This window comes from Coregonus lavaretus (assembly GCF_964263955.1).
Source record: "Coregonus lavaretus genome assembly, contig: HAP1_SCAFFOLD_1179, whole genome shotgun sequence".
NCBI lineage: Eukaryota > Metazoa > Chordata > Actinopteri > Salmoniformes > Salmonidae > Coregonus > Coregonus lavaretus.
The window spans coordinates 5,741-149,919 of NW_028158261.1; the positions used below are offsets into that span (position 1 = coordinate 5,741).

The 144,179-nt window shown below is 45.3% G+C and overlaps 1 protein-coding gene across 1 annotated transcript; it reads right to left on the bottom strand.

Annotated features, from left to right (window-relative positions):
* Positions 1–1,283: 1,283 nt before the first annotated feature.
* On the bottom strand, positions 1,284–78,585 carry LOC311124246 (cadherin-2-like; the record flags this gene model as incomplete). Its single annotated transcript, XM_084198422.1, has 16 exons — positions 78,382–78,585; positions 75,576–75,714; positions 34,974–35,215; positions 32,252–32,407; positions 31,489–31,644; positions 27,741–27,885; positions 27,267–27,439; positions 26,833–26,970; positions 26,406–26,591; positions 23,448–23,701; positions 23,130–23,272; positions 20,892–21,125; positions 10,043–10,276; positions 8,894–9,033; positions 7,003–7,164; positions 1,284–1,490 (listed from the first exon to the last, which is right to left on the bottom strand). Exons 1-16 carry the CDS (start codon positions 78,427–78,429, stop codon positions 1,284–1,286), a joined length of 2,757 nt encoding a protein of 918 aa, XP_084054548.1. The 5' UTR covers positions 78,430–78,585.
* Positions 78,586–144,179: the final 65,594 nt, after the last annotated feature.

The following is a 144,179-nucleotide window of genomic DNA, read 5'->3' on the forward strand; positions in this document are numbered from 1 at the left end:
AACAGAAAATAAGATACAATCTGTACATATTTGTGTTTACAGTGAGTAGCCAATCAGAGAAGAGTACCAGAAGAACACTAAGGCAGATGAATGGACAGAATCAACATATTCATCATGATCGTCGTATTGGTTTAGTCAGAGTTGGGGTCAATTCATTTTTAAGTTAGTCAATTCAGGAAGTAAACTGAAATTCCAATTCCACATTTTTCTCAAAGAGAAGCATTGAGGAAAATTGGAATTGGAATGTACTTCCTGAATTGACTGAAAATGAAATGGAATTTACCCCAACTCTGGTTTTGGTCGACTCCACCGACCAAACCTCAGAGTAACAAAACAATATCTCTGCTACAATATGTAGGACTGGTGACTCGTTTTAGTTAGCAACCAGCTGCATAAGTTAGAATGTGAAAAAAAGCTTAAAACAAAACAAAGAAAAACAGTGAAACTATCTAGAGTCTTTTATAGTTTACTGTACATGTCTTCACTCAATGCTCTCGATCCAACAATGGGGAGTGTTCATCCTGTGTGTTTCCATGGCAATGACGATGGCGTACACACTCTGGCAGTGAGGTGTAACCCGAACACACACACTTTGACACACTACACACACGTGGCGAAGCGTGCGTTCCACATTTTAAACATCCGCTCTCTTACAGCCTGAAATCCCAGCAAGAGTCAGGACCTTAAAAGTCATGATGAACAGAAAACTTAAACAGAATCAAACGAATGTACAAAAAGGCACGTTTTACCCCAGTGCTTCTGTACTGTGAGATTCAAGTGTAACTGAGCGTCTTTAGCATCGCTAACCGCTGAGCGCGAGCCCAGGCTCTCTCATTCACTGTTAACCACCAGTCAAAGTACCAACGGTCGGTTTCCTTCCAATGCTCTCCTCTGAGCGTTAAGTTTCCCTAAGCATGTGGGCTAACACTCCGCTAGCCTCATTTAGCCTGTATGCTAACAGGCTAAGCTAGCAGTCGCCACACAAACGTACTCGATCTGTTAGCGACCCTTAGCATGTGGTCTAACACCCCACGCTAACCTCAATGATCCTGCATGCTAGCAGGCTAAGATAGCAGTTGCCACACCAACGTACTCCATTTTGTTTCTGATCCTCTGTTCCAGTCCGCCAAAATAAAAGTATCTTCACAACCAGCACTCCTTCAATGTCCCATGATTTTTTTAAAGTGCCACTCACACCCCCCCACCCCCCCCACCCCACCCACCCACCCACCCACCCACTGCCCCTTTCCAGACCCCACTCCGGCCCCAGCGAGGGGCTAGTCCTAGTCGTCCCCTCCTCCGTAGAGGTCTGCCAGCTTGCGGAAGCGCGGGCCCCAGTCACTGAGGTAGTCGTAGTCCTGGTCTCCGCCGGAGGAGGACGAGTGAAGGGAGCTGAGGGAGCCGGCGGTGGATCCGCTGCCCTCATAGTCAAACACCAGCAGGCTGTCGTAGGGGGGCGCCGTCGGGTCGTTATCAGCTGCCTTCAGACCCTGGGGAGGGAAGAGGAGGGGTAGAGGATAGATGAGGGTTGAGAGAGAGAGCGAAAGAGAGAGAGAATGAGGGAGAGATAGGTAAAGGAGAGATAACGAGAAAGAAGGGGAAAAGAGAAAGAAAATAGGGAAAAGAGAAAGAGGTGGAGAGAGGTAAAGGGAGAGAATAAATACGAGCCAGAAAGAGAGAAAAAGCAGGAAAAAAGAAGCAGAAGAGAGAGAAACAGAGGGAGTGAGAGATATAGAATGAATGAGATATAGGGAGCAGGAGAGCAAGGGGAGAGGAGAAGAAGGAGGGATTATGGAGGGAGGAGGAGAGAAGAGAGGAGGATTTAGGTCAGGCTGGACAGATGCTGGGTCGTCTCTCTGAGGAGATTCAGCAGATTACACGCACGCACGTACACACACGCGCCTGCGCCCTACCACACCACAGCTGACAGAATTTATTATAATAACTTTCTCTTTAAGTGTTATTATTGACTGATGTCTTGTCTCAGTGCTAAAATTAATAAAACAAATCTGATAAGCTGAAGCTCTATATACATGTTTTGGGGATTTCTGCATGCCATACCCCCAACTGTCTCCTTAATATGATTGACTTGAGGAGTGAGGCAGTGGAAGAAGCATCGGCTTGTCATGTCTGCTAGATTAAGCTGTCTAGATCAGCTTGCCATGTATGACAGCTCACCTCATTATTCAGAGCTGTGTTTGGCAGACATCTCTATCCTGCCTGCCTAACCTAGTGACACACACACACACATACATACACAGCGTAGGAAGCACAACTTCATCAACTGAAAGACAGGTATAAACCGCTCGGCAAGCATGATCCATGTCTAGATATAGATATAAACTCACATAGATTCAACACATATTACAGTTACCACCTCAGTAGACTAACTGAGATTGAGCTGTTATTCCATTCTGTTGTATAGCTGACTGTAGTAGCTGGAGGCAAAAGCTAGTCTCTCTCTGGGATTAATGAAACTCAATGGATTTACTTTGCATAAAGGGTGTGACCATTGAACATGTTGAAGAAGTTGAACTCCTAAGAGTAACATTGGATGGTCAGTTATCATGGTCAAGTCATATTGACAAAGCTGTTGTGAAGATGGGGAGAGGTATGTATGTTCTAAAGAGATGTTCTGCATTTTTTACACAAAGATCAACTGTACTAGTTGTTCAGGCTCTGGTCTCGATTACTGTCCGATAATATGGTCAGGTGCAAAACAGAAAGACCTAGCAAAGTTGCAGCTGGCTCAAAACAAAGCAGCACACCTTGCCCTTAAATGCACAGACCTAACATTAAAAAAAAATGCATGATAGTCTTTCATGGTTGAGGGTTGAGGAGAAATTGACAGCGCCGATAGACATGGTCGCCTGGTTCCTGGCTCCTAAGCAGCTTGGCAGTATTACATTTTTTTTGTGTGTTATTTCTCACATTATTAGCTTAGAACGTTCTTTGCATTATTACATACAGCCGGAAATAACTTTTAGATATCAGAGCAGCGGTAACTCACCAGTATTTCGACCAGAAATACAACTTTCCTGAATTGGATCCTTTGTTCATGGAGAAGAGGTACGCGGAGTGGACTTTAATCCGACTCAGGAGGCGTGCAAACCATCCACCGCTTCCGAGTATATTACTCGATAATGTTCATTCCCTGGACAATAAAGTAGACGAGCTCAGGGCGAACATCTCCTTCCAGAGAGACATCAGAGACTGTAACATACTCTGTTTCACAGAATCATGGCTCTCTCCGGATATACTGTCCCCGTCCATACAACCAGCTGGGTTCTCAGTACATTGCGCAGACAGGAATAAAGAAATCTCAGGGAAAAAGAAAGGCGGAGGTTTCATGATTAACTAATCATGATTAACTACTCATGGTGTGATTGTGGTAGCGTACAGGAATTCAAGTCCTTTTGTTCACCCAACCTAGAATACCTCACAATCAAATGACGACCTTGAGAGAATTCTCTTCGGTCATCGTCACAGCCATTTATATTCCCCCTCAAGCCGATACCACGACGGCTCTCAAGGAACTACACTGGACTTTGTGCAAACTAGAAACCGCATATCCTGAGGCCGCATTTATTGCAACTGGGGACTTTAATAAAGCAAATTTGAGGACAACGCTACCGAAGATTAACCAACACATTGCCTGCGCTGCTTGCGCATCAAAAACTCTCGACCATTACTATTCTCCCTTTCGGGACGGCTACAGGGCCCTCCCCCGCCCTCTCTTCGGCAAATCAGATCACGCCTCCATTCTGCTTCTCCATTCCTATAGGCAGGAATTCAAACAGGAAGTACCCGTGGTAAGGACTGTTCAAATGCTGGTCTGACCAATCGGAATCCATGCTTCAAGATTGATTTGATCATGCGGACTGTGATATGTTCTGGGTTGCCTCTGAGAATAACACTGACGTACACACTGACACTGACTGAGTTCATAAGGAAGTGTATAGGGGATGTTGTTCCCACCATTCCCTATCCAAACCAAAAACCATGGATAGATGGCATCATTCATGCAAAACTAAAAGCGCGAACGTCCGTATTTAACCACGACAAGGTGACTGGGAATATGCCCTCCGTAAGACAATCAAACAGCCAAAACGTCAGTAGAGACAAAGTAGAATCGCAATTCAACGGCTCATACACGAGACGTATGTGGCAGGGACTTCAGACAATCACGGATTATAAAGGGAACACCAGCCCCGTCGCGGACACCGACGTCTTACTACTGGACAAGTTAAACCCCTTCTTCGCCCGCTTCGAGGAAAACACAGTGCCTCCGCTTCCGAGGACTGTGTGCTCTCGTTCTAAGTGGCTGACGTGAGTAAGACATTTAAGCGTGTTATACCATCTGGACATGAGGAATAGCTATGTAAGAATGCTGGTCATTGACTACAGCTCAACCTTCAACACCATAGTACCCTCCAAGCTCATCATTAAGCTCGGGGCCCTGGGGTCTGAACCTCACCCTGTGCAACTGGGTCCTGGACTTCCTGACGGGCTGCCCCCAGGTGGTGAAGGTAGGCAACAACACCTCCACTACGCTGATCCTCAACACAGGGACCCACTAGGGTGCGTGCTCAGCCCCCTCCTGTACTCCCTGTTCACCCATGACTGCATGCACACGCACGTCTCCAATTCAATCATCAAGTTTGCAGACGACACAACAGTAGTAGGCCTGATTACCAACAATGACGAGACAGCCTACAGGGAGGAGGTGAGGTCCCTGGCGGAGTGGTGCAAGGGAAATAACCTCTCCTTCAACGTCAACAAAACAAAGGAGCTGATCGTGGACTTCAGGAGACAGCATAGGGAGCACACCCATATCCACATCGACTGGGCCGCAGTGGAGAAGGTGAAAAGCTTCAAGTTCCTCGGCATACACATCACTGACAATCTGAAATGGTCCACCCACACAGACAGTGTGGTGAAGAAGGCGCAACAGCGTCTCTTCAACCTCAGGAGGGTGAATTTTGGCCCATTCCTCCTGACAGAGCTGGTGTATCTGAGTCAGGTTTGTAGGCCTCCTTGTTCGCACACGCTTTTTCAGTTCTGCCCACAAATTTTCTGTATTATTGAGGTCAGGGCTTTGTGATGGCCACTCCAATACCTTGACTTTGTTGTCCTTAAGCCATTTTGCCACAACTTTGGAAGTATGCTTGGGGTCATTGTCCATTTGGAAGACCATTTGCGACCAAGCTTTAACTTCGTGACTGATGTCTTGAGATGTTGCTTCAATATATACACATCATTTTCCTTCCTCATGCTGCCATCTATTTTGTGAAGTGCACCAGTCCATCTTGCAGCAAAGCACCCCCACAGCATGATGCTGCCACCCCCGTGCTTCACGGTTGGGATGGTGTTCTTCGGCTTGCAAGCATCCTCCTTTTTCCTCCAAACATAACGATGGTCATTATGGCCAAACAGTTCTATTTTTGTTTCATCAGACCAAAGGACATTTCTCCAAAAAGTACAATCTACAAACCGTAGTCTGGCTTTTTTATGGCAGTTTTGGAGCAGTGGGTTCTTCCTTGCTGAGCGGCCTTTCAGGTTATGTCGATATAGGACTTGTTTTACTGTGGATATAGATACTTTTGTACCTGTTTCCTCCAGCATCTTCACAAGGTCCTTTGCTGTTGTTCTGGGATTGATTGCACTTTTCGCACCAAAGTACGTTCATCTCTAGGAGACAGAACGTGTCTCCTTCCTGAGCGGTATGATGGCTGCGTGGTCCCATGGTGTTTATACTTGCGTACTATTGTTTGTACAGATGAATGTGGTACCTTCAGGCATTTGGAAATTGCTCCCAAGGATGAACCAGACTTGTGGAGGTCTACAATTGTTTTTCTGAGGTCTTGCCTGATTTCTTTTGATTTTCCCATGATGTCAAGCAAAGAGGCAATGCTGAGTTTGAAGGTAGGCCTTGAAATACATCCACAGGTACACCTGATGTCAAATGATGTCAATTAGCCTATCAGAAGCTTCTAAAGCCATGACATTATTTTCTGGAACTTTCCAAGCTGTTTAAAGGCACAGTCAACTTAGTGTATGTAAACTTCTGACCCACTGGAATTGTGATACAGTGAATTATAAGTGAAATAATCTGTCTGTAAACAATTGTTGGAAAAATTACTTGTGTCATGCACAAAGTAGATGTCCTAACCGACTTGCCAAAACTATAGTTTGTTAGCAAGAAATTTGTGGAGTGGTTGAAAAACGAGTTTTAATGACTCCAACCTAAGTGCATGTAAACTTCCGACTTCAACTGTAAATATGTGTATGCGACCAATAAAATTGTATTTTATTTGACTACTTCTCTTCTAGTCTTTTTAAGAAACATTCATGTGTTGACAATGCCCAACCACTTGTCTAATCTATTTGCATACACTTCAGACATACCCCAGCAGACATGCCACTATGGGTTTCTTCACATAACCCAGACCAAAAACAGATTTAATGCATCGCTCAGTTATCTATAGAGCCATGTCATCATGGGATGCTCTGCCACAAGAGGTTACTCAGGCAAAAAGCAAGTTTAGCTTAAAAAAACAAATAAAAAACATATCACAGCGCCTCTCCTCTGTCTAAAGATCTAATTTAACTGAACTGTATATAAGAATATGAATATGTATATACAATATGATAGTGTCTAAATAATATTTTTTTTATTCTGTACTTTGTCATGTATTTGTATGTTTTATGTGGATCCCAGGAAGAGTAGCTGCTGCATGTGCAATAGCTAATGGGGATCCTAATAAACTAAACTAAACCTTAAATTAGCCAGCCGGGCCTGCCCATGTCTGTACCACGTTAATCTGCACTGTTAGCAAAGCTAATTAAGAATTACACAGAGGCAGGGAGGGCTCCCTCTCCTTCTGTGTCACACAGTGAGTCACATACACACACACACACAGTCATGCACACACAAGCATTAACACACATACACACACAACCCCCACTCCCCCAACAGAAAAACACACACTCCGTAGCTACCTCATGGATGAAGTCTCCTATATCTCCTGGGTGGGGTGCAGCAGAGCGGAGGGGGTACAGGTGGTCCTGGTGGAGGGGTCTCTCGTCCATACGCCTGATTCCCACCTTTACCATCTCTGGCTCCAACGCGTCGGGCTGCTGCAGCTGACTCAGGTCATAGTCCTGGAGAGGGGGAGGGAGAGAGTGGGGGATACAGAGATGTGGGGATAAGAAAGAGAGGGTTGAGGGAGGGAGGAGAGAGGGTGGTGGAGGGGGAGAGGGATAGAGAGGGAGAGAGGAGGAAGAGAGAGAGAGGGACAGAGTGAGTGAGACAGAGAGAGAGAGAGAGAGAGAGAGAGAGAGAGAGAGAGAGAGAGAGAGAGAGAGAGAGAGAGAGAGAGAGAGAGAGAGAGAGAGAGAGAGAGAGAGAGAGAGAGAGAGAGAGAGAGAGAGAGAGAGAGAGAGAGAGAAGGTTGTGTGTCTGAGTGTCTGATTCATTGATGAAACATAAAAATAAAACCTGGTCATGTAACCACCTTGGGCATTGTTCACTGCAATAGTTAACCACTGAAACGGTTTCAGGGGAGAGCTGTGAATGCCGCCATAACGTGAAGGACAGAGAGAACAGGAGAGGAGGAGAGGAAATGGCGGGATAAATACAGAGGGGTTTGTCCCTGGCCTAGGCTATATTGTTATTTTCCAGACAGAGGAGAAGAGGCGCAGGCTGAGTCCCCAATGGCACCCTATTCTCTTTATACTGCACTACTTAGCTGGGCTTTGTCACTGCTCACCATGCTCAATCTTTGATACCAGGATGGTAGGCTAGGTTCACAAAAAGCTGATGAAATTGTATTATCACTTTAAAACGTAACGTGCAGTGTGGGTGCGTGCGTGTTTTTCATTTGAGAGGCTTTGTCTGCATCCCAAATGACACCCTAATACCTTTATAGTGCACTACTTTTGACCAGGGCCCATAGGGATGCACCCTCTGCTATTGGCCTCAGTGTACCATACTAGCCGTTTAGCACCAGAGAGCCAGACTGCGTGACTGCTCCTGTAGCTGTCTCCAGCCTAGCCATGCCCCATAGCCCCTCCCTACAAGGGGTCCCAGACAGACAGACATTACTAATCCATCCCACAGCAGGGGGGGTGATCAGGGGGAACTAGCCGCTCCACTCTCCAACAGTTCATTTCCCAGCACTGCCGATTCCCCGACGAAACAATTTCCCCGAACAGCGGGAGGGAGGGGAGTACCATCCATCGCATTGAAAGATGGCCTCTCGCCCCTAACCCCACTTCCCATGCCATCGCCATGGCGATAAATGTTTATCACCCCCTCTCAGAGCTCCATTAATATCCAATGACTGGTTGGCTAGGTCCTACAACCCCCAATGTTACAGTCCATCAGTGTGTGTGAGTGTCTGTGTGTGTGTGTGTGAGTCACAGATGGCTGGTGGTATCTTAATTGGGGTGTACGGGCTCATAGTAATGGCTGGAACGGAATAAATTGAATGTTATCAAGCAGATCACACACATGGTTTCCATGTTTGATACCATTCCATTTACTCCGTTCCAGCCATTATTGTGAGCTGTCCTCTCACCAGCCTCCTGTGGTGTTAGTGTGTGTGTACATCCCTCCCTCATGTCCACTGTATATCCTCCTTGCCTCCCCCCTCCCCATTTAGCCCAGCACTGTCCTGTCTCCAACTAGCCATCGTTAGCGAACAGCTAACTCTCCATCTAAATCAGCAGCTGGTTGACTAGCGGCTATGCTATCATTATGCTAACGCTAGCAGCGTGATTAGTGTGCGTGTGTTCAGGCATGTGTGTGTGTGTACCTGGTCCTCCTCTGTATGTGTGTGTGTCCATCCATCAGTGTGTGCGTCCATCTGTGTTTGTGTGCTTACTCTACCTGGTCCTCCTCTCCTCCTCCCTCTTCGTCGTACTTCAGTATGTTGTCTCTGACATCGTCCTCCGGGTCAATGAGCAGCTGCTTGGCCTGACGTTCCTTATCCCTCCTCTTCATCCACATCACAAAGAACAACACCATCACTACAGAGAGAGAGAGAGAGAGAGAGAGAGGGAGGGAGGGATGGAGGGGGAGATGGATAATTAGAACTTCACCACCATTTCATTTGATCAGTTTAAAAGTGCTAACATCAGCACCAGTGCATGTTGCATCAAAGGCCACATTTACACTACATTCGCTTATCACTCAAGAACACTCAGAGAGAGAGCGAGAGAGAGACAGAGCGAGAGAGAGAGAGAGTAATTGAGAGAGAGAGAGAGAGAGAGAGAGAGAGGTAGAAATGAGGGGAGGGGGAGAAGAAAAATGGGGAGGAAGGAAGGAGGCAGGGTAGAAGAAGATAGAAAGAAGGTAAGGATGAAATCCTATAAACAGACGATATGCAGCTTTAGTTTTAATTCAACCATATTTCTCTGCCATGTAAAGAGAATCAGGAGAGGAGTTTTAAAGCTTGACGGGAGCTTGATCAGCGATTGCCTGCTTTGATCCACATAATCTGGGCGGATTTTCAGAGATTGACTGGGAGGAGGGGGTGGGAAGGCTGGGTGGTAAGGGGGGAGGTAAGGGGGGATGGGGTACAATATGGGGCAGGCTGGGGGGTAGGTGGGCAAGGCTGGGGGGTAGGTGGGCAAGGCTGGGGGGGTAGGTGGGCAAGGCTGGGGGGGTAGGTGGGAGAGGCTTTGGGAGATTGGTGGAGGGCTGTCAAGAGGCTGTCATGGGGGGGGGGGGGGGGGGGTTCTAGGCAGTGGGGGAGGGGTACTTATCTCCTAAAGTGGGGTGCTTAAGTTTGGGGTAGGCAGATTTAGGGATAGCTTTGAATGTAGCTACTGTAATCTACTGTAGCTGCTGTCTGGGGGGAGCAGTGGGGATGCCAAACGTTTACATAGATTATGTTCTGTAGCATGCGTTTGTACTGTAGCTATAAGAAGACCCTGCTAGGAGAATGAGGCAGAAGAGGGTGGGGATATGGTGTGTGTGTGTGTGTGTGTGTGTGTGTGTGTGTGTGTGTGTGTGCCTGCATACAACCAGACTGACCTAGCATTATGATGATACAGATGAGGATGGCGATGATGGCTCCAGTACCCAGGCCTGCTGCGATGATGCGTTCCATGTCCACACAATCTCCATGGTGATCACACTGGCACACCTTGACCCTCAGGTAGGATGTATTGGACATGGGCAGGTTGCCGGAGTCTGTGATGATGATTGGAACCTCGTAGATACCACTCTCCAGAAAACCTATCCGCAGCCTGATCTGAGCATATTCACCTGGGATACGGCCACAGACAGACAGACAGAACGAGAGAGAGAGAGAGACATATAGTTAGGGAGGAAGGGAGGGGGGATTAAGAGAGAAATAAAGAGAGGGGATAGACAGGGAATGAGGGAGGGAGAAAAAGAGAGACAGATAGAGAGAGAAGTCAGGTTACCACTAGAAGTCTAGATGTCAGCTTACTACCAGTATTTATTTTATTTTTATTATTCTTTTTTGTAATTGATGTTAATATTATTACCACTATTAACAATACAATAGTATTGCTTTATCACTAACAGTCTAGTATATTTCTGTCTTATTTGACCATTGTTGTTTTACACTAAGTGTACAAAACATTAGGAATGCCTTCCTAATATTGAGTTGTACACCCTTTTGCCCTCAGATCAGCCTCAATTCGTAGGGGCATGGACTCTACAAGGAGTCGAAAGCAATCGACAGGGATGCTGGCCCATGTTGACTCCAATGCTTCCCACAGTTGTGTCAAGTTGGCTGGATGTCCTTTGGGTGGTGGACCATTCTTGATACACACGGGAAACTGTTGAGCGTGAAAAACCCAGCATTGTTCCAGTTCTTGACATGCTCAAACCGGTGCGCCTGGCACCTACTACCATACCCCGTTCAAAGTCACTTAAATCGTTTGTCTTGCCCATTCACCCTCTGAATGGCACACATACACAATCCATGTCTCAATTGTCTCAAGGCTTAGAAATACTTATTTAACCTGTCTCCTCCCCTTCATCTACACTGATTGAAGTGGATTTAAGAAGTGACATCAATAAGGGATCATAGCTTTCATCTGGATTCACCTGGTCAGTTCATGGAAAGAGCAGGTGTTCTTAATGTTTTGTCCACTCCGCGTAAGTGTTTACTTTGACAATGTACAGTGAGGGAAAAAAGTATTTGATCCCCTGCTGATTTTGTACGTTTGCCCACTGACAAAGACATGATCAGTCTATCATTTTAATGGTAGGTTTATTTGAACAATGAGAGACAGAATAACAACAGAAAAACCCAGAAAAACGTATATCAAAAATGTTATAAATTGATTTGCATTTTAATGAGGGAAATAAGTATTTGACCCTTCTGCAAAACATGACTTAGTACTTGGTGGCAAAACCCTTGTTGGCAATCACAGAGGTCAGACTTTTCTTGTAGTTGGCCACCAGGTTTGCACACATCTCAGGAGGGATTTTGTTCCACTCCTCTTTACAGATCTTCTCCAAGTCATTAAGGTTTCGAGGCTGACGTTTGGCAACTCGAACCTTCAGCTCCCTCCACAGATTTTCTATGGGATTAAGGTCTGGAGACTGGCTAGGCTACTCCAGGACCTTAATGTGCTTCTTCTTGAGCCACTCCTTTGTTGCCTTGGCTGTGTGTTTTGGGTCATTGTCATGCTGGAATACCCATCCACGACCCATTTTCAATGCCCTGGCTGAGGGAAGGAGGTTCTCACCCAAGATTTGACGGAACATGGCCCCGTCCATCGTCCCTTTGATGCGGTGAAGTTGTCCTGTCCCCTTAGCAGAAAAACACCCCCAAAGCATTATATTTCCACCTCCATGTTTGACGGTGGGGATGGTGTTCTTGGGGTCATAGGCAGCATTCCTCCTCCTCCAAACACGGCGAGTTAAGCTGATGCCAAAGAGCTTGATTTTGGTCTCATCTGACCACAACACTTTCACCCAGTTCTCCTCTGAATCATTCAGATGTTCATTGGCAAACTTCAGACGGGCCTGTATATGTGCTTTCTTGAGCAGGGGGACCTTGCGGGCGCTGCAGGAGTTCAGTCCTTCATGGCGTAGTGTGTTACCAATTGTTTTCTTGGTGACTATGGTCACCAAGAGATCATTGACAATATCCTCCCGTGTAGTTCTGGGGTGATTCCTCACCGTTCTTATGATCATTGCAACTCCACGAGGTGAGATCTTGCATGGAGCCCCAGGCCGAGGGAGATTGACAGTTCTTTTGCGTTTCTTCCATTTGCGAATAATCACACCAACTGTTGTCACTTTCTCACCAAGCTGCTTGGCGATGGTCTTGTAGCCCATTCCAGCCTTGTGTAGGTCTACAATCTTGTCCCTGACATCCTTGGAGAGCTCTTTGGTCTTGGCCATGGTGGATTGTTTGGAATCTGATTGATTGATTGATTGATTCTGTGGACAGGTGTCTTTTACACAGGTAACAAGCTGAGATTAGGAGTACTCCCTTTAAGAGTGTGCTCCTAATCTCAGCTCATTACCTGTATAAAAGACACCTGGGAGCCAGAAATCTTTCTGATTGAGAGGGGGTAAAATACTTATTTCCCTCATTAAAATGCAAATTTAATTATAACATTTTTGACATGCGTTTTTCTGGATTTTGTTGTTGTTATTCTGTCTCTCACTGTTCAAATAAACCTACCATTAAAATTATAGACTGATAATTTCATTTTTTTTTTTTTTATCCCCCATGTTTTTTATATATATACTCCCCTTTATTACTTTTCAACCCCGCCATCCTTTCCCTACTTGGAGTAAATTAGTGAACAACAATGCCCAGGCCTCTATTTCCGGTCTATACTTACTATCTACACCTTATGGACACAGTTAATTTTACAATAATTATATTATATATATATATTATTTATTTTTTTGGCTCCTGAACTTCTTCTACTCTCAACCTCTCCGATCATTTTCATGATGTCCATCCGGTTTGCTTCTATATGCCATATCTTTCTAACTGTGCTCTTTCCCAAAAGCTCCCAACATACAACCTATATACTTATTATGGACACAGTATGCTTACATTATTAGCTATCTTTGTTATTATTTGTTGTTATTTGTTATTAGTCCCATCCTTCAACTCTATTCAATACCTCCCATCTATCTCCTAACACCATCCATATTGGATTTCTATTTGCCATATATATTTCAACCGTACTGTGATGTTTTACAAAAGTTCTGAACCTTTCTATTCTCATTGCTTCTACAGAATTAAAAAGAAACATTTTTGCTAAAAGTATTATTATATTATTGATCGATTGACTATGACTTTTCAGATCACCCAGTAATGCTATCTGAGAGGTTAGCTCCAGGTAAATATAGCAATCCTTTAGCCATTCCTGGACCTGTGTCCAAAAACAAGCTACAAATGGACAGAACCAAAACAAATGATCTAATCATTCTGTCTCTTCACAGCAAAATCTGCAGAGCTGGGAAGATTGTATCCCCCATATAAATAACATTCTATTGGTAGCAAGAATTTTATATAATAATTTAAATTGAAAGATTCTAATTTTTGAATCCGGTGTCGTTTTGCGTGTCAGTTCATAAACACTATGCCATGGGATCGGTACGTCAAAAATCTCTAATCTCTTCCCAACTATTTTGCAATCTTGTCACGCCCTGGCTCTGGGGACTCTTAGGGCCTGTACTCCTGAGTGGCGCAGTGGTCTAAGGCACTGCATCGCAGTGCTAACTGTGCCACTAGAGATCCTGGTTCGAATCCAGGCTCTGTCGTAGCCGGCCGCGACCGGGAGACTCATGGGCGGCGCACAATTGGCCCAGCGTCGTCCAGGGTAGGGGAGGGAATGGCCGGCAGGGATGTAGCTCAGTGGATAGAGCATGGCGTTTGCAACGCCAGGGTTGTGGGTTCGATTCCCACGGGGGGCCAGTATAAAAAAAAATAAAGATATGTATTCACTAACTGTAAGTTGCTCTGGATAAGAGCGTCTGCTAAATGACTAAAATGTAATTTAAATGTTGAGCCAGGGTGTGGATTTTCTATGTTTAGTTTTCTATGTTTTTTGTTCTAGATCGTTTAGTTCTATGTTGGCCAGGGTGGTTCCCAATCAGAGGCAGCTGTAGCTCGTTGTCTCTGATTGGGGACCATACAGCCTGTTGGCACCAGTTAGTTTGTGGGATCTTGATCCGTAAAGGTTTGGTGTGTGTAACCTCAGGACTTCACGTATCGTTGGTTTGTTGTTTTGGTTTTGTTCGTGTGTTAAGTACTAATTAAAGATGTACGCTTATCATGCTGCGCCTTGGTTCCACGAGTCATCAGTCAACGTTCGTGACAGAAGATCCCACCAAAAAAGGACTAAGCAGCGTGTCCAGGAACAGACATCCTGGACTTGGGAGGAGATCCTGGACGGGAAGGGATCCTGGACTTGGGAAGAGATTCAGGCCAGAATGGATCGCCGTCCTTGGGAGGAGACTGTGGAGGCGCGCTACAGAGAGGAGCAGCGGCATCGCAGAGGGTACCGGCCGAGGAGGAAGCCCGAGAGACAGCCCCAAGAAAATGTTTTGGGGGGTCTAAAAGGGTGGTTGGCGGAGCCTAGAGTTAGAGCAGAGCCAACTCCCCGTACTCAGGCTAGGAATCGTGAGACTGGGCAGGCTCCGTGTTATGCGGAGCCACGTACTGTGCCGCGAGTGTTCCGGCACAGTCCTGTACGTTCGGTGCTAGCACCACGCTCGTGTCGTGCTAAGATGGGCATGCAGCCAGGACGGGGTGTGCCGGCTCAACGCTCGTGGCCTCCAGTACGCCTCCTCGGTCCCGTATATCCTGCGCCAGTGCCACGTGCTGTAGCGCCAGTACGAGTGCATAGCCCTGTACGTCCTGTGCTGATGCCTCACACATATTGTGTGGAAATAGGCATTCAGCCAGGACGGGTTGTGTCAGCTCTCCGCTCCAGACCTCCAGTCCGCCTCCACAGTCCGGCCCGGCCTGTTCCGGCTCCCTGCACCAAGCCAGTGGTGCGTGTTCCCAGTCCAGCCCGGCCTGTTCCTTCTCCCCGCACCAAGCCAGTGGTGCGTGTTCCCAGTCCAGCCCGGCCTGTTCCTGCTCCCCGCACCAAGCCAGTGGTGCGTGTTCCCAGTCCAGCCCGGCCTGTTCCTGTCCCTCGCACCAAGCCAGTGGTGCGCATCGCCAGCCCGGTCCGGCCTGTTCCTGTCCCTCGCACCAAGCCAGTGGTGCGCGTCGCCAGCCCGGTCCGGCCTGTTCCTGTCCCTCGCACCAAGGCAGTGGTGCGCGTCGTCAGCCCGGTCCGGCCCGTTCCTGCTCCCCGCACCAAGCCAGTGGTGCGCGTCGTCAGCCCGGTCCGGCCCGTTCCTGCTCCCCGCACCAAGCCAGTGGTGCGCGTCGTCAGCCCGGTCCGGCCCGTTCCTGCTCCCCGCACCAAGCCAGTGGTGCGCGTCGTCAGCCCGGTCCGGCCCGTTCCTGCTCCCCGCACCAAGCCAGTGGTGCGTGTGTCCAGTCCAGCTCCAGTCAGCGGGACCAGACCAGGGGCGCAACGGGCCCTACCCTCTTGTGTTTGTGTGGCGCGGTCGCAGTCCGCGCCTTTGGGGGGGGGGGGGGGGGGGGGGGGTACTGTCACGCCCTGGCTCTGGGGATTCTTAAATGTTGAGCCAGGGTGTAGATTTTCTATGTTTAGTTTTCTATGTTTTTTGTTCTAGATCGTTTAGTTCTATGTTGGCCAGGGTGGTTCCCAATCAGAGGCAGCTGTAGCTCGTTGTCTCTGATTGGGGACCATACTTAGGCAGCCTGTTGGCACCAGTTAGTTTGTGGGATCTTGATCCGTAAAGGTTTGGTGTGTGTAACCTCAGGACTTCACGTATCGTTGGTTTGTTGTTTTGGTTTTGTTCGTGTGTTAAGTACTAATTAAATTTGTACGCTTATCACGCTGCGCCTTGGTTCCACGAGTCATCAGTCAACGTTCGTGACAAATCTATATGGGACGGCTGTCAATCCTTTGGTCCTTAAATGAAACTGATATACTGTTTTATTTATCACAGTTTTCCTTTACCAATTATGTTCTTTAATGCAAGGCCGACAGACAAGTTCCTTACTTTCTCCCCCTTCCACTTTCCTCTTCCACTTTTGCGGTAAGGCTGCAATTATTTGGTTGTAATTTTGGGTAGAGCAGACATTTCCATATGTTTTTGTTAGCTGCATGTGCGACATAACTCCACCAGTCCTACCGATGATATCATTTACGAAGACTATACCTTTTTTAAACATTCTGTCAAAAAATAAAGGTTTTTTGTCAATTACTATTTTTGAATTTAACCACAATATTTGTTGCATTATTTGTTCTGTCGTTTCTGGAGGATTAAATTGAAATTGCAACCAACTTTCTATGGCTTGTTTTAGAAATAGTGATATTTGGGAGATTATTTCCTTTTCAAATAACTGCAAATGAGTTGTTGTAATCTGAATAAAGGGAAAAAGGCCTTTCTTGAACATTGGGTGAGACAATCTTACTAATTTGCTTGAGAACCAGTTCGGATTTAAGTATAACTTTTGTATGACTGAAGCTTTTAGTGATAGGTCTAATGCTTTAATATTTAATAATTTCTGTCCTCCGAATTCATATTCATTATATATATTGTCTGGCTTGCCGTTCCAAGTAAAATTGAATATTTTTTTCTCATATAATTTTAAAAACAGTTCGCTAGGCGTAGGCAAGACCATAAGCAAACAGGTAAACTGGGATAATACTAAAGAGTTAATCAGGGTGATTTTTCCACAAATTGACAGGTATTTTCCTTTCCATGGTAGTAAGATCTTATCTATTTTTGCTAACTTTCTATTAAAATTTATTGAAGTGAGATCATTTATTTCCTTTGGTATATGTATTCCGAGTATATCCACATCACCATCAGACCATTTTATTGGTAAACTACATGGTAATATAAAAATTCTATTTTTTAGTGATCCAATACGTAATATAGTACATTTGTCATAATTTGGTTGTAATCCAGAGAGGTTAGAAAATGTATCTAGATCCTCTATGAGGCTGTGGAGGGATTCTAGTTGTGGATTTAAAAGAAAACATGAATCATCAGCGTACAATGACACCTTTGTTTTTAAGCCCTGTATTTCTAATCCTCTGATATTATTATTGGATCTGATTTTAATAGCTAACATCTCGATGGCCACAATAAATAGATATGCCGATAGTGGACAACCTTGTTTCACTCCTCTTGACAGTTTAAAACTTTCTGAGAAATAGCAATTATTTACTATTTTACACCTAGGGTTACTATACATGATTTTGACCCATTTTATAAGAGATTCTCCAAAATTAAATGCTCCAGGCATTTATATATAAACCCCAGTCGAACTTTATCAAATGCCTTTTCGAAGTCTTCTATGAATAGCAGGCCTGGTTTCCCATATTTTCCATAGTGTTCCATTGTTTCCAATACTTGCCTTAAATTATCTCCAATGTATCTTCCATGTAAAAAACCTGTCTGATTAGAATGAATAATATCCGACAATACTTTTTTAATTCTATGCGCTATACATTTTTGCTAGAATTCTTGAGTGTCAGATAATCTACCATTTACATAGGAGTGGTTAAAACATGCTAATAACAGTCCTCTTAGTATATCAAAAAAGGTTTGGTATACCTCGACTGGTATGCCATCCAACCCTGGAGTTTTCCCAGACTTAAAGTCTTTAATTGCATCCAGAAGTTCCTCCTCTGTAATTTCACCTTCACATGAGTCTTTCTGTGTGGCTGTTAATTTGACATTATCAATAGAAAAACATCTCTACAATTAGCTTCAGTTAGAGGAGATAGAGGCGACTGAAAAGAAAACATATGCTTAAAGTACTTTGTTTCTTCCTTCAAAATATCATTTGGTGAATTATGGGTGACTCCGTCAATTGTAACCAGTTTCATAAAGTTATTTTTTGTGGCATTCCTATGTTGAAGATTAAAAAAGAATTTTGTGCATTTTTCCCCATATTCCATCCAATTTGCTTTATTTTTATAATATATTACACTTGATCTTTCTTGAATAAGTTTCTCCATTTCTTTTTGTTTTTCCTCTAATTTATTCTGAGCCTCTATGTTACAGTTTTTATTGCCATCTATCTGTTCTGTTAGACTTTCTATTTCCTTTCTTAGTATAAACTCTTTTGACCTAAATTGCTTTTGTTTTCGAGATGAGTACTGAATTGCATGGCCTCTAAAGGCACATTTAAAGGTGTCCCATACAATAAGGGGTTATGTTGGAAAAAGTCTGTTATAAATTCCTTTGTTCTAATTATAAATAAATTATCATCCAATAGACTTTGATTACATTTCCAATATCCTCGCCCACGTGGAAATTCAGTAAGAGTAATGTATATGCCTATTATATGATGGTCCGACCGCATTCTGTCCCCTATCAACACTTTTTAAAACTTTTGGTGCCAACGAGAATGAGATAAGAAAGAAGTCAAGACGACTAGCTTGATTCAGTCTCCGCCATGTACAGTGGGGAAAAAAAGTATTTAGTCAGCCACCAATTGTGCAAGTTCTCCCACTTAAAAAGATGAGAGAGGCCTGTAATTTTCATCATAGGTACACGTCAACTATGACAGACAAAATGAGAATTTTTTTCCCAGAAAATCACATTGTAGGATTTTTTATGAATTTATTTGCAAATTATGGTGGAAAATAAGTATTTGGTCAATAACAAAAGTTTCTCAATACTTTGTTATATACCCTTTGTTGGCAATGACACAGGTCAAACGATTTCTGTAAGTCTTCACAAGGTTTTCACACACTGTTGCTGGTATTCTGGCCCATTCCTCCATGCAGATCTCCTCTAGAGCAGTGATGTTTTGGGGCTGTCGCTGGGCAACACGGACTTTCAACTCCCTCCAAAGATTTTCTATGGGGTTGAGATCTGGAGACTGGCTAGGCCACTCCAGGACCTTGAAATGCTTCTTACGAAGCCACTCCTTCGTTGCCCGGGCGGTGTGTTTGGGATCATTGTCATGCTGAAAGACCCAGCCACGTTTCATCTTCAATGCCCTTGCTGATGGAAGAAGGTTTTCACTCAAAATCTCACGATACATGGCCCCATTCATTCTTTCCTTTACACGGATCAGTCGTCCTGGTCCCTTTGCAGAAAAACAGCCCCAAAGCATGATGTTTCCACCCCCATGCTTCACAGTAGGTATGGTGTTCTTTGGATGCAACTCAGCATTCTTTGTCCTCCAAACACGACGAGTTGAGTTTTACCAAAAAGTTCTATTTTGGTTTCATCTGACCATATGACATTCTCCCAATCCTCTTCTGGATCATCCGAATGCACTCTAGCAAACTTCAGACGGGCCTGGACATGTACTGGCTTAAGCAGGGGGACACGTCTGGCACTGCAGGATCTGAGTCCCTGGCGGCGTAGTGTGTTACTGATGGTAGGCTTTGTTACTTTGGTCCCAGCTCTCTGCAGGTCATTCACTAGGTCCCCCCGTGTGGTTCTGGGATTTTTGCTCACCGTTCTTGTGATCATTTTGACCCCACGGGGTGAGATCTTGCGTGGAGCCCTAGATCGAGGGAGATTATCAGTGGTCTTGTATGTCTTCCATTTCCTAATAATTGCTCCCACAGTTGATTTCTTCAAACCAAGCTGCTTACCTATTGCAGATTCAGTCTTCCCAGCCTGGTGCAGGTCTACAATTTTGTTTCTGGTGTCCTTTGACAGCTCTTTGGTCTTGGCCATAGTGGAGTTTGGAGTGTGACTGTTTGAGGTTGTGGACAGGTGTCTTTTATACTGATACCAAGTTCAAACAGGTGCCATTAATACACGTAACGAGTGGAGGACAGAGGAGCCTCTTAAAGAAGAAGTTACAGGTCTGTGAGAGCCAGAAATCTTGCTTGTTTGAAGGTGACCAAATACTTATTTTCCACCATAATTTGCAAATAAATTCATTAAAAATCCTACAATGTGATTTTCAGGATTTTTTTTCTCATTTTGTCTGTCATAGTTGACGTGTACCTATGATGAAAATTACAGGCCTCTCTCATCTTTTTAAGTGGGAGAACATGCACAATTGGTGGCTGACTAAATACTTTTTTCCCCCACTGTAGCTGTACCGTGATATTTGCATTGCTACGGAGTAACCCTTCAGTTGTTCTCCACTAATTCCCCCGCTAAAGCCCCTCCCCATCCCAAGTTGAGCCGTCATCCCAGTGATCAGCATCCCACCCACGTCCCTCCGGATCCCTAAGGCCCCGAGAGGCCAGGACCCATCCATCGAAAACAGCACACAGTGCCACCCACAAAATAGAAGCAGATTAACCGCCAAAAGCATTTCCAATGCTTTCACCTCTATATATATATATATATATATAACTATTAAAAAAAAATTATGCATATCCTATTTTCCATCATTATCAATTAATATGCGTAATAATGTCGGCAGTTCACGCATAGGATTTTAACATATAACCCGGATTGCCATTGTATTACATTTAATTCATTGACAAGCAATTATTATCCTAGCAAATAATTCCTGTGGTCCATCCCATACCCCAGACTGATTATTTCTTTGTCAGTGGGCAAACATACGAAATCAGCAAGGGATCAAATACTTTTTTCCCTCAGTGTAAGTGTTTTACTTTCCATGTCAATAAAGACTTTACATGTCAGTATATTGAATTGAATTGAGAGAGTGTAATATAGGGAAGGCGAGAGAAAGAAAGAGACAGAGCGAGATGGGGAACAATTTTCTATAAGTTATTTTGTCATGGCAATAAAGCATTTTTGAATTTAATTGAGGGCAATAGAGAAATGTAGAGACAGGGAGTGAAAGAAAGACAGGAAAGATAAAACACAGACACACACTAACCATTGAGGCGTGTGAGGGTCCAGTTCCGTCGTGCGTCTGCCGGCCGGTTGGCCAGTTCGAAGGCAAAGGGGCCGGCGTTAGGGATCAGATCGGGGTCGCTGGCAGTGATGTTGATGGCATTGGGCTCAGGCTTCTCACACATCTCCACCTCCGGAGGGAAGACACGAGGAGCATTGTCGTTTATGTCTAAAAGGTACATCTGTAACGTACCCGTACCACTGGCAGGGGGGATGCCTGAGAGAGAGGATGGAGGGATGGAGGAGCAAGAGAAGGAGAGACCAGTGAGATAAGCAAAGTGGAGTAAAAGGCCCCTTAGATATGAATAAATAAATAAAATATGTCAAAAAGGCAACCTGTTTGGTGCAACATAGATACTGTACTGAACTATTTATATGTTGAGAGGAGATACCAGGGGTTGGAACTGGTTCAGAGAACAGAACTGAAAATCAGGATTTTCTTTTTCAAGGAACAGAAACAGACCCTGGAACAGAACCGCTATTTTAAATGCATGGGAATGGGTTAATAACGTTATTTTACGTTCCCGGCATTTTTTTCTAGTCCCACAACAAAACCAACTAAGCGCCTATGCAAAGCCCTCACTCTGTCACTCAAAAACGTATTCCAGTATCTGCCTGCAAGCTAAATCAATCAATCAAATGTATTTATAAAGCCCTTTTTACATCAGCAGATGTCACAAAGTGCTATACAGAAACCCAGCCTAAATCCCCAAACAGGCTACTGACTGTACTGATGTTACATTAATGCTAAATTCAGAAGATAGGGAGCCAGATTTTTTATTAGCTAGAGAATAATGGATTGACTTTTTAAAAGCTAGTTAAGGATACAACAGGCCTAGTTATGATGTTTCACATTGGATTTATTAACTACAAAAAGGTAAGACGTGTTTTAAATTCTGGTACCGCTCTGCACACACAAGCTTGTTAGCTATCTAGCGCAAGCTTGTTAGCTAGCTAGCTCAAAGGACATTCAAAGTTCCTCCAGAGAAGCCACTCCTCCTAGGTATAATTCTGTGGACCTAATTCATATAATGCATGTCAAAACAAGATGCCCAGCGTTTCAAGCCTCCTCCTCAACCCTCTCTTGCCACCTGCAACATTTCAGTCGCATCTTGCGCCATAGGCTACACTTGTCTGTCCATCACGCATGTAAACAACTAGCTTACCTGCTCTATCCGCACTGATTGGTGAAGTAAGTTAGTGAGCTAAATGTAAAAAACGTTAAAAAAGGAACACAAAGGAACGATATAAACGGTACGTTTTTTTGGTTCGAATCGGTTCAGTTGAACGAAACGAACAAAAATAGTGGGTCTGTTCAGAACGAAACGATTGGAAAATAATTTCGGTTCCAACCACTGCCAAAAACACAGGGTAATAAGAATCCTCATAGGCACAATACAGCATTCAAAACAAACACGATTCATGCTGTCATACATAATATTATGCCACACCCAAAACCATATTGCAACATCCAAACTTCTCAAAACAACACTCTGTCAACAGCTACATCTGACCTCAGTAAAACTAACCTTCTAAATAAGAGATGTGATGAGAGAAACGTGTGATTCAACATACACACCAGGAGAGTGAGTAAGGGAATGAGGGAAAGAGAGATCAGTATGTTAGGGAGTCTGTCTGAGGCACACATCTGCCTGTGTGTGTGTGTGTGTGTGTGTGTGTGTGTGTGTGTGTGTGTGTGTGTGTGTGTGTGTGTGTGTGTGTGTGTGTGTGTGTGTGTGAGAGAGAGCAGGAGCATGTGTGTGTGTATTTGGCAAAAGCACTATGAAGAGCTCAGTCAAAATTAAGCTCAGACACAGCAGGGGCTCTGTGGTGTGTGTGTGTGTGTGTGTGTGTGTGTGTGTGTGTGTGTGTGTGTGTGTGTGTGCATGTGACAGGGAGAGAGTGTTTTTAGAGAATGTGTATGTGAGCACTAGTTTGTATGCTCATCCGTACACATATCATTTTCTGAAGCAGTACTGCCATTGTCATCTGAGATGGTCTTAGAATTTTGGGGGATTTTGGCAACAAAATATTTGTATTATCGTGCTAAGAAAGTGATTCAGACTGAATGGATTGTAACTGAATTTAATTAATGTGAATAGTAAGATCGAGCTCAAAGAGCTTCCCTGCAAGAGTACCCCATCTCCCATCCTCCCACATTAAACACAGCTATAAACACAGTAAGCTCTAAAAACAGTATAGGCCTACACACACAACTCACCATTGTCAGAGGCCATGAAGGTGACGTTATAGAGGTTATTCTTCACATAGTGAGACTCTCTGTCCAGCACAGCGATTGTGGAGATCCGCCCGTTTACAGGGTCGATCTCCAGCCAATTAGCAGGGTCAAACAGCTTCGAATACCTGGATATCAACCAAAAGGATGAGAGAACACAATTACAACAGGAAGTAACATGACACTCTATAATGCATTTGAAACATACACATTCAACACATATAAAACATCATAAAACATTATCAGCTAACATGAGCAACCCTGCAATACTCTCTCCCCTCTTTTTCTCTCTCCTCTCCGTACCGTATGTTCTGCTGCATGTATCTGTCAGGGTCGTGTGCTGTGAAGGTGGTGAGTAGCGAGCCGGCTGGTAGTCCCTCCTCCAGTTTGATGGCTTTAGGGTTGGGGGAGAACTCTGGGCTCTCGTTGACATCTGCGATGCGTACAGACACGGTGGCGGTGGACTGACGGGGCAGGTGGATACCACGGGCCAGGGCAACCTCATTCTCAGCCAGCACCGTCAACATGAAGGAACGATTTACCTCATAGTCTATGGGCTGGAGATTGAGAGACACGTAAACACGGAAATACACACCAGTTAGCCACGCTCATATATACACACGCACATACAGTTTATCGGCCAGATAGACATACATTAGCCGCAGTGGAGGCTGCTGAGGGGAGGACGGCTCATAATAATGGCTGGAATGGAGCGAATGAAATGGCATCAAACACCTGGAAACCATGTGTTTAATGTATGTGATACCATTCCACTCATTCCGCTCCAGCCATTACCACGAGCCTGTCCACCCCAATTAAGGTGCCACCAACCTCCTGTGATTAGCCGTTATCATGTGTGTGTTTATCTGTGTGTTGTTTGTATGTGCAGCATCTGTCTGTGTGTGTACATAAATATACAGAGAGGTACATGTTGTGTGCATAGCCGTGTACAATATATGTGATGTGTATATCTGTGTGCTGTATGTACAGTCTGTACTGTATGTATGTACACTACCGGTCAAAACTTTTAGAACTCCTACTCATTCAAGGGTTTTTCTGTATTTTTACTATTTTATACATTGTAGAATAATAGTGAAGACATCAAAACTATGAAATAACACATATGGAATCATGTAGTAACCAAAAAAGTGTCAAATAGCCACCCTTTGCCTTGAAGACAACTTTGCACACTCTTGAAATTATCTCAATCAGCTTCATGAGGTAGTCACCTGGAAAGTGTGCCTTGTTAAAAGATAATTTGTGGAATCTCTTTCCTTCTTAATGCATTTGAGCCAATTAGTTGTGTTGTGACAGATGATAGCCCTATTTGGTAAAAGACCAAGTCCATATTATGGCAAGAACAGCTCAAATAAGCTCTTATAAAATGGGTCAAAATCATGTATAGTAACCCTAGGTGTAAAATAGTAAATAATGGCTATTTCTCAGAAAATTTTAAACTGTCAAGAGGAGTGAAACAAGGTTGTCCACTATCAACAGAACAAATAATGAGAATAGAAAGGTTCAGAACTTTTGTAAAACATCACAGTACGGTTGAAATATATATGGCAAATAGAAATCCTATATGGATGGTGTTAAGAGATAGATGGGAGGTATTGAATGGAGTTGAAGGATGGGACTAATAACAAATAACAACAAATAATAACAAGATAACTAATAATGTAAGCATACTGTGTCCATGATAAGTATATAGGTTGTATGTTGGGAGCTTTTGGGAAAGAGCACAGTTAGAAAGATATGGCATATAGAAGCAAACCGGATGGACATCATGAAAATGATCGGAGAGGTTGAGAGTAGAAGAAGTTCAGGAGCAAAAACAAAAAACCCCAAATAAAATATAATTATTGTAAAATTGACTGTGTCCATAAGGTGTAGATAGTAAGTATAGGCTGGAAGTAGAGGCCTGGGCATTGTTGTTCACTAATTTACCCCAAGTAGGGAAAGGATGGCGGGGTTGAAAAGTAATAAAGGGGAGTATATATATAAAAAACATGGGGGATTGGAAGTGATGCAGACAATTACATTGATAGAAGTTACTATCTATCTGCAATATTAAGCTGATCTACCCCCCCCCCCCCCCCCCCCCAAAAAAAAAAAAAAAAAGAACAGCTCATATAACCAAAGAGAAACGACAGTCCATCATTACTTTAAGACTTGAAGGGCAATAACTTTGAAAGTTTCTTCAAGTGCAGTCGCAAAAACCATCAAACGCTCTGATGAAACTGGCTTTCATGAGGACCGCCACAGGAATGGAAGACGCAGAGTTACCTCTGCTGCAGAAGATACGTTCATTAGAGTTAACCGGCCTCAGAAATTGCAGCCCAAATAAATGCTTTACAGAGTTTAAGTAACAGACACATCTCAACATCAACTGTTCAGAGGGGACTGTGTGAATCAGGCCTTCATGGTTGAATTGCTGCAAAGAAACCACTACTAAAGGACAACAATGAGAAGAACAGACTTGCTTGGGCCAAGAAACACGAAATTTGTCCTTTAGTCTGGAGTCCAAATTTGAGATTTTTGGTTCCAACCGCTGTGTCTTTGTGAGACGCGGTGTGGGTGAACGGATGATCTCCACATGTGTATTTCCCACCGTAAAGCATGGAGGAGGAGGTGTTATGGTGTGGGGGTGCTTTGCTGGTGACACTGTCTATAATTTATTTAGAATTCAAGGCACACTTAACCAGCATGGCTACCACAGCATTCTGCAGTGATACGCCATCCCATCTGGTTTGGGCTTAGTGGGACTATCATTTGTTTTTCAACAGGACAATGACCCAACACACCTCCAGGCTGTGTAAGGGCTATTTTACCAAGAAGGAGAGTGATGGAGTGCTGCATCAGATGACCTGGCCTCCACACTCCCCCGACCTCAACCAAATTGTGATGGTTTGGGATGAGTCGGACCGCAGAGTGAAGGAAAAGCAGCCAACAAATGCTCAGCATATGTGGGAACTCCTTCAAAACTGTTGGAAAAGCATTCCAGGTGAAGCTGGTTGAGATAATTCCAAGAGTGTGCAAAGCTGTCATCAAGGCAAAGGGTGGCTATTTGAAGTATCTCAAATATTAAATATATTTTGATTTGTTTAACACTTTTTTGGTTACTACATGATTTCATAAGTGTTATTTCATAGTTTTGATGTCTTCACTATTATTCTACAATGTAGAAAATAGTAAAAATAAAGAAAATGAGTAGTATGTTCTAAAACTTTTGACCGGTAGTGTATATGTGCTGTGTCCTACCTTGACCACAGTGACCAGTCCCTCGTTGGTGGTGGGGTCAGTCGGGATGGAGAAGCGTCCAGTGGGGTCTCCAGCGGTGATCCTGTACACAGTCCTCCACGCTGCAGTATGGGGCTGGTCCTTATCTGTTACTGTCAGGTTAGCTACGATCACATTCACACGGTTCTCATGCACCTCTCCATAGAACTACAGAGGGAGGGGGAGGGGGGAGAGTGATGAGGGAGTGAGAGATGAAAAATCCTGCTCAATAATATGATAAATAAACTTTGGTAATGTTTTTTGTTGAAAGATTATTTCTTTGGTGTTCTTTGATGTGTGTGAGAAAGAAAGTGTGTGTGTGTGTGTGTGTGTGTGTGTGTGTGTATTTATTTGTACTGTGTCTTTGTGTCTGTGTGTCTGTCTGTCTGTCTGTCTGTGTGTGACTTACTGTGTCAGCGGTGAACTCTGGGGGGTTATCATTGACGTCACTGATCCTGATGATAGCTGTTGCTGTGTTAGACAGGCCGTAGGTGGGGTTCCCCTCCATGTCAGTAGCCTGGATGATCAGCGTGTACTGAGGAACTTTCTGGAAGGAGGAAAACAAGAGGGGACAGGTTCAGATTACAGAGAATAACCTAGACAGTCAGTATGTAAACACAAACTCATACAGTGTAAAATAAATGCTGTTGTTTTTACAGTAACTTACCTGTAAACATAATGTACTGTTAAACCAAAGATAACTTTTTTTTCTTACAGTATCTTACAGGAGGGTGCCAGTAAATTACGGTAGAAACAACAGGATCTTTTTTGTTATGGTGTACACATTGATACACATCACACACACACACACACACACGCGCACACACACAAACACCCACCCACCTCTCTGTCGAGGCCTGCTGCTACGGTGATGATGCCTCCTGTCTTGTTGTTGATGGTGAACATGTTGGAAGAGGGACTCTCAGGGTTCTGAGATATAATCTTGTATCGGAGCATCCCATTGGCTGTTTTAGGGTCGTCCTTGTCCACTGATGTCACTGTCATCACAAAGGACCCTGGGAACGCAAACCAAGCAGTCAATAAAAAATTGACTGTATGTGTGCGTGAGTGTGTGTTTTTTATTTTACCTTTATTTAACTAGGCAAGTCAGTTAAGTTAAGTTATTTACAATGACGGCCTACACCGGCCAAACCCGGACAACGCTGGGCCAATTGTGCGGCGCCCTATGGGACTCCCAATCACGGCCGGTTGTGATACAGCCTGGAATCGAACCAGGGGGTCTGTAGTGACGCCTCAAGCACTGAGATGCAGTGCCTTAGACCGGTGCGCCACTCAGGTGTGTGTGTGTGTTTTTACCTGGTTTGGAGCCCTCTGGTACTGATCCGTTGTAGATGGTGTGTGTAAACTCTGGTCTATTGTCGTTCATGTCTATGACATTGATGACGATGTCTATGGGGTTCTCTATCTGGTTCCCATTCAGGTCCACAGCATGGGCTCGCAGCTAGAGGGACAGATAGAGGATCAGGGTTAGGACACGGTTAGGGAATGACATGGCATGGGCTCACAGCTACACAGACAGAGACAAACTCAGGGTTAGGGAAAAGCTGTTGTGAGGACTCCAATTCTATAACTCATGACTTTGCCTCTTCTGTTGTTTTCTCTCTCACATGGATCAGAAAGGATTATGTATGTGTAAGCAATATGGCAATATCTCCACATAGACCTTGGATAGGCTAGGTATAGTTTTCAGCATAAAGTAGGGTGTTCACCCATAAAATGATTATTTAATTCAATGTTTCTGAAAACATGTTCATTCAATAGAGAATTGCATCAGAGAAACAATAGTCCAAACCCTTTGTTTCTACCATATACAGTGCCTTCGGAAAGTATTCAGACCCCTTTACTTTTTCCACATTTTGTTACGTTACAGCCTTATTCTAAAATTGATTAAATCGTTTTTTCCCCTCATCAATCTACACACAATACCCCATAATGACAAAGCAAAAATAGGTATTTTGACATTTTCAGTATTCAGACCCTTTACTCAGTACTTTGTTGAAGCACCTTTGGCAGCGATTACAGCATCGGGTCTTCTTGGGTATGACGCTACAAGCTTGGCACACCTGTATTTGTGGAGTTTCTCCCATTCTTCTCTGCAGATCCTCTCAAGCCCTGTCAGGTTTGATGGGGAGCGTTGCTGCACAGCTATTTTCAGGTATCACCAGAGATGTTCGATCGGGTTCAAGTCCAGGCTCTGGCTGGGCCACTCAAGGACATTCATTGACTTGTCCCGAAGCCACTCCTGCGTTGTCTTGGCTGTGTGCTTAGGGTCATTGTCCTGTTGGAAGGTGAACCTTCGCCCCAGTCTGAGGTCCTGAGCACTCTGGAGCAGGTTTTTATCAAGGATCTCTCTGTACTTTGCACCGTTCATCTTTGCCTCGATCCTGACTAGTCTCCCAGTCCCTGCTGCTGAAAGACACAGCATGATGCTACCACCACCATGCTTCACCGTAGGGATGGTGCCAGGTCACCTCCCTGACCGTAGGGATGGTGCCTTGGTCACCTCCCTGACCAAGGCCCTTCTCCCCCGATTGCTCAGGAAGAGTCTTGGTGGTTCCAAACTTCTTCCATTTAAGAATGATGAAGGCCACTGTGTTCTTGGGGACCTTCAATGCTGCAGAAATGTTTTGGTACCCTTCCCCAGATCTGTGCCTCGACACAATCCTATCTCGGAGCTCTACGGAGAATTCCTCGACCTCATGGCTTGGTTTTTGCTCTGACATGCACTGTGGGACCTTATATAGACAGGTGTGTGCCTTTTCAAATCATGTCCAATCAATTGAATTTACCACAGGTGGACTCCAATCAAGTTGTAGAAACATCAAGGATGATCAATGGAAACAGGATGCACCTGAGTTCAATTTCGAGTTTAGTAGGAAATGGTCTGAATACTTATGTAAATAAGGCATTTCTGTTTATAATTTTTTATACATTTGCTAAAATGTATAAAAAACTGTTTTCGCTTTGTCATTATGGGGTATTGCGTGTAGATTGCTGAGGATTTGTATTTATTTAATCCATTTTAGAATAAGGCTGTAACGTAACAAAATGTGGAAAATGTCAAGGGGTCTGAATACTTTCTGAAGGCACTGTATAGTTAAAAAGTTAGATGACGATTTACTCCGAGAATTTAGCATAATTAGAGTGAATAGAATGTAATTATGGCCATGGTGAAAAAGTGGTCGCTACTCAATATAACTCTGTCACAGCGCCGTTCTGCCCATGGAGCAAACTTCAAACGTCAACTTAGAAGCTAGTTAGTGGCTGCAGGTTCATGTGTGATAAAAGTGGCTTTTTCTAAATGAAATCCACAGAATACAAAACAAAATTGATGTCACGGATTCTGCCGAGGCTGCTCCTCCTCCTTGCTCGGGCAGGCTTCGGCGTTCGTCGTCCCCGGAGTACTAGCTGCTGCCGTTCGATGTTATCGGTGTTTGTTTAGTTTTGTCTGTATTGTTTACACCTGTTCGTCATTATGTTAATTGTTTCCCTTATAATTACCCCTGTCTCTCATCTGTACTTTGTGTGTGATTGTTTTCCCCTTCACGGTTGTCTATTTTGTGAACGGGTTATTTCCTCCCTGCGTGGAGTTATTTTCTGTGTCCTTTTGGATCCTTTTCGTATTAAAAGTACGTATCCGAGAGTTCTGTGTCCTGCGCCTGACTTCGTTTACCGCATCTCACAGACAGTCGTGACAATTGAGCCAAATATATATATATATATATATATATATATATATATATATATATATATATATATATATTAATTAACATAGCTAACTGACTCAATTTCAATATCTATCCTAAAAATCTGTTCCAGTTTTCATTGTGAATTTCTGAGTCATCCCCTTTAAATTACCATAGAAACGACCCTCTCAATATTGATTGACCGGGGTTAGAGGAATAGAAAGCCACGGATCTGGAGATGAAAATTACGAGGTATCAAGTTGATTTTGATTGGTCCAAAGTGTGGAAACGCCTCCTAATGTTATCACCTCCAACGCCAAAATATGGAAGAGATGCAACCAAGAGCTGCACGGTCTAAAGTAGCAATGGTCACAACAAACTAACGTTCTTATTTACTCAATACTGTTAAGTACAAGAATATTAAGGTTGTAATATTGTAGAGAACAATCTAATAATTAATTGTATGTGATTCATAATGACATAGGCTAAAGAAAACTAGGTTTAGACATAAATGTAGGAGCACCCTCTTGAATTTACCCATATTTCACTACATTCTAGAGCGGTGAGTGAACGCCCTACATATTGCTTACACTTCAGAGCTCAAGCCTCCAAGGGCAGAGAGAGAGGAAGGGTGTGAGGTATTGGGATTGGAACGGGGCCATTGACTGAGGTTAGTGTACACTTGGCCTCTCAAGGGTGGATCTAAAGACCCTTAAGTGTTTCTCTCCTAGGGCCTCTCAACTACTGCTCTCTAACAGAGAGCAATACATGGAAAAAGCAGATTACCCTCCCCAGTACCTGTCTCCAAAACAGCCATGGCAGAGAGGTAGAGAGGCCTACCGCTAGGCAGGGAGGAGTAGCTGCCATAACATACTGCTGTTACAGTACCCTCACCCTGTGCCCTGTCTCATAGCTGCTATACTGTCTGTGCTGCTCTTTATACCGAGTCTCCAGTACTGCCACCGCAACAGCTCATGAATATATTCATGACAGAGCTTCAGTGACTCTGACAACTACATCACACTGTATGAATATTCATGAGGGAGCCCCACCCTTCATGCAAATGTCCTGCCTGCAGATCAGAGCTAGAGTTGCTTGAGTGTGTCTCAGTGTGTGTGCATGTGTGCCTGTTTGTGTACTGCAGATAAAAGGTAACATTCTCAGACTGAAGTTTCCTGTCCAACTACCTCAGTGTGACGTTTTACATACACCAGCAATTGGCAGCAAATAATGTGGTCAGAGGGATTCTCTATATAGGATTCCCTCCTGATCCAGTGAATCTTCCAACCAGGATTTCTGAAAAACCTGGGAATTTTGGGAAAGTTACCAGAATTTTGCAACCCCAGTTACACACTTACATGGAAGTTGGAGATGTGTTCGCGGTCGAGGGGTTTGGTCACAGAGAGCTGACCAGAGATAGGGTTGATGATGAAGATCCCGGTCGGAGGCTGGTCAGCACCGGGTCCAGTCACACTGTACCGCAGGAGACGGTTCTTATCACGGTCCGACCGGATCTAGACCACAGGGGGAAAGAGAGAGCGAGTGGGAGAGCAAGAGGGAGGGAGGGAGAGATATTCCCACTTTAGATACAGTTACACAACCACACTTTTATTTAAAACATATTTAGCTCCACTCAACACCATACATAGGCTATACAGTACAGACAGGAAGCAGCAGATGCACCATAAACCTTAATGAAACACGTATAAATCACTAGAACCCTTCCATTAACCCCCTGTCTCTCCACAGATTCTAATATAAATATCATACCAGCAGATGGTGTCAGGCGGAAATAGTGAGCGCTACACACATACACTGTACATACACACAAAACATTATATTTACATTTTAGTAGACGCTCTTATCCAGAGCGACTTACAGTTAGTGAGTGCATACATTTTCATACTGGCCCCCCGTGGGAAACGAACCCACAACCCTGGCGTTGCAAGCGCCATGCTCTACCAACTGAGCTACATTAACACACAAACACACACTCTATGAAACCCTCTGCGCTAGTGGCCAAATGACAGACTTTGCGTGACAGTGTGTTTGTCTTCCCTTGATTAGCACCCCTGGGAAATGTGTGTGAAATGTGTCCTCTGAACCGTGTGTGTGTCCTACCCTGACTAGCTCCTCTGGGAACTGTCCTCGTGAGTTCTCGGGGACGTTGATGGGGGGGATGACCCAGTCCCTCTTTACCCGCCTCAGAGATCCATCACCCCTGACGACCACGCTGCGCCATGGAAACATGATCACAGTTGCATCACTGGAGTTCACCTGCAGAGAAAAACATGTTACACACCAACATACAGACAAAGACAAAAATATAGACACACAGACAGATTTCTCTGACAAACCCACACACATCAATAAGTTATTCCAGAAAACACCAGGAAGAAAAGAAACATACAAAAACAAAATATCTCTCTCTCTCACACACACGCACGCTCTGTTTATGTCATAGAATTAGCCATAGAATTAGGAATTAAAATACTTAGTTAATTACCCATGTAATTTAATAGGATCTCTCTTAGACATCACATCCTCTTTCTATATCCCTCCATCTCCACCCCTCCAACTATACCCCTCCATCTCTATCCCTCCATCTCCACCCCTCCATCTCTACCCCTCCATCTCTACCCCTCCATCTATACCCCTAAACTATACCCCTCCAACTATACCCCTCCATCTCCACCCCTCCATCTATACCCCTCCATCTCAACACCTCCATCTATATCCCTCCATCTCTACCCCTCCATCTCTACCCCTAAACTATACCCCTCCAACTATACCCCTCCATCTCTACCCCTCCATCTCTACCCCTCCATCTCTACCCCTAAACTATACCCCTCCAAATATACCCCTCCATCTCTACCCCTCCACCTCTACCCCTCCATCTATACCCCTCCATCTCTACCCCTCCATCTATACCCCTCCATCTCCACCCCTCCATCTATACCCCTCCACCTCTACCCCTCCATCTCTACCCCTAAACTATACCCCTCCAACTATACCCCTCCAACTATACCCCTCCATCTCTACCCCTCCATCTATATCCCTCCATCTATACCCCTCCATCTCTACCCCTCCAACTATACCCCTCCATCTCTACCCCTCCATCTCTACCCCTAAACTATACCCCTCCAACTATACCCCTCCATCTCTACCCCTCCATCTATATCCCTCCATCTATACCCCTCCATCTCTACCCCTCCATCTCTACCCCTAAACTATACCCCTCCAACTATACCCCTCCATCTCCACCCCTCCATCTATACCCCTCCACCTCTACCCCTCCACCTCTACCCCTCCATCTCTACCCCTCCACCTCTACCCCTCCACCTCTACCCCTCCACCTCTACCCCTCCATCTATATCCCTCCATCTCTACCCCTCCACCTCTACCCCTCCATCTATATCCCTCCATCTATATCCCTCCATCTATATCCCTCCATCTATACCCCTCCATCTATATCCCTCCATCTCTATCCCTCCATCTATACCCCTCCAACTATATCCCTCCATCTATATCCCTCCATCTATATCCCTCCATCTATATCCCTCCATCTATACCCCTCCATCTATATCCCTCCATCTATATCCCTCCATCTATACCCCTCCATCTATATCCCTCCATCTCTATCCCTCCATCTATACCCCTCCAACTATATCCCTCCATCTATATCCCTCCATCTATATCCCTCCATCTATATCCCTCCATCTATATCCCTCCATCTCTATCCCTCCATCTATATCCCTCCATCTCTATCCCTCTATCTCTATCCCTCCAGCTCTATCCCTCCAGCTCATCCCTTCTCTATTTTTCTCTTTCTCTATACATCTATCCTTATCCTTCTCTCTCTCCTGCTTCCTTCCCCCAAATCTCACTCCATCTTTTCTCTCCCTCTCACCAAACCCTCCCTCCCTCCCTTCTCTCAGAGTATTCTGCTCCATCAGTCTGTTAAGAGAGCTAGCTGACTAATAGCTGCCTAACACTCCACTGGTTACATTTCATAGCTTTTATTCACAGGTTTCATATTGGTGTTGTTTTTAACAGCTTTTTCCTTTCTCACACTGTTTTCACTGCTCCCACAGAAGGCTGAGAGACTGTAATGGACACAGTAAGTATATTGCACTGCACTATTTCTGGGAACATTTTTACTGGGAGATGTGAACAGGTCGCTGTAGTGGCTCTTTAATGTCTCCCCTTATAGAGACGACCTACTTATTTCTCTAATTTACACACAGGAGGCAGCAGCATCAGATGCTATGTGTGCGTCCCAAATGGCAATGTATTCCCTATATAGTGCACTACTTTTGACCAGGGCACTCATAGGGTGTAGTGCACTATATAGGGAATAGGGTGCCATTTAGGATGGCTGTACTGTAGCGAGAGCTGTCTTGTTTCTGTGGTTATCAGCACTTCACTAGCCATCAAAGGCTAACAGAGTGGGCTGTGAATTTTTATTTAGTAAATGTAACATTAGTGAATCCTTATAAATAAGTAAGAGTGGTCGGGAAACTTGGTTAATTGACTGATGGATAATGTAGCCTTATGATGAACTGCTCCTCTGACTTCCATCTCCACATTATAATTATTCATGTGTCTTTTCTCCATACCTAAACTCTTAGAAAAAAGGGTTCCAAAAGGATTCTTTGACTGTCCCTACCGGAGAACCCTTTTTGGTTCCAAGTAGAACCCTTTTGGGTTCCATGTAGAATCCTCTATGTGGAAAGGGTTCTACATGGAAACCAGAATGGTATACCTGGAACCAAAAGGGTCACCTTGAATAGATAAAAGCTTCTGCTAAATGACCAATTGTGATATTCTATTCTTTCCATACCTGTTTGTTGTGTTCTGTCGTGTCTCCCTGTCCGTCTGTCCGGAGCTGGAGGTGAACGCGTGTGTTCCACTCCTCCTTGGTTTCCTGATCCCTCGCTCGCACCACTAAGAAGGCTCTCTTCCTGTCCGCCAGACGGAGGGCGTGCCGGGCGTACACCATGCCATCTTCACCCAGCCTGAAGTCCACAGCGTCGCCCACCTCCAACAGAACCCTGTTGCCCAGGCCACAATCTGCAAACCTCACTGAAGGGAGAGAGAGAGAGAGGGGAGAGAGGGGTCAGCATGATATGAAAACATCTTAGAACAGGTCAATATACAGTACCAGTCAAAAGTTTGGACACACCTACTCATTCAAGGGTTTTTCTTTATTTTTAAAAACTATTTTCTACATTGTAGAATAGTAGTGAAGACATCAAAACTATGAAATAACACATATGGAATCATGAAGTAACCAAAAAAGGGTTAAACAAATCTAAATATATTTTATATTTGAGATTCTTCAAATAGCCAACCTTTGCCTTGATGACAGCTTTGCACACCCTTGCCATTCTCTCAACCAACTTTTTTGGTTACTACATGATTCCATATGTGTTATTTCATAATTTTGATGTCTTCAATATTATTCTACAATGAAGAAATAGTAAAAATAAAGAAAAACCCTGGAATGAGTAGGTGTGTCCAAACTTTTGACTGGTACTGTATACATATTTCATTCACTCAACCTCACTTTGGTCACTCCAAAGTCAAAGGGCTACACTACACTCTACCCAGGTCCTCTTCATATTTTACTGTAATCTCTATGTGACAATCCTTCACCTTATAACCTTATAAATAAAGGATTATAACATCAGTCGTCTGTCTATTAAACAGAGTGAATCACTTCTCATGTAGTGTTTAGTAGTGTTTGGGTCACTCAGTTATGACACAATTTTTTCTGTTATTTGAACAGACCGTCCACTCAGGCAGAAAGAGTCTGTCAGCAGGAAAATGTCAGCTCAAATAGCCAAACATTACTACATTACTCCCAACTCAGTGGGCAGGCATTGTAACTACTCTAGCTGCACAGAGAGAGGGAGAGGTAAGGAGAGAAAGAGAGGCAGAAAGAGAGAGACACAGAGAGAGAGACAGAGAGAGACAGAGAGAGAGACAGAAAAAGAAAGACAGAGAGAGACCATCACCTACAGAGAGATTAACCTAGAGAAGAGTCCCCTAACAGGCTGGTCCTGGGGCTCTGTTCACAAACACAAACAGACCCCACCGAGCCCCAGGACAGCAAAAGCAACACAATTAGACCCAACCAAATCATGAGAAAATAGAATTACTTGACACATTGGAAAGAATGAAACAAAAAAAAGCGCAAACTGGAATGCTTCTTGGCCCTAAACAGAGTACACAGTGGCAGAATACCTGAACACTGTGACTGACCCAAAATTGAGGAAAGCTTTGACAATGTACAGACTCAGTGACAGGCTATGTGCACACTGCCCACAAAATGAGGTGGAAACTGAGCTGCACTTCCTAACCTCCTGCCAAATGTATGACCATATTAGAGACACATACAGTGCATTCAGAAATTATTCAGACCCCTTCACCTCTTCCACATTGTTACGTTACAGCCTTATTATAAAATGGATTTTTTTTAAAAATCCCTCATCAATCTATACCCTACAATGACAAAGCGAAGGCAGGTTTTTAGAAACTTTTGCAAAAATAACAAAAATAAAAACAGAAATACCATATTTACATAAGTATTCAGACCCTTTTCTATGACACTCAAAATTGAGCTCAGGTGCATCCTGTTTCCATTGATCATCCTTAAGATGTTTCTACAATAATAGCGGACGATATTGACACTCCTATTGGCCATATTTTCTATTTAAGCCTACTAGAATGGGTGTGCCCCCAGGCTTGGAGGAAAGCAAAAGTCATTCCGCCACCTAAGAATAGTAAAGCCCCCTTTACTGGCTCAAACAGCCGACCAATTAGCCTGTTACCAACACTTAGAAAACGATTGGAAAAAATTGTGTTTGACCAGATACAATGCTATTTTACTGTAAACAAATTAACACACTTTCAGCATGCTTATAGAAAAGGACATTCAACAAGCACAGCACTTACACAAATAACTGATGATTGGCTGAGAGAAACTGATGATTAAAATATTGTGGGGGCTGTTTTGTTAGACTTTAGTGTGGCTTTTGACATTATCGATCATAGTCTGCTGCTGGAAAAGTAGTGCACTATATAGTGTTATGGCTTTACACCCCCTGCTATAATGTGGATAAAGAGTTACTTGTCTAACAACACAGAGGGTGTTCTTTAATGGAAGCCTCAAACAAAATCCAGGTAGAATCAGTAATTCCCCAGGGAATCTTTACTAACGACATCAGCTTTACTAACACTATACACGTCAGCTACAACAGCAACTGAAATAACTGCAACACTTAAAGAGTTGCAGTTAGTTTTGGAATGGGTGGCAAGGAATAAGTTAGTCCTGAATATTTCCAAAACTAAAAGCATTGTATTTGGGTCAAATCATTCACTAAACCCTAAACCTCAACTACATCTCGTAATGAATAATGTGGAAATTGAGCAAGTTGAGGTGACTAAACTGCTTGGAGTAATCCTGGATTGTAGACTGTCATGGTCAAAGCATATTGATACAACAGTTGCTAAGATGGGGAGAAGTATGTCCATAATTAAGCGCTGCTCTACCTTCTTAACAACACTATCAACAAGGCAGGTCCTACAGGCCCTAGTTTTGTCGCACCTTGACTACTGTTCAGCAATGTGGTCAGGTGCCACAAAGAGGGACTTGGGAAAATTGCATTTGGCTCAGAACAGGGCAGCACGGCTGGCCCTTAAAAGCTCACGGAGAGCTAACATTGATGACATGCATGTCAGTCTCTCCTGGCTCAGAGTGGAAGAGAGATTGACTTCATCACTGCTTGTTTTTGTGAGAGGTGTCGACGAGCTGAATGTACCGAGCGGTCTGTTTGGAATACTGGCACACAGCTCGGACACCCATGCATACCCCACAAGACATGCCACCAGAGGTCTCTTCACAGCCCCAAGTCCAGAACGGACTATGGGAGGCGCACAGTACTACATAGAGCCATGACTACATGGAACTCTATTCCACATCAGGTAACTGACGCAAGCAGTAGAATCAGATTTTAAAAAACAGGTAAAAATACACCTTGTGGAACAGCGGGGACTGTGAAGAGACACACACACAGGTACATATAGACACTCACTCTACCCACACGTACACATGTATGTTGTACTGTAAATATGTGATAGTGAAGTAGTGGCCTGAGGGAACACACTACATGTATTGGGTAAAGTGTTATGAAATATAATGTCATGTAATATTTTAAATTGTATATATTTTTTTATTATTTTATTGTATTTATTTCACCCTTATTTAACCAGGTAAGCCAGTTGAGAACAAGTTCTCATTTACAACTGAGACCTGGCCAAGATAAAGCAAAGCAGTGCGATAAAAACAACAACACAGAGTTACATATGGGGTAAAACAAAACATAAAGTCAAAAAATACAACAGAAAATATATATACAGTGTGTGCAAATGTAGCAAGTTATGGAGGTAAGGCAATAAATAGGCCATAGTGCAAAATAATAACAATTAGTATTAACACTGGAATGATAGATGTGCATGAGATGATGTGCAAATAGAGATACTGGGGTGCAAATGAGAAAAATAAATAACAATATGGGGATGAGGTAGTTGGGTGGGCTAATTTAAGATGGGCTGTGTATAACTGCCTTAATATTGCAGGACCCCAGGAAGAGTAGCTGCTGCCTTGGCAGCAGCTAATGGGCATCCTTAACAAATACAAATACAAATACAACTTGATTGGAGTCCACCTGTGGTAAATTCAATTGATTGGACATGATTTGGAAAGGCACACACCTGTCTATATAAGGTCCCACAGTTGAGAGTGCATGTCAGAGCAAAAACCAAGCCATGAGGTCGAAGGAATTGTCCATAGAGCTCCGAGACAGGATTGTGTCGATGCACAGATCTGGGGAAAGGTACCAAACAATTTCTGCAGCATTGAAGGTCCCCAAGAACACAGTGCCTCATAATTCTTAAATGGAAGAAGTTTGGAACCACCAAGACTCTTCCTAGAGCTGGCCGCCCGGCCAAACTGAGCAATCGGGGGAGAATGGCCTTGGTCAGGGAGTTGACCAAGAACCCGATGGTCACTCTGACAGAGCTCCAGAGTTCCTCTGTGGAGATGGGAGAACCTTCCAGAAGGACAACCATCACTCCACCAATCAGGCCTTTATGGTAGAGTGGCCAGACGGAAGCCACTCCTGAGTCAAAGGCACATGACAGCCCACTTGGAGTTTGCCAAAAGGCACCTAAAGGACTCTCAGACCATGAGAAACAAGATTCTCTAGTCTGATGAAACCAAGATTGAAATCTTTGGCCTGAATGCCAAGCGTCACGTCTGGAGGAAACCAGGCACCGCTCTTCACCTGGCCAATACCATCCTTACGGTGAAGCATGGTGGTGGCAGCATCATGCTGTGGGGATGTTTTCAGCGGCAGGGACTGAGAGACTAGTCAGGATCGAGGGAAAGATGAACGGAGCAAAGTACAAAGAGATCCTTGATGAAAACCTGCTCCAGAGCGCTCAGGACCTCAGACTGGGGTGAAGGTTCACCTTCCAACAGGACAACGACCCTAAGCACACAGCCAAGACAACGCAGGAGTGGCTTTGGGACAAGTCTCTGAATGTCCTTGAGTGGCCCTGCTAGAGCCCGGACTTGAACCTGATCGAACATCTCTGGAGAGACCTGAAAATAGCTGTGCAGCGACGCTCCCCATCCAATCTGACAGAGCTTGAGAGGATCTGCAGAGAAGAACAAGAGAAACTCCACAAATACAGGTGTGCCAAGCTTGTAGCGTCATACCCAAGAAGACTTGAGGCTGCCAAAGGTTCTTCAACAAAGTACTGAGTAAAGGGTCTCAATACTTATGTAAATGTGATATTTCATATATATATATATATATATATATATATATATATATATAAACTCCACAAAAAAAAAAAAACGTCCTCTCACTGTCAACTGCGTTTATTTTCAGCAAACTTAACATGTGTAAATATTTGTATGAACATAACAAGAATCAACAACTGAGACATAAACTGAACAAATTCCACAGACATGTGACTAACAGAAATTGAATAATGTGTCACTGAACAAAGGGGGGGTCAAAATCAAAAGTAACAGTCAGTATCTGGTGTGGCCACCAGCTGCATTAAGTACTGCAGTGCATCTCCTCCACATGGACTGCACCAGATTTGCCAGTTCTTGCTGTGAGATGTTACCCCACCCTTCCACCTAGCCCTCACCCTCCCAGACGTGCTCAATGGGATTGAGATCCGGGCTCTTCGCTGGCAATGGCAGAACACTGACATTGCTGTCTTGCAGGAAATCACGCACACAAGTTCAGTCCGATGATGCTGTGACACACCGCCCCAGACCATGACGGACCCTCCACCTCCAAATCTATCCCGCTCCAGAGTACAGGCCTCGGTGTAACGCTCATTCCTTCTTTTTGCCAGTCCTGTCTGGTCCAGCGACGGTGGGTTTGTGCCCATAGGCGACGTTGTTGCCGGTGATGTCTTGTGAGGACCTGCCTTACAACAGGCCTACAAGCCCTCAGTCCAGCCTCTCTCAGCCTATTGCGGACAGTCTGAACACTGATGGAGGGATTATGCGTTCCTGGTGTAACTCGGGCAGTTGTTGTTGCCATCTTGAGTGGCGCAGTGGTCTAAGGCACTGCATCGCAGTGCTAACTGTGCCACTAGAGATCCTGGTTCGAATCCAGGCTCTGTCGCAGCCGGCCGCGACCGGGAGACTCATGGGCGGCGCACAATTGGCCCAGCGTCGTCCAGGGTAGGGGAGGGAATGGCCGGCAGGGATGTAGCTCAGTTGATAGAGCATGGTGTTTGCAATGCCAGGGTTGTGGGTTTGATTCCCACGGGGGGAAAAAAATATATATATGTATTCACTAACTGTAAGTCGCTCTGGATAAGAGCGTCTGCTAAATGACTAAAATTTAAAAAAAAAGTAAAAATCTTGTATCTCCTGTGCAGGTGTTGTTACACATGCTCCGCCACTGTGAGGACGATCAGCTGTCCGTCCTGTCTCCCTGTAGCGCTGTCTTAGGCGTCTCACAGTCCGGACATTGCAATTTATTGCCCTGGCCACATCTGCAGTCCTCATGCCTCCTTGCAGCATGCCTAATGTACGTTCACGCAGATGAGCAGGGACCCTGGGCATCTTTCTTTTGGTGTTTTTCAGAGTCAGTAGAAAGGCCTCTTTAGTGTCCTAAGTTTTCATAACTGTGACCTTAATTGCCTACTGTCTGTAAGCTGTTAGTGTCTTAACGACCGTTCCACAGGTGCATGTTCGTGAATTGTTTATGGTTCATTGAACAAGCATGGGAAACAGCGTTTAAACCCTTTACAATGAAGATCTGTGAAGGTATTTGGATTTTTACAAATTATCTTTGAAAGACAGGGTCCTGTTTCTTTTTTTGCTGAGTTTATTTATTTGTTTTATAAATTTGCAAGATTTTATAAAAACCTGTTTGCTTTGTCATTATGGGGTATTGTGTGTAGATTGATTTAAAAAAAAATCAATTTTAGAATAAGACTAACATCAAGGGGTCTTGAAAAAGAACATGGGGGATTGGAAGTGATGCAGACAATTACATTGATAGAAGATACAATCTATGTGCAATATTAAGCTGATCCATTCCCCCCCCCCAAAAAAACTAAAAAACTAAACAAATAAATAAAAATGAATATATAACACATATTTAAAAGAAAAGAAAAAATATACAAAAAAAAAACAGAAAAAAAAAACATCAAGGGGTCTGAATACTTTCCAAATGCACCGTATTTGCATCAGATTACACAGATCAACAAACAATTCAAAAACAAATCTGATTTTGATAAACCCCCATATCTATTGGGTGAAATTAAACTGCTACAACTCGTGTCTTTAAGTCCATGTTTGTCCCGCTGTCTGACCTTAAAATGACACATCCTACATCGGAGTTCACTCAGACAAAACATGTCCGGTGAAAGGGTGACTGAGTTTGTGAACACACACACACGCACACACACACACACACAAACTTTAAAGTGTATCTCTCAGCGGAGGGAGACGTGTCTCTGCCAGGGCTTTGTAAATGCTCATGAATCATACATACACAGAGAGAGATGTGCTGAAAGCTACATGGTGCAAAAGTAAAGCACTCCCTGCCATCTTATCCTCTTCTCCAATATTCATAATCTACTGTGGAGGAACTAGGGCAGTGTGTGTGTGTTTGTGTAGTGTACAGTACAGATACCATTTATAAACAACATGGTTATAACAGCAGTCAATACTCCACACAGCTAGTGACAAAATCAATGTGCGACAGTGATCACATCAATACAGAACCAGAGGGCAAGGCCTAATGATAAATATTACACAACCCATGGCCCAGTCGATATAGACTCCAGGAAATACACATGGTCTCTCATCTAGCAAGGGACAGCAAACATAGAGGGGAGCTAAATGGAGGTGTAGAATAGAGGGAAGGACTGCTGTTTCAATTAAAAAAGGCTCAGTAGAACTCCAATACACATTATTTTCTTTTTTGCCCTTCCTCCTTTGTGTCTGTTTGTCTTCCCCAGTCTGGTCTTCCCCTCCTCCCCCTCACTCTCCCCTCTCTATCCCTCTGCTCCCCCTTGTCTCTCTCACTCCCCCTACCCCTGACTCGTTTCCTCCACCAGGGTGAGATCAGTGGGTGTCTGCCTCTTTGTTTCTCCTTCATTTACTGCCGTTCCTGGCTGGGAGTGAAATCACACACACAAACACGCACGCACGCACGCACGCACGCACGCACACACCCACCCACCCACCCACCCACCCACAAACACAAACAACAAAAGACACCCAGACACAGAGAGGGAATCAGTTATCCAGCCTAGTGGATTACATTATCATTAGATCAGAAGCAGAGGACCTGAGGAAGAGATAGCACAGAAGTTAAACGCTAAGCTAGTGAAACAGCACACTGACAAATGCTTAGGTATAGAAACAGCAGTGTGCTAAGCACTACAGCTACAGAAACAGCAGACTAGTAAGGAGTTTGACATACAAGAAGCAGCGCACTAAGCACTCCAGCTGAGAATTAGACAGGTTAGCATTTTTTGTCATGAATATTGCTCCGGAGGCAGATCTGCAGAGTGGTCACTAGCTGGCAAAGCCACAAAGTCATAAAATCGGATTTTACACCTAACCCTAACCTTAACCCTAACCACACTGCTAATCCTAATGGCTAACCCTAACCTTAAATTAAGACCAAAAAGCACATTGGTTTTCATGAATGTTTACAATATAGACAATTTTGTAATATCTTATGTTTCACCGAGTCGTGGCTGAACGACAACACGGATAATATACAGGGGTGGGGGTGTGTGTCTATTTGTCAATAACAGCTGGTGCGTGATGTCTAATATTAATGTAGTCTCTAGGTATTGCTCGCCTGAGGTAGAGTACCTCATGGTAAGCTGTAGACCACACTATCTACCAAGAGAGTTTATCTATATTTTTCGTAGTCGCAAACTACTACAAAGGGAAACCCAGCCGCGAGCTGCCCAGTGACGCAAGCCTACCAGACGGGCTAAATGCCTTTTATGCTCGCTTCGAGGCAAGCAAAACTGAAGCATGCATGAGAGCACCAGCTGTTCCGGACGACTGTGTTATCACACTCTCCGTAGCCGATGTGAGCAAGACCTTTAAACAGGTCAACATTCACAAGGCCGCGGGGCCAGACGGATTACCAGGACGTGTACTCAGAGCATGTGCGGACCAACTGGCAAGTGTCTTCACTGACATTATCAACCTCTCCCTGACCGAGTCTGTAATACATACATGTTTCAAGCAGACCACCATAGTCCCAGTGCCCAAGAAAGCGAGGGTAACCTTCGGCACTACCACCCCATAGCACTCACGTTGGTAGCCATGAAGTGCTTTGAAAGGCTGGTCATGGCTCACATCAACACCATCATCCCGGAAACCCTAGACCCACTCCAATTCGCATAACGCTCCAACAGATCCACAGATGACGCAATCTCAATCGCACTCCACACAGCCCTTTCCCACCTGGACAAAATGAACACCTATGTGAGAATTCTATTCATTGACTCCAGCTCAGCGTTCAACACCATTGTGCCCACAAAGCTCATCACTAAGCTAAGGACCCTGGGACTAAACACCTCCCTCTGCTACTGAATCCCGGACTTCCTGACGGGCTGCCCCCATGTGGTAAGGGTAGGCAACAACACATCTGCCACGCTGATCCTCAACACGGGGGCCCCTCAGGGGTGCGTGCTTAGTCCCCTCCTGTACTCCCTGTTCACCCACGACTGCGTGGCCAAGCACGACTCCAACACCATCATTAAGTTTGCTGACTACACAACGGTGATAGACCTGATCACCGACAACGATGAGACAGCTTATTGGGAGGAGGTCAGAGACCTGGCAGTGTGGTGCCAGGACAACAACCTCTCCCTCAAAGTGAGCAAGACAAAGGAGATGATCGTGGACTACAGAAAAAGGAGGGCCGAACATGCCCCCATTCACATCGACTGGGCTGTTGTCGAGAGGGTTGAGAGTTTCAAGTTCCTTGGTGTCCACATCACCAACAAACTATCATGGTCCAAACTCACCAAGAAAGATGTGAAGAGGGCACGACAACGCCTTTTCCCCATCCGGAGACTGAAAAGATTTGGCATGGGTCCCCAGATTCTCAAAAAGTTATACAGCTGCACCATCGAGAGCATCCTGACAGGTTGCATCACCACCTGGTATGGCAACATCTCGGCATCCGACCGTAAGGCGCTACAGAGGGTAGTGCGTACAGCCCAGTACATCACTGGGGCCAAGCTTCCTGCCATACAGGACCTATATACTAGGCAGTGTCAGAGGAAGGCCCAAAAAATTGTCAAATACTCATAGATTGTTCTCTCTGCTACCGCACGGCAAGCGGTACCGGAGCGCCAAGTCTAGGTCCAAAAGGCTCCTTAACAGCTTCTACCCCTAAGCCATAAGACTGCTGAACAATTAATTAAATGGCGACCCGGACTATATGCATTGACACCTCCCCCTTTGTTTTTACACTGCTGCTACTCGCTGTTTATTATCTATGTATACTCACTTTACCCCCACCTACATGTACAAATTACCTCGACTAAACTGTACCCCCGCACATTGACTCGGTACTGGTATCCCCTGTATATAGCCTCATTATTGTTATTTTATCGTGTTATAAACCCCCCCAATTGTTTTTACTTTAGTTTATTTAGTAAATATTTTCTTAAAACTGCAATGTTGGTTAACGGCTTGTAAGTAAGCATTTATACCTGTTGTATTCGCCACATGTGTCAAATAAAATGTGATTTGATTTGATTTTGCTTTGCAGCTATCTCATTGCTCAGTTCTGCCTCCAGGGCAAGATTCATGTCAATAAACGTCAACCTGCAAGAATTAAGCTACATGGTAATAGCTTATCAGCGCTAAATAGACTAGGGATGTGGAGAGGGAATGCAGTGCAAAGTGCTACTGCTAGGCTACAGCTAACTGTGTGCTTAGCATGTAGAGACACACATATTTCCCACATTACACACATACTAAGATGGCGCCGACGAAGATGGCAGCCTCGCAACTAGCTCTTAGGAAACCTTGCAGTATTTTTATTTATTTTTTTGTATTATTTTTTACATTATTAGCTCAGAAAATGTTTTGTATCATTACATTCAGCTGGGAAAAACTATTGGATATCAGAGCAGCAGTAAATCACCAGAACTACCAGCATTACGACCAGGAATACGACTTTCCCGAAGCAGATCCTTTGTTCGCTCTCCCCAGGGCAATTGAACTGATTCCAGAGGCCGACCCAAAACATCGCCGGCGAATGAGAGGCACTCAGAGCGGCCTGCTGGTTTGACTTAGGAGGCGCGCACACCACCCACCGCTTCCGAGTATATTACTCGCTAATGTTCAGTATTTGGATAACAAAGTTGATGAGTTCAGGGCAAGGGCTTCTTTCCAGAGAGACATCAGGGCCTGTAACATACTTTGTTTCACGGAAACATGGCTCTTGCAGAATATTCTGTCGAAATCGGTCCAGCCAGATGTGTTCTCAGTTCATCGCGCAGACAGAAATAAATATCTCTGCGGGAAGCAGAAGGGCGGAGGTGTGTGTTTCATGATTAACGACTCATGGTGTAATTGTAGTAACATACAGGAACTCAAGTCCTTTTGTTCACCTGACCTAGAATACCTCACAATCAAATGCCGACTATATTATCTCCCAAGAGAATTTTCCTCGTTTATAGCCACGGCCGGTTATATCCCCCCTCAAGCCGATACCACGACGGCCCTCAAAGAACTTCACTGGACTTTATGCAAATCGAAACCAGATATCCTGTGGCTGCATTTATTGCAGCTGGGGATTTTAACATAGCAAATTTGAGGACTAGGCTGCTGAAGTTCTATCAACATATCGACTGTTGTACTCGCGCTGCTAAAACACTCAACCATTGCTATTCTAACTTCCGGAATGCTTACAAGGCCCTCCCCCGCCCTCCTTTCAGAAAATCTGACCACGACTCAATTTTGCTCCTATAGTCAGAAACTCAAAACAGGAAGTACCCGTGCTAAGGACTATTCAACGCTGGTCTGACTAATCGGAATCCACGCTTCAAGATTATTTTGATCACCCGGACTGGGATATGTTCCGGGTAGCTTGCAAAAATAATTTACACTAATACACTGACACGGTGACTGAGTTTATCAGGAAGTGTATAGGAGATCTTGTGCCCACTGTGACTATTAAAACCTACCCTAACCAGAAACCGTGGATAGATGGCAACATTCGCACAAAACTGAAAGCGCGAACTACTACATTTAACCATGGCAAGGTGACTGGGAATATGGCAGAATACAAACAGTGTAGCTATTCACTCCGCAAGGCAATCAAACAGGCAAAACGTCAGTATAGAGACAAAGTGTAGTCGCAATTCAATGGCTCAAACACGAGACGTATGTGGCAGGGTCTACAGACAATCACAGACTACAAAAGGAAAACCAGCCACGTCGCCGACACCGACGTCTTGCTTCCGGACAAGCTAAACACCTTCTTCGCCCGCTTTGAGGATAATACAGTGCCACCGATGCGGCCCACTACCAAGGACTGTGGGCTCTCCTTCTCCGTGGCTGACATGAGTAAGATGTTTAAGAATGTTAACCCTCGCAAGGCTGCCGGCCCAGACGGCATCACTAGCCGTGTCCTCAGAGAATTCACAAACCAGCTGGCTGGTGTGTTTACAGACATATTCAATCTCTCCCTATCCCAGTCTGCTGTCCCCACATGCTTGAAGATGGCCACCATTGTTCCTGTACCCAAGAAAGCAAAGGTAACTGAGCTAAATGACTATAGCCCTGTAGCACTCACCTCTGTCATCATGAAGTGCTTTGAGAGACTAGTCAAGGATCATATCACCTCTACCTTACCTGTCACCCTAGACCCACTTCAATTTGCTTACCGACCCAATATATCCACAGACGATGCAATTGCCATCACACTGCACACTGCCCTATCCCATCTGGACAAGAGGAATACCTATGTAAGAATGCTGTTCATTGACTATAGCTCAGCATTCAACACCATAGTACCCGCCAAGCTCATCATTAAGCTTGAGGCCCTGAGTCTGAACCCCGCCCTGTGCAACTGGGTCCTGGACTTCCTGACGGGCCGCCCCCAGGTGGTGAAGGTAGGAAACAACACCTCCACTTCGCTGATACTTAACACTGGGGCTCCACAAGGGTGAGTGCTCAGCCCACTCCTGTACTCCCGGTTCACCCATGACTGCGTGGCCAAGCACGCCTCCAACTCAATCATCAAGTTTACAGACGACAAAACAGTAGTAGGCTTGATTACCAACAATGACGAGACAGCCTACAGGGAGGATGTGAGGGCTCTGGGAGTGCGGTGCCAGGAAAATAACCTCTCACTCAACGTCAACAAAACAAAGGAGATGATCGTGGACTTCAGGAAACAGCAGAGGGTGAACCCCCCTATCCACATCGACGGGACCGCAGTGGAGAAGGTGGAAAGCTTCAAGTTCCTTTGCGTACACATCACTGGCAAACTGAAATGGTCTACCCACACAGACAGTGTGGTGAAGAAGGCGCAACAGAGCCTTTTTAGTCTTGGCACCTAAAACCCTCACAAACTTTTACAGATGCACAATTGAGAGCATCCTGTCGGGCTGTATCACCGCCTGGTACGGCAACTGCACCACTAGCAACCGCAGGGCTCTCCAGAGGGTGGTGCGGTCTGTAGACCTAGACTAGAAATCACTGGCCACTTTAAGAAATGGAACACTATTCACTTTAATAATGTTTACATATCTTGCATTACTCATCTCATATGTATATACTGTATTCTATACTATTCTACTGTATCTTAGTCCATGCCGCTCTGTCATTGCTCATCCATGTATATATTCTTAATTCCATTCCTTACTTAGATTTGTGTGTATTGGGTATATGTTGTGAAATTGTTAGATATTACTTGTTAGATATTACTGCACTGTCGGACCTAGAAGCACAAGCTTTTAACTAAACCCACAATAACATCTGCTATGTGGCAAATAAAATGTGATTTGATTTGAAAGGCAGTACAGGACCATAGACATCTAGAGCAGATAAAGCTGTGTTTCAATCTCTTCTGATTTGTTCTGTTTGTTGCAAAAAACAGTGTCATGGAACACATAGCTCAGGTATCTGTGGTAACTACAGGTCAGGGACAGGGTAACCAGGTCTTAACGCAGGTCTGTTCAATGGATGAGTCATTATAGCAGCACAGCTAGCAGTCATAGTGTTAAACGGCCTTAAGAGCTGCCTTTGATGTGTAGCTCTGTACAGTACAGCAGTTCTGCTCAGAACAGATCACACAGAGACATTCACATTCACACACATGCAGTCACACACACACACACACGCACGCACACACCACACACGCACGCAGACACACACAGACAAAAATGTATTCACAATCGCAGACAAGCAACCACACACACACACACACTCGTAGGCTACAATTCACAATCAAAGACAAGTTTACATAGACACAACAAACATATTTTTCAATCACACATACACACACACACTCGTACACACAAATGGCGATAAAACATACAGACACATGCCTTTTGGGCCCATAACAGCATGTGATGCCTCTCCAGTTTGCACCAAGCAAAAAGCCAGGAGTGGTTTTATTTAACACACATTAACAGATATTTCACGTGTCAGAGAGTGAGCATCTGCCAAGCATGTACCAGGCACTGTACTGTGCTGCACCACACACGCATTTACACGCATGCACGCACACACACACACACACGTCACACGCAAAGCTATTTATGCTACTTAGCATGTGTGTGGGAGAGAGAAGGGAGAGAGAGAGAAGAGTGAGAGAAAGAGCGAGAGAAAGAGAGAGAAAGAGAGAGAGAGAGAGAGAGAGAGAGAGAGAGAGAGAGAGAGAGAGAGAGAGAGAGAGAGAGAGGACACAAAGAAACACTTGCACACATCAGCCCTCTCTCCTGCAGGCGGAGTCAGGAGGTTGGAGATAGAGGGATGAAGAGAGGTGAAGACAAAGAGAACTCACTCAGCCCCTCCTCCCTCCTGGGCCTGAGTGGGTGGAGCATCAGTGTGTGTGTGGTGTGTGTTCCAGGCAGGCTTGACCAAACAAAAATGTTTATATTGGGAAAAAAACATCCAAGCACATACACACACACACACACACACACACCCACGCACACGCACACAGGGACAGAGCCCTGCTTTGCGGGCAGCAGCAGGTGGGGTCTTAGTGAGGATTAGACTTGAGCTCAGGGCTGATTGTTTTTCTTTGTTTTATCCAGTCAACAGACCAGAGCCGCACGTCTTCTCCATTAGTTTGGCAGGAACTGACTGTGGATCACCTCATACGTCCCTGTCTTACTGTCTTATCTCTGGCTTCACTAATGAGGCACAGCAGAGCCAGAATGGCTGCTGCAGAATGTGTGAATGTGCGTAGAGATGGAAACTGTGTAACTGCCATTTCACACGGTTCTCCGTAGAGGCATATGGCACAATGGTTTCGTATAATAGATGGATGGCTGGACCACACAGTCAAAAAAGCTGCATTCATTGCGGATGTGGATTCTGCCAAGTGAGTTTCTTTGGTTGCATGTTGATCAGGTTTAATCTGATACATTTAGTGCTGGGCAGGAACAAAAGCTTGTACATAACCCGTACTGGACAAAATGGTGTGTGTGTGTGTCAGAGGTTAATAATGACACTGTGAGTGTCGACGAAAGGAAATGAGGTCAGAAATAGGGAAGTGATGAGACTGGAAATAGATTTGTGTGTGTGTAGGTTCGTGTGTGTATGTGTGTGTTGAATGTGCATGATTGAGCTTGTGTGTGTGTGTGAGACAGAATGAATGACATTCTCTAAAGCATAATGAAGTTTGTAGGCAACTGTTTCCACAGTGAATCTACAGATGCACTATCTTAATTTGACCCTGCTTCTCAAAGCAGGAAAATTATCCTGCAGCAAAAGGGAATGTGAATTATTATTTGGATTATAATTAATGGATATTTTTATAGGGGTTGATACATTTTCTGTTAGGGAAAATCAATTCTGACATTTTTAATAGGACATTCCAAACGTTAGAAGCCTTATAAACCTTGAATAAACTAAAATTAGCATTTTCTGCGATAACAGAGTGATCAAATTAAGATAGGATATCTGTAGGCAACACTGTAGTATAATCCATCTGTTCAAAAACAGCCCATGCACTGTTCTCATCACACACACACACACACACATTTAATTTTACATCTTAATAATCTGTCCCCAAACAGAGATTAAAAGACCACAACAAACGAGATCCACAAACATGATGAATTACTCTGTTAAATCTTAGAGAACAATTTCCTGTTTCCTATCAAACACTTTACATTCTGACCTCAGATAGTGCTGTGTGTGTGTGACTGTGTGTTTCAGCCAGGTATTGATAATTGTAATCACTTATAGATCGTGCATATAAATGACTGATGGGTTTGTATAACAGCTGTGTAATGTGTGTGTGTGCATGCGGGTGTGTGTGTGCATGCACACATGTTTGTGTACATGCATGTGTGTGTGTGTGTGTGTGTGTGTGTGTGTGTGTGTGTGTGTGTGTGTGTGTGTGTGTGTGTATGTGCGCGCGCGCGTGTGTGACAGCTGGGGGTCAGTGGATGACAGACGAGGGAGGATGAGCTCAGTGTCTATAAGAACAAAGAGGACAGTCAAATTCCCCTCCCTCCCTCCCTCCCTCCCTCCCTCCCTCTATCCATCCCTCCCTCTCCTCTCCTGTCACAATGACTTACCCTGCCCCAGTCACTATTCCCTGCCTCATAAACTCCACATTAACAAAACATGTCCAATTCAACTCCCACATACTACACTCTACATGCTCCAACAACTTCCACTCAGAAAAACAGCTACAGTAGCAAAGCCATCACCAACTTAGTTCATTTGCTTGTTGTTAAAAGGGACCTCAGTCAATCATCACTGTCCCCTGCCACTGCCTGTGCCAAAAATACACAAAATGCATCCCAAATGGCAACCTATTCACTATTTGAAATGCGATGATTTACCCTGGCCCAGGGGGTGGAGCTGGGCATTTGGGGGGAGGGGCCGTGGCTCCATCATTCACTACCAGCTCCTCTGACACCACAGCACCATGAAAACCATGTCAAATCAATCGGCCACGCACTGAAAAGCCAATATGGTGCCGATAAACATGCTGTTAAGGAGTAGTGACTCATCACATAACACACATGCACGTGCACAAACACTGTAAACACACACACACAAGTGCATGCACACACACACGCACACGCACACACACACACAGCGCCTCGACCTCAGCCACTGTTGAGGCGCTGTGTGTGTCCTCTGTAGCTCAGCTGGTAGAGCACGGCACTTGTAATGCCAAGGTAGTGGGTTCGATCCCCGGGACCACCCATACACAAAAAAAAATATGTATGCACGCATGACTGTAAGTCGCTTTGGATAAAAGCGTCTGCTAAATGGCATATTATATTATTATTATGTTGAATTTTTTATTATTATTATTTTTAAACTGCATCATTGGGAAGGGCTCGTAGGCAAGCATTCCATGGTAAAGTCTACAGCCACCGCATGTGACAAATACCCTGCATTATCCACCCAGCAGCATTACCATGTGAAAAAGCTGTCCTGATAAATACATCCACCCACAGCTATACACAGCAGATACATCACAGTCAACAGAATAGAATAGCAGAGGAGAGGATCCACTCAACAGCCAGCCTCCTTCCTCCAGTACCTCTATGCACTAGTAATGGTAGGGCCATTATCACTGTTCCAAGGCCTAGCCATTTAAACATATATACTGTATTATCACTGCCTAGCCATTTACGTATACTGTAACATAACATCCATCCAACATCCATTAGTGCGTGTGTGTGTGTGTGTGTGTGTGTGTGTGTGTGTGTGTGCAGGTGCGTGTGTCTCATCACAGGCTAACATATCATCAATGTGGGACATTGTCTGTATCCCAAATGGCACCCTATGCCATATGGGACTCATCCATACATTAACTCAGTATGGAATATGGAAGAGCAGCCAGACAATAAAGAATCACTATGAATTATACGATTTTTTTATGCGCATGATGTCAGAATGCACTCACTGGGCCTCCCGAGTGGCGCAGCGGTCTAAGGCGCTGCATCGCAGTGCTTGAGGCGTCACTACAGACCCGGGTTTGATCCCAGGCTGTGTCACAACCGGCCGTGACCGGGAGTCCCATAGGGCGGTGCACAACTGGCCCAGCATTGTCCGGGTTAGGGGAGGGTTTGGCCGGGGGGGGCTTTACTTGGCTCATCGCACTCTAATGACTCCTTGTGGCGGGCCGGGCACCTGCTGACTTCGGTCGTCAGTTGAACGGTGTTTCCTCCGACACATTGGTGCAGCCGGCTTCCGGGTTAAGCCGGCGGGTGTTAAGAAGCACAGTTTGGCGAGTCATGTTTCAGAGGACGCATGACTCGACCTTCACCTCTACCGAGCTCTTTGGGGAGTTGCAGCGACGAGACAAGATCGCAACTGGATATCACGAAAAAGGGGGTAAAATACACACATTAATTCACATTTCACTGTTGATGACAATTTACATTTGAGGCTTTACTGAGTCGGACAAACTTCTCTCTTCGATGATAGCCCAAGCACTTCCCCAGTGTTTCCCCAGATCAAGTATGCAGACATTTGCACATTCTCCAGTCAGAACAGAACTTCAGAACTTGCATGAACTTTTCCCCCCCCGGCACATTTTCCGGCTAGCGCCTGCATTGCCTTCATTGTTGTTTTCCTTACATGTTTGTTGACATTATACAATGCATTCTGGTTGTCACGTAAATGTCTGTCAGACCAAAGATGTTATAACAAAATGAGGTGAAGGGATGGTTAACTCTTCTTTCGAGTAAACTTCCGGATGTGAATGATGGAAGTGAATGATGTTAGATGACACACCCCCTTCAACATGCATACTGCAAACAGACCCAACTCATCTTGTCTCCTCTTCTTATCTTTGGTTGATGCGAAAAAACAAACATGGCGGCGCGCACAAACTACCCATTGTCAGATTACTTTTGATTTTTAGAAAGTGTTTTACTCAATTATTTCGATCACTGGTGAGCTCACCCATGATGTGATGAATTATAAATAGTAATTGCTATTAGCTAATTCATATTATGGTTTCTGTCAGCCGAGAGTTAGCTAAATATGACCGCTTGTGTTAGGTCACTCTTTCCTCAGTTAACGTTATGACTAATGCAGCCTACATTTTCCGGTTTGGATGAGAATTGTGTTACGCTGTCGCTACTTCTGTGAATGCCCTGAACATTGCATCCAAAAACAAACTGTTCACATTGAGGAAAAAACGTTGTAATGACTGTGTTTGTGCAAAATGTTTCTGTAAAAATACAGTGTGGCCAGCTCAAGCGCTGACTGTTGCATCAATTGAAACTGGACATTCTAAATAAGCGTTCTAATCACACCGGTTTGAGTGTACGCTGCTGGGACCACTGTAGAATGATCACACCCATGTGTTCATACATGTCAAAGGGTTAACTGAACACAACAAGGATGTTTTTCTACATGGATCACTATTGTACTTAACTAAGATGAACTATGTTTTGACACGCAAGGGTATAGAGGGAGGCGGAGCATGCATACACAACCAGATACATCCAACATATCACATAAACAACATAATTATTTTTGCATAATGCTGCAAAACAGGAACTTGAGACATGATGACCTGACAGACAGGCTAGACTACACACAAAAGATATCTGTCATACCGTCATTGTAAATAAGAATTTGTTAAAGGTGTAATGAATCTGGGACTTTTTCTGTAGATGTATGGAGAGGAGAAGACACTGACGATCCTACATCCAATAACCAGTAGTTTAACTGTAAGCTGTGTTAAACATGTGACTTCTCCCAATTATCACCTTCTTCCATCTGACAACACCCCACCCTACCGATCACCACACTCCTATGCTTCACAAACACGCGCATTAACACACCGACGCCCATACACATACAAACACGTGTACACACACACACACACACACGCACACAATCTGCTCTGCTCCTCTCTGTTCTGTGTGCCACAGGGTGGGAGTCTGAAAGCAGAGAGAGGAGAGCCGGCCGGCCGGCTGGCTGGCTGACGTGTTTTTAGTGATGAACTCATCTCTGTTAATTAAGCTATTCACAGGTCCTCTATACAGCAGCACAGAGCTTCTGTGTCCCCAATGGCACCCATTTCCCTATATTATGCACTACTTTTGACCAGAGCCTATAGGGCTCTGTTCAAAAGCAATGCACAATATAGGGAATAGGGTGCAATTGGGGACGCTGCGCTAAGCCTTTATCCTATTAACAGTCCAGGCCAAGGCCAAGGCATTCAGCCACATGCTAACTAAAGCATGATAACTGGGTTTCATGCAGAGTTACCACACAAAGGCCATCTCAATGCATCTGAAGACAGCACACTGACAATGATAAGTGATGCTGTGTGTGTGTGTTTGTGTGTATGTATGCGTGTGTGTGCTTGGGTGTGAGTGAGCATGTGTGTGTGTGTTTGTAGTGGACATTCTCCAGCAGCAGCATATGGTAGCCTGTCTCTCTGTGTCTAATGATATAAAACGGTTGTGATTTATAACAATGTACTATATTTTACTACGTACATCTAAGGTTATTTTATGAGTTAAGGTGGCCTGGTTTATGGGTGGTGTGAGGTTGTTTTATGCTTCATGGTTAGGCCTATGTTTCATACGGTGTTGGAGGTTGTTTTATGCTTCATGGTTAGGCCTATGTTTCATACAGTGTTTGAGGTAGTTTTATGCTTCATAGTTAGGCCTGTTTCATACGGTGTTTGAGGTTGTTGTATGCTTCATGGTTAGGCCTATGTTTCATACGGTGTTTGAGATTGTTTTATGCTTCATGGTTAGGCCTATGTTTCATACGGTGTTTGAGATTGTTTTATGCTTCATAGTTAGGCCTATGTTTCATACGGTGTTTGAGGTTGTTTTATGGCCTGGTAAAGGTATGTCATGTCCCTGGCTAGTGGCTGATTCTAAACAGAGCAGTTCGGATAGTGGGACAGGGGTTAGGGGCTTTGGGAGGGGGCAGTGGTAAGGGTTAGGGGTTTGAGTGGCGTGGGGGAGGGGTTGTTTGGCGGTTCTAAACACCAGTCCAGCTGTCGAGCTTGGGGAGCAGACCAAACAGATCAAACATACACAGACAGGAGACATACAGACAGAGGTAATCCTTATAGGACAGCTGTCATGGTACAGACCTCACCCGGATACTGGCGGGGACACACACGCAAAAACACACGAAGAGACACACACAAACACACACATTCCTGACCCTGAAAACGACAAATGGTTATGCCAGACGGGTGGTGAAACGTACATACAGACACACACAGAGAAAGTTTATTTGTCAGGCTGATACCACATGGGTTGGATTATCAATGACATGGATGCAGGTTGTCTAAAAGATGCCCCTTAAAAATCATCTCAGGAGAAAGCAGTCACCGCCCTGAACCCCAAGAGCAAAACTAATGTGGTAGTTAGAACAACTGTTCCTGCCGCGCACGCACGCACGCACGCACGCACGCACGCACGCACGCACGCACGCACGCACGCACGCACGCACGCACGCACGCACGCACGCACGCACGCACGCACGCACGCACGCACGCACGCACGCACGCACGCACGCACGCACGCACGCACGCACGCACGCACGCACGCACGCACGCACGCACGCACGCACGCACGCACGCACGCACGCACGCACGCACGCACGCACGCACGCACACACACACACACACACACACACACACACACACACACACACACACACACACACACACACACACACACACACACACAAGCCCCCAGAAGCCATAAACAGCAGGATGAGAGTAGGCCAGAGAGGGGTAATGTCATTACAGATCCCAGTGCTGTACTTTCTATGCAACCCTACCCTGAACCCAACACAGAGTCTGTCAGTGACTGTGTGTGTCTGAGGGGCTAGAGAGCCTAGAGAGGCTGTCACCACAGATTAAAACAGAAACTCTCAATATAATCTCTCCCCATCTCCTACCCCTGCCGTCTCACACTCCCTCCCTCTCTCCCTTCTCTCTATTCCCTCTCTCAGACAACCTTCCCTCAGTCTGATTTGCGTGTGCCTGCATTAATTAGCAGGAGAGTCTAGTGAGTGTGTCTGTGTGTGTGTGTGTGTGTGTGTGTTAGACCAGCGGGAGCAGTGATATGGTTGTGATATGGTTGTGTGTGTGTATGTGTTTATGTGTGTATGTGTGTGTGATGATGATGTGGAAGGAGGTCTAATAGATCTTGACAGGCCTAAACGCCACTGACATGCCCAACTGATTACATTTCCTCTCCATTAACTTTAGAGACACAGCCTGCCTCCCGAATGGCACTCAATTCCTTATTTATTTATCTATATACAGTTGAAGTCGCAAGTTTACATACACTTAGGTTGGAGTCATTAAAACTTCTTTTTCAACCACTCCACACATTTCTTGTTAACAAACTATAATTTAGGCAAGTCGGTTAGGACATCTACTTTGTGCATGACACAAGTAATTTTTCCAACAATTGTTTACAGACAGATTATTTCACTTATAATTCACTGTATCACAATTCCAGTGTGCCTTTAAACAGTTTGGAAAATTCCAGAAAATGATGTCATGGCTTTAGAAGCTTCTGATAGGCTAATTGACATCATTTGAGTCAATTGGAGGTGTACCTGTGGATGTAGCTCAAGGCCTACCTTCAAACTCAGTGCCTCTTTGCTTGACATCATGGGAAAATCAAAAGAAATCAGCCAAGACCTCAGAAAATGAATAGTAGACCTCCACAAGTCTGGTTCATCCTTGGGAGCAATTTCCAAATGCCTGAAGGTACCACATTCATCTATACAAACAATAGTACGCAAGTATAAACACCATGGGACCACTCAGCCGTCATACCGCTCAGGAAGGAGACACGTTCTGTCTCCTAGAGATGAACGTACTTTGGTACGAAAAGTGCAAATCAATCCCAGAACAACAGCAAAGGACCTTGTGAAGATGCTGGAGGAAACAGGTACAAAAGTATCTATATCCACAGTAAAACGAGTCCTATATCAACATAACCTGAAAGGCCGCTCAGCAAGGAAGAAGCCACTGCTCCAAAACCGCCATAAAAAAGCCAGACTATGGTTTGCAATTGCACATGCGGACAAAGATCATACTTTTTGGAGAAATGTCCTCTGGTCTGATGAAACAAAAATAGAACTGTTTGGCCATAATGACCATCGTTATGTTTGGAGGAGAAAGGGGGATGCTTGCAAGCCGAAGAACACCATCCCAACCGTGAAGCACAGGGGGTGGCAGCATCATGCTGTGGGGGTGCTTTGCTGCAGGAGGGACTGGTGCACTTCACAAAATAGATGGCATCGTGAGGAAGGAAAATGATGTGGATATATTGAAGCAACATCTCAAGACATCAGTCAGGAAGTTAAAGCTTGGTCGCAAATGGGTCTTCCAAATGGACAATGACCCCAAGCATACTTCCAAAGTTGTGGCAAAATGGCTTAAGGACAACAAAGTCAAGGTATTGGAGTGGCCCTGACCTCAATCCTATAGAAACAAATGTGGGCAGAACTGAAAAAGCGTGTGCGAGCAAGGAGGCCTACAAACCTGACTCAGTTACACCAGCTCTGTCAGGAGGAATGGGCCAAAATTCACCCAACTTATTGTGGGAAGCTTGTGGAAGGCTACCCGAAACATTTGACCCAAGTTAAACAATTTAAAGGCAATGCTACCAAATACTAATTGAGTGTATGTAAACTTCTGACCCACTGGGAATGTGATGAAAGAAATAAAAGCTGAAATAAATCATTTTCTCTACTATTATTCTGACATTTCATATTCTTAAAATAAAGTGGTGATCCTAACTGACCTAAAACGGGGAATCTTTACTAGGATTAAATGTCAGGAATTGTGAAAAACTGAGTTTAAATGTATTTGGCTAAGGTGTCCGACTTCAACTGTAGGGAATAGGATGCCATTTGCGATGCAACCACACCAGGGTTTCCGTTATGAAAATGGACCAGCAGCATTTTAATTTACCCGACATTTGCAAATTTTACCGTACCCTTAGACCTAATTAGTGCGTCCACCCACGGCGCTCAGAATGACAGAAATCACATTTTGATTATGGTAATCAATGTTAACAGAACATGCAAGTCGAGGATGCAATGACGTATGTCTTTCTTACTGCGCAATTTGAAGATGTTAGAATAACTGTCCACATGTTCTTTTCCCCAGCCAACAAGATGAGTAACGAACAGCAAAATCACTAGCATATGCATTGGCGGCGTGTGAGTTTCAAGTTTGGGGAATCTAATTTTCACCATAAAAATGCACCTTTATAATAAAGCATTCCATGCATCATCACATTTGCAGACTTATGTAAGATAGGCTACTAATCATAATGTGAAGAGCAGATTGGATAGCCAAAATGTAGGCTAATAAGATAACTCAATCACTGTTCGCAAAAAAGACCGTTCAATGCATGGCTGAGCGCGTATAGCGTAGAGGCCTAGGCTATATCAGATATGTTTTTTCTTTCTTTGCACAGGAAAAATGTGGCCTTTTATAAACACGTCATGCAATTCTACTACATTTTACATTTTAGTCATTTAGCAGACGCTCTTATCCAGAGCGACTTACAGTTAGTGAGTGCATACATTTTCATACTGGCCCCCCGTACTACACTTTATATGACTGGAGACATTAGCAGAATATTTTTGAATACGTCAAATTGCAGGGTAGCCTACTCTGCTGACACTGACAAACTGATCAATAAAAACAACGTTGTCCATATAGTAGGCCTATAAGAAGGGGAGACACAAATAGAATATGACGTCCATCTAAACTGGAGGAGGAAATTATTGTCCAACAACTCAACAATGATCTATATGATATTTCCCGCGCGCGCTGCCCAAATTGCTTCCGGTGCATTTCCTTCAGACTGTAGGCAATGCGATTTCAAACAATCCACAACTTGTTTATTTTTTAAGGCTAGGGAAAGCTAATGATCCTCTGTGGCCAAATCATGCTTTAGTAGCCTATTTTGAATGATTGTATTTATTTACGTATAGACAGGAGTAAGCTAATTAGGCTTTATAATTGACTTAGGGAAAACTTAGCTTCCCATAGTTTTATGGATGTCACTGTCACGGTTTCGGCCGAGGCGGCTCCTTCTCCTTGTTCGGGCAGGCTTCGGCGGTCGTCGTCTCCGGAGTACTAGCTGCCACCGTTCGATGTTTCATGTTTGATTGGTTTTGTCTGTTTGTTACACCTGTTTATTGTTAAGTGTTCATTAGGCACCCTATTTAGTTCTCTTGTGTTTGGTCAGGTGTTGTGTGTAATTGTTCGATGTCACGTGTTGTTGTTGGTCCTCTGTTTTGTGCTCTCTGTATTCGTTTTGTTTAAGAGAGTCCTGCACGTTGTGCGTATTTACTTTGGACAGTCCGGTGTGCATATGTTTCGCCTGTGGCCTGTTGCCGTGTTGGCTTGTACTAACGGACTTCACTAAAGACATCTGTTTTTGAATCTCTGTGTCCTGCGTGTGATTCCACGTTCCCTCTACACTCAAACCTGACAGAATTACACACCATCTATATGGAATCAGCAGGGGCACCCGCACCCACCGAGATCATGGAGGAGCGCCTTCGTGGTCAGGAGGATAGAATCAACCAAATCGGGCACGCCCTGGACCGAGTGATGAACACCCTCCATCGATGGGAGACCAGCGGGGTACCCACACCCCCACCTACCGCACCATCACCATCGGTCAGCCCGCCCGTCCAACTACCGGAACCCAGTGGGATTCGGCTCTCGCTCCCGAGGGCGTACGACGGCACCGCTGCCGGGTGTCAGGGGTTCCTGTTACAAGTTGAACTCTACCTTGCCACCGTACACCCGGCGCCCTCGGGACACGAGAGCGTTTCCGCCCTCATCTCCTGTCTCACCGGCAAGGCGTTGGAGTGGGCCAACGCCGAATGGAGGAGAATAGACGCCGCTACTATCACCTATGCGGAGTTCTCCCGCCGCTTCCGTGCAGTGTTCGACCATCCACCAGAGGGGAAGGCGGCGGGGGAGCGTCTATTCTACCTCCGGCAGGGGATGAGGAGTGCTCAGGAGTTTGCACTGGAGTTCCGGACTCTAGCGGCAGATGCAGGGTGGAATGAGCGGGCACTCATAGACCACTTCCGCTGCAGCCTCCGGGAGGACGTCCGCAGAGAGTTGGCGTGCAGGGATACTACACTTTCATTTGACCAGTTGGTTGACATGGCCATTCGGCTGGACACCCTGCTCGCTACCCGCGGACGTCCCAGGTGGGGGTCGCCCATTCCACCCTCCAGCGCCTCCGAGCCGAGCCCGATGGAGCTCGGAGGTGCTGGCGCTAGAGAAAGGAGAAGAAGGAGCCCGAGGGGGGCCGTCCCCTGCACCAACTGTGGCCGTGGAGGGCACACCGCGGCTAGGTGCTGGGGAGGGTCCCCTGGTGGAGGAGACGGCAGACCACACATTGGGGAGTCCTCCCAGGTGAGTAGGCGCCCCACTTACCCAGAGCTTTCTGTCGTACACATAACCATACCTGTTTGTTTTCCACTGGTTGCACCTCGTTCCCAGCATAAGGCGCTAGTAGATTCAGGCGCAGCTGGGAATTTTGTAGATCGCAAATTCTGTGTAGAGTTAGGGATTCCCCTCCTTCCGGTTAATAATCCTTTCCCTGTACATGCCCTAGATAGTCGTCCGTTAGGATCCGGGTTGATTAGGGAGGTCACAGCGCCACTTAGGATGGAGACGCAGGGGGGTCATGAGGAGACGATTCAGCTCTATCTGATCGACTCTCCTGCGTATCCGGTGGTACTGGGGCTTCCCTGGTTGATTACCCATGATCCTACTATTTCGTGGCGAGAGAAGGCTCTTAAAGGGTGGTCTGCTCAGTGTGAGGGGCTATGTCTGGGTGTTTCCGTAGGGGCGACCTCGGTGGAGAGTCCGAACCAGATGCCCGCATTGCACATTCCACCTGAGTATGAGGATTTGGCACTCGTGTTTAGCAAGACAAGAGCGGCACGGTTGCCGCCTCATAGACAGGGGGATTGTGCGATAGACCTCCAGGCAGGAGCTGCGCTCCCGCGGAGCCATGTGTATCCGTTGTCACAGGAGGAGAAGAGGGCAATGGAGACATACATTGCTGAGTCTCTGAGACAGGGATACATACGGCCCTCCACTTCACCCGCGTCCTCGAGCTTCTTTTTTGTGAAGAAAAAGGATGGAGGTTTGCGCCCGTGTATTGATTACCGCGGTCTAAATCAGGTGACTGTGAAATATAGTTATCCACTCCCGCTGATTGCGACTATGACGGAGTCATTACACGGGGCACGGTTCTTCACAAAATTGGACCTCAGGAGCGCATATAACTTGGTGCGCATTAGAGAGGGCGATGAATGGAAGACAGCATTTAGTACTACCTCCGGTCATTACGAGTATCTCGTCATGCCATACGGGTTAATGAATGCTCCATCAGTCTTCCAATCCTTTGTAGATGAGATTTTCCGGGACATGCAGGCGCAGGGAGTAGTGGTGTACATAGACGATATTCTGGTGTACAGTTCTACCCGGGTCGAGCATGTAGCCCTGGTGCGCAGAGTATTGAGGAGATTGTTGGAGCATGACCTGTATGTCAAAGCCGAGAAATGTCTGTTCTTCCAGGAGTCGGTCTCCTTTTTGGGTTATCAGTTGTCTGCGTCAGGGGTGAGGATGGAGGTTGACCGTGTTTCAGCCGTGCGTAATTGGCAAACCCCAACCACGGTTAAAGAGGTGCAGCAGTTCTTGGGTTTTGCGAATTACTACCGGAGGTTTATCCGGGGTTTTGGACAGGTGGCAGCTCCCATAACGTCCCTTCTGAAGGGGGGTCCAGTGCGCTTGCGGTGGTCAGCTGAGGCGGACAGGCTTTTGGGAAACTGAAGGACCTGTTTACCTCGGCTCCAGTGCTGGCGCACCCGGATCCCACTTTACCATTCCAAGTGGAGGTGGACGCGTCTGAAGCCGGTATCGGGGCTGTTCTTTCACAACGGTCCGGCACACCACCTAAACTCCGCCCCTGTGCTTTTTATTCGAAAAAGCTCAGTCCGGCGGAGCGGAATTATGACGTAGGGGACAGGGAGCTGTTAGCCGTGGTACAGGCCCTAAAGGTGTGGAGGCATTGGCTTGAGGGGGCTCAACACCCTTTTCTCATTCTGACTGACCACCGTAACCTGGAATACATTCGGGCAGCTAGGAGACTGAATCCTCGCCAGGCTCGGTGGACTATGTTTCTAGCCCGGTTCGTGTTTAAGATCACTTACATCCCTGGGTCCCAAAACGGGAAGGCAGATGCCCTGTCTCGGCGGTATGACACAGAGGAGAGGTGCGTGGAGCCCACTCCCATACTACCTAAGTCTTGTCTGGTTGCACCGGTGGTATGGGAGGTCGATGCGGAGATCGAGCGGGCATTACGCACCGATCCTAGCCCTCCACAGTGTCCGGTGGGTCGGACGTACGTCCCGCTCGAGGTCCGGGATCGGCTTATTTATTGGGCTCACACGTCACCCTCCTCTGGACATCCAGGTATTGGCCGGACGGTGCACTGCCTTAGTACAAAGTACTGGTGGCCAACGTTAGCCAGGGATGTGAGGATTTATGTCTCCTCCTGCTCAGTGTGTGCCCAGTGTAAGGCGCCCAGACACTTGCCCAGGGGTAAGTTACAACCCCTGCCCGTTCCACAACGACCCTGGTCTCACCTCTCGGTGGATTTTGTTACCGACCTTCCCTCCTCACAGGGGAATACCACCATCCTGGTCGTTGTGGATCGGTTCTCGAAGGCCTGTCGTCTCCTTCCCATGCCGGGTCTTCCTACTGCCCTACAGACCGCTGAGGCTCTATTTACTCACGTCTTCCGGCATTACGGGGTACCCGAGGATATAGTGTCTGATCGAGGCCCCCAGTTTACCTCCAGAGTCTGGAGAGCGTTTATGGAACGGTTGGGGGTTTCGGTGAGCCTTACCTCGGGTTACCACCCGGAGAGTAATGGGCAGGTCGAACGTGTCAACCAGGATGTGGGTAGGTTTCTGAGGTCATATTGCCAGGGCCGGCCGGAGGAGTGGGCGAGATATGTGCCCTGGGCCGAGATGGCACAGAACTCTCTCCGCCACTCCTCCACTAAACTAACCCCTTTCCAGTGTGTGTTAGGGTACCAGCCGGTTCTGGCACCTTGGCATGAGAGCCAGATCGAGGCCCCTGCGGTGGATGAGTGGGTGCGGCGCTCGGAGGAGACGTGGAACGCTGCACACGTCCATCTGCAGCGAGCCATCCGTCGACAGAAGACGAGCGCCGACCTCCACCGCAGTGAGGGGCCAGTGTACGCACCTGGAGATCGAGTCTGGCTCTCAACCAGAAACCTGCCCCTCCGCCTGCCCTGCCGGAAGCTGGGTCGGCGGTTTGTGGGGCCTTTTAAAGTCCTGAGGAGATTGAACGAGGTGTGTTACAGGTTACAACTGCCCATTGATTACAAAAATATTAACCCCTCGTTCCATGTGTCTCTCCTCAGGCCGGTGGTAGCTGGTCCACTCCAGGACTTTGAGATAGAAGAGACTCCTCCGCCCCCGTTGGACATCGAGGGGGCTCCGGCATACACTGTTCGGGCCATCCTAGATTCGAGACGCCGGATGGGGGGTCTCCAATATCTCGTGGAGTGGGAGGGGTACGGCCCGGAGGAGCGGTGCTGGGTGCCGAGGAGGGACATCCTAGACCCGTCTCTTCTGACCGAGTTCCATCGTGGTCATCCTACGCGCCCTGCTCCGCGTCCTCCTGGTCGTCCCCGAGGCCGGGGGCGGTGCACGGCTGGAGCCGCGCGTCAAGGGGGGGGTACTGTCACGGTTTCGGCCGAGGCGGCTCCTTCTCCTTGTTCGGGCAGGCTTCGGCGGTCGTCGTCTCCGGAGTACTAGCTGCCACCGTTCGATGTTTCATGTTTGATTGGTTTTGTCTGTTTGTTACACCTGTTTATTGTTAAGTGTTCATTAGGCACCCTATTTAGTTCTCTTGTGTTTGGTCAGGTGTTGTGTGTAATTGTTCGATGTCACGTGTTGTTGTTGGTCCTCTGTTTTGTGCTCTCTGTATTCGTTTTGTTTAAGAGAGTCCTGCACGTTGTGCGTATTTACTTTGGACAGTCCGGTGTGCGTATGTTTCGCCTGTGGCCTGTTGCCGTGTTGGCTTGTACTAACGGACTTCACTAAAGACATCTGTTTTTGAATCTCTGTGTCCTGCGTGTGATTCCACGTTCCCTCTACACTCAACCCTGACAGTCACGGTGTCAGTGTATGCGGTAGACTGAAGTCAGGCACAGGACACAGAACTCAAGGAAAAAACGTATCTTTACTAAATCACGTAAAGAAACAAGAAGCCTCCACGCAGGGAGGAATAAACCCGCTCACCAACGACATCCGAGAACAAACAACAAACACGCACAGGACACAATGGGAGCCACAGGGTTAAATAGGGGCGGAGTAATCACAAGATGGGCAACAGGTGTGAAACAATCTGACACAACAGGTAGAACATAGAAACATAGAACATAGATCGGCAGCAGCTAGAACTCCGGTGACGACGAACGCCGAAACCTGCCCGAGCAAGGAGGAGGGGCAGCCTCGGCAGAATCGGTGACAATGGATGTGCCGCCTAAGAGCCTATGTCAACCTATTATCCCCCATAGTAAAACAGTTTACCTATTCTATTGGTCAGCTTGTCGAGAAAGAAATACGATAGATCCCAAATACAACCAGTAGGCCTAGGCTACATTAAAAAAAAGTTTAAAAGCAAAGAGTTATTAGCGCACCAATGCACACAAGGCTGCAGCTGCACTCAATCATAATATAGTGGCATATCCATTTGTATCTATCAATCCACTACATTCTCTGTTTTCTTCTGTTAAATGTACTACAATATATCTGAATATTAACATGTTGTTTATGGTAGGAGCTAAGAAGCAAAAGAGAGAAAAGGAGAGGGTTTAACGCACATCCACATTATTCACAGGAGCTGAAGACTTTGAGAGCAGCGCACATTCCCTTTTCTTTTTTCCAACTCTTCCTGCCTCTCTCTCAAACACACACATTATGAGTTCAAATAAGGATAAGGCTACATAAACTAATACTCTAAACATGTCGACAGACAGACAGACAGACAGGCAGCAGCCACCCATGCAACAATAACTGCACTGGATGGCTGAAGGAATGCTTTCAAAACGATAATATCAACTGATGATTAACACACACCAGTGCTCGCAAAGGCACACACTCGACACAAACAGACAAACACACACAGGAACGTACACACACACATACACAGGCACACAGGAATGCACGCAGACACAAGCGCCCACACATTCATGACTTTCTGGGAGGCAGGTGAAAAATTCAACATCCCTCATCTATCCATCCAAATAGGGATGGAGAGAGGAAAGGAAGGAAAAACAGGAAGAGAGATAAAATAGAGAAGAGTAAAAAAGAAGTACACACACACACACACACACACACACACACAAACACAGACACATAGACATGCAGGGTAATCATAGTGCACCAACGAGCCAAACTCCTAATCCTCACTCCCCCTCACTGGCATTCCTTACATACTTGTAGAGGTCTGCATGGCACGGCCTGGTGTTTCTCATTCAGTCGGACACACAGACATATAATCAGAACCAGACCCAGTCAGAAGGCTAAACCCCTTCTACACACACACACACCCCCGCTGGATGTTGTGCGTGGTACCTTGACTAGAGTTCATGTTGAACTCTGAACTGTATCTGGCTCTGCGGTAGCTCTGCGGTCACTAACCGTCTCCAGCACTCACATCACCTCTCACTGACCGTGAAAAGACCACTGTGACCTTCCTGTTACTCCAGCATGGTCCAACTGCTGTGATCATACCTCAAAACAGAAACAGCCCAGGGCAGAGAGAGAACATGAAGCAGTCTCAGAGAAAAACATAGAAAGAGGAGAGAACGTATGGAGGAATGAAGGAGAAAAGAGAGGGGTGTTTTAGGTTGGGTCTACTAATCAGACATGTGGAATGTTTGTGTTTGACAGGAGTCCCTCCCTCCTCTTTTAGGTAGTTCTCCTGAGAGAGAGAGAGACACAGAGAGAGCGAGAGAGAGGGGGGGGGGACAGAGAAAGAGAGATTTAATTGAATTGAATTGAGAGAGAGAGAGAGAGAGAGAGAGAGAGAGAGAGAGAGAGAGAGAGAGAGAGAGAGAGAGAGAGCGAGAGGGAACGATAAGGAGAGAGAGACAGAGAGAGAAGTGGGGAGTGATAGGGAGCGAGAGAGAGACAGAGAGACAGAGAGACAGAGAGAGAGAGAGAGAGAGCGAGAGAGAGAGAGAGAGAGGGAGAGAGAGAGAGAGAGAGAGAGAGAGAGAGAGAGAGAGAGAGAAAGAGAGAGTGAGCGATAGGGAGAGAGAGAACGAAAGAGAGGGGGGGAGCAATAGGGAGAGAGAGACATAGGTAGAGAGAGAGAGAGGGAGAGAGATTGAATTGAGAGAGAGAGAGAGGGAGAGACAGAGAGAAAGAGAGACAAAGAGCGAGAGATAGATAGAGAGAGAGAGAGCGAGAGGGAACGATAAGGAGAGAGAGACAGAGAGAGAAGTGGGGAGTGATAGGGAGCGAGAGAGAGACAGAGAGAGAGAGAGACAGAGAGACACAGAGAGACACAGAGAGAGACAGAGAGAGACAGAGACAGAGAGAGAGAGAGACAGAGACAGAGACAGAGAGAGACAGAGAGACAGAGAGACAGAGAGAGAGAGAGAGAGAGAGAGAGAGAGAGAGAGAGAGAGAGAGAGAGAGAGAGAGAGAGCTCTCTGTATCCAGTTCCCAAAATATGCAGCAGACAGAGACAGTGATGTATGGGGTTGAGCATAACTGGGGCAGTCCCCCACACAGAGAAAAGAGGGAGAGCAGAAAGAGAGAAGAAAGAGAGAACAGAGAGGAGTGAGATAGTGAGATAGTGTGGTCAGGCATGAATAAAATCTGTGTATTCTGCTTCCCAGGAGTCAGTGCAGTTGTGTGTGGAATTTCCATGTGTGAATGAATTGAGATGATGCCACTGCACAACACACTGACTAGTGACCACTATATGACCGTAACACAATCCCTCTCTCTATTTCTCTCTCTCGCTCTATGTCTGTCTGTTTCTGTCTCTCTCACACACACTCTGTCTATCACCGGGAAGGAGGAGTAGGGTTTGAGTCAACCAGCCTTCACTCCACTCCCCTAGTCTCTGTCAGCAGGGTGGTCAGGTGAATCATTGACCATAAATACACAGACACAAGGACAGTCATAATCACACATCAAACAGTCAGTTCCACATTATCTCCAAAAACAGCACCAAAACTCCCATGTCTATTTCTAAAGAGTGCTGTGGTCAACTGACTCTGCTTCCCGCTTCCCCATACAGTGTGGTGAATCAGAAAAAGTCTGCATTGACCGGAGAGTGACCACTGGCTGACCACCATGTCCAAACAAACAAGCTGACCAAACAGGCGAGCCAATCCCCCATAACCTAGACAGACAGCTCAATCAGCCAATCAACTAATGCTTAGGTCGGGCTGAGAATGAGAGTCCAGTCTATGAGGCAGCAGTGATCATCATGGGTCAGCAAAATAGAGATATAACCTATTCACCAGCCAGGAATGCCAGATCACAACTAGAAACAACAAACACAGAGAAGAACTGGAAGATGTGCATACAAAGACCGTAGGATGTGGCCCACATGTGGAGCGTCTATGAACTTTCCCCCATCCCTGATGCACATATCTCTCGTTCCATCTTTTTAGTCTTATCTCTCCATCTCCTAACCCCTCTCTTTCTCCCTCACCGAACCTCCACTACATCCTAGCCCCTCTCTCCACCCCTAAACCCTTTCATCACTCTACCCCTCATCCTAGCCCCTCTCTACACCCCTAAACCCTTTCATTACTCTACCCCTCATCCTAGCCCCTCTCTACACTCCTAAACCCTTTCATTACTCCACCCCTGACCCTAGCCCCTCTCTACACTCCTAAACCCTTTCATCACTCTACCCCTCATCCTAGCCCCTCTCTACACCCCTAAACCCTTTCATCACTCTACCCCTCATCCTAGCCCCTCTCTCCACCCCTAAACCCTTTCATTACTCCACCCCTGACCCTAGCCCCTCTCTACACTCCTAAACCCTTTCATCACTCTACCCCTCATCCTAGCCCCTCTCTCCACCCCTAATGTCACGATCGTCTGAAGGAGGAGACCAATGCGCAGCGTTGCGAGTGAACATGATGACTTTATTAACTTAAAGCAACCACGAAGAAAACAACAAATGACGATACGTGAAGTTCTAAACTGAAATACGACTAACAGCAACAAAGAAACAATAACCCACAACACAAAGGAGAAAACACACAGAATATATATGGCTCCCAATCAGAGATAACGAGCCGACAGCTGACACTCGTTACCTCCGATTGGGAGTCATCGACCAATCACCACCTGACACAAACAAAAATGAAACTCACCCATCCCCAACACCACCAAATGAAATACACCCAAACACATGAAAATGAACAACCCTGGCTCAATTATAAGCGTCCATAGAGCCAGAGTGTCACAGTACCCCCCCCTAAAGGTGCGAACTCCGGGCGCACCAACATCAGGACTAGGGGAGGGTCTGGGTGGGCGTCTGTCCATGGTGGCGGCTCTGGCCCCGGTCGTGATCCCCACCCCACCACAGTCACAACCTGCTTCGGTAGCCTCCTCCCAATGACCACCCTCCACCTAACCCCACCTGGACTAAGGGGCAACCCCGGACTAAGGGGCAGCATCGGCCTAAGGGGCAGCACCGGGATAAGGGGCAGCACCGGGATAAGGGGCAGCACCGGGACAAGGGGCAGCACCGGACTACGGGGCAGTACCGGACTAAGGGGCAGTACAGGACTAAGGGGCAGCACCGGGCTAAGGGGCAGTACCGGACTACGGGGCAGCACCGGGCTAAGGGGCGGCACCGGACTCAGGGGCAGCACCGGACTAAGGGGCAGCACCGGGCTAAAGGGCAGCACCGGACTAAGGGGCAGCACCGGACTAAGGGGCAGTACCGGACTACGGGGCAGCACCGGGCTAAGGGGCAGCACCTGACTAGATGGCGGATCCTGGCTGGCTGGCTCTGGCGGATCCTGGCGGGACGGCTCTGGCGGATCCTGGCGGGACGGCTCTGGCGGATCCTGGCGGGACGGCTCTGGCGGATCCAGGCTGGACGGCTCTGGCGGATCCTGGCGGGACGGCTCTGGCGGATCCTGGCGGGACGGCTCTGGCGGATCCTGGCTGGACGGCTCTGGCGGATCCTGGCTGGACGGCTCTGGCGGATCCTGGCTGGACGGCTCTGGCGGATCCTGGCTGGCTGACGGATCTGGCTGCTCATGGCTGGCTGATGGATCTGGCTGCTCATGGCTGGCTGACGGATCTGGCTGCTCATGGCTGGCTGACGGATCTGGCTGCTCATGGCTGGCTGACGGATCTGGCTGCTCATGGCTGGCTGACGGATCTGGCTGCTCATGGCTGGCTGACGGATCTGGCTGCTCATGGCTGGCTGACAGATCTGGCTGCTCATGGCTGGCTGACGGATCTGGCTGCTCATGGCTGGCTGACGGATCTGGCTGCTCATGGCTGGCTGACGGATCTGGCTGCTCATGGCTGGCTGACGGGTCTGGCTGCTCATGGCTGGCTGACGGATCTGGCTGCTCATGGCTGGCTGACGGATCTGGCTGCTCATGGCTGGCTGACGGATCTGGCTGCTCATGGCTGGCTGACGGATCTGGCTGCTCATGGCTGGCTGACGGGTCTGGCTGCTCATTGCTGGTTGACAGATCTGGCTGCTCATGGCTGGCTGATGGTGCTGGCTGGGAGGCTGGCGGTGGAGGCGGACCCCAGCCTCGGATTGCAGTCATCACCTCCAGCAGGGCGGCTCCCATCTGCAGGAGCTGCTCTTTCTGGTTCCGAACCTGAGCTTCCAGTCTAGTATGGGCTGCGTCGGCTCCTGCTGATTCCATAGCAGGTGTATGATTCTGTCTGGCGGAAGGCTCTAGCGGCTCCTGTCTGGCGGAAGGCACTAGCGGCTCCGATCTGGCGGACGGCTCTGAAGGCTCATGGCAGACGGGCGGCTTATGCAGCGCTTGACAGACGGGCAGTTCAGACGCCATAGGGCCGACGGGCAGTTCAGGCGCCGTTGGGCAGACGGCCAGTTCAGGCGCCGTTGGGCAGACGGCAGACTCTGGCCGACTGGTGACGCACCCCGTAGGATTCGTGCGTGGAGCAGGAACAGGCCGGGCTGGGCTGGCGACGCGCACCTTATCCCTGGTGCGAGTGGCCGGAACAGGCCGGGCCGGGCTGGCGACGCACCTCGTGGACCTGGTGCGTGGAGTAGGAACAGACCGGTCCGTACCGGGAACACCCACCACTGGCCTTAACTGGGGATCAAGAACGGACCGGACCAGACTGGTAACACACTTCAGTCTCTCATGCCGTGCCACAACAACTTCCCTCCCTCTACTCGCCAATGGCTCCCGTAATCCGATAGCCTTCTCTCCAGCTCTCCCTGTGGCAGCCTCCTGCTGCCCAGGCGCCCAAGCCATGTGCCCCCCCCAAAAAATTTTTTGGGGAGTAACCACGGGCTTCCAGCCTCGACTCCGCGCTTCCTCTTCATACCACCTCCTCTCGGCTGCAGCTGCCTCCAGCTCTTCACGAGGGCGGTGATATTCCTCCTCATACCACCTCCTCTCGGCTGCAGCTGCCTCCAGCTCTTCACGAGGGCGGTGATATTCCTCCGGTTGTGCCCAAGGACCCTTTCCAGCCCGAATCTCCTCCCATGTCCAAAAATCCTTAGGAGGCGTCCATAACTCCTGTGTAGGTAGGTCCTGTTGCCGCTTGTTACGCTGCTTGGTCCTTTTGTGGTGGGTTATTCTGTCACGATCGTCTGAAGGAGGAGACCAATGCGCAGCGTTGCGAGTGAACATGATGACTTTATTAACTTAAAGCAACCACGAAGAAAACAACAAATGACGATACGTGACGTTCTAAACTGAAATACGACTAACAGCAACAAAGAAACAATAACCCACAACACAAAGGAGAAAACACACAGAATATATATGGCTCCCAATCAGAGATAACGAGCCGACAGCTGACACTCGTTACCTCCGATTGGGAGTCATCGACCAATCACCACCTGACACAAACAAAAATGAAACTCACCCATCCCCAACACCACCAAATGAAATACACCCAAACACATGAAAATGAACAACCCTGGCTCAATTATAAGCGTCCATAGAGCCAGAGTGTCACACCTAAACCCTTTCATTACTCCACCCCTGACCCTAGCCCCTCTCTACACTCCTAAACCCTTTCATCACTCTACCCCTCATCCTAGCCCCTCTCTACACCCCTAAACCCTTTTATCCGTCCATGCCTCCCTCCATCCCCCCTCCTTATGATTTAAATTATGTCTCCTCTCCATCCCTTCATTAATAATTGACTATCTTCCTCCTGCTCCAATTAAATAATTAACTAAGCCTCCAGCTGTCTGTACCCCAGGGCAGTCTGTCTGTGACCCTCTATCTGTCTGTCTGTCTCTGTCACTGTGTGTGTGTGTGTGTGTGTGTGTGTGTGTGTGTGTGTGTGTGTGTGTACATACGGTTGCAAAGCTACCGGTCATTTACCAAAGTTAACAAAACTTTAGTAATGTTGGCAATTAACAGAAAAGCTATGGCAATCTATCGTAACTTTGGTAATTTATTCTTGAAGAACTTGTTAAAAATGTATTCATATATAGTATTCCTTTTTATATCTGTGTCCATATTTTCAATGAGTTTCTAGAAGACAGACCATGGTTAAAGAGAAAATAGCCTAATTAATGACAAAAGCATCTAATCATCAATGGCATGATTTAACTCAACTCCTCCAACTATTGACTTTTCTTCACAACTGCCAGTTTGAGGCCATAACATTGTCAACAAATACATATTGACAATTGTATTTAATTATTTCATATATTTTACATGTGATAAGGCCACGCTGAGATTCAGAGATAATTACAGACACCTGCGATAATTTGAAGTACCCAAAAGGGCCACTAGATGTCTTGTGATAGATTACATAAAATCCTTGAAGGATCCCAAATTCTGGTAGCTTACTGGTAAGTTTTAAGTAATATACAGTCGTGGTCAAAAGTTTTGAGAATGACACATATATTAATTATCACAAAGTCTGCTGCCTCAGTTTTTATGATGGCAATTTGCATATACTCCAGAATGTTATGAAGAGTGATCAGATGAATTAATTGCAAAGTCCCTCTTTGCCATGAAAATGAACTTAATCCCCAAAAAACATTTCCACTGCATTTCAGCCCTCCCACAAAAGGACCAGCTGACATCATGTCAGTGATTCTCTCGTTAACACAGGTGAGACTGTTGACGAGGACAAGGCTGGAGATCACTCTGTCATGCTGATTGAGTTAGAATAACAGACTGGAAGCTTTAAAAGGAGGGTGGTGCTTGAAATCATTGTTCTTCCTCTGTTAGCCATGGTTACCTGCAAGGAAACACATGCCGTCATCATTGCTTTGCACAAAAAGGGCTTCACAGGCAAGGATATTGCTGCTAGTAAGATTGTACCTAAAATCAACCATTTATCGGATCATCAAGAACTTCAAGGAGAGATGTTCAATTGTTGTGAAGAAGGCTTCAGGGCACCCAAGAAAGTCCAGCAAGCACCAGGACCGTCTCTTAAAGTTGATTCAGCTGCGGGATCGGGGCACCACCAGTGAAAAGCTTGCTCAGGAATGGCAGCAGGCAGGTGTGAGTGCATCTGCACGCACAGTGAGGCGAAGACTTTTGGAGGATGGTCTGGTGTCAAGAAGGGCAGTGAGGAAGCCACTTCTCTCCAGAAAAAACATCAGGGACAGACTGATATTCTGCAAAAGGTACAGGGATTGGACTGCTGAGGACTGGGGTAAAGTCATTTTCTCTGATGAATCCCCTTTCCGATTGTTTGGGGCATCCAGAAAAAAGCTTGTCCGGAGAAGACAAGGTGAGCACTACCATCAGTCCTGTGTCAGTATGAAAATGTATGCACTCACTAACTGTAAGTCGCTCTGGATAAGAGTGTCTGCTAAATGACTAAAATGTAAAATTGTAATGCCAACAGTAAAGCATCCTGAGACCATTCATGTGTGGGGTTGCTTCTCAGCTAAGGGAGTTGGCTCACTCCCAATTTTGCCTAAGAACACAGCCATGAATAAAGAATGGTACCAACACATCCTCTGAGAGCAACTTCTCCCAACCATCCAAGAACAGTTTGGTGACGAACAATGCCTTTTCCAGCATGATGGAGCACCTTGCCATAAGGCAAAAGTGATAACTAAGTGGCTCAGGGAACAAAACATCGACATTTTGGGTCCATGGCCAGGAAACTCCCGAGACCTTAATCCCATTGAGAACTTGTGGTCAATCCTCAAGAGGCGGGTGGACAAACAAAAACCCACAAATTCTGACAAACTCCAAGCATTGATTACGCAAGAATGGGCTGCCATCAGTCAGGATGTGGCCCAGAAGTTAATTGACAGCATGCCAGGGCGGATTGCAGAGGTCTTGAAAAATAAGGGTCAACACTGCAAATATTGACTCTTTGCATAAACTTAATGTGATTGTCAATAAAAGCCTTTGACACGTATGGAATGCTTGTAATTATACTTCAGTATACCATAGTAACATCTGACAAAAATATCTAAAAACACTGAAGCAGCAAAGTTTGTGAAGACCAATACTTGTGTCATTCTCAAAACCTTTCACCACGACTGTACACTCCCTTTTCAACCCTATGTGTACAACACCTAATGGCTAATGTCCTGATACAAAGAACAGAGGAAGTGAATCAGCAGGACAATCAAAAGATCATTAAGCACAGGTGATATCGTACTAAATCTAAATCCAGTCAGACGTGGTATGTCGTGCCCTGGTGTGAAATTCTAATGGGAGAGACAGGAAAGGGGGATCTCTCTCTCTCGCTCTCTCGCTCTCTCTCCCTGTCAGAACACTAGCTTGCAAGAGTTTGACAGCTTCACAGGAGCCAATGAAAAGTAAATAAAACAAATAGTCAACAGACTACAGACTAGAACAGGACATCCAGCACAATAAACTGTTAATTAACCATCCTGAACACACAGACTCACAGCTAGGTCTGCCTCGGTATGCCGCACAGCTTAGTAAGACTCACTCACACACACACACCCGGAGTGGATCACCCTGTCTGTACACAGACATAGGTAATTGATCAGAGGATGGATATAGGCTAGCCAGATCAATCTCATTGATCACACACTGTTTCATCAGCATGTGGAGAGTGTGTGTGGGGAAACACCCACTTTGTGTGTTTGTGTGTGTCAATGAGTGTGTGTGGGGAAACACCAACTATGTGTGTGACGAGGCAGACGGTTTCAGCCCCCTCCCCCACACTGGCCCCGACCCTCACGTCATCTCCCTGATACTCACCTAACCCTCCCCCTACCTCAGTGCTCATAATGAAAAACTCCTCCATACTGTTGCATTGTGCATACTCTACCCACTGACTGTGAGTGTGTGTGTGCGTTTGACGTGTGTGCATCTGTGTGTGTTTATGTGTTCACACAGACAGGTGTTTGTGTGTGAGACATACCAGTGAGGAGTGCTTGTCCCTCTCTCAGCTCCTTGTCCACGGCAATACTGTACTCCTCCTGGGAGAAGCCTTGTGTGCACGGCAACGACCCCTGCCTCCGTGGCAACGACCCCACAGCCCCTCCGCCATGCACAGCAACCTGGAAAACAGAGAATTAGAACAGAAGGCTGTGAACTACAATAATCAATATAATCCTAGAGGGGTTACATGTACTTTAAAATGTATGCACTATAAACTGCTTTGTAAAAATTGTCTGCTGAGGAGCTTATATTAATAGAGATAACAATGTAATAACCACTAATAAATATTATGATAGGCAAGAGAAGAGACATATTAACCAGCTTCAAATGCAATATAATATAGGCTGCATAAAAGAGACATATTCTAAATGTAACATAACAATATATAGGACTATAACTGCATCAAATAAGATCAACAATGATGGCACATTAGGAGGGGCTCTGCTCAGTCGCAGAGACAGAAGGCCACTTCTCTATGCCCCACTCCCTGCCCCCCTCACAGAGCGGCACAATGGCATCTGTCACTCAGGCAGGTGATTAGAGTAATGAGGGTAAGGGTTAGCGGGTGGCATGATTAGCCTGTCGGCATCCCAAATGGCACCCTATTCCGTATAGTGCTCTACTTTTGACCAGGGTGCCATTTGGGATCCAGACCCTGCTACTACAGCACTTAAGAAGGTAAACACACCCTCCACCTTCACCCTCGTGGTGATCACAGATCTGACATGGCTATATATAGGTGAACCCCTTGCTTGCTTTCACCTATAAGATGGTTTTCAGATCAGTCATTAGTTCAATGGAGATATGAAGGAATAGGGTATCTCAGAAGTATTCAAACATCAGTGTGAGAGCAGAACACTACATGTTGAGACGGAGCTGAGACCAAACCAGCAACATTATAGATCGGTGTGTGTGATTGTGTCAAAAACCGGTAACCCTTCCATTACCCCGACTAACCTGTACCCCTGCGCATTGACTCGATACCAGTACACCCTGTATATAGCCTCGCTATTGTTTTTTATTGTGTTACTTTTTATTTTATTTTTTACTTTATTTTATTTAGTAAATATTTTCTTAACTCTATTTCTTGAACTGCATTGTTGGTTAAGGGCTTGTAAGTAAGCATTTCACAGTAAGGTCTAACACCTGTTGTATTCGGGGCATGTGACAAATACAATTTCATTTGGAATTTCATTTGATGTGAATTTACTCATTCATCTCATTCAATTCTAATCAATTCTAATCTGCAAACTCTCTGCAATCACTCTATTTATTTGCTTCTCTGTTGCTTATCTTACTTTACTACATAAAACGTCTGTAGACATGTTTCAAATACCTATACTGTGCTAAATGAATACATTAACACAATGAATATGCAAAACCAAACGGGTTGGGTAGCCTATTGAACATGCTTTGAGGGGATGGGGGTAGCTTTCGACACAAACCGGGTGAATAAATATTGTTACATCCCAGTGTTTACTGGCACTAACATAACCGCGAGCTGAAATATAATAAACTGTAGCCTACTCGATAGGCATGATAAATCTGTTCAGTCAGTGTCCTCCTCATTTAACAACTCGATAGGCATGATAAATCTGTCCAGCGTCCTCATTTCATAACGTGTTAGCGATGTGAACACTAATTCAACATTCAACAACATCCACCCTGCTCGGGTGATTGACAGACTGCCTGACCGCCTCAGCCCAACTAGACCACGGCTTTGCTGTTGGCATGGGACTGACCCTAACCTGAGACTCGGGTCATCTCTGTTAATTTAATATTGGTTATCAAATTAGGTTATGGTGTAGCCAACGGACTAAAAAACAATAGGCTATCCCTGTAAGTGTGTGTTTGCGCGTATTTGTGTGCGTGCGTGTACGGTGCATGTGTGTTGCTGCATTAGCATCTCTAAATACCATTCTGATTTGTGTTGCGGCAACTGGCGATTGTCCGGCGGCTACTTTAATGTCCGTAAATTGTTACTCTTGTTGTTGAGCCGTAGCCTACACATCCGATTCAGTGCATGGGTGCAACTTCAGCCTGGTGACTCGTCTACACAATTATAACCGTAACAGCATTCCATATAGGCTAGAAGTCTGTTTCTTTTTACACCCGTCCCACAACACCGCGTAGCCTATAGATTCTGAATTATGGGAGAATACATAGTAGACAAATCTGTCCCTGTGGGCAAAAACTGGTTGAATCAACGTTCTTTATGTCATTTCAACAACAAAAATTAAATGAGATGTTGAATCAACGTGGCAAACTGATTGGATTTGAAAAAAGTCCTCAACGTAAAGGAATTGCATCTTTTTTTCACTCAACTTTTAACCTAAATCCAATGACATGGTGACATTTTTTGTTGATTTCACGTTGAATTCACGTTAGTTGACAACTCAACCAAATGTAAATGAACTAGGCGTCGAACTAGCTCGATTAGGAAATTCGGTAAATAACTACCATCATCGAAGAGCAGTTCAAACTTCAAGTGTAGACTACTAGAACCAATAGGCTACCCTATTACCGCAAGCTCGCGTGTTAGACCGATATTCTTATTACAAGAACATATGTATTTTAGCATAACGCAATGCTCAAATAGGCAACATTTGAGCGAGATTTTAATGCATAGTCTAAAATCAATACAAGCCAACGACCTAATATGGAGGCAAAGTAGAGAGAAATAAATGCAGTCTGTCCCCGCAGACGGAGTCAAAGAGAGCCAACCCGTCAGACCACGTCCCACCACCACACACACCACTCCGTCAACCAACGCAGCGGCTTCTTACCTGCACAGCTGCCAGTAGCATCAACAGAGCGCCCGCGGTAAGAAACATTATTACAATTCCTGCTTCGAATACGTTGTGAAAAGTCCCTCTCTCTTCGCGGTCCAATTGGAGAATGCCCACTAGGAAATGGGCGACAGCGGCATGTAGAAGGTAGCCTCTTCTCTCTCTTCTCCGTCCCTGCTCTGTTCTGTGCTATGCTGCTGATCGGAGTGCACTCTTGACTGGTACTGAGGCTGAATTACTGACTACCAGTCGGAGCGACCAACAACACGGGCCTCCTTGTCTCTACCTAGCGGACAACATCAAATATGGCAGGAATCACACAAAAATTGAATTTCTCTCCCACGTTTTCCTCTCTCTCCTTCACTCCGGGTCGAGAATGACAGACCACGCCCTCCTGTACAACCAAATGACAGTCCGCCCCATTATCCATACTGGCCACTTTAAGAAATGGAACACTAGTCAATTTAATAATGTTTACATATCTTGCATTACACATCTCATATGTATATACTGTATTCTATAATATTCTACTGTATCTTAGTCTATGCCGCTCTGTCATTGCTTGTCCATATACAGTTGAAGTCGGAAGTTTACATACACATTTTACATTACATTTTAGTCATTTAGCAGACGCTCTTATCCAGAGCGACTTACAGTTAGTGAGTGCATACATAATTTTTTTAATTTTTTCATACTGGCCCCCCGTGGGAAACGAACCCACAACTCTGGCTTTGCAAACGCCATGCTCTACCAACTGAGCTACATCCCTGCTGGCCATTCCCTCCCCTACCCTGGACGACGCTGGGCCAATTGTGTGCCGCCCCGTGGGTCTCCCGAATACATTTAAAATCAGTTTTTCACAATTCCTGACATATAATCCTAGTAAAAATTCCCTGTTTTAGGTCAGTTAGGATCACCACTTTATTTTAAGAATGTGAAATGTCAGAATAATAGTAGAGAGAATGATTTATTTAAGCTTTTATTTATTTCATCACATTCCCGGTGGGTCAGAAGTTTACATACACTCAATTAGTATTTGGTAGCATTGCCTTTAAATTGTTTAACTTGGGTCAAACATTTCGGGTAGCCTTCCACAAGCTTCCCACAATAAGCTGGGTGAATTTTGGCCCATTCCTCCTGACAGAGCTGGTGTAACTGAGTCAGGTTTGTAGGCCTCCTTGCTCGCACACGCTTTTTCAGCTCTGCCCACAACTAGGATTGAGGTCAGGGCTTTGTGATGGCCACTCCAATACATTGACTTTGTTGTCCTTAAGCAATTTTGCCACAACTTTGGAAGTATGCTTGGGGTCATTGTCTATTTGGAAGACCCATTTGCGACCAAGCTTTAACTTCCTGACTGATGTCTTGCGATGTTGCTTCAATATATCCACATCATTTTCCTTCCACATGATGCCATCTATTTTGTTTAGTGCACTAGTCCCTCCTGCAGCAAAGCACCCCCATAGCATGATGCTTTCACCCCTGTGCTTCATGGTTGGGATGGTGCTCTTCAGCTTGCAAGCCTTCCCCTTTTTCCTCCAAACATAACGATAGTCATTATGGCCAAACAGTTCTATTTTTATTTCATCAGACCAGAGGACATTTCTCCAAAAAGTACGATCTTTGTCCCCATGTGCAGTTGCAAACCGTAGTCTGGCTTTTTTATGGCAGTTTTGGAGCAGTGGCTTCTTCCTTGCTGAGCGGCCTTTCAGGTTATGACGATATAGAACTCGTTTTACTGTGGATATACAGTGAGGGAAAAAAGTATTTGATCCCCTGCTGATTTTGTACGTTTGCCCACTGACAAAGAAATGATCAGTCTATAATTTTAATGGTAGGTTTATTTGAACAGTGAGAGACAGAATAACAACAAAAAAATCCAGAAAGATGCATGTAAAAAATGTTATAAATTGATTTGCATTTTAATGAGGGAAATAAGTATTTGACCTCCTCTCAATCAGAAAGATTTCTGGCTCCCAGGTGTCTTTTATACAGGTAACGAGCTGAGATTAGGAGCACACTCTTAAAGAGAGTGCTCCTAATCTCAGTTTGTTACCTGTATAAAAGACACCTGTCCACAGAAGCAATCAATCAATCAGATTCCAAACTCTCCACCATGGCCAAGACCAAAGAGCTCTCCAAGGATGTCAGGGACAAGATTGTAGACCTACACAAAGCTGGAATGGGCTACAAGACCATCGCCAAGCAGCTTGGTGAGAAGGTGACAACAGTTGGTGCGATTATTCGCAAATGGAAGAAACACAAAAGTCAATCTCCCTCGGCCTGGGGCTCCATGCAAGATCTCACCTCGTGGAGTTGCAATGATCATGAGAACGGTGAGGAATCAGCCCAGAACTACACGGGAGGATCTTGTCAATGATCTCAAGGCAGCTGGGCCGTCTGAAGTTTGCCAGTGAACATCTGAATGATTCAGAGGAGAACTGGGTGAAAGTGTTGTGGTCAGATGAGACTAAAATCGAGCTCTTTGGCATCAACTCAACTCGCTGTGTTTGGAGGAGGAGGAATGCTGCCTATGACGCCAAGAACACCATCCCCACCGTCAAACATGGAGGTGGAAACATTATGCTCTGGAGGTGTTTTTCTGCTAAGGGGACAGGACAACTTCACCGCATCAAAGGGATGATGGACGGGGCCATGTACCGTCAAATCTTGGGTGAGGACCTCCTTCCCTCAGCCAGGGCATTGAAAATGGGTCGTGGATGGGTATTCCAGCATGACAATGACCCAAAACACACGGCCAAGGCAACAAAGGAGTGGCTCAAGAAGAAGCACTTTAAGGTCCTGGAGTGGCCTAGTCAGTATCCAGACCTTAATCCCATAGAAAATCTGTGGAGGGAGCTGAAGGTTTGAGTTGCCAAAAGTCAGCCTCGAAACCTTAATGACTTGGAGAAGATCTGCAAAGAGGAGCGGAACAAAATCCCTCCTGAGATGTGTGCAAACCTGGTGGCCAACTACAAGAAACGTCTGACCTCTGTGATTGCCAACAAGGGTTTTGCCACCAAGTACTAAGTCATGTTTTGCAGAGGGGTCAAATACTTATTTCCCTCATTAAAATGCAAATCAATTGATAACATTTTTGACATGCGTATTTCTGGATTTTTTTGTTGTTATTCTGTCTCTCATTGTTCAAATAAACCTACCATTAAAATTATAGACTGATCATGTCTTTGTCAGTGGGCAAACGTACAAAATCAGCAGGGGATCAAATATTTTTTTCCCTCACTGTATGTAGCAGATTTTATTGCGGGTGTAGTGAAATGCTTGTGTTCCTAGCTCCAACAGTACAGTAATATCTAACAATTCACAACAATAAACACAAATCTAAAACTAAAAGAATGGAATTAAGAAACATAAGTATTAGGACGAGCAATGTCAGAGTCTGGAGTAAAGCGGCGTGAACAGGCCGTGGCACGGGTCGTTGATGTCCTTGATGATCTTTTTGGCCTTCCTGTGACACTGGTGCTGTAGGTGTCCTGGAGGGCGTGTCCCGGTGATGCGATGGGCAGACTGCACCACCCTCTGGAGAGCCCTGGAGAGCCCTGTGGTTGTGGGCGGTGCAGTTGCCATACCAGGCGGTGATGCAGTCCGACAGGATGCTCTCCCTGTACCAGGCGGTGATACAGCCCAAAATGATGCTCTCCCCGGTGCATCTGTAAAAGTTTGTGAGGGTCTTAGGGGCCAAGACACATTTCTTCAGCCTCCTGAGGTTGAAGAGGCGCTGTTGCGCCTTCTTCAACACACTATCTGTGTGGGTGGAGCATTTCAGATTGTCAGTGATGGGTACGCCGAGGAACTTGAAGCTTTTCACCTTCTTCACTGTGGCCCCGTCGATGTGGATGGTCTGCTGTCTCCTGAAGTCCACGTTCAGCTCCTTCATTTTGTTGACGTTGAGGGAGAGGTTATTTTCCTGGCACCACTCCGCCAGGGCCCTCACCTCCTCCCTATCATGTTACCAAAAGGTGTCCACTGCTAAAATAAATCTGACCCCACAAAAGTGCATGCAAGCACATGGATCTATTCACGTGAAGCTTGTAGCAAGCTACATTTAAACGTGGTGGGAGAAGGGGGGAATCTCAATTGGTTTTGCTTGCCCCCCCCCCAATTTTTTTTTTGCAATTTAGAAATGTGGTACTGCATCAGTAGTTTTCCTCTTTACCTCCTATTGATTTTGTTAGTCACTCTCACTCAGATATCATATGAACATGTCATAAATTTTCTCTCCATCCAATGGCAAGATTATTAGAATTGCATGAAATTTGCTATAAAACTGCAATTGTTTCTCTCTGTCCCATGGAACATTTGGAGAATTGCAGGACATTAACTTTAAAGCTGCAAATGTTTCTCTCCGCCACCAAGAGGGGGGGCACTACAATGCTTTGCCAGTGAGGTGGGGGGACCCCAACCAAATCTCTCTTAGGGCCCCCAAAATGCTGGAAACAGCACAAAGGTAATCGAGAAGCGTAAATTAAGAGAGAAAACGTGGAAACAAATGCGCTTGTATTAAATGAGAATCTCCTGCTCCACTCATGCGTCATCAGGCAAATGATGTTTACAGGAGTGGAATCCCAAAATAAATGTGTAAAGTAACACATTTAGCTAGATGTGCAAGACATTTTATAGATAAAAGGATAAGTACCTAATATTTTTTAAATGTGTGCATGCTTTTCTCCTTCGAGAAAACAGCAGCAGATTAAAAGGGGTTGTGTCAAAGTATGAATAAACAACACTCCAAGCCGCAGCTTCATACTACTTGTCAAACATAGAGAACTGATACTGTACAGTATACTGGCCATTAGGGATTAATATTTTCCCCAAAATCTACAAAGTTTCAATACCGGGAATAATTCATATTTATCCCTAGAATTGCGGGAAATACAGAAAAAATCGGAAGAGCTAATTTAAAGCATTTAAAACCAAGGTATGGTCACTAAGCCAGGGTTCTCCCCAAATAAGGGGGGTGCTGCACCACCTTATTGGCTTGTCTGCGCCACGTTGTAAAGATTTCAGAGCAAATGAAACCGATATTTAGTAATGATAGAGTAACTATGTTTGATCGCCAATAACATTGTTGTGAATTGCGAAATAGGCCGTTCATAAATTCAGAGCGCTATTATGTTCCTCAATTAATTCAGTGCATTTCAGCAGTAGGCTATCTCGACACAGAGCGCAAAGAATGCACACCGAGTTTAGCGTTGTCGAATCATACACAATTTGTAACGCCAGTCAAACAAAAGTCAAATGACCAAAGTTGCTAAGCTTGCTAGATAATTTCCTTAAAGAATGACAGAATATCTCCTATATTTGGCAAAATCCAGTTGATGAGTATACAGATAGCAGATCAGCTCATGAATAATGGGGAGATGAAGAGTGGAAATAGTTTAAATATCAAGGTATCTTAACGGGGGTCAACTCTGTTTTAAACATACCCATATCTACTCTCATACCGTTTGTTGATCACACAAGAACGAGACAGCGCAGAGAAGTGGGGGAAATGTTATAGCAGTATTTTGACATGCATAGGCGAGATACGTGCATTGATAATGCAACCTATTGATTACAGAATAAAGTTAGGAATTTTAATGCGAGACAGTAGTCAAGATTTTGGATTTACAAACTTTCAGTGGGATTAGGACTGGATGGGAAATTGCCTAGGCTCTAGGACAAGAGAATATATAATTTTCCCTCATGCCTCTCTGAATTGTTAACAGACTTAATTTATGTGACAGAGATTGTGATACTCTGGCTCCATGGACTTTGATTATTTGAGCCAGGGTTGTTCACTTTCATTGTTTGGGTGTATTTCTATGTTGGGTGATCTAGTTGTTCATTTCTATGTTTGGGTATTTGTTCTCGATTAGTCATATGACTCCCAATCGGAGGTAACGAGTGTCAGCTGTCGGCTCGTTATCTCTGATTGGGAGCCATATTTATACTGTGTGTTTTCACCTTGGGGTTGTGGGGTTTTGTTCCATGTTTCTGTTAGTGTTACAGAGGACTTCACTATCGTCATTTGTTGTTTTTCGTGGTTGCTTTATTTAATAAAGTCATTATGTTCACTCCACGCGCTGCGTATTGGTCCGCTTCTTCAGACGATCGTGACAGAAAAACCCACCATAGAAGGACCAAGCAGCGTGTCCAGGAGCAAGACAGCTGGACATGGGAGGAAGCGCCTGGGAAGGAGATCGAGAGGCTGGCGATGGCCCAGGTGGGCAAATCGTGGTCCTGGGAGGACATGCTCGGGGGCAAGGGACCTTGGGGGAAGATCAAGGCCCTGGCGAGAGAGGAGCAACGGCGTCAGCAGGGCCATCATCGTTGGAAGGACGAGAGGCAACCCCAAAAAGTTTTTTGGGGGGGGCACATGGCTTGGGCGACTGAGCAGCAGGAGGCTGCCACAAGGCAGATTCAGAAGGCTACCAGGTTAAGGGGGCTGACGGAGGCAGAGAAGGGACGGATTCAGGAGGCTACCAGGTTAAGGGGGCTACTGGGAAAAGCAGGGAAGGAAGGTGTAGAGGCACGGCGAGAGGTACTGGGGTGTGTAACCAGTCCGGTCCGGCCCGTTCCTAATCCCGAGGTACAGCCAGTAGTGTGTGTCCCCAGTACGGTACGGCCTGTTCCGGCCCCTCGCACTAAGTGTACGGTGCGCGTCGCCAGCCCAGCCCGGCCTGTTCCTGAGCCTCATACGAAGCCTACGGTGCGCGTCGCCAGCCCAGCCCGGCCTGTTCCGGCCACTCGCACCAGGGATACGGTGCGCTTCGCCAGCCCGGCCCGGCCTGTTCCGGCCACTCGCACCAGGGATACGGTGCGCGTCGCCAGCCCAGCCCGGCCTGTTCCTACTCCACGCACCAGGGATACGGTGCGCTTCGCCAGCCCGGCCCGGCCTGTTCCGGCCTCTCGCACCAGAGATACGGTGCGCGTCGCCAGCCCAGCCCGGCCTGTTCCTGCTCTCCGCACTAGGCCTTATGTGCGTCCCCAGGGCCAAGCATGCCCTGTTGCTTCTCCCCGCACTAGCCCTGAGATGCGTGTCCTCAGCCCGGTACCTCCAGTTCCGGCACCACGCATCAGGCCTATGGTGCGTCCCCAGGGCCAAGCATGCCCTGTTGCTTCTCCCCGCACTAGCCCTGAGATGCGTGTCCTCAGCCCGGTACCTCCAGTTCCGGCACCACGCACCAGGCCTACGGTGCGCCTCAGACGGCCAGAGTCTGCCGTCTGCCCAACGGGGCCTGAACTGTCCGTCTGCCCAACGCCGTCTGAACTGCCCGTCTGCCCAACGGCGCCTGAACTGTCCGTCTGCCCAACGCCGTCTGAACTGCCCGTCTGCCCAACGGCGCCTGAACTGTCCGTCTGCCCAACGCCGTCTGAACTGTCCATCTGCCCAACGCCGTCTGAACTGCCCGTCTGTACTGAGCCTGCAAAGCCGCCCGTCTGCCATGAGCCTTCAGAGCCATCTGCCAGACCGGAGCCGCTAGAGCTCTCCGCCAGACAGGATCAGCCAGAGCCTTCCGCCAGACAGGATCAGCCAGAGCCTTCCGCCAGACAGGATCAGCCAGAGCCTTCCGCCAGACAGGATCAGCCAGAGCCTTCCGCCAGACAGGATCAGCCAGAGCCTTCCGCCAGACAGGATCAGCCAGAGCCGTCCGCCAGACAGGATCAGCCTGAGCCTTCCGCCAGCCATGAGCAGCCAGGTCCGTCAGCCAGCCATGAACAGCCAGATCCGTCAGCCAGCCATGAGCAGCCAGATCCGTCAGCCAGCCATGAGCAGCCAGATCCGTCAGCCAGCCATGAGCCGTCCAGCCAGGATCCGCCAGAGCCGTCCAGCCAGGATCCGCCAGAGCCGTCCAGCCAGGATCCGCCAGAGCCGTCCAGCCAGGATCCGCCATTCAGTCCGGAGCTGCCCCTTAGTCAGGTACTGTCCCTTAGCCCGGTGCTGCCCCTTAGTCCGGTGCTGCCCCTTAGCCCGGTGCTGCCCCTTATCCCGGTGCTGCCCCTTATCCCGGTGCTGCCCCTTAGTCCGGTGCTGCCCCTTAGTCCGGTGTTGCCCCTTAGTCCAGGTGGGGTTAGTTGGAGGGTGGTCATTGGGAGGAGGCTACTGAAGCAGGTTGTGACTGTGGTGGGGTGGGGATCACGACCGGGGCCAGAGCCGCCACCGTGGACAGACGCCCACCCAGACCCTCCCCTAGACTGTAGGCTGGTGCGCCCGGAGTTCGCACCTTTAGGGGGGGGTACTGTGATACTCTGGCTCCATGGACTTTGATTATTTGAGCCAGGGTTGTTCACTTTCATTGTTTGGGTGTATTTCTATGTTGGGTGATCTAGTTGTTCATTTCTATGTTTGGGTATTTGTTCTCGATTAGTCATATGACTCCCAATCGGAGGTAACGAGTGTCAGCTGTCGGCTCGTTATCTCTGATTGGGAGCCATATTTATACTGTGTGTTTTCACCTTGGGGTTGTGGGGTTTTGTTCCATGTTTCTGTTAGTGTTACAGAGGACTTCACTATCGTCATTTGTTGTTTTTCGTGGTTGCTTTATTTAATAAAGTCATTATGTTCACTCCACGCGCTGCGTATTGGTCCGCTTCTTCAGACGATCGTGACAGAGATGCCTAGGTATTAAATTGTGCATAGGCCTATCAAATTTGAGACTCTCTGAAGAGTCATAATGACAGTTCAAAGAGGCACACGTTATTTTATAGGCTATACTGTATGGTTTTCCTGTAGGGTTTATTAACTGCATTCGTGTCGCGTGTGCAGTCCGGCAGTGTCAGTTATGCGTGTGCTTTGAATTTATAGTGACTTTGTATGAAGTTTTTAGGGGGAAATGTGAAGAGTGTTCCCGAGACAGTCCCGGGATCCCGGTTACCCATGTTAATCCCTACTGGCCATTGGGGTGGGCTTGGTGTCGGTATTGGGGGGTCCATGGGTGGCTTTTGACCATTTATTTGGATTCCCCACTTCTTAATTGTTAAGAAAAGGTTACGAAAAAATCTACACACAATACCCCATAATGACAAAGCGAAAACATAAAAATCAGAAATACCTTATTTACAGTGGGGAAAAAAAGTATTTAGTCAGCCACCAATTGTGCAAGTTCTCCCACTTAAAAAGATGAGAGAGGCCTGTAATTTTCATCATAGGTACACGTCAACTATGACAGACAAAATTATAATTTTTTTCTCCAGAAAATCACATTGTAGGATTTGTTATGAATTTATTTGCAAATTATGGTGGAAAATAAGTATTTGGTCAATAACAAAAGTTTCTCAATACTATGTTATATACCCTTTGTTGGCAATGACACAGGTCAAACGTTTTCTGTAAGTTTTCACACACTGTTGCTGGTATTTTGGCCCATTCCTCCATGCAGATTTGCAGCAATTATAGCCTTGCAGACCTTTGGCATTCTAGTTGTCAATTTGTTGTGGTAATCTGAAGAGATTTCACCCCATGCTTCCTGAAGCACCTCCCACAAGTTGGATTGGCTTGCTGGCCACTCCATTATAGACAGAATACCAGCTGACTGCTTCTTCCCTAAATAGTCCTTGCATAGTTTGGAGCTGTGCTTTGGGTCATTGTCCTGTTGTAGGAGGAAATTGGCTCCAATCAAGCGCCATCCACAGGGTATGGCATGGCGTTGCAAAATGGAGTGATAGCCTTCCTTCTTCAAGATCCCTTTTACCCTGTACAAATCTCCCACTTTACCACCACCAAAGCACCCCCAGACCATCACATTGCCTCAACCATGCTTGACAGATGACATCAAGCACTCCTCCAGCATCTTTTCATTTGGTCTGCGTCTCACAAATGCTCTTCTTTGTGATCCGAACATCTCAAACTTCGATTCTTCTGTCCATAACACTTTTTTCCAATCTTCCTCTGTCCAGTGTCTGTGTTCTTTTGCCCATCTTAATATTTTCTTTTTAGTGGCCAGTCTGAGATATGGCTTTTTATTTGCAACTCTGCCTGGAAGGTCAGCATCCCGGAGTCACCTCTTCACTGTTGATGTTGAGACTGGTTTTTTGCGGGTACTGTTTAATGAAGCTACCAGTTGAGGACCTGTGAGGCATCTGTTTCTCAAACTATACACTCTAATGTATTTGTCCTCTTGCTCAGTTGTGCACCGGGGCCTCCCACTCTTCTTTCTATTCTGGTTAGAGCCAGTTTGCGCTGTTCTGTGAAGGGAGTAGTACACAGCGTTGTACGAGATCTTCAGTTTCTTGGCAATTTCTCGCATGGAATAGCCATTTCTCAGCACAAGAATAGACTGACGAGTTTCAGAAGAAAGTTCTTTGTTTCTGGCCATTTTGAGTCTGTAATCGAACCCACAATTGCTGATGCGCCAGATACTCAACTAGTCTCAAGAAGGACAGTTTTATTGCTTCTTTAATCAGCACAACAGTTTTCAGCTGTGCTAACAAAATTGCAAAAGGGTTTTCTAATGATCAATTAGCCTTTTAAAATGATAAACTTGGATTAGCAAACACAACGTGCCATTGGAACACAGGACTGATGGTTGCTGATAATGGGCCTCTGTACGCCAATGTAGATATTCCATTAAAAATCAGCAGTTTCCAGCTACAATAGCCATTTACAACATTAACAATGTCTACACTGTATTTCAGATCAATTTGATGTTAATTTAATGGACAAAAAATTTGCTTTTCTTTAGAAAACAAGGACATTTCTAAGTGACCCCAAACTTTTGAACGGTAGTGTATATATTTTTTAATTTGTAAGAATTTATAAAAACCTTTTTACTTCGTCATTGTGGGGTATTGATGAGGGGAAAAAACACTTTAATCCATGTGGAAAAAGTGAAGGGGTCTGAATACTTTCCGAATGCACTGTAAGTCAGTTCGAGACAGAAAGGCCCATCAATAGCCTATAGGCCCACATTTATTAAGTCACATAGTCCTGCCCATTGGTTTCAGGACACTGTGCCTGCCTATAGGTTTCGGGACACTGTGCCATGAGGAGCTGGACTCAACTCTGGTGAGATGTCTCATGCCCTGTAGGCCTCTAGCGGGGTTGGTGATGCAGCCAGTAAATGCACACACTTATTGTTTCACACTTGCCCTCTCTCTCTCTCTCTCTCTCTCTCTCTCTCTCTCTCAATCACTCACTCACTCACTCCATCACACACACACACAAACACACACACTAGATTTTCAGTTAGGGAAGATTTTTATTTACCGGCCATTTGAGAAATTTACCGGACCCATATGCATTGGGTGCATAACCCATTAGGACATCCACCCACGGTGCTCAGAGTGACAGCATTTTTTTTCCGATTATGGTAATGCATCTTAACAGAACATGCAACTCATGTAATGAAGCAGCCAATAAAACATCATTTTCAAACATTTGCCAAAACGCAATTTGCAGGAAAACACCATTCTAAACAGCGCACTTGGGGAAACACTGTTCTAAACAGCGCACCTGGGGAAACACCATTCTAAACAGCGCACCTGGGGAAACACCGTTCTAAACAGCGCACCTGGGGAAACACCGTTCTAAACAACGCACCTAGGAAACACCGTTCTAAACAGCACACCTGGGGAAACACCGTTCTAAACAGCGCACCTAGGAAAACACCGTTCTAAACAGCACACCTGGGGAAACACCGTTCTAAGCAGCGCACCTGGGGAAACACCATTCTAAACAGCGCACCTGGCGAAACACAGTTCTAAACAGCACACCAATAGTGGTTCCATATGTCACAGAGATGAACATCTATTTTAGAAACTTAGAAAGAGGGCGAATCTAAAGATGCAACAAATAGGATGGATTGGTAATATGACTTGGATTGTGCCTTTGGCTTCTGGACAACAAAATAAAGTTGACATGAAAGCCAATAGAAGAGAAGAGAAATGGCATAGTGGTGGCTTCAATAGGGAAGTCAATGGAAATAGTACAGTTGAAAAATATATTGTAAATAGAAATCCAATATGGATGGTGTTAAGCGATAGATGGGTGGTGTTGCATGAAGTTGAAGGATGGGACTAATAACAACTAACAACAACTAATAACAACAAGATAAGTAATAATGTAAAGCATACTGTGTTGAGAGCTTTTGTGAAAGAGCACAGTTAGAAAGATATGGCATATAGAAGCAAACCGGATGGACATCATGAAAATGATCAGAGAGGTTGAGGGTAGAGGAAGTTCAGGTGTAAAAACAATCAAAATATAATTATTGTAAAATTGACTGTCCATAAAATGTATATAGTATGGATAAGCTGGAAGTAGAGGCCTAACCATTGTTGTTCAATAGTTTACTCCAATTAGGGAAGGGGTGGTGGGGTTGGAAAGTAATAAAGGGAAATATATTTAAAAAAAGGATATGTATATGTATGTGTATGTATGTATATATATATGTATGTATGTATGTATGTATGTATGTATGTACAGTGGGGAAAAAAGTATTTAGTCAGCCACCAATTGTGCAAGTTCTCCCACTTAAAAAGATGAGAGAGGCCTGTAATTTTCATCATAGGTACACGTCAACTATGACAGACAAAATGAGAATTTTTTTTCTCCAGAAAATCACATTGTAGGATTTTTAATGAATTTATTTGCAAATTATGGTGGAAAATAAGTATTTGGTCAATAACAAAAGTTTCTCAATACTTTGTTATATACCCTTTGTTGGCAATGACACAGGTCAAACGTTTTCTGTAAGTCTTCACAAGGTTTTCACACACTGTTGCTGGTATTTTGGTCCATTCCTCCATGCAGATCTCCTCTAGAGCAGTGATGTTTTGGGGCTGTCGCTGGGCAACACGGACTTTCAACTCCCTCCAAAGATTTTCTATGCGGTTGAGATCTGGAGACTGGCTAGGCCACTCCAGGACCTTGAAATGCCTCTTACGAAGCCACTCCTTCGTTGCCCGGGCGGTGTGTTTGGGATCATTGTCATGCTGAAAGACCCAGCCACATTTCATCTTCAATGCCCTTGCTGATGGAAGGAGGTTTTCACTCAAAATCTCACGATACATGGCCCCATTCATTCTTTCCTTTACACGGATCAGTCGTCCTGGTCCCTTTGCAGAAAAACAGCCCCAAAGCGTGATGTTTCCACCCCCATGCTTCACAGTAGGTATGGTGTTCTTTGGATGCAACTCATCATTCTTTGTCCTCCAAACACGACGAGTTGAGTTTTTACCAAAAAGTTATATTTTGGTTTCATCTGACCATATGACATTCTCCCAATCCTCTTCTGGATCATCCAAATGCACTCTAGCAAACTTCAGACGGGCCTGGACATGTACTGGCTTAAGCAGGGGGACACATCTGGCACTGCAGGATTTGAGTCCCTGGCGGCGTAGTGTTACTGATGGTAGGCTTTGTTACTTTGGTCCCAGCTCTCTGCAGGTCATTCACTAGGTCCCCCCGTGTGGTTCTGGGATTTTTGCTCACCGTTCTTGTTATCATTTTGACCCCACGGGGTGAGATCTTGCGTGGAGCCCCAGATCGAGGGAGATTATCAGTGGTCTTGTATGTCTTCCATTTCCTAATAATTGCTCCCACAGTTGATTTCTTCAAACCAAGCTGCTTATCTATTGCAGATTCAGTCTTCCCAGCCTGGTGCAGGTCTACAATTTTGTTTCTGGTGTCCTTTGACAGCTCTTTGGTCTTGGCCATAGTGGAGTTTGGAGTGTGACTGTTTAAGGTTGTGGACAGGTGTCTTTTATACTGATAACAAGTTCAAACAGGTGCCATTAATACAGGTAACGAGTGGAGGACAGAGGAGCCTCTTAAAGAAGAAGTTACAGGTCTGTGAGAGCCAGAAATCTTGCTTGTTTGTAGGTGACCAAATACTTTTTTTCCACCATAATTTGCAAATAAATTCATAAAAAATCCTACAATGTGATTTTCCGGATTTGTTTTCTCAATTTGTCTGTCATAGTTGACGTGTACCTATGATGAAAATTACAGGCCTCTCTCATCTTTTTAAGTGGGAGAACTTGCACAATTGGTGGCTGACTAAATACTTTTTTTCCCCACTGTACATAAGTATTCAGACGCTTTGCTATGAGACTCGAAGTTCAGCTCAGGTGCATCCTGTTTCCTTGAGATCTTTCTACAACTTTATTGGAGTCCACCTGTGGTAAATTAATTTGACTGGACATGATTTGGAAAGGCACACACCTGTCTATATAAGGTCCCACAGTTGACAGTGCATGTCAGAGCAAAAACCAAGCCATGAGGTCAAAGGAATCCGTAAAAAAATTTTTTACAGGCCTCTCTCATCTTTTTAAGTGGGAGAACTTGCACAATTGGTGGCTGACTAAATACTTTTTTCCCCCACTGTATGTATGTATGTATGTATATATATACAGTGGGGGAAAAAAGTATTTAGTCAGCCACCAATTGTGCAAGTTCTCCCACTTAAAAAGATGAGAGAGGCCTGTAATTTTCATCATAGGTACACGTCAACTATGACAGACAAAATGAGGAAAAAAAATCCAGAAAATCACATTATAGGATTTTTTATGAATTTATTTGCAAATTATGGTGGAAAATAAGTATTTGGTCAATAACAAAAGTTTCTCAATACTTTGTTATATACCCTTTGTTGGCAATGACGCAGGTCAAACGTTTTCTGTAAGTCTTCACAAGGTTTTCACACACTGTTGCTGGTATTTTGGCCCATTCCTCCATGCAGATCTCCTCTAGAGCAGTGATGTTTTGGGGCTGTCGCTGGGCAACACGGACTTTCAACTCCCTCCAAAGATTTTCTATGGGGTTGAGATCTGGAGACTGGCTAGGCCACTCCAGGACCTTGAAATGCTTCTTATGAAGCCACTCCTTCGTTGCCCGGGCGGTGTGTTTGGGATCATTGTCATGCTGAAAGACCCAGCCACGTTTCATCTTCAATGCCCTTGCTGATGGAAGGAGGTTTTCACTCAAAATCTCACGATACATGGCCCCATTCATTCTTTCCTTTACACGGATCAGTCGTCCTGTTCTCTTTGCAGAAAAACAGCCCCAAAGCATGATGTTTCCACCCCCATGCTTCACAGTAGGTATGGTGTTCTTTGGATGCAACTCAGCATTCTTTGTCCTCCAAACACAACGAGTTTAGTTTTTACCAAAAGGTTATATTTTGGTTTCATCTGACCATATGACATTCTCCCAATCCTCTTCTGGATCATCCAAATGCACTCTAGCAAACTTCAAACGGGCCTGGACATGTACTGGCTTAAGCAGGGGGACACGTCTTGCACTGCAGGATTTGAGTCCCTGGCGGCGTAGTGTGTTACTGATGGTAGGCTTTGTTACTTTGGTCCCAGCTCTCTGCAGGTCATTCACTAGGTCCCCCCGTGTGGTTCTGGGATTTTTGCTCACCGTTCTTGTGATCATTTTGACCCCACGGGGTGAGATCTTGCGTGGAGCCCCAGATCGAGGGAGATTATCAGTGGTCTTGTATGTCTTCCATTTCCTAATAATTGCTCCCACAGTTGATTTCTTCAAACCAAGCTGCTTACCTATTGCAGATTCAGTCTTCCCAGCCTGGTGCAGGTCTACAATTTTGTTTCTGGTGTCCTTTGACAGCTCTTTGGTCTTGGCCATAGTGGAGTTTGGAGTGTGACTGTTTGAGGTTGTGGACAGGTGTATTTTATACTGATAACAAGTTCAAACAGGTGCCATTAATACAGGTAACGAGTGGAGGACAGAGGAGCCTCTTAAAGAAGAAGTTACAGGTCTGTGAGAGCCAGACATCTTGCTTGTTTTTAGGTGACCAAATACTTATTTTCCACCATAATTTGCAAATAAATTCATTAAAAATCCTACAATGTGATTTTCTGGAATTTTTTTCCTCAATTTGTCTGTCATAGTTGACGTGTACGTATGATGAAAATTACAGGCCTCTCTCATCTTTTTAAGTGGGAGAACTTGCACAATTGGTGGCTGACTAAATACTTTTTTCCCCCACTGTATATATATATATATATATATATATATATATATATATATATATATATATATATATATATGTATGAACAGATGTAGTCAGAAGTTTACATACACTTAGGTTGGAGTCATTCAATCTCGTTTTTCAACCACTCCACAATCTGCTGCCTCAGTTTTTATGATGCCAATTTGCATATACTCCAGCATGTTATGAAGAGTGATCAGATGAATTAATTGCAAAGTCCCTCTTTGCCATGAAAATGAACTTAATCCCCAAAAAACATTTCCACTGCATTTCAGCCCTCCCACAAAAGGACCAGCTGACATCATGTCAGTGATTCTCTCGTTAACACAGGTGAGACTGTTGACGAGGACAAGGCTGGAGATCACTCTGTCATGCTGATTGAGTTAGAATAACAGACTGGAAGCTTTAAAAGGAGGGTGGTGCTTGAAATCATTGTTCTTCCTCTGTTAACCATGGTTACCTGCAAGGAAACACGTGCCGTCATCATTGCTTTGCACAAAAAGGGCTTCACAGGCAAGGATATTGCTGCTAGTAAGATTGCACCTAAATCAACCATTTATTAGATCATCAAGAACATCAAGGAGAGAGGTTAAATTGTTGTGAAGAAGGCTTCAGGGCGCCCAAGAAAGTCCAGCAAGCGCCAGGACCGTTTCCAAAAGTTGATTCAGCTGCGGGATCGGGGTACCATCAGTGATGAGCTTGCTCAGGAATGGCAGCAGGCAGGTGTGAGTGCATCTGCACGCACAGTCAGGCAAAGTCTTTTGGAGGATGGCCTGGTGTCAAGAAGGGCAGCGGGGAAGCCACTTCTCTCCAGGAAAAACATCAGGGACACGCTGATATTCTGCAAAAGGTACAGGGATTGGACTGCTGAGGACTGGGGTAAAGTCATTTTCTCCGATGAATCCCCTTTCCGATTGTTTGGGCATCCGGAAAACATCTTGTCCGGAGAAGACAAGGTGAGTGCTACCATTAGTCCTGTGTCATGCCAACAGTAAAGCATCCTGAGACCATTCATGTGTGGGGTTGCTTCTCAGCCAAGGGAGTGGGCTCACTCACAATTTTGCCTAAGAACACAGCCATGAATAAAGAATGGTACCAACACATCCTCCGAGAGCAACTTCTCCCAACCATCCAAGAACAGTTTGGTGACGAATAATGCCTTTTCCAGCATGATGGAATACCTTGCCATAAGGCAAAAGTGATAACTAAGTGGATCGGGGAACAAAACATAGACATTTTGGGTCCATGGCCAGGAAACTCCCCAGACCTTAATCCCATTGAGAACTTGTGGTCAATCCTCAAGAGGCGGGTGGACAAACAAAAACCCACAAATTCGGACAAACTTGCATTGATTATGTGAGAATGGGCTGCCATCAGTCAGGATGTGGCCCAGAAGTTAATTGACAGCATGCCAGGGTGGATTGCAGAGGTCAAAAAGAAGGGTCAACACTAAAATATTGACTCTTTGCATAAACTTAATGTAATTGTCAATAAAAGCCTTTGACACTTATGGAATGCTTGTAATTATACTTCAGTATACCATAGTAACATCTGACAAAAATATCTAAAAACACTGAAGCAGCAAACTTTGTGAAGACCAATACTTGTGTCATTGTCAAAACTTTTGACCACGACTGTATATATATATATATATATATATATATATATATATATATATATATATATATTTGCAAGAGAAAAAAACATATGGGGGATTGGAAGTGATGCAGACAATTAGATTGATGGAAGTTACAATCTATCTGCAATATTAAAGCTGATCTACCCCCTAAAAAATAAAAAATAAACTATAATGCAGGCACTAGGGATGGGGGTGTGATAATGCGGGTCTGGGCAGATTAGATGCAGTCATTGTGTGTGTACATCTGTAAGTTGTTGTTCGTATAAATTTGGATATGGAGTAAAAGTAAAAAAATGACAAAAAATGACAAATGTCATATTATTAAAAAAAGTAGTTGAATGGGCTTATAAAAGCACATGGTTTTCTCCAGCAGTAACCAGCTGAGGAGATGCAGGGGAAATCCCGCTCAAAATAGGCTCTGTATGCTGTGCGCGTGTAATAGTTGTGTTGAATAAATAAGATGCATGACGACTAATGAAAATACACACAGGCCAATTTCATTCCGCTAAGTTATGCAAATTAACCAATAAGCATGATGGTCAAATGTATTTCCGACTGGTATTTCCATCAATGAATAAAAAGCATTATTTTACAATGGGATTTTTTAAATTTTTTTATTGTCCAAAGGTTGTTTTAATTCATCCAAAAGCTGGCTAATGGAACAGCCAGGTCACCCGTGATACAAGTCAGTATTAGTCTGAGGACATCGGGAGATGACGCGGAAACCGGCCACTAGGAGCAGCAGTGAGCGCTGTTACCGTCAAGTAGGTTCGGCATTGCTAGGGCGTTGTAGATGGGGATGGCGGATGGGCGTAAGCATCTGCCTCTGATTCTAAAGTTTGCAAGTTCTGATCCAGCGATAGAAAGGTTGTTTTTGATATTTTTATTTTAAGCCTAACCCAAACCTTAACCCTTACCTTAACCTTTTGGAGTTAATGCCTAATCTTAAGAATCTGGAGTTAATGCCTGAACTTAACCCTAACAATACAAAACTGCTCCAGCTAATTCAAGTTGGATGGGTTCCGCTGGTGTACAGCAATCTTTAAGTCATACCACAGATTCTCAATTGGATTGAGGTCTGGGCTTTGACTAGGCCATTCCAAGACTTTAAATATTTCCCCTTAAACCACTCAAGTGTTGCTTTAGCAGTATGCTTAGGGTCCTGCTGGAAGGTGAACCTCCGTCCCAGTCTCAAATCTCTGGAAGACTGAAACAGGTTTCCCTCAAGAATTTCCCTGTATTTAGCGCCGTCCATCATTCCTTCAATTCTGACCAGTTTCCCAGTCCCCACAGCATGATGCTGCCACCACCATGCTTCACTGTGGGGATGGTGTTCTTGGGGTGATGAGAGATGTTGGTTTGCGCCAGACATAGCGTTTTCCTTGATGGCCAAAAAGCTCAATTTTAGTCTCATCTGACCAGAGTACCTTCTTCCATATGTTTGGGGAGTCTCTGTTGGCGAACACCAAACGTGTTTGCTTATTTTTTTCTTTAAGCAATGGCTTTTTTCTGGACACTCTTCCGGAAAGCCCAGCTCTGCTGAGTGTACGGCTTAAAGTGGTCCTATGGACAGATACTCCAATCTCCGCTGTGGAGCTTTGCAGCTCCTTCAGGGTTATCTTTGGTCTCGTTGTTGCCTCTCTGATTATTGCCCTACTTGCCTGGTCTGTGAGTTTTGGTGGGCGGCCCTCTCTTGGCAGGTTTGTTGTGGTGCCATATTCTTTCCATTTCCTAATCATGGATTTAATGGTACTCCGTGGGATGTTCAAAGTTTCGGATATTTTTGTATAACTCAACTCTGATCTGTACTTCACAACTTTGTCCCTGACCTGTTTGGAGAACTCCTTGGTCTTCATGGTGCCGCTTGCTTGGTGGTGCCCCTTGCTTAGTGGTGTTGCAGACTCTGGGGCCTTTCAGAACAGGTGTATATATACTGAGATCATGTGACAGATCATGTGACACAGATTGCGCACAGGTGGACTTTATTTAACTAATTATGTGACTTCTGAAGGTAGTAATTGGTTGCACCAGATCTTATTTAGGGGCTTCATAGCAAAGGGGGTGAATACATATATACGCACCACTTTTTCGTTATTAATTTTTTATAATTTTTGGAAATAAGTTATTTTTTTTATTTCACTTCACCAATTTTGACTATTTTGTGTATGTCCATTACATGAAATCCAAATAAAAATCCATTTAAATTACAGGTTGTAATGCAACAAAATAGGAAAAACGCCAAGGGGGATGAAGACTTTTGCAAGGCACTGTATCTAGCCTACCCTACTGGCTGCTGGCCAAATTAGCTAATGTTCCTGATTCTAGTTACTAAGATAAATAAAACATCTCAAATTAGCTACTCACTTTATAATTAACATATTTGAGGTATTTTCTGAGCACGTTTACACACTCACTTGTTGTGCCCAAATTAAAAATGACAGTTGGAACTCCACAGCAGAAAATATGTGATTCTTGTTGCTAGGCTACCAGTTACAGTACTTTTAGCTTGCGATTTGCGCTCACCTTTATGTAGAGGGAATACAACAATTATAGCTATTGTCTGAAAGAATGATATAGATTTAATATTTGTTGAAATATTGAGCATGTCCTCAAAACTCAGAAATGCATCAGAAATCGTCCTCATTTTCAGCATATGGAGACCCATGGGGCGGCGCACAATTGGCCCAGCGTCGTCCAGGGTAGGGGAGGGAATGGCCGGCAGGGGATGTACCTCAGTTGGTAGAGCATGGCGTTTGCAACGCCAGGGTTGTGGGTTCGATAAAAATAATGTATGTGCTAACTGTAAGTCGCTCTGGATAAGAGCGTCTGCTAAATGACTAAAATGTAAATGTAAATGTATATCAAAAAGCATATCAAGATAATGATATGGACCTCAGTCAAGACTATAGGTATTGTGTGTGCTGAGAAAATACAGTATAGGCCTACTGTCAGTATTTGTCATCATATAGAGAAAATAACATGTCCACATAGGCCTATCTCAGGATATCTAATGATTCAATATCTGGCCATAGCATGTATGATATCCAAAAAGTATTTGTGCATGAAAGAAAAATATGGATTTCATATTTGTCAAATTATTGAGCAGTGCTGAAAACTCAAAAATTGATCAGAAATAGTCCTTATTTTCAGCATATCAAGATTTGGATATGGACTTCAGCCAAGAGAAGCATATCTGGAATCAATATAGCTTAAAATGTTGAATGTGCTGAGAAAACACAGATATGCGATGTATACAGTCAGTATTTGTCAACATGAAGAGAGAAAACAGGATGTCACATATCACAGGATATTGAATGAGTCCATATCCTGACATAAGTATGTCCATGTGTGATATTCGTAGAAATCCCAATGTCATATACAGTACCAGTCAAAAGTTTGGATACACCTACTCATTCAAGTTTTTTAAATTTATTTTTTAACTATTTTCTACATTGTAGAATAATAGTGAAGACATCAAAACTATGAAATAACACATATGGAATCATGTAGTAACCAAAAAAGTGTTAAACAAATCTAAATACTTTTTATATTTGAGATTCTTCAAATAGCCACCCTTTACCTTGATAACAGCTTTGCACACTCTTGGAATTCTCTCAACCAGCTTCACCTGGAATGCTTTCCCCATATTCCGAGCACTTGTTGGCTGCTTTCCCTTCACTCTGCCGTCCGACTCATCCCAAACCATCTCAATTGGGTTGAGGTCGGGGGATTGTGGAGGCCAGGTCATCTGATGCAGCACTCCATCACTCTCCTTCTTGGTAAAATAGCCCTTACACAGCCTGGAGGTGTGTTGGGTCATTGCCCTGTTGAAAAACAAATGATAGTCCCACTAAGCCCAAACTAGATGGGATGGCGTATTGCTGCAGAATGCTGTGGTAGCCATGCTGGTTAAGTGTGCCTTGAATTCTAAATAAATCACAGACAGCATCACCAGCAAATTACCCTCACACCATAACACCTCCTCCTCCATGCTTTACGGTGGGAACTGCACATGCGGAGATCATCCGTTCACCACACTGCGTCTCACAAAGACACGGCGGTTGGAACCAAAAATCTCCAAAATGTGTCCCCTGATATAGACCCTTTTCACCCAGTGTGTTATGTGGGCAGCTTGTCTCTCCCTTTTCTGTTTCCCTTCCTCCTTGTTTTGTCCCCTCTTTTCTGTTGTATCTGTATGTGTGTTTGTCCCCATTATGTGGGTGTGTCTGGAGTGGATCGGGGGGCGTGCTCAGGATCTGCCTCTCCTGTGCAGCTGCGGGTTGTTTCCAGTGATTCCTGCCTACGCAGCTGCATCCTATTCTCTCATCAACCTGCACTACTAATTCCTGGGCATGGCTCTCCACCGGCGCCAGATCGTTGTTCTTACTAGAGCAGTAACTTGGCTCACCAGTAGAGTAAATTGTCTTTGTCTTCAGCCTGGCTCTTTACTCTCCTTAACCTGTCGTTTGTTTTGTCTTCAGTTCAGACATACCTCCCAGCCTGCCTGCCTGCCTGCCTGCCTCAGCCTCTCCTTCCTCCGGAGCCGACTAGCCCACTCTGTTCCTTTTCTTCAGTTGTTTTTGGACTAAGACAAATTGAACTTTTATTAAAATAATTTTTGTTTCTTCCACTCCCTTAGTCGTGTTTTGTTTCTCTGAGTGCTGGGTTTAACCATAGCTTAACAGAACGATCTGGCCATGGACCCAACAGAGAAACAGCACGGGGCAAACGAAGACAGCTTCCAACAAGCTATCCAGGCTCAAGGAACGTTGCTAGGACAGCATGACCAATTGATTCGGACTCTTTTGGAAGATAATCATCAACTGCTGAACCAGGTGACTCAGTTAACTACACAAGTCTCTAAATTGTCTGTTATTAGTTCTCCATCTCTCTCTGACCCCCAGTTTGATGCACCCCAAGTTGTTTCCTCGGACATTATGCAGGCTTCGTTCCATCGGGAACCCCCTGTCACGTCGCCTGAACCGTTCAATGGAGAATTGGACAAGTGCCGGGGATTTTTGCTTCAGTGTGACTTGATTTTTCGGCAGAGACCACTGTCGTTTTCTACTGATTCCTCTAAGGTACATTATGTTCTGGGGCTGTTAAGAGGGAGAGCTCTGGTTTGGGCTGAGGCTGTATGCTCAAATCAAACTTTGACTGGATTGACTTTTGCTGATTTTTCTGCTAAATTGAAGACTGTTTTTGACCATCCTGACCATGTGGGTAATTCCTCCAAGATACTTTTTAATTTGAGGCAGGGTTCTAACAGTGTGGCTGAGTACTCTATTGAGTTCTGGACTTTGGCAGCGGACTCCAAGTGGAACAATGTGGCACTTCAAGGAGCATTTCTAAACGGTTTGAATGAAGCCATTAAGGATGAACTGGCTGCTCGTGACGAGCCACATGATTTACATTCTCTCGTTTCCCTGTCCATTAAGCTAGACAACCGGTTGCGGGAGAGGCGTCGGGAGAGAGGCGGTCGGCCACATCTAGGAGGACGAGTTCCCCAGCCTTCAACCACTCGAGTCTCGCCTCCCCGGAGCCGGCAGCTTCTTGTTCCTGATCCCATCCCGAGCACAGAGGAGGAACCAATGCAAGTGGGTCGAGCTCGACTACCTCCAGCAGAGCGGCAACGGCGCCTCCAGGCGGGTGAGTGCCTGTACTGTGGAGACGCCACACACATTCTGGCTACATGCCCTAAGCGACCAAAAGACAAGGCTCGCTCGTAACGGTGGGTCTACTTGCGAGCCCAGAGTTAGATCCTGAACCCATCATTCCCCGATTACAAGTACCTGTAACCTTACGTTTCCAGAGTCATTCCCTGCCACTCTCAGCTCTCATAGACTCAGGTGCAGAAGACAACTTTATTAGCCACCAGTTCGTTACACAAGCTCGTATCCCCATAGAGCCACTACCTACCCCCATTCGGGTCACAGCCCTTGATGGGCGCCTCCTCGCGGAGATAACTCATCAAACCACCCCCGTTTCCTTAGTGATTTCTGGCAATCATTGTGAAAGCATTCAGTTAAGAGTTATGTCTGGCTCAGCTACCTCCCTAATCCTTGGCTTCCCCTGGTTGGCTCTTCACAACCCACAAATCGATTGGACACGTCACACCATTCTCAGTTGGAGCACTAACTGCCATTCAGAGTGCCTTAGGTCAGCGGTTCCCCCCACTAAGTGTAACCCAACTCATCCCTCAGCTCCTCTCGATCTGTCATCTGTCCCCAAAGAATACCATGACTTAGCGGAGGTTTTCAGTAAGGACAAGGCTCTGTCTCTACCACCACATAGGCCTTATGATTGCCCTATTGAACTGCTTCCTGGTGCTCCCTTGCCCTCTAGTCGCTTATACAATCTGTCCCGACCGGAAAGAGAGGCAATGGAGCAGTATATTGGTGATTCTCTGGCCTCGGGCATAATCCGTCCCTCGTCGTCTCCTTTGGGTGCAGGTTTCTTTTTCGTTGAAAAGAAAGACAAGTCGTTACGCCCCTGTATCGATTTCAGGGGTTTAAACAACATAACTGTTAAAAACAAGTATCCCCTTCCACTCATCAACTCAGCTTTTGAACCTCTGCATGGCGCCACAGTTTTCTCCAAGCTCGACCTCAGGAACGCTTATCACCTTGTCAGAATCCGAAAGGGAGATGAGTGGAAAACCGTTTTCAACACTCCACTGGGGCATTTTTAGTATTTGGTCATGCCCTTTGGGCTCTCAAACGCCCCTGCTGTATTCCAAGCCATGGTGAACGATGTTCTTAGGGACTTTTTGAACCGTTTTGTCTTTGTATACCTGGATAATATTCTTGTTTTTTCCAAGTCACCCGAGGAGCATGAGTCACACGTCCGTCAAGTCCTTCAACGGCTCTTGGAGAATAAGCTGTACGTCAAAGCAGAAAAGTGTGAGTTCCACAAACAGTCTACATCGTTCCTTGGTTTCATCATTGAGAGCGGGCAGGTGAAGGCGGACCCCGAGAAGATCCGGGCAGTGACGGAATGGCCCACACCCACCACCCGTAAGCAACTTCAACGATTTTTGGGCTTTGCTAACTTCTACCGTAGATTCATTAAGGGTTTTAGTAAAGTGGTGGCACCCCTTACTAGACTCACATCCCCAAAAGTCCCTTTTCTGTGGTCCCCTGAGGCGGAGCAGGCGGTAGGGGTTTTGAAGGAACTGTTTTCCACCTCCCCCGTGTTGATACACCCCAATACCTCTCTGCAGTTTATTGTGGAGGTGGACGCGTCTGACTCAGGTGTGGGAGCAGTCGTCTCCCAGCGCTCCCCCACTGACCAAAAGCTTCACCCCTGTGCTTTTTTCTCCAAGAAATTGTCACCCACAGAACGGAATTACGACGTTGGAAACCGGGAACTGCTGGCGGTTAAGCTAGCACTGGAAGAATGGCGGCACTGGCTGGATGGAGCTGAACTGCCGTTTGTGGTCTGGACAGACCACAAAAACTTGGCTTACATCCAAGCCACTAAGAGACTCAACTCACGCCAAGCCAGATGGGCCCTGTTTTTTCACCACCTCTGCCACCGGCCTTTCACCCTTTGAAGTAAACATGGGTTATCAACCCCCTCTGTTTCCTGCTCAGGAGAAGGAATTGGCTGTTCCTTCGGTTCAGGAGAACCTCCGCCGCTGCCAGAGAGTGTGGAGCGACGCTCGGGAAGCGTTGCTTCGGACCACCGACAGGAACAAGACGACAGCGGATAGGAGCAGGACTCCCGCACCTGTGTTTCATCCTGGTCAAGAAGTTTGGCTGTCATCTAAGAACGTACCTCTTCGTACCAAATCACGCAAGCTGTCTCCTCGGTACCTGGGTCCGTTTGTGGTGGAGTCCATCGTTAACCCCGCTGCGGTTCGTTTGAAGTTGCCTTCAGCCATGAAGATTCACCCTACTTTCCACGTCTCCCAACTGAAACCTGTGTCCTCCAGCCTTTTGTGTCCGCCGGCAGATCCACCTCCACCTGTTCGCCTCATTGACGACCATCCGGCCTACACCGTCAGTAGGCTCCTGGACTCTCGGAGGCGGGGTAGGGGTCTCCAATACCTAGTCGATTGGGAAGGTTATGGACCAGAGGAGAGGTCTTGGGTCCCTAAGCGTTTTGTGTTGGATCCTCAGCTGATCACGGACTTCCATCACGACAACCCTGACAGGCCTGGTGGGTCGCCAGGTGGCGACCATTGAGGGGGGGGTACTGTTATGTGGGCAGCTTGTCTCTCCCTTTTCTGTTTCCCTTCCTCCTTGTGTTGTCCCCTCTTTTCTGTTGTATCTGTATGTGTGTTTGTCCCCATTATGTGGGTGTGTCTGGAGTGGATCGGGGGGCGTGCTCAGGATCTGCCTCTCCTGTGCAGCTGCGGGTTGTTTCCAGTGATTCCTGCCTACGCAGCTGCATCCTATTCTCTCATCAACCTGCACTACTAATTCCTGGGCATGGCTCTCCACCGGCGCCAGATCGTTGTTCTTACTAGAGCGGTAACTTGGCTCACCAGTAGAGTAAATTGTCTTTGTCTTCAGCCTGGCTCTTTACTCTCCTTAACCTGTCGTTTGTTTTGTCTTCAGTTCAGACATACCTCCCAGCCTGCCTGCCTGCCTCAGCCTCTCCTTCCTCCGGAGCCGACTAGCCCACTCTGTTCCTTTTCTTCAGTTGTTTTTGGACTAAGACAAATTGAACTTTTATTAAAATAATTTTTGTTTCTTCCACTCCCTTAGTCGTGTTTTGTTTCTCTGAGTGCTGGGTTTAACCATAGCTTAACACAGTGTGGGTTCTAGGAATCTTTAATAACTGACTCTAAGATTTTTTATTGATCATGTATATGTTTTTGCTGTTTGTTCTTTGTTCTTTGTTATAGGGCCAAAAAGATTGGAGAAGGGGTTTATCCACACTCCATTTTGGATAGATAGCTCTTATGTTGTTTGTTTAGTGTGTTCCAATTTTCCCAGAAGTGGTTAGATTCTATGGATTTTTCAGTTATGTTGAGCTGATTTCTGATGTGCTGTTCTTTCTTTTTACTTAGTGTATTTCTGTACTGTTTTAGTGTTTCACCATAGTGAGGTGTAGGCTCAGTTTTTCTGGGTCTCTTTGTTTTTGGTTGGATAGGTTCCTCAATTTCTTTCTTAGGTTTTTGCATTCTTCATCTCTCTCTCTCTCTCTCCTTCCTCTCTCTCTCCTTCCTTCTCTCTCTCTCTACATCGCTCATGCCACCTATCCTCCGTTCTTAATCTCTCTCTTTTTCACTTTACCCAGTACTTCTGCACCCCCTCCCCACTCCGTCGTCCTTTATATATCTTCTTCCACCACTCTCTCTTTCTCTCTCACAAGTTTAAGTCTACCTCTGTCTCTTTGCATTCCTTGCTTCCCCTTCTCTCTTGTGCCATCTCTCTCTCTCTCTCTCTCTCTCTCTCTCTCTCTCTCTCTCTCTCTCTCTCTCTCTCTCTCTGCATTTACCTCCATCTCTTTTTTTTCTTTCCCACCTATTCTCATGCCCACTTTCTTCCTCTATCCGTCATCTGTCTCACTGATTACTCCTCTGTCTCATCTTGATTACTATTTGTCTCCTCCAATCACTCCAGGGATCTCGCTAGGGTGTTGTGGTGGGTTAGTAAAGTGTGTGTGTGTGTGTGTCTGTGTTTTTGTTTGTGTGTGTACGCTAGGCAATGGGTGTGGTCCTGTAAGCACTGTGGTGTGTGTGTGTGTGTGTGTCGGAGAAGGGTGCCTGGGGGCAGTAGGGTTTTATGATGGTGCTCTGCTATCTCTCATAATTATCTGTCTAATAAAAATGGTTTGATCTGTTTCACTGCTTGTGTAAAATGTTGAGTGTGGTCTCAGTCAGTAGCACTGAAAAAAAGATGCAAAACCATATTGCTTTCACTCTAAGCCCCAGTCTCAGGATGTCTGATGATTAGAGCTCCAGTTTATATATGAGATCTGGACTAATTCCGCCTAGAGCCGGAGGGGTTAGTGCGCTAAATGGCTAACTGCTCTGATGAGAGGAACCTGACAGATGGCCCTAGGCACTGGCACTTATCTGGGCTGGGGAATGAGCTGCAGTCAGTCCTGTCTGTCGAGGTCAGCACTGATACATTTTCACTTAGCACTGTTACCATTAGCATCAATCCTAGCTGTGTGCTCATAGTATCTAGCCTAGCATAGCCTAGCGTAGCATTAGCCCCACAAATATAGGCTTGGTACAGTAATATGCTCACTGTACTGTAATTAGCGCTTTAGCACTGACACTGAATGCTTTCTAATGGGGTCCGGGCCAGGCCTGCGCTGTTAAACCCTCATCCATATCCTCCCTGCTCTCAGCACTCAGCCATTACGTGCTGCCTGCACATGAACATTTGTCCAAGTGAACATTAGTGAACAGAGCTCAGAACTCCCCTCCACTCCTGTATACTGGAATAAAGAGAGTTAGGTCAGTCTGTGACATTGTTACAGTGTGGTTGCGTCCCAAATGGCACCCAATTCGTAAATAGTCCAATACTAGTGTGCTATGAAGGGAAGAGGGTGCCATTTGTGATGCAACCTGTGTGAGGTGCCTCCTTACCCTCACCCACACTGCACTGGGGTGCTCTTTACATGTTCCCACTAATGGATGCTCCTCGTCGTTCGACTCATACCCTCAGGGCCTCTTGTTCAAATGCTACTCTGAGGTGGGTTTGAGCTGATGTGGGTTGTGGTCTTCCACTATCTCGCTCTATCTCTCTCTGACTCTCTTTGGCTTCACCTCTCCATTCATTTCTCCTTCCTCTGTCTTTAAGGGAACTAGACACTTAAGATTTCTGGAAGTCTCCTGCATGTACCTGCATTAGTCCCACTAGTTAAGTGCTCTTTGCTCCTCTTCACCATTTCAAATCACGTTCACCCTAAAATTTATGAGTAATATCACATATGCAGTACACTCCAATCCATCAAACTGACTTCAAGCTTCGAGTTTTAGATTTACTTGAGAAACTTTATGTAGTTCCACTGACATCTGTCATCATATGTAATTATCTATCAAACCACTCCTTTGTTGCATGGATGGATTGGACACACACACAATAGCCACTTACTCTCAATACAGTCAGACTCTCTCTCTCTCTCTCTCTCTCTCTCTCTCTACTTAAATAATGCTCTGTGATGTTCTTTAAACACAGATCATCAGATGCGTGGGCAGCTGCTCAAAAACCCTGTGGAGATGTAAGGTATATAATCACTCACTTCTGGGCCTACTTCTGCTGACCAGCGCCTTTCACCAGTCTAGACTTTAACTCAATAAAGAGAGATCATACGCAATAAAGTTCACATTTAACTCCCAGAGATGTCTTCTCTATGTCAGTTATAAAGCCTGGAGCTGGTATATGGGTATATTGCATATATCTTGTAAAGTGGACTCTCACGCTCTGTGGGAGTCTGTGCAGCTGTGGAAGAATAACCTTGTATGAGCCATACATCTGTGTCTGTTTGACCCGTTCTCTCTCTCTCTCTCTCTCTCTCTCTCTCTCTCTCTCTCTCTCTCTCTCTCTCTCTCTCTCTCTCTCTCTCTCTCTCTCTCTCTCGCTCTCTCTCTTTATCTCTCTCTTTCTCACACACACTGGTTCACCCATACGCACCTTTAAGATCCATTTAACTGATCAATAGAGGCAGTGAGATACTGTCATTTTAGGTTGCTGGGTTAATAATCACTACACTTGATTAGACATCAACCCCAAACTAGCCAACAAATGGTAAAGTCAATATTATTGAATACGTCAGGGTAAGTGTTTTTTTATCAATTAAACTCTATAGAGTTTTGTCATAGCCATTATTTTCCTCACAAGCAGTATTGGATAGCCCTTCTGTCTGATGATGCAGTGTCTTTATGCCAGTGGGTTTATTGTCTTTACGCCAGTGGGTTTAGAGACAGACAATAATTCTGTGAGTGCGTGCATGCATGCGTAGTGTGCCTGTGTGTGCGCCTGTGTGTACCTGTGCGTGTGTCTATGTGCTGTTGTAGTATGCTCTCGGCCGTATCCAGCAAGGCCTTATATATCTGATTGTGCTGATACACAGGTCATGGTGAACACTGTGTGTGTGTGTGTGTGTTAATACAGAAAGGAGCAAGCAGACGCTTTCAGGCCATAACAGGTCATGGTGAAAGCTTGAGCTGTGAGACCATTTGGTATTTGCAGCAGCTACTCTTCCTGGGGTCCACACAAAACATGAAACATTACATAATACAGAACATTAATAGACAAGAACAGCTCAAGGACAGAACTACCTGGCCTGGTGCGAGTTGAGCCTCTTGGCCCTCTGAATGTAGGAAAAGTTCTTATGGTCCGTCCACACAACGAATGGATGGGCGGCCCCCTCTAGCCAATGCCTCCACTCCCCCAGGGCGAGCTTGATCGCTAGCAACTCACGGTTTCCCAAGTCGTAATTCCTCTCCACAGGGGACAGCCGACGGGAGAAAAACGCTCAGGGGTGAGTCTTACCATCCGTGAGGAACCGCTGGGACATGATTGCTCCCACCACAACATCTGAAGCATCCACCTCCACAATGAACGGCAGGGACGGATCAGGATGCCCGAGGACCGGGGCCGATGTAAAGCGCCGCTTAAGCGCATCAAATGCGTTCCCCGCTTCCGGGGTCCAGGCGAAGGAGCGCACCCTCGGTCTGGTGTGGGCTGTCAGGGGATCGGCTATAAAAATTAGCAAACCCCAAAACCCGCTGTAGTTGCTTAAGGGATCCAGTACCGCGCTGACCTTGGCTGGGTCCATCCGTAGCTCCCCCTGGGTGACGATGAACCCCAGGAAGGAGACTGTCTCTGTGTGGAACACGCACTTCTCCGCCTTGACGTAGAGCTGGTGACGGAGAAGGCGTTGGAGAACCTGCCGAACGTGCTGCTGGTGTTCACTCATGTCCTTTGAGAATATTAGGATGTCATCCAAATACACGAAGACGCTGTAGTCGAGGAGGTCCCGGAGCACGTCATCGACCAACGCCTGGAACACCGCAGGCGCGTTGGCTAGACCGAACGGCATGACTTGGTACTCGTAATGCCCACTGGGTATGTTAAAAGACGTCTTTCACTCGTCCCCCTCCTGAATCCTCACCAGGTTGTAGGCATTGCGTAAGTCCAGCTTGGTGAAGACCCGGGCTACCTGCAACGACTCGAATGCCGTCGTCATCAAGGGGATTGGGTACCGGTTCTTAACCGTGATGTCACTGAGCGCCCGGTAATCAATGTACGGCCGCTGCCCACCATCCTTTTTTTCCACGAAGAAGAAGCCCGCGCCCGCGGGTGAGGTAGCAGGATGGATGTGACCCTCGACAAGTGCCTCATCGATATACTCCCTCATGGCCAGCTTCTCTGGCCGGGACAAGGAAAACAATCGCCCTCGTGTGGGCATGGTGCCCGGCAGGAGATCGATAGCTCAGTCGTATGGTGTGTGAGTAGGTAGGCCCTTGGCACGCCTCTTACTAAACACCTCCCCCAGATCCCAATACTCCCGGGGAATGCCTGCCAGGTCTGGGCCGGTGACAGAGTCTGTAGCCGCCGTCCTCCCGGTGGCAACCGCCGCTAGAGCGGTAGGCAGTTCGGAGTGCCGGACCTGGGGAAGAGGTGAGGACTGGTAAGTGATCTGGGACGGTGGTTTGGGCTGATGAATGGTCGGTGGAGACCGGAACAGGAGAGGGGGCAGAGCCTCCCTCCAGGATGAGCCGCCCCGTGGACCAGTCTATCCGGGGTTTGTGGGCGACCAGCCAGGGGTGCCCGAGGATGAGGGGACACTCCGGAGAGTCCACAATGAAAAACTGGATATCCTCCCATAGCCTCCCCGCCACCCGGACATGCACAGGGACAATGCACCGGGTGATGAAGCCCGACACCAACGGCCGGCCGTCCAGGCCCATGACCGTAACCGGCTCGGAGAGGGAGAGTAACAGAATGCTCCACCCTTGGGCCAGCCCCGCGTCCATCAGGTTTCCCCTTTCTGGGGTCTACACAGAATTCACAAACGGAGCCGACGAAGCATGGCGCAGTGTCGCAATGTCGCAATGTCGTTTTTCGTCACAAAAGGGATGGCTCCTTGTAGTTCGCCCTGACATTCGACGTACTCCCGTGCCACATGAAAATTGTAACGCGGCATATCACCCCTTCTGTAGCCGTGATTAAATCTGATTATTTCACATGGAGATGTGGGAAACTAAAAGGATAGCTAGCTTGCAGTGTTTAGCCAACTTGCTAGCAAGGGAAGACAACAAGACTAGAGACACAACAAATTAGAAAACAACAAGAAAACCCAAGAATCTGACCAAAAAGGTATTTTGTTTAGAAGCAATAACTAGTCATTGCAGGGTTTTGTGAAATGTTAGAACCTGCTGTAGCAAACTAGCTAGCCATAGGCTTTTTCTCCATGACAAAAACATGTTCTATTTTTAGCTGATATGGGAATGAATACACAATCAGCATATCAAACTGGGATAATGTTTTAGGTTACACCAGCATGTATAAGAATATTTGCCAGACATATTTTTTAAATTATAAATCTGATTATTTGACATTGAGATGTGGGAAGCTAAAAAGGCAAGCTAGCTTGCTATGTTTTTAGCCAGGCTAAAGCCAGCTAGCCAGGCTGCCAGCTAGCTACTACTAGCAAGGGAAGGCGACTTTTCCTTGTTTTCACAAAATGAAAAGACAAAAAGAAAATACTTTGCTATGCTATCGCCTCCTTGTGAATGGGAGTGGGACTGGCGAGGATATCATGTTACCAAAAATCCCACTCCACCTACATGCACCCACGCAGATCAGCGGAATGGAGCTTCTAGTAACCTTAACCTTCACTCACTGCCCCTCCTCCTGTTCCCAGTAAGAGCTTTCTTCACCTTGATGAGATAAAACCCATCAATATGAATCTCATCATCGGTCTCGCTGACGCCACCTCACTGACAGGCAGCAGGGAAATTATTTATCACTTAAGTGTATGAAGGCATCTTTACACACAGTGATTCAGCTTGATGTGTTTGCCCTCTGAGCTGCAGCTAACATCTTAAATTTTCTCAAGCTGTCGCATCCATTACAGCGTGGAAATGGAATCAGGAAGCGGCAGACACAGCGTGTGCGTCCCAAATGGCATCCTATTCACTATGTAGTGAATTACTTTTCACTAGGGCCCATATGGCTCTGGTCAAAAGTAGTACACTGTAGGGAATAGTGTGCCATTTGGAATGCACACAGTGCCTATTGTTGGCATCACCGCCACCTGCACTGTGCATTCCTTGCGAAAAGTGAGGGGAGAGAAGAGAGAGAGGCGTTTAACACAGACATGATCTCAGAATAGAAGCACTGTGATAGTGTTTTCTGGGTCTAATGGAGCAGAATGTCAGACGTGTGTGTGTGTGTGTAACACTCACCCACATACAGATGGGTGTCATTCAGATAATAGGTGTTTACATAGATGGTGTTTACAGTAGAAAGCACAATATAGATATCCTGTAGCTCTCCCACTCACTGTGAGTGTTTACCTTAACCACCACCTCCTCACTATTTATCTATCTCGGTGACAGTGTGAATGTGATTAATGATACTGCTCTTTCTCTTGGATAGTTAACTCCTCACATCTCTTTTTCTCCTCTGCTGTCCGTTCTACCTCCCACCCATTCCCACCCACCCACCCACCCATCCTCTCTCTCTCTATCTTTCCCTCTCCCAGTCTCTTTCTCCTCCTCCTCTCTCGCTCTCTCTCCTCCTCCTCTCTCTCTCTCAATTCAATTTTCAATTCAATTCAATTTAAGGGCTATATTGGCATGGGAAATATTTGTTAAAATTGCCAAAGCAAGTGAAGTAGATAATAAACAAAAGTGAAATAAACAATAAAAATTAACAGTAAACATTACACTCACAAAAGTTACAAAAAAATAAAGAAGTTTCAAATGTCATATTATGTGCAAGTACAAAAGGGAAAATAAATAAACATAAATATGGGTTGTATTTACAATGGTATTTGTTCTTCACTGGTTGCCCTTTTCTTGTGGCAACAGGTCACAAATCTTGCTGCTGTGATAGCACACTGTGGTATTTCACCCAATAAATATGGGAGTTTCTCAAAATTGGATTTGTTTTCGAATTCTTTGTGGGTCTGTGTATTCTGAGGTAAATATGTGTCTCTAATATGGTCATACATTTGGCAGGAGGTTAGGAAGTGCAGCTCAGTTCCACCTCATTTTGTGGGCAGTGTACACATAGCCTGTCTTCTCTTGAGAGCCAGGTCTGCCTTCGGTGGCCTCTCTCAATAGCAAGGCTATGCTCACTGAGTCTGTACATTGTCAAAGCTTTCCTTAATTTTGAGGAAGTCACAGTGGTCAGGTATTCTCCCACTGTGTACTCTCTGTCTCTCTCTCTCTCTCCTTCTCTCTCCCTCCCCACACTTTATCTGTCTCTCTACTTCCCTCCCTATCTCTCTCTCTGGCTTCTCTGTCATAGAGCCTTACTGTCTGTCTGTGTTATCTCTAGTTTCAACAGGCTGGCTAGGCTGCTATAGTTCTGCAGGCTGTCTGGTGTTGTGACGAGGGCCCACGAGGGGGCCATGTGCAATGGGGGTTGATTTACAATCACACCTTAACACAGGAACCAGGGTCACCTTTCCTGTCTTTGAGGGGCTTACCAGAGCAGCAATGCCGGCTCCATGATATGGTAGGGCCATAAAGGCCACAAGGGACAATAGCTCATCTGTCCCCCCCCCCCCTTTCTTTACGATCCTGAGGAGCTCAGGAGATAGGAAATAGACACCTTCAAATCAGCAGATCACCTTGTGATCTGCCTGGGTTACTACACAAGGGGGGAGGAACATATTAAACATGTAATAAATGTATTAAACTGAAGAACTCATGACATGTTGATATTAAACAAAATGTGATATATCCGTTCTGATCCTCCTATGTCATAAAAGAAGTATAATGTGGATTTTGCTGTAACATACATGTTTGGGAGATTGTTTTTGTTGGACAAAACACAATTTTAACATTCTGTGAACATTTATAAGGAAATCTCAGGTTTATCTCACAGGAACATTAAATATAGTGAGTTCTTAGGACCAATGGGGCATTCCCGTGTCACACTGTCTAGCTATTAGAGCCTGCCTTCTGTGAGTCTCCCTATAAATTAGAGGACTTACTAAACAGACAGTAGATCAAGTTCCTTAAGGAGAGGCCACGCCCGTTGGACGAATGATCCAATCTCCTTGGAAACCAAACCACCGTTCGAGGAAGCCTTATCCTACATAGACAGAAGAATCTCCAGAGAGGACCCTGCAGAAAGCACTGTTGCTCATTCAAGACCAACACACTGAGTTCGCAAAACATCCCAGGGGATCAAAGAAAGAACTGAAGCCAACTCTAATAGACTTTACTTTCCTGGACTGATAACTGAGAACCAAGAGAGGAAGATCTGGGTATCACTCCTTCGGCTGTGAGCTATTTCCGGTCTGCTGGCCTCAGCTCCAGTGGAGAGAGAGAGACTGAGACCACCATCCTCCAACCACTCATCCCATCATGACGGAATCCCACTCAGGCAACATCGACACAAAAGTAATTTTCCTGTTACATTGTTCCTATTCTGTGAAAGTGGCATTGTGTGTGTAACGTGATCATTTACTGTGCACAGCAACATCTAGCCGAGCCTAGTCACATGAGAGAGTTAGTGCTCTGTCCTCCATAGCGCTCGTTCATTAAAACAGATGAACAGATATCATTAGCATACTGTCCTTTCTGTAAGCATGCATGTCTATGTGCTACACAGCAAAGCCCATTCTTTGTTTTGACTTGGTTAAGTAGGCTTTGTGTGTTTGTTGGCCTATCACGGCACTGACGATGAATGTAAATGAAGTGGGTCACAGTCTCACATTACCTGTGTTCCAAATGGCACCCTATTCCCTATATAGTGCATGACTTTTGACCAGGTCATATACGTCTCTGGTCAAAACTAGTGCACTATGTAGGGAGTAGGGTGCCATTTCGGTTGAGGTATTGTATTCCCATGCTATCTCCATGTCACCTGACTTCAGTCACTTTGTTACACAGACAGAACAACAGTGTATTTAAGCCTTTTATCACCACAACTGTTGGCATTACATTCTTTATACAATCAGCATGGCATCCTGCTGCTACAGAGACTGGATAAAGAGTGACTGCTTTTAGACCAGGGATGTATTCCAATTGTCACCCTATTCCATATTTAGTGCTCTACTTTTAACCAGGGCCCATAGGGCTATGGTCAAAAGTAGTGCACTATATAGGGCATAGGGTGCTACAGTATTTGAGACATAGTTCGAGAGGAAACTAGTTTGATGCACAGATGCTTTCCTTCCACACAATGGCTCCCCCTGCAAAACTCTGATCAAAACACAATGTGCCTGCTCTAAACTGAGTAATGATTCTGCCAACGACGCACCCAGACGAGTTTAGTGTTCTTTTTGAGTTCCTTCTTTGCACCTAAACAACTTGAGCTCTCGTAAAAAGTCACCCACATCTCAACTCTACCTCTGGACCAATTCCACCAACTGTTCCTCCATATTGATGAGGTGTAAAACAAGTGAAGCAGGCCAGGCCTGATCTTACCTCGAGCCATGGACTGAAGTTATAAAACAAACCACAAACCAGCACCGTTTCCTCAACAACCTTTCTTGCAGATACCCTGCCATAGGGTTGGTTCTGGGAAAATGAGTGTGCGCAAGAGAGTGTGAGTGTGTTTTTTTGCGCTTGTGTATTTCTGTGAACAGTAAATCGATTTGTATATATGTTGTGTCTGTCTGTGTGTCTGTGTGTGTGTGTGTGTGTGTGTCTGTGTCTCTGTGTGTGTGTATCCCTGTGCTGTGTGTGTGTGTGTGTGTGTGTGTGTGTGTGTGTGTGTGTGTGTGTGTGTGTGTGTGTGTGTGTGTGTGTGTATGTGTGTGTGTGTGTGTGTGTGTGTGTGTGTGTGTGTGTGCTGGCTGGCTGGAGGGCAGCGGACACCAAAGGCCATACTGTGGTGTGAAGGTCACACTGAGTGGGAATCACAGAAAGAGAGGCTGTGGCTCCAAACAGAGCAGCACACCTTGCCCTTAACTGCACATACAGCAGTAAAACAACAACATGCATGCCAGTCATTCCTGGTTGAGGGTTGACGAGAGAGTAACTGCTTCTCTTTTAGTTTTCTTGAGAAATATTACTGTGATGAAAATTCCAGATTGTCTTCATAATCAAATACAATTCAGCTCAGACACCCATACATACCCCACAAGACATGCCACCAGGGGTCTCTTCACAGCCCCCAAGTCCAAAACGATTGTAATGTTTGTATTATTTCGTTTTTGCATTTGTTTGCATATCGTTTTATTTTACATTTGTGTGACTGTCCTTGTCTATCAGTGTATTGTTACATGTTTTGTGTTTTTTGTGGACCCCAGGAAGAGTAGCTGATGCTTCTGCAAAAGCTAATGAGGATCCAAATAAACACAGACAACCCTGCACAGCTGGGGTCAAGAACCTTTCTCTGGTCTCAATTCAATGCAACACACACACACACACACACACACACACACACCACACACACACAATCCCTGTCATATCCTCACCTTCACTTGTGTATTCATAGAGACATGTCCGTTGAGTGGCCAGCCATTAGCCATGGCCGGCTCCCAGGACCATATGGGGCTGACATCTGCAGGTGCTATCTCCTGATGAGACAATCATATGGTTCAGGCTGACGCTCTCTCACTCTCGCCAATACAGACCTGGGTTCTGTTCATTAGGATAGGGGATGCAACGGAAAACATTTTAAAGTGCTTTGCAATGGAAAACAAAGAATGAATGTTTCTTATCGGACATGTACAGATACGCTCAAAAGGACCCAGATTGAGAGGCCGTGAAGACAGAGTGAGAGGTGAGAGGAGGATAAGAGGATGAGAGGAAGAGAGAAGAAAAAGAGCAGAGAAAAAACACTGGTAAATTTATCATCAGCCGCCTGACTCTTTATCAAGGAGACTTTAGGAGCTGGAGTCTGTAACATGTCGCCAATCAACGGCGAAAAAATAGGTTTAATATTTGTCTAGATCAAAGATACGCTGGCGATGTTATTATTTATGACACTAGAGGCGGTGACATCGCTCAGCTTAATGATCAAAGACAAGCTAACAAGCAGCCCAATCAGTCAGGATGCAGCAAACACACGCTGTAGCCACACTTTGTAGCTACACTAGTTTACAGTAATACAGGGTTAGCATGGAGCTAGCTAAAACAGTACCACAGTACGTTAAACCCTAGCCCAGTCAGGGGCATGCAGGATGCAGGCAGTCACACAACATAGCTACACTAGATCACACTTCATAGGAATACCCAGGGTAAGCATGGGGCTAGCTAACACAATACAACATCCATGACAAGTGTGGAGTTAATGTAGCGGATGGCTAAGTTAGCATCGCTCCTGCCTTCCTGAGACCTGAACTACTGTCGATGTAGACCCAGAAATGCCTTGACTTTTCTGGGTCAGTGGTATTGACTGATGCTTCCGTAGTATGTTGTTTTGTTGCGGCAAGGGTTTGAATCCTGCGTCCATCGTGGCAGGGATGGACCGATGTTGTAGGCTACTAACATGAGACAACAGTAGGGGTTCACACAACACCAAAGGTTCCCATATGGGGTTCAGTGTACTGAGCATCAACACTAGGCTAGAACAGCACACCGTCATGGGTGAATAGCATTGCAATCCACTCAACCGAGACCCTCCAATTGGGATACCTTTTTACTCTGTTTCTCCTACTTTTCTCAGAGTAAGACTCTTAATGTAAAGTTGTGTAAGATTGTCTAAGAGAGAGTGTGGATTCTGGTGGAAGTGGAGAGAGATTGAATGTTAAAATTGTTGAATAAAACATTACATTCAATCTGACTATATTATTATGTGAATAAAAGCTATACAGTAGGTCATAGACGTACACCAATGAATTTAGCCAGCTTGTGAGTCTACGCATCAACACTCGGATACTATAATTACATTTGTTCTAAGATACCTTTATGTGATTATTAAGAGGCTTATAGGACTTATGAGCTGTCTATAGTGATCATAATTTTTAATGTTATCTTATCTTAGCCAATGTCAAATTAGAATCTATGCATAATCTAATGCTATGTGTATAGTGTAGAGATACCATTTACCATTATACCATACATCAAATAATAATTCAAGGAATATTACTCAGAAATATGAGGACTACCGTTCGTATCGATTTAAAAGTAATCAGATTTATTACAGTTATGCAAAAATAATACAATTATCAAATGGTACATACCAAAAATCTTCAATGTCAACAGACACAAAATATCTTAGTTTTAAAGTATAAAAAACACACTATATTGTAACAAAACCAACACCAGGAGATTGTTTTACAATGATACCATGAACAAAGGTTTAACCCATCTTTTATTCTTCCCAGAGAGCCAAATCTCCCATCGTCTAATCAACATCACTTTTCTTGGCCTAAACAATAGACACCAGACGCATTCTTGAATCTAATCATCACAACTGTTATCTAAATGATAGGAGCGCACATTTGTGTCGCTCCCTCTTTGAACTGACCGCCATCCAAAGAACAGATTAACACAGTAACTATGTAAAAAAATATCCATAGCACCTACAGTACAATCAAAAATCGCAGCGCTTTCTGTACTCTTGAAACAAACCAAACGAGCCGATTTAATTGACATTAATTTAGTCGATTAAAGTTTTCATCTGTCTTACCCCTCCAACGGTGTCCATGCTCCCAGGGTCTGTGGGAATGTCCCGCCCCGGAGAAAGTCATGGATAAGTTGTGTTTGACTGCTATGATAAACATCATATGGTCAGCCATCCAGACAATGTCATAAATCGTGATTGAGTCATCATGCTGGGCCTCGGTGCTTGCAAGTCGCCAGACGCGAGTATCAGCTTCTTCATTTTCCACTACAAGATCAATATCATAGAGAAATACATAATTTGGTTAATATTACTTATGCATTGAAAACGTGTTTTTATTCGGTCTGTAATAACGTCATTGATCCACTGTGTATTCTCATTACTTATGTTTAACTAGTGGAAAAGCTCACATACTGTAACAGTAAAACCCCACTGTTTATGTCCCAAATACACCCTATTCCCTATGTAGTGCACTGCTTTTGGGCCCTGGTCACTGTAAAACAGTTGGAAAACACTTTACTATCTACTCTTGTTTTCCTCACTTTTCACCTTTTAGAAAGGGGGGAAATTCTCCATGCACAAATGCATCCCATCCCATAAAAATCCCATGTATTATTCAAAGCCTTCTCTTCTTCAATTTTTATTGCCTTGAACCCTGAATCTAATTATTCTTCTGAGAAGTTGAAACACCTTTCTGACAGCCTGGGCTCAGTGGGCTGCGTCTGACCTTTGACATTTGGTTGATTTCCTCTCTCTGTGTTCTAACATGGCTCAATGCCAGGTAGTATGTGCATTCCAAATGGCACCCTATTCCCTTAATAGTGCACTACTTATGACCAGGGCCCTATAGTGCACTATTTAGGGAATAGGGTGCCATTTGGGACACAGACAGTGTGTTTGTATTCACCATGGGTGAGACTCTGCTATTAGCATATGGTGTTTAGGCTAGGCTAGGGGTCAGGTAGCAGTGGTCAGTTGCGCTGTGTGTGTATGTGTGTGTGTGGTACCCAGGCCAATGTTCAGATGGAACTCTAGCTAGGGGTGAGGGTAGGGGTCGGGGCAGCATCCCGGCCAGTGGTCAGGTGGCCCTCTGGCTAGGGGTCAAGATGTCAAAGAGAACGGAAGCGTTGAGGATTACGCTTTTGAGCTGCGTTTTTATTATGCTTTTGAGCCACAGCATTACCCTGTGAAATCCCAGTGATTCTCATAGGGTTAGGTTAGGTTCACTACAGGATGTAATCCACCAAATGGATTCTAAACTGTTAGTGTTGTTGTTTAACTCTATAAGTTCAATACACTTCACATCTCCACATCGTAGGCTTAAATCGAATTTACTGGGGTTACCACAGCAGAGATAGATCTGCCTTACAGAGAGATTAACATCAATTTCTCTAGGATATAGCCTCCAGGATTACCACTGATATAACACAGATCATACTACAGTGAAGTGAAACATATGGCATGCATCCCAAATGGCACCCTATTCCCTATGTAGGGTGCCATTGCCACATGGGCCCAGGTCAAAAGTAGAACACTATATAGGGAATAGGGAGACAACCATGGCCATATGGAGTAGATTGGAAGATAGTGAACAGCTTGAGGCTACATATAGCTTGATAAGTCACAGATGTTCTCTTGTCTGATAACCAGGCTGCATCCCAAATGGCACCATGTTCCCTACATAGTGCACTATTTTTTTTTACCAGAGCCCTATTGGCCCTGGTCAAAAGTAGTGCAGTATATAGGAAATAGGGTGCCATTTGGGACATAGCCCCAGTCATCTGGTAGACTTCAAGGCATTTGGCTAACAAACTGATTTCCAGTCAGTTTGAGGTTTCACAGGGCTCATGCTTAATGGTTAATGGTGCAGTGAACAGTGCGCCATCCCGGCGCATGATTTGTGATATGATTGATTCAAATGGCCGCTAATATCCATCTAAATATTACCAGAGCCGTTCAATCTGACTCTGTGTTAAATTAAATTACATTAGGATTGTTTAGCTTTAAGAAAAATGGGAGATGAATGGCAATGGAAATGATTTGAGAGAGTTCATGAATAATCTATGAATGGAGGGATGGAATGGGTTCTGTACTGCTGGAGAAGTTAAAGACAACTCTCTGCTTTTCTCCCTAGTTCTGGCATGTGTGTGATGCTTGTGGGAGTGTATGTATGTGTGTGTGTGTTTGTGTGTGTGTGTGTGTGTGCGCACGCTTGCAGGGCTGCGATGCGGATTGTGTGATTTCACTGTAATTGGCCAGACCTATTATCTTCTGTTTAAGAGGCCCAGTGGGAGTCCTTCGTAACGTTTCTCTCGCCCTCTCTCTTCTCTCTCTTTTTCTCTCACCTCTCTCCTCTCTACCACCCTCTCTCTACCCCTTCCTCTCTCCCTCCCTCTCCACCCTCTTTCCCCTCTACCCATGTCTCTTCCCCCCATTTCTCTTTGTAATATGGTGCTGTACTGGCTATAACTCTCAGAGGGGAGATTTCTCTGACAGGCAGCCTTATGACAAGAAATAGGGGTCAGTGACAGGTAGCCTTATGACAGGAAGACTGTACAGGTCAGTGACAGGCAGCCTTATGACAGGAATACTATAGGGGTCAGTGACAGGCAGCCTTATGACAGGAATACTATAGGGCTCAGTGACAGGCAGCCTTATGACAGGAATACTATAGGGGTCAGTGACAGGCAGCCTTATGACAAGAAGACTATAGGGGTCAGTGACAGGCAGCCTTATGACAAGAAGACTGTAGGGGTCAGTGACAGGCAGCCTTATGACAGGAAGACTATAGGGGTCAGTGACAGGCAGCCTTATGACAAGAAGACTGTAGGGGTCAGTGACAGGCAGCCTTATGACAGGAATACTATAGGGCTCAGTGACAGGCAGCCTTATGACAGGAATACTATAGGACTCAGTGACAGGCAGCCTTATGACAGGAAGACTGTAGGGGTCAGTGACAGGCAGCCTTATGACAAGAAGACTATAGGGGTCAGTGATAGGCAGCCTTATGACAAGAAGACTATAGGGGTCAGTGACAGGCAGCCTTATGACAGGAAGACTGTAGGGGTCAGTGACAGGCAGCCTTATGACAAGAAGACTATAGGGGTCAGTGACAGGCAGCCTTATGACAGGAAGACTATAGGGGTCAGTGACAGGCAGCCTTATGACAGGAAGACTATAGGGATCAGTGTGTGTGTATATGTGTGTGTGTGTGTGTGTGTGTGTGTGTGTGTGTGTGTGTGAGTGCATGTGTGTGAGTCAGTATTAGAGGTTGACCTAATATCTGAAGCTGTTATTTACCACCACCAGGCTCTCATGGATAGAGGGAAGTGTATGTGTGTTCATGTGTATGAGTGTATGTGTAATAAAAGTGAGGGATGAAGGTACAACCTGTATCACCATCAACTACTCACTAGATATATGATATCTGTACAGGTTATCCTATGTAACACAGATAATATACCCCTGAGACCTGGCTAATGCATGTACAACTAACCTTGGTACCCAATGTCCCCAGAGACACATGACAACAGAACATTATTTTCTATTAATTCCACATGTTGAATTGCCACTGTTCGTTAACACCCAGCAGGTAATCTACTGCACACGACCGACATTCACTCTAGTGTGTTTCCTCTCTTACAACTACAAGTTATCAGTATACAGTTTAATAGCCCAGTAAGAACAGAGCCAAGCCTCCCCGTTAAAGGATTAAACCATCCAGATTGGCTACCCTGCCAAATCCCACACCCCTCCAGGGGAAACCTGCTCGCTCAATTAACAAACAATCTCCTTTTCAAGCAGGTCACCCGTGATACAAGTCAGTACTCGATGTCCATCCATGTCTGAGAACGTCTGGAGATGATTTGGAAACCAGCCACTAGGGGCAACAGTGAGCGCTGTTACCTTCAAGTAGGCTTTGGTTTTGCTTGGACATTGTGGATGTGGATGGGTATTAGCATCTGTCTGTGGTTCCAAAGGTTGCATGTTTGAATCCAGAGATAGAAAGTTGTTTTTGATATTTTTGTTTTAAGCCTATCCCAAAACTTAACCATTCGGAGTTAATGCCTAACCTTAAGAATTCTGAGTTAATGCCTAAACTTAACCTTGGAACGATACAGAGAAGTAAGCAAGCAATTCAATATTTGACGTTTGGAACAACTTAAAAAATTGATCTTTGAGAAACATGGATGAACGTGTAATTCTGACGTGAGACTGTGAGAGCATGTTGCTCCTTTTATCATACACCTTATTTTTCTCTCTCCTTTTCTCTCTCCTGCGCACAAACGCACGCATGCACACACACACGCACACATGCACACACACACACACACACACACACAAACATGCTTTGTTTCTATAATGACTGCCCTGTGTTGACATTTAAAGTCCTTTGTACCAATTACTGCTCACAATCATCCTCATTAGATCAGTTATGTTTCAGTTAGAGGTATTAGAACAAATAGGGCTCCCATTACAGCAAACCACTAACCATCTGTGTATAATTATGGAACCGAAATTATGGCTTTGAAGGTGTAGAGAAGAGATAGAGGAGAGGAAGAGGAGAAAGGGAGAGATGGAGAGAGGTAGAGGAAAGGTAGAGGAGAGATAGAGGAGAGATAAAGGAGAGAGGTAGAGGAGAGAGGTAGAGCAGAGATAAAGGAGCAATAGAGGAGAGATAGAGGAGATGTAGAGGAGTGATAGAGGAGAGATAGAAGAGAGAGGCAGAGGAGATTTAGAGGAGAGAGAGAGGAGAGGTAGAGGAGAGAGGGAGTGGAGAGGTAGAGGATAGATTGAGGAGAGGTAGAGGAGAGAGGTAGAGAAGAGATGTAGAGGAGTGGTACAGGAGAAGGAGAGATCATGTAGAGGAAATATACAGGAGAAAGGTAGAGGAGAGATAGAGGAGAGAGGTAGAGGAGAGAGGTTGTGGAGAGATAGTGGAGAGATAGAGGAGAGAGGTAGTGGAGAGATAGTGGAGAGGTAGAGGAGAGGTAGAGGAGAGAGGTAGAGGAGAGAGGTAGTGGAGAAATAGTGGAGAGATAGAGGAGAGGTGTAGAGGAGAGGTGTAGAGGAGAGGTAGAGTAGAGGTAGAGGAGAGAAAGAGGAGAGGTAGAGGAAAGATAGAGGAGAGGTGTAGAGTAGAGGTAGAGGAGAGAGGTAGAGCAGAGATAAAGGAGAGATAGAGGAGAGGTGTAGAGGAGAGGTGTAGAGGAGAGGTAGAGTAGAGGTAGAGGAGAGAAAGAGGTGAGGTAGAGGAAAGATAGAGGAGAGGTGTAGAGTAGAGGAGAGAGGTAGAGCATAGATAAAGGAGAGATAGAGGAGAGATAGAGAAGAGGTAGAGTTAGAGGAGAGCGGCAGAGGAGAGATAGAGGAGAGAGGTAGAGGAGAGGTAGAGGAGAGAGGGGTAGAGGAGAGAGGTAGAAGAGAGGTAGATGAGAGGTAGAGGAGAGATGTAGAGGAGAGGTAGAGGAGAGGTAGAGGAGAGATGTAGAGGAGAGGTAGAGGAGAGGGAGAGGGGAAGTATAGGAGAGTTGAACTCGCTGGTGTTGTTGGCAGCTTTCTGTTTAAAGGCTGGTCAAGGTTGGGTGACAGTCTAATTATAACATTATTAGCGGCACCCCATCCTTACAGAAGGTAAGTCATTGGAAATTAATAATTCGATTTAATGCAATTCCCCCCTCCTGCAAAGATATATATATTTTTAAACTATTCAGCTTTTTGGTCTCTGGATATACCAATATTCTCAACTCCGGAGAATTAAAAAAACTCCCATAGGCCTATTTCTCGTGGGATCATGGCACTTGCTTTCTCTTTCAAATTCAATGTTGGCCTACCATGAACCCATGCTATCCATATATTGAAAAAAAAAACAGTATAGCGGGGCTCCAGACTTTCATTTATTCAAGAAATAAGTTGCTTCATCTAACATGTCCAAGCAGGAATGCATGATGAGAAAGATATTTTGTTGTACAATACCTAAACCAGTGATTGGCATGAATTTGTTGCTATAATTTTACTGTCAAAATAGGGCTCCAGATTTGCAGATTTATTTTGTTCAATAGAGATTAATTTGCTTGCATCTTTTGTGTACAAATAGGCTATCACATAGGCCAGGTATAGGCAACCCTCTTCCTGGAGTGCTGCAGGTACTGAGCTAATTGATCAGTTCAGTGATTGCCTAAATTCAACACACCAGGGGCCTCATTTATTAATGTTGGTATGCACAAAATATGCCCCAAAACATGCATGCGCCAGTTTTCATGCAAAAGTTGGCATTTATAAAAACTTAACTGGTGAATGTGCTTATCCTCCCGCAAACTTTAGACCATGCATACACACAGTTTCTAGTGGTTGAAGTATTGCATTGCAAGAAGGCAAAAGTAGCCTAGTAGCCTTGTGCAAATGGGAAAATATGATGACTTATTCATAACAAAAAAACTGGTAGCTAAATATAGTAACAAGATGCAAGTATTGGCTGTTGAGCAACAATCTATTTAGAGGTAGAGGAGCAATAGAGAGGTGTAGAGGAGAGGTGTAGAGGAGAGATAGAGGAGAAAGAGAGGTCAGGAAGAGGAGAGATACAGGAGAAAGGTAGAGGAGAAATAGAGGAGAGATATAGGAGAGGTAGAGGAGAGGTGTAGAGGGGAGGTAGAGGAGAGGTGTAGAGGAGAGGTAGAGGAGAGGTGTAGAGGAGAGAGGTGGAGGAGAGGTAGAGGAGAGATATAGGAGAGGTGTAGAGGGGAGAGGTAGAGGAGACCATGCACAGTCAAATCAAATCAAATCAAATCAAATGTTATTGGTCACATGCGCCGAATACAACAGGTGCAGACATTACAGTGAAATGCTTACTTACAGCCTTTAACCAACAGTGCATTTATTTTAAACAAAAAAAGTAAAAATAAACCAACAACAAAAAAAGTGTTGAGAAAAAAATAAGCAGAAGTAAAATAAAGTGACAGTAGGGAGGCTATATATACAGGGGGGTGCCGTTGCAGAGTCAATGTGCGGGGGCACCGGCTAGTTGAGGTAGTTGAGGTAATATGTACATGTGGGTAGAGTTAAAGTGACTATGCATAAATACTTAACAGAGTAGCAGCAGCGTAAAAAGGATGGGGTGGGGGGGCAGTGCAAATAGTCCGGGTAGCCATGATTAGCTGTTCAGGAGTCTTATGGCTTGGGGGTAGAAGCTGTTGAGAAGTCTTTTGGACCTAGACTTGGCACTCCGGTACCGCTTGCCGTGCGGTAGCAGAGAGAACAGTCTATGACTAGGGTGGCTGGAGTCTTTGACAATTTTGAGGGCCTTCCTCTGACACCGCCTGGTATAGAGGTCCTGGATGGCAGGAAGCTTTGCCCCAGTGATGTACTGGGCCGTACGCACTACCCTCTGTAGTACCTTGCGTTCGGAGGCCAAGCAGTTGCCATACCAGGCGGTGATGCAACCAGTCAGGATGCTCTCGATGGTGCAGCTGTAGAATTTTTTGAGGATCTTAGGACCCATGCCAAATCTTTTTAGTCTCCTGAGGGGGAATAGGCTTTGTCGTGCCCTCTTCACGACTGTGTTGGTGTGTTTGGACCATGATAGTTCGTTGGTGATGTGGACACCAATGAACTTGAAGCTCTCAACCTGTTCCACTACAGCCCTGTCGATGAGAATGGGGGCGTGCTCAGTCCTCTTTTTTTTCCTGTAGTCCACAATCATCTCCTTTGTCTTGGTCACGTTGAGGGAGAGGTTGTTGTCCTGGTACCACACGGCCAGATCTCTGACCTCCTCCCTATAGGCTGTCTCATCGTTGTCGGTGATCAGGCCTACCACTGTTGTGTCGTCGGCAAACTTAATGATGGTGTTGGAGTCGTGCCTGGCCATGCAGTCATGGGTGAACAGAGAGTACAGGAGGGGACTGAGCACGCACCCCTGAGGGGCCCCCGTGTTGAGGATCAGTGTGGCAGATGTGTTGTTACCTACCCTTACCACCTGGGGGCGGCCCGTCAGGAAGTCCAGGATCCAGTTGCAGAGGGAGGTGTTTAGTCCCAGGATCCTTAGCTTAGTGATGAGCTTAGAGGGCACTATGGTGTTGAATGCTGAGCTGTAGTCAATGAATAGCATTCTCACGTAGGTGTTCCTCTTGTCCAGGTGGGAAAGGGCAGTGTGGAGTGCAATAGAGATTGCATCATCTGTGGATCTGTTGGGGCGGTATGCAAATTGGAGTGGGTCTAGGGTTTCTGGGATAATGCTGTTGATGTGAGCCATGACCAGCCTTTCAAAGCACTTCATGGCTACAGACGTCAGTGCTACGGGTCGGTAGTCATTTAGGCAGGTTATCTTAGAGTCCTTGGGCACGGGGACTATGGTGGTCTGCTTGAAACATGTTGGTATTACAGACTCAGTCAGGGACATGTTGAAAATGTCAGTGAAGACACTTGCCAGTTGGTCAGCACATGCTCGGAGTACACGTCCTGGTAATCCATCTGGCCCTGCGGCCTTGTGAATGTTGACCTGCTTAAAAGTCTTACTCACATCGGCTACGGAGAGCGTGATCACATAGTCATCCGGAACAGCTGGTGCTCTCATGCATGCTTCAGTGTTGCTAGCCTCGAAGCGAGCATAGAAGTGATTTAGCTCGTCTGCTAGGCTTGTGTCACTGGGCAGCTCGCGGCTGTGCTTCCCTTTGTAGTCTGTAATAGTTTTCAAGCCCTGCCACATCCGACGAGTGTCAGAGCCAGTGTAGTATGATTCAATCTTAGACCTGTATTGACTCTTTGCCTGTTTGATGGTTCGTCGGAGGTCATAGCGGGATTTCTTATAAGCGTCCGGGTTAGAGTCCCGTTCCTTGAAAGCGGCAGCTCTACCCTTTAGCTCAGTGCGGATGTTTCCTGTAATCCATGGCTTCTGGTTGGGGTATGTACGTACGGTCACTGTGGGGACGACATCATCGATGCACTTATTGATGAAGCCAGTGACTTATGTGGTGTACTCCTCAATGCTGTCTGAAGAATCCCGGAACATGTTCCAGTCTGTGCTAGCAAAACAGTCCTGTAGCTTAGCATCTGCGTCATCTGACCACTTTTTTATTAACCGAGTCACTGGTGCTTCCTGCTTTAGTTTTTGCAGTACTGAATACAGTGCATTCGGAAAGTGTTCAGACCCCTTGACTTTCTCCACATTTTGTTAGGTTACAGCAGGCCTGATTGTTGGAGATGGTTGTCCTTCTGGAAGGTTTTCCCATCTCCACAGAGGAACTCTGGAGCTCTGTCAGAGTGACCATCGGGTTCATGGTCACCTCCCTGATCAAGGCCTTTCTTCCCTGATTGCTCAGTTTGGCCGGGCGGCCAGATCTAGGAAGAGTCTTGGTGGTTCCAAACTTCTTCCATGTAAGAATGATGGAGGCCACTGTGTTCTTGGGGACCTTCAATGCTTGCAGAAATTTTTTGGTACCCTTCCCCAGATCTGTGCCTCGACACAATCCTGTCTCGGAGCTCTATGGACAATTCCTTCGACCTGATGGCTTGGTTTTTGCTCTGGCTTGCACTATCAACTGTGGGACCTTATATAGACAGGTGTGTATGCCTTTCCAAATCATGTCCAATCAATTGAATTTACCACAGGTGGACTCCAATCAAGTTGTAGAAACATCTCAAGGAAGATCAATGGAAACAGGACGCACCTGAGCTCAATTTCGAGTCTCATAGCAAATGTAAATAACCTGTTTTTGCGTTGTCATTATGGGGTATTGTGTGTAGATTGATGAGCAAGAAAATGGCCAGACGGAAGACACTTCTCAGTAAAAGGCACATGACATTGTCACGCGACGTGTATGCGGTTAGCGAAGTCAAACGCAGGACACAGAGCGGCTGGCAACGTACTTTACTGAACACAGTAAAATCAACGTTCAAAACAACAAACCTCCAAATAGGGAGGAAAACACAAAGACCCGTACATGCAAAGCAACTGCCGGAATGACAACGAACAATAACACACAAAAGAACCAATGCGAGACAGGGGGTAATATAGGGAATACAATCCAACATAATAGGAAACAGGTGTAAACAATAAAGACCAAACAAGACAAACAAGACAGTAGCTAGTACGACGAACGCCGAAGCCTGCCCGAGCAAGGAGGAGGAGCAGCCTCGGCTGAATCCGTGACAGACATCACAACATAGTAACGAATTTGACATGATTGTTCTTTAAGTCGCCACCAATCATTTCCCACATTCTTTGAAGTAGGAATATTGTTTCATTATCCACTTTTGGATGTTGGAGTCTTGGTGGGATACTGCATGGCAGGGAAAATAACGTTTCTGCAAGGAATTTACGACCGGTCATAAAACTGGCCCCCAGAAGAGGGGGTGTTCAAACCTTTGCCTAGCCGGCATCTTTGATCCTCAGCCAATGAGGGCAAGTCATGACAGCACACAGCCAAGACAACGCATGAGTGGCTTCAGGATAAGTCTCTGAATGTCCTTGAGTAGCCCTGCCAGAGCCCGGACTTGAACCTGATCGAACATCTCTGGAGAGTCCTGAAAATCGCTGTACAACGATGCTCCCCATCCAACCTGACAGAGCTTGAGAGGATCTGCAGAGAAAAATGGGAGAAACTCCCCAAATACAGGTGTGCCAAACTTGTAGCGTCATACCCAAGAAGAATCTAGGCTGTAATCGCTGCCAAAGGTGCTTCAACAAAGTACTGAGTAAAGGGTCTGAATACCTACAGTTGAAGTCGGAAGTTTACATTAGCCAAAAACATTTAAACTCGTTTTTTCACAATTCCTGACATTTAATCCTAGTAAAAATTCCCTGTCTTATGTCAGTTAGGATCACCACTTTATTTTAAGAATGTGAAATGTCAGAATAATAGTTGAGAAAATGATTTATTACAGCTTTTATTTATTTCATCACATTTCCAGTGGGTCAGAAGTTTACATACACTCAATTAGTATTTGGTAACATTGCCTTTAAATTGTTTAACTTGGGTCAAACTTTTTGGGTAGCCTTCCACAAGCTTCCCACAATACGTTGGGTGAATTTTGGCCCATTCCTCTTGACAGAGCTGGTGTAACTGAGCGAGGTTTGTAGGCCTCCTTGCTTGCACATGCTTTTTCAGTTCTGCCCACAGATGTTCTATAGGATTGAGGTCAGGGCTTTGTGATGGCCACTCCAATACCTTGACTTTGTTGTCCTTAAGCCATTTTGCCACAACTTTGGAAGTATGCTTGGGGTCATTGTCCATTTGGAAGACCCATTTGCGACCAAGCTTTAACTTCCTGACTGATGTCTTGAGATGTTGCTTCAATATATCCATATAATTTTCCTTCCTCATGATGCCATCTATTTTGTGAAGTACACCAGTCCCTCCTGCAGCAAAGCATCCCCATAACATGATGCTACCACCCCCGTGCTTCACGGTTGGGATGGTGTTCTTCGGCTTGCAAGCCGCCCCCTTTTTCCTCTAAACATAACGATCGTCATTATGGCCAAACAGTTCTATTTTTGTTTCATCAGACCAGAGGACATTTCTCCAAAAAGTACGATCTTTGTCCCCATGTGCAGTTGCAAACCGTAGTCTGGCTTTTTTATGGCGGTTTTGGAGCAGTGGCTTCTTCCTTGCTGAGCGGCCTTTCAGGTTATGTCGATATAGGACTCGTTTTACTGTGGATATAGATACTTTTGTACCTGTTTCCTCCAGCATCTTCACAAGGTCCTTTGCTGTTGTTCTGGGATTGATTTGCACTTTTCGCACCAAAGAACGTTCATCTCTAGGAGACAGAACGCGTCTCCTTCCTGAGCGGTATGATGGCTGTGTGGTCCCATGGTGTTTATACTTGCGTACTATTGTTTGTACAGATGAACATGGTACCTTCAGGCGTTTGAAATTGCTCCCAAGTATGAACCAGACTTGTGGAGGTCTACAATTTTCTTTCTGAGGTCTTGGCTGATTTCTTTTGATTTTCCCATGATGTCAAGCAAAGAGGCAGTGAGTTTGAAGGTAGGCCTCGAAATACATCCACAGGTACACCTCCAAATGACTCAAATGATGTCAATTAGCCTATCAGAAGCTTCTAAAGCCATGACATAATTTCTGAAATTCTCCAAGCTGTTTAAAGGCACAGTCAACTTAGTGTATGTAAACTTCTGACCCACTGGAATTGTGAATTATAAGTGAAATAATCTGTCTGTAAACAATTGTTGGAAAAATTACTTGTGTCATGCACAAAGTAGATGTCCTAACCGACTTGCCAAAACTATAGTTTGTTAACAAGACATTTGTGGAGTGGTTGAAAAACAGGTTTTAATGACTCCAACCTAAGTGTATGTAAACTTTAGACTTCAACTGTATATGCGTGCGCTATTTCTCAAAAGACTGAACAAGCACAAGTCATTGAGCTCTTCAGGAAGGCCATTCTACTGCCAATGTTTGTCTATGGAAATTGCATGGCTGTGTGCTCGATTTTATACACCTGTCAGCAACGGGTGTGGCTGAAATAGCCAAATCCACTCATTTGAAGGGGTGTCCACATACTTTTGTATACATAGTGTATATATATATCCAGTATTTATTAAAATATTTATATCATACAGTGGACACCTAAGGCTATAGGCCTATGCATACAATGCCCTAATACATTTAGTGCTTAAATCTCTGACTGCTGAACCGTGAGGTGGACAATTATTATTTTAGGAAAGTAGCCTAAAAAACAATATAGAATAGGCTATAAAGTTTTGCATATGCTACACATTGAAATACAAGGAATATTGTTTTTGTAATTTGTTATAGCTGTTTTTAAAGAGGGGGACTATGTATACCACTGATCTGGGCTGAGAGGTGGAGAGAGGTGCTACAGAGTCAAGCAGACAGAAAGAGGGGAATTGAGATTCCCCATACTCTGTATCCAGAGTCTGATCTGAGAGAGTCTTCGAAAAAAAGAGGGAGAGTGCCCTGAATCTATAATTGGGGATTGACTGAGGGCGGTTTAGTGGGGTGTACCCCTCTCCTGTGTGTTGTGGTTATGATCGTGGTTATGAGGCTAACAGCTGGGTTGTTATGATAACCCTGTGGCGGCTCGGCACCATGTTTCCGTGGTCACATGTAGACGGGCGCAGGAAAGGTACATTCAAAATTGTGTGTGTGTGTGGTGTGTGGGTGTGTGTGTGTAAGTGTGTGTGTTTGTGTGTACGTGTGTATGTGTGAGTGCCCTTACAAAAAAACACATGACATTTGCAGTTCACATGTGAAACAATTTTTTCACATGTATTACATTTAGAGTTCACATGTTAACACCAACTTTTCACATGAGAATAAAAACATGTTTTCACCTGACATGTGAATTGCAATTGTACATGTGAAATTTGCGGTTTCACATGTTGAAAACGTTCACGTGAAAATCGGATATGCATGGGGGATGCATATCCGATTTGTCTCCCGAGTGGCGCAGTGGTCTAAGGCACTGCATCGCAGTGCTAGCTGTGCCACTAGAGATCCTGGTTCGAATCCAGGATCTCTGTCGTAGCCGGCCGTGACCGGGAGACCCATGGGGCGGCGCACAATTGGCCCAGCGTCGTCCAGGGTAGGGGAGGGAATGGCCGGCAGGGATGTAGCTCAGTTGGTAGAGCATGGCGTTTGCAACGCCAGGGTTGTGGGTTCGTTTCCCACAGGGGGGCCAGTATAAAAAAATAAAACATTGTATGCACTCACTAACTGTAAGTCGCTCTGGATAAGAGCGTCTGCTAAATGACTAAAAATGTAAAATGGGATGAGGGGCTGATGAGTATTTCTGTCCAAACATGAGCAATAAATGCCTAGTTCACAAATTGTGAGAAATATATATATTTTTAATTAATACAACAACAAAATATCAGGGGGTGCTGCAGCACCTTCAGCACTACTACTTCCCCCTGATATGCCTACTGTAGATTCAAATGATCCGTTTCAGGCACCAACCTCATGCTGTCGGGTGAGACACATGAAACTCAGACTATTTTAGTAAATATCTTCTTTAAGTGGCTGTGAAGTGAAGAATATGTTCAGCAACTGCTGGGTAGGAACCTTGACTTGTTTATAAGTATCTTTATTGCTTGCCAATGTTGAATTACTGTATGTTTTCTTAGCTAACCTAGCTAGATATCATTTACTAGCTAGCTAGCTCAATTTGACACAAGCCATTTCAGTCTACTCTAAATTGCTTGTAAATATCTTACTGTGAGACCTAGAAAAATAATGAATTATTGTGATGATAGGCTGTATCGCTGCGCCTGAGTGACCTAAGGTGCACTGGGCAGCTGTAGCCTATCACACTCACAGGGTCGCTGGCGGAGGCCAATTTTTCTCCCTCACATGATTATATTTCAAGTAGCAGCCTACAGAAGACATAACTAATATTGGTAGACATCTAGATGTCACCGTGATATAGTCTACTCAATGGGGAGAGCATGAACGACAACACCGGGACAGTGTCCTCCTTAGCTGTCACAACTCTGTGTGATTCGGTTAACTCGGCTCTCAGCTGCGCGACATAAGCCATTGTTTTGCAGGTCAGGAGTGTCCGTATAGCCTCTCCCCGCTAACCATTTGTTTAATTTAAACAACATTGTTCAATAATGTTACAGTATTAGCTAAACCTGTTCACTTTACCAGTAGTAGGCAAACATTGGTGGCACAGAAAGAAAGGAAAATGTTGTGAGTCTAGTTGTGTAGGCTATAGTAATGTTTTATTAATAATGTTTTATTGGTTAGCTAGGGTTTGGTGTAGGTGCAGCAGAGATGCTATAATTCACAGTACTATTGTCCTTACTGTAAAACATTACAGCATCCCTGTACATTTACAGCAGGGATGCTGCTATATGTTTTACAGTAAGGTAAGGAAAATAATACTGTAAAACATATTACATACTCGCTGCTTTAAAGCAAAATTACAGTATTAAGCTGGCAACTCCTGGTGCCAGTATTGATGGTAATAGCGCTCACTGTTGCCCAGAGTGGCCTGTTTTGAAGGCATTTCCCGACGTCCAATTTCGACGATCTCCCTGGACAACGGCCTGATGATTTTTCATGAGCACATCGTCACATTGTGTGTATGTTTGTGTATATTTGTGTGTGTGTGCGTGCATGTGTGTGTTTGTGCATGCATGTGTGATAAAGGCGTGTGCGTGTCTGTACGACGGTGTGTGTGATTGTGTGTCCTTTTATGTATGATAAAGATCCTCTCTGCAGTCATTAGTAAAATAACACAAATAGTTTTGCAATGCTAGAAGTTAATTTCAAGAGTTTATCAGATATTCTGCTCATGTTTGAGTATCGTTTCTATAATAACTTTGAGAAAATAAATATACAGCCAGCTGAGGCTTTCAGTACATCACTTTAATATAATGAATTATGCCATAATTCACAAGTTTCTCTTATAGACAATAACACAGGCATGCACGCATGCACGCGCCCACACCTGGGCCCCTTCAGTCCAAATAAATGGGAATTCTGTATATAAGCACCCGGGGCTCTTTCCCATAACTTGGTCTGCTCCTCTGTTGAAACCACTGATTGTGTTTCATGGACTATGTCCATCATTAACAATCTTATAAATGGCAATTATGAAGCCAGTCCAACGCAGATGCGTGAAAGTAAACATAGACACTGGGCCTATTCACTCATTATGGATCCAGACCATTCAAACCCTGCTGAAATCAATCAATGAACAAAACCATACATTCCTGCCCTCTTTATACTAGGACTAATATGGTAACCATGGTTTCAGGCTGACTGTGCTTTAGACAGAGCATTGAGCAACATTGAGCCAGTTAGTGGAAGATAAGTTAAACGCAAGGAAAGAATACTACATGATAATAGCTTTCAATCATCACGTGAGATGTGTGTTTGTGACACAAAAGACACATGAGACAGACAGCCAGACATACACACTGCCATTACGTAAGAGTAAGATGTGTTCGTGACACAGGGGAAACATGAAGACATGCACACACAGAACAAGAGGTTCGGAGAAACAGACACACTGCTAGTGAAGGTGTCTTTAACAGTAGGAGAGGAGGAAGGAGGGAGGGAGCGAAGGGGGGAAGGGGGGGGGGGGGGGGGGGGGGTGGACGACTGGTGCCCTCGCTCTGCTGAGAGAGAGGGATTTCACAGAGCAGATGTTATTCTTCCTGACAGAAAGAAAAGTAGACATTCCTCCATCCCAGGAGCTCTGTTTGTGACTGTTTTGTCTGCCTGTTCTCCGGTATGTGTCATGCATAATTTAACAATGAGACAATCATCTAAAGACAGACAGGGTGTGTGTGTGAGTGAGAGTGAGAGTGTGAGTGAGAGCTTCACCATCTGGCAGTCCGATGGACGAATCTGGGTTTGGCGGATGCCAGGAGAATGCTACCTGCCCCAATGCATAGTGCCAACTGTAAAGTTTGCTCTTGTGGCTGAATGGAAGCAAATCCCTGCAGCAATGTTCCAACATCTAGTGGAAAGTATTCCCAGAAGAGTGGAGGCTGTTATAGCAGCAAAGGGGGACCAACTCCATATTAATGCCCATGATTTTGGAATGAGATGATCGACGAGCAGGTGTCCACATACTTTTGGTCATGTAGTGTATATCTTGAAAACTTGATTGCTGAAATGCAAAACATTGTTGGACTATATCAAACAAATACCAAAATATAGTTTTTGGTTGGAGTTTGCCTTTAAAGGATGGTCTTATTCTGCAGTGCTGGTGGTTGTGTTCAGTGGTGGTTAGTAGAGTGGAGAGCTGTGTAGAGTGGGGATTAGACTGTTAGTAGAGAACACACTGAGAGGAGTGAGCTTAGGTTGGAGAGAGAGAGCGAAAGAGAGATAATTCGAGAGAGACAGTAAAAGACAGAAATAGTGAGAGAGAATGTGCATTGAAGAGAAAGCAAGAGAAAGTGAGAGAGTCTCAGAAAGTGAGTGTGCTGAATCTCTAACTAGAAAACTTTTTTGGAGAGATACTCCCAGCCGGTAATAGGGAGGGCTGTGGGACAGAATATTCTCTCTCCTCTTTCCACTCTCAACCTATCTTTTTGGAGAGATACAGCCAGCCGGTGAGAGGGAGGGAGGACTGTGAGAGCATATTCCCTATTCACTCTGAATCTATTCTCAAATGTTGTTCTACCACATTTTCTCCTCTCTGCTAGTGCTGTGCTGTGTAGAGGTGTTACGAACCCCGTGGCTTTAAACATCTAGGGTGGATGGACAAGAGACCCGTAACATAATTCATGCAAATTAGAAGCGTGACATGGAACAGTGAGAACAAAACCTACACGACAACCATAAACTACCGTCAAACATAAAAGGTTTATTTTTGAACACACAGTAAAGGTTTGGGAAAAAGGGCTGAGCAGGACCCAAGAAATGAAACAATAGTGTAAAAAAAACCTAAACTGATCTTGCCTGCCTCAAGAACTGCTAAGCTACTGCTAATCATACAAAAATTACAGTGGGTGGTCCGCTCACGTCTAACTAGTGTTTTTAGAGAGTTCTTCCTACGGGTAATGTACGCCCAAGGGCAACTTGCTTAAATTCCCCTTTTCCCAGAAACACAAAGTTACCAAACAGAGTAACCAGCAAATGAGTGAGAACACAAAACACCACAGTATCCATACTCACATACGAAAAATAGTCTAACAAAGTTACCAAACAGAGTAACCAGCAAATGAGTGAGTACACAAAACACAGGACACCACAGTATCCATACTCACATACAGAAATAGTCTCTAACAAAGTTACCAAACAGAGTAACCAGCAAATGAGTGAGTACACAGGACACCACAGTATCCATACTCACATACGGAAATAGTCTAACAACAAACACAACTGACCGGCTTTTAAACAATGGGATGTGTGATTGAAAAACCAGAAACAGGTGGTGCAATGCAGAGGAATGTCCACTGATTGGTCCACCTCAGCAATCAGCGGACACCCCAACGACCACCAATCAGGAACATACAGGACACCTGTGATTAGGGCAGAAGGAGAGGAAAAACACAAAAAGACACAGGATACCTGTATCCGTAACACTCCCACCCTTAAAAGAGCAAACCACAATGGTTTGCGACACACGTACCATCACAACACCCAAAAATTCAAAGATCAACAGCATCCTGACGGGATAACAAAAAAAAACTAGATCTTTAAACACGAGACAAAGCATCTGCCAACACATTATCCGACCCCTTTTTGTGGCGGATCGCCAAATTATAATTTTGCACTACAAGTGCCCAACACATAAGGCGTTGGTTGTAAATCCGGTGGAGAAAAACTAAGGGGTTATGGTCAGTATACACTATCACTGTCACGCCCTGGCTCTGGGGACTCTTGTATGTTGAGCCAGGGTGTTAGTTTCTTTGTGTAGTGTCTATGTTTCGTTTTCTATGTTCTGTTCTAGGTTATGTGTTTCTATGTTGGCCGAGGTGGTTCTCAATCAGAGGCAACGTGAATCAGCTGTTGCTTGTTGTCTCTGATTGGGAACCATACTTAGGCAGCCTGTTGTGCACTTGTGTTTTGTGGGATCTTGTTTCCGTGTAGGTTTCTGTTATTGACCGAGGACTTCATGTATCGTTTTGTTGTTTTTGTTGTATTTGAAAAGTACCTATTAAAGTATGTACTCATATCACGCTGCGCCTTGGTCCACTTTTCATGACGATCGTGACAATCACTGGTAATGCACTGGAACCAACAAACTTCAAAGTACTGCAGAGCTAACAACAAAGCTAGAGCTTCTTGTTCAATGGTGGAATAGTTTCTGACATTTGTTAAATTTCCTTGAAAAATAACAGACAGGATGGTCCACTCCACTCTGGTCCTGCTGTAGTAGCACAGCACCAGCACCTCTGGCACTTGCATCTACCTCCAGTTTAAACGGTCGTTCAAAATCTGGCGCAGCAAGAACAGGAGTACTACATAAGAGTGCTTTAGCAGTGTTTAAAGCAGTACGACAATCTTCAGACCATACACATTTTCTCGCCGGACTGAGCAAATCCGTTAATGGAGCAACTACCGCAGATACATTTTTACAGAAACTACGGTAGTAGCCAACCATCCCTAAAAAGCGGCGTAGCTCTTTTCTGGTGGTAGGTGCGGGAAATGCATTTATAGCTGACACCTTGGCATCTACAGGGCGCACCTGACCATGGCCGACCTGTTTACCGAGATAAGTAACAGTGGCCTTCCCAAACTCGCACTTTGCTAAGTTCAGGGTTAGAGAAGCGGCTGCTAGACGTTCACACACTACCCTTAGAGTGTTAACATGATCAGACCACTCAAATGAATAAATTACCAGATCATCAAAGGAGGGCACTACAATCAGGAACTCCAGCCAATACTGTGTTAACCAGGCGTTGGAAAGGCAGAGATGTCGGAGGCACGTGAGGTTAACGGCACCTGCCAGTAACCTTTTAGAAGATCTAGTTTGGTTACATAAGTAGCAGCACCAACAGTATCAATACAGTCTGGGTAGGGCACTGTGACAGCATTTACCTTCCGATAGTCCGTACATAACCTGGATGTCCAATCAGGTTTAGGAACCAGAATACACGGAGAACTCCAAGGACTTGAACTTGGCATAGCCAGGTTATTCTCCAGCAAATAACCGACCTCATCCCTCATTATCTTTCTTTTAGAGACGTTGACACGATAAGCATGTTGCTTGATAGGTGCAGCGTTTCCAACATTAATGTCATGTTCTAACACATTTGTGCATGTAGGAACATCATTAAAAAGACATGGAAAGCTGTGTAATAGTCTCACAATATCATCTGACTGTCCGTCCGTTAAATGAATCAGGCTTGACGGGAGAGACAGCAGCATCTCTGAATTGGCCAATCTAGCACACTGCTGCTGAGTATTGCGCAACTCCAAACCATCTCCGTCCACATCATTAACATGACCTCCCACTACAGCCGTAGCAGCAATAGAGACACCCGACTCGGCCAGTTTTTCTGGACTGTCTATCTGAGTGACGGGTCTGGTGTGGTATGTCTTCAACATGTTAACGTGGCACACACGAGATTGGCGTTTTCTATCAGGAGTCTGTATCACGTAGTCAGTTTCACTTAGTTTATTTTCAATTACATAAGGACCAGAGAAACGTGCTGACAATGACGCTCCTGGCACCGGCAACAATACAAGAACTTGGTCACCTGGCTGCAGTGAACGAGAAACAGCCTGGGTGTCATAGTGCCGTTTCATCCGTCTCTGTGAGGAAGACAGCGCTTCCTTTGCTAGAGCACAGGCACCATGTAGGCGCTCATGAAAGCGACTAACGTAGTCCAACACATTTTCTTTCACACACAACTCTTGTGATAAAAACGGATCCTTTAGGACTTTCATAGGTCCTCTCATGGTGTGTCCAAACACCAGTTCAGCTGGGCTGAACCCTAAGGATTCCTGTACTGTCTCACGGACAGCAAACAAAACTAGAGGAACTCCCTCATCCCAATCCTTCTCAGATTCCAAGCAATATTTACGGAGCATAGACTTCAGTGTCTGATGCCAACGTTCAAGCGCACCCTGAGACTCTGGGTGATATGCGCTTGACACACGGTGTGTAACTGACAAGGATTTTAACACTTGTTTGAAAAGTTTAGAAAGGAAATTCGTACCCTGATTAGTTTGTATCACCTTAGGTAACCCAAAAGTTGAGAAGAATTTGATCAACGCTTTACTCACCACCGGAGCAGTAATCCTTTGCAGAGGAATGGCCTCTGGGTACCTGGTGGCCACACATAATCGTCAACATAAACTGGTTACCAGATTTTGTCTTTGGTAATGGTCCAACACAATCAACCATCACATGTTCGAATGGTTCACCTATGGCAGGTATGGGACAAAGAGGCGCGGAAGGAATAACCTGGTTTGGTTTCCCAGTTACTTGACAGGTGTGGCAAGTCCGACAGAACTGAGCCACATCTTGTTTTAAACCAGGCCAAAAGAAATGTCGCAAAACTCGATCATAAGTCTTGGTGACTTCCAGATGTCCGGACCACTGGTGATCATGAGCGAGGGATAAAACATTTTGTCGAAAGGCTGTAGGAACCACTATTTGGTAAACAGCATTCCAATCTCCGCCAGCGTCAACATGGGATGTCCATTTACGCATGAGGAGATTACCATCAATGAAGTATGCCATGTTTTTCTTCTTTAGCTCCTCCTCTGAGACAACACTAGAAAAACATTTAGCCAGGCTAATGTCAACCTTCTGGTTAGCAATCAGCTGCTCACGAGTGACTGGTAACTGTATTGCCTCAGCAACAAGTTCCACATCCTTCTTCCTTTCTCTGGGCTGTTGGTCAGACTGCACCAGCTTACCAGAGGTAGCACCCAAACTATCCTCTGGGTCACACTCTCTGAATAGAATCGTGTTCGACAAATCTATCACGTCACCCACTTGTCGTGCTTGAGCACGTGTGACAGCACAAGCGGGGAACACATCTGGATAACCCTGTGCCAGCTCCTCGGAGAGAGACTGGTCACTTTTATCCAATACCTCCAATACAGGTATCAACTTTCCTCCGGCAATATCGTTGCCAATTATAAATGTCACACCTTTTACTGGCAACATAGGACGTACTCCAACTCTGAACAATCCACTGACTAACTCAGAGTGTACGTTCACAAAGTGCAATGGCACGGGGACGAATCCCATTTCAATTCCTTGTACTAACACACTGGAACCACAATATGTATTATTGGACAAGGGCAACACATCAGATAGCATGAACGACTGCGCCGCACCAGTATCTCTGAGGATTCTAACTGGACGCTGAGACGCTTCGTCATCTAATATGGAAACAAACCCCTCAAAAATGAACGGTTCATAACTGTGATCTGGGACTGTGACTTTCAAACCACATTCACCATGAGGCATCTGCTTTGATTCCGGCCTTACGAATCAGCCCAACACCCGTTGGCGGCCTGGCGTGCTGAGGCATCCCCTGTTTGCGTTTTAGCAGAAAGCAATCAATAACCATATGTCCCACCTTATGACAATAGAAACAGTGACGCACATCTTTTGGGCGTGCTGGATGTACTGCTGGTCGAGTAGGACTAAAAGTTAGCAACTCCGCAGCCCTGCTCTCCGTACGAGCCGAAAACACGCTCTTATGCGTCAACACAAACTTGTCTGCCAATACAGACGCTTCCGACAGTGAGGATACTTTCTGTTTGTTCAGATAAACTACAATGCGTTCGGGCAAGCAATTTTTTAACTCTTCTAACAAGATTAACTCCCGTAGAGAGTTAAAATCAGTTACCTTACTAGCACTAGCACAGATTTCCTTTGTCTCTAGCAAACTCCACATAAGTCTGAATAGGAGACTTTTTATGAGACCTAAATCTCTGTCGATATGCCTCAGGAACAAGCTCATAGGCACGAAGAACAGTAGCTTTGACCACGTCATAATTCAAGCTGTCTTCAAGAGGTAGCGCTGACAGAACCTCTTGGGCTTTACCTGTTAATTTACACTGAAGTAATAGGCACCATACCTCTTCGGGCCATTTCAATGCTACCGCTATACGTTCAAAAACACTGAAATAGGAATCAACCTCTGACTCCCTAAACACAGGTACCAAGGTGATCTGTCTACTAATATCAAAAGTAGCAGACGACACAGCTGGTGAGGATGGCTCACTAGCAGGCATAGTATGAGCAGAGACTAACCTCGCCGTTTCTGCCTCCAGTTCCATTTTACGCATCTCCAGTTCCATCTTACGCGTCTCTAGTTCTTGATCAAGCCTACGCGTCTCCAGTTCTGCCTCTAGCTTACGCGTCTCCTGTTCTGCCTCTAGTTCCATTTTACGCATCTCCAGCTTGTCTTGCCTGATTTGTGCCCGCTCTTCCGCCTCCATTTGGAGCCGTGTCGAGCGGACATCCATCCTAGCATCACTGTCGGACAGTGGGGAGAGTGGGTCAAAACGGGGCAATGTGGCTGGAGCCTTAGCCTCGTCCTCAGACACCGACAGGCTTACAGGAGCAGCAACCACATCCCCTACAGGAGCAGCAGGGTCAGGCGGCGGTAATTCAGCACTCGCTCGTTCAATAATATCTCTAACACTGCTTTCCTAACTTCTGCTTTCACTAAAACCCTTGATATGGGTACAGAAAAGTGGTCAGCCAAAGCCTGTAGATCCACTCTACGGCAATTCTCAAAAACCTCCCACGAAGGGTTTTCCAAAAATGCATCCAACTCAAAAGTAGCCATCCTAAACTAACACGAGCCGACGAATACTGAACACAAAACCAGTTAGTTACAGCTGCCAAGCTCAACACTGAACCAGACACTAACTAATTTGCATGAGTAGCATGGGTATCAATGAGAATTATCCCAGACGAGCCCCCACATTATGTTACGAACCCTGTGGCTTTAAACGTCTAGGGTGGATGGACAAGAGACCCGTAACATAATTCATGCAAATTAGAAGCGTGACATGGAACAGTGAGAACAAAACTTACACGACAACCATAAACCACCGTCAAACATAAAAGGTTTATTTTTGAACACACGGTAAAGGTTTGGGAAAAAGGGCTGAGCAGGACCCAAGAAATGAAACAATAGTGTAAAAAAAAACTAAACTGATCTTGCCTGCCTCAAGAACCGCTAAGCTACTGCTAATCATACAAAAATTACAGTGGGTGGTCCGCTCACGTGTAACTAGTGTTTTTAGAAAGTTCTTCCTACGGGTAATGTACGCCCAAGGGCAACTTGCTTAAATTCCCCTTTTCCCAGAAACACACAAAGTTACCAAACAGAGTAACCAGCAAATGAGTGAGTACACAAAACACAGGACACCACAGTATCCATACTCACATACGGAAAATAGTCTCTAACAAAGTTACCAAACAGAGTAACCAGCAAATGAGTGCGTACACAGGACACCACAGTATCCATACTCACATACGGAAATAGTCTAACAACAAACACAACTGACCGGCTTTTAAACAATGGGATGTGTGATTGAAAAACCAGAAACAGGTGGTGCTATGCAGAGGAATGTCCACTGATTGGTCCACCTCAGCAATCAGCAGACACCCCAACGACCACCAATCAGGAACATACAGGACACCTGTGATTAGGGCAGAAGGAGAGGAAAAACACAAAAAGACACAGGATACCTGTATCCGTAACAAGAGGGCTATATCACCCTGACAGAAAACATAGAACAAATCCATACATCTCTGCCACCCACTGTCACACACACACACACACACACACACACACACACAAAACAGCCATTATACATATTGCATGGGATGCACACACAAACACACAGACACACACATTAGCACACGCATGGAAGCACACAAACACACACAACAATAGCAGCCAGACTAATAACAGACACACACAAACGTATGAGAAAGAGACATATACAGCAGCTGTGCACACTGTTCAAAAAGAGAGGATACTCACAAACATGGACACAAACACTCTCCCATCACTACACTACTCAGATTGAATGACGTTGGCATATTCCTGAGACTGTGTGTGTGCTTGCGTGCACGGATGTGTGCTTGTGTGTGTGTGTGTTTGTGCGACAGTGGGTATCATACCAATGGCATTCCTATTAGAACGGAATACACACACAAATCTGGATGATTTCCCAGCAGGCCTTGGGGGAGGTAATGAGTTTTTAATTGTTTTGGTGGCTTCTGATGACAAATGCACACACACACCACACACAAACACACGCACACACACCACACACACACATACACGCGCACACACATAGCCACACAGTTTATTAATGACAGATAAAAATATCTGTTCACATTGTGACAACGCCTCTGGATTTGTTTTTTGTTTTTAATAAACTTTCCTCTTCCGTTTCAAAGCCAATAGAGGAACTCATTTTTCTAAAGTTTATTATTTTGTTTTGGTCTTTTATCCCTTTTTTTCTTCTTCCCTTTTCATCCTTTCGTGATCATGAACTCTTCCTTTAATTATCATATTCATCTAAGATATCTTTGTTATGACGTGGAGTTTTGATTAGATGATGTATATTTAGAATGCCTTCCTTTGTGTTTCTGTGAATGTCTGTGTGTGTTTGCATGCATGCATTAGTGAGTGTGTGTGACTTACTGAGTGTGAGAATGTAACCAGTGACCAAGTGATACACACAGTGCAGTATGTGATCAGAGACTGTACTGAGATACAAAGTGCAGTATGTGTTTAGAGACTGTACTGAGATACACAGTGCAGTATGTGATCAGAGACTGTACTGAGATATACTGTGCAGTATGAGATCAGAGACTGTACTGAGATACAAAGTGCATTACGTGTTTAGAGACTGTACTGAGATACACAGTGCAGTATGTGTCAGAGACTGTACTGAGATACACAGTGCAGTATGTGTTTAGAGACTGTACTGAGATACACAGTGCAGTATGTGTCAGAGACTGTACTGAGATACACAGTGCAGTATGTGTTTAGAGACTGTACTGAGATACACAGTGTGATGTGCAACATAGGCAGTAGTACTACTGTACTAACACTGTATGAACTCATTTCCATAAAGTTTGAGCTGTGGCTTGATGCAGAGTTTGTCAGCATGCATGCGTGACAGTGGGATGTGGGATGTACAGCGTCTTTGTGAACGAATGTAATAGAGGGCTTCCACTTGCCAAGTGCCCTTTTGGGTGGTGGTGTAATTATATATATATATATATATATATATATATATATATATATATATAAAAATAAAAAAAACGTTTTTGTCAATTGGAGGTGTACCTGTGGATGTATTTCATGGCCTACCTTCAAACTCAGTGTCTCTTTGCTTGACATCATGGGAAAATCAAAAGAAATCAGCCAAGACCTCAGAAAGAAAATTGTAGACCTCCACAAGTCTGGTTCATCCTTGGGAGCAATTTCCAAATGCCTGAAGGTACCACGTTCATCTGTACAAACAATAGTACGCAAGTATAAAAACCATGGGACCACGCAGCCGTCATACTGCTCAGGAAGGAGACGCATTCTGTCTCCTAGAGATGAACATACTTTGGTGCGAAAAGTGCAAATCAATCCCAGAACAACAGCAAAAGACCTTGTGAAGATGCTGGAGGAAACAGGTACAAAAGTATCTATATCCACAGTAAAACAAGTCCTATATCGACATAACCTGAAAGGCCGCTCAGCAAGGAAGAAGCCTTTGCTCCAAAACCGTCATTAAAAAAAACAGACAACGGTTTGCAACTGCACATGGAGATAAAGATTGTGCTTTTTGGCTAAATGTCCTCTGGTCTGATGAAACAAAATAGAACTGTTTGGCCATAATGACCATTGTTATGTTTGGAGGAAAAAGGGGAAGGCTTGCAAGCCGAAGAACACCATCCCAACCATGAAGCACGGGGGTGGCAGCATCATGCTGTGGGGGTGATTTGCTGCAGGAGGGACTGGTGCATTTCACAAAATAGATGGCATCATGAGGAAGGAAAATTATGTGAATATATTGATGCAACATCTCAAGACATCAGTCAGGAAGTTAAAGCTTGGTTGCAAATGGGTCTTCCAAATGGACAATG